The sequence below is a fragment of the Camelus dromedarius genome, chromosome X (assembly GCF_036321535.1).
Source record: "Camelus dromedarius isolate mCamDro1 chromosome X, mCamDro1.pat, whole genome shotgun sequence".
Taxonomy (NCBI): domain Eukaryota; kingdom Metazoa; phylum Chordata; class Mammalia; order Artiodactyla; family Camelidae; genus Camelus; species Camelus dromedarius.
The window spans coordinates 83126861-83271039 of record NC_087472.1 but is presented as its reverse complement, the minus strand read 5'-3'; the positions used below and the strand labels follow the sequence as shown (position 1 = coordinate 83271039).

Genomic DNA, 144179 nt, shown 5'->3' with positions numbered 1-144179 from the left:
AGACCAGGAGTCTGAACACCGGGGTTCAGTCTGATCTGCCCTTCTCTTCGTGACCCTGGGTAACACGCTGAGCGCGCATCGGAACCCAGGACACGCAAGCCGTGGGCGGGGACCACGCCTGAGCGCAATGACAGTGCCAAGCCAGGCTGGTAGGCTCCCCTCTCAGCTCTCACTAATCTCATTAACGACAGAGAACCGGTCAGCACAAGGCACCCTCGCAGGTTGCTGTGTGCGGGGGGGGGGGGGGGGGGGGGGACGACGACTGGGGAGGCGGCGGTCCTGGTGTCGCCCTCCCAAGGTTGAGGGAGGGTATCTGAGCCTGGGGATTTTTCATTCATAAGTCACCGCATTCATAAAGAAGGGGAAGTAGCTGCCAGAGGTGGTGGGAGAAGAGGGAGCACAGCTGGTTTCCTGATGCTGATAATGGATCGTAATGACCAATGCGCGCTCCTCCCCTTTATGGTCAGCAGGATGGATGCCCAGCAGCTGGCTAGAGCTAGGAGTGTGGTCTCCCCAAGGGCGCGGGCGGGGGTAGACAGGGGCTCGAAGACTTTTGCTGGAAGGTTTAAATAGCTGTGGGGGTGGGGAGGAAGAGAGGAGGCAGTGATTGGGTCAGAAGAAAGGATGGTCGGGCAGGTTTGAGGCCCCCAGCTGGGAGCCAATCCCCAGTGGTAGGGAAATTTCTAAAGCAGCAGTCAGCAGGTCGTTATAGGAAAAGGTGAGCAGCCTTATGGTCTCTGGATCCGGGTTTTGACCAGTTGTTCCAAGAGAAGGCCTGAGAGCAAAGGGAATCAGGCTGTGGTTAAGAGAAAGAGTGAGGTGGGGGAGGGTGTAGATCAGTGGTAGAATGTGTGCTTAGCATGCACGGAGGTCCTGGGTTCAATCCCCACTACCTCCGTTAAAAATAAATAAACCTAATCACCACCAACCCAAACAAACACAAAAAGCATTCTGTCACTTTATAAGGGCTCAAAAATATTTATTCAATAAACATAATAACAAACTATGCTTTTAAAAAAAAAGAGAGAAAGAGTGAGAGGTTGTCCATGGGTACGATGCCGAATGAGGATGGCAGAAAAGACAGAAGGGGAGTTGATGGGGGAAATAGAGGACAAAGGGCCTGATCAGGCCACCAAGCGTCCCAACCAGCTCCCATCAGCTTCAGAAACTGCCTTGTAAACAGTTGTAGCTGAAGTATGGTCTTGCTTTTGTGATTATCTGGAAATTGAACTTGCTGTGATCACTTCACTAGCAGAAGATTCCCTTCATTTCATTTGTGTGTGAAGAGAAACCATCATTTGTTAATTTGTTCACTTTTCATTCACTCATATATCCAATATTGAGTGTTCACAACGTGCCCTGTGAACACTGGGCCTGTTAACTGGGAGCTGAATTATATGAAAAGGAGCTTTTCCCCTTTTCCCCTTCAAATGGGACGTAAATTCTCAGCTTATTGATGCAAGGTTCAGCTCCAAGTTAGCAGGCCCAGTGTTCACGGAGCACACTGTAAACACACAACATTGAATATAGGAACGAATGAGTGAATGAACAAATGCAATCACTTCTGTTTATGTTAGTTTGAATATGCCTATCTACTAGGTGCAATCTGAGAATACTCTACTTTTAAAATATTTTAGGTGTAATTTGCATATGGTAAAATGCACAAGTCTTAAGTGAATGGCTTGTGTTTTCATCTATGTATATCCCCCATGTAACCACCGTCCAGATCAAGATACAGAACATTTCCGTCACCCCAGAAAGTTCCCTTGTGCCCCTTCTCAGTCTATCTCCCTTACCCTCAGATAACAAATATTCTGACTTCTCTCATAGATTCAGAGGACACAGCCCTTTTGATTAGGTTTTTAGCGGGGCAGGGTTGGAGAGAACCCAAAGTCACTGAAATCAGCAGCCAGTGGCTTAATAAGATGAAATGCCCGCTAAAACTTGGAAATAAGATTGCCATCTGTCTCAAAGTTTAATCAGGAAAACAAATACGGTGGAGACCATGGAAGGGGCTGGGAAGCGCTCAAGAATGCTTGGTGTGGTTTGTGCAGTCACCCCCCAAAAGGGGCTTATTACAGTGCCTTGTCAGTCTGACACAAATATCCAGTCTGCCCAGTGGCTGTATTCCAGCTGTGGAGATGGGTTCAATAGAGCCACATGCATTAAAAATTTCTCTGGTTGCATACTCATCAAGTTGATTTTGAGTAACTAGGATTCTTGTGTTACTTCCATTTTTGGAGAGGATACACATGAATATGCAGACTGCCACATACTAATATATGTCAAAATGCTATTTGCAACATTAAGAGTTTTTTGAGTTTTTTGTTTTGGGCCAATGTCACAGAGTCAGATTCTCTCAGGGACACTGACAGAACTAGGGTTCTCAGGCTGGAAGGCTGAAGCCTGGATTCTGCCCTGTGGTGAATTCCCATGGTAGACACCATCTCTAAGATCTCTTGGAAGGGAAGTGTTAACAAGGCAACCACAACTCTGGCCTTTCTTTGGAAACTTCCACCCTCACTGAGGACGTGTTTTGTAAACTCAAGATTCTCCAAACAGAAGTTGAAATTACATACAAATAATTCCTACCAAGTCAAAGGGAGTTTCACCTTCTCAAGATTCAAATACACAACTTAGATTTTTTTAAACCTTTTTTAATTGTAAAATATAACACACAAAGAAATATACATCAATGTTCAAAATATGGATAATTATGAAATGAACACTAGTGTAACAATCACCACCTAAGTCCTTAAGAAATGACCAGCACCCCCAAATCCTTCTGCACATCCCTTTTAGACACAGCCCCCTCCCTACTATCGTGTTGGTGACTTTTATGGCATTTTTTGGTAAACATTTCCTTGCTTTTCTTTATATTTTGACTTCCTATTGCTGCATCCCTAATCAATATACTTCCTTTTTGCCTGTTTTTGAATTTCATATAATGAAATTATACTGTTCATTTCTTATTTATATATAATATGATACAATGTAAATGTAATGAACAGTACTCATTTACACATTTATTCATTTTCATTGTGGTATAGTATTTCATTGTACAAAATATACCACAATTTATCATCCAGTCCACCGTTAATGGATATTTAAGTTGCTTCCAGTCTTCGGCTATTATAAACAGTGCTGTTATGAACATTCTTGTACGTGCATCCTGGCGCATGTAAGTGCATATTCCTGTAGTATTTCTTCCAAGGAATGGAAGTGCAGGATTATAGGGTCTGTATATCTTCAGCTTTAATAGATTAGGCCAATGTTTTAAAAAAAAAAAGATCATCGCACCAATTCATACTCCCGTCAATATGTTTCGAGAGTTTCAGTTGATCACGTGCTTGCCTACACTTGGCATGGTCAGACTTTTAAATTTTTGCCAATCTAGTGGTGTGTTGTGGCATCTCATGGTTTCAAATTTGCATTTTCCTAACTACTAATGCTAACAAAGTTGAGCATCTTTTTCTCTAGTTGCTAGGCTTTAGTATTTCCTCTTCTGTAAAGTACCTATTCAGGTTGGTTGCCCATTTTTCTATCAGGTTGTCTTTGTCTTAGTGATTTGTAGGAACGATTTCCACATTCTGGATACAACTTATCTTTTCCCATTTTGTGGCTTGTATTTTTCACTTTATGGTTTTTTTTTTTAATTGACTTTATTTTTTAGGACAATTTTAGATTTACAGAAAAATTGAGAGCATCGTACAGGGAGTTCCCATTACCTCACACTCAGTTTTCCCTATTACTAACATCTTACATTAGTATGGTACATTTGTCACAATGAAGGAACCAAAATATATGGATCCATTATTATTGACTAGAATCTATACTTTATTCGGGTTTCCTTTTCCTGTTGCAGGACCCCATCCAAGATCCCCCATTACATTCAGTTGTCATGTCTCCTGAGGCCCCTCTTGGCTGTGACAGTTTCTCAGACTTTCCTTGTTTTTGATGATCTTGACAGTTTTGAGGGGCACTGGTCAGATATTTTGTAGGATGTCCCTCCCTTGGGATTTGTGATATTTTTCTCATGATTAGACTGGGATTATGGATTTGGGGAGGAAGGCCTCAGGGGTCAAGTGCTATTTTCATCCCATCATATCAAACCACTCTCAACGTGGTTTGTTACTGTTGATGTTGACCTTGATCACCTGGCTGATGTGGTATTTGTCAGATTCTTTCCCTCCCTCTCACTCTTCCATTCTGTATATGGGGTCTTTTGAAAAGAAATTCTTAATTTGAATTGAGTGCAGGCTGCAAGGTCTGGGGGCATGGCATGATCTTGGCCTCCACAAGTCTCCCTGATGGCTGATGCACAGGGACCTGGCCATCTCACTGTGGTCTCTCTGGACCACTCAGAACTTCCTGTTGGAATTAATGGGGGGTGGAGAGGGCAGTGTAGCAAACTGTATTATGTATTCTTTCAAATCTTCTATCTGGAGATTTGGAACCTGTCCTTTTGGAACTCAAGAGCCAGAGATTTAACATTTTTGTTTTCTGGTTCTTCTTCCCTCAGGGCAATGCATGGCTGGAGTCCTGGGCTATTTGGCCTGGGAGGAGAGGTGTGGTGAGAGTAGGGGAGGAGGCTTCTTTTAGGCTAACGCATGGATCATTACTTCAAATATTATCCTGCCACACACACATCCACCTCTAAATGCTTCAGTGGAAAAGTTAACAGCACATCCCTGGTTGTTTACTGAGTGCTAAAGATTGAATCAGAAGGGCTGTATTCATAAAAGCAGAACTGCTGACGATTCAGAATGTGACCTTGAGTACATATGCCCTCCCCCAGCTTTCAATCTCTCCATCTATGAAACAAGGAGAAGGCTTCCTACAGTGTTTATCCTGCTGAATTCCAAGGATATAAGCAGGAGCAATGCTCCTTTAAGACCTCAGATGAAAAGGAGTCTTAGATTTAAAGGATAAGCTATTCACCCCTCGCTCGAAAAAGGATGTTATTTCTTAAGACATAAGAGTATGGAAGATTGTGAGATTTTGAGGTTTTTCTTAGGAGGGGTGGGGGGAAAGAGGCAGGATTTATTTATGTTCCAGTCTATAATATTTTTGGTCTGCTTCCAATTAAAAGAAATAAGAATGTCCTAGAACTCTTTCAAGAACAGAAAAATTCATCTCTTTCCGTTTCTTAGGCTGGATGAAATTGCAGGAGCTCTGCCCCACTTTTAGCTGATTATGCCACTAAATAAGGTTTTTTTTTTAGACCAAGTTTTTTCAGGGCCTTTGGTCTAGAACCTGTTCTAGGATATGTAGCAAGATGGACAAAGAATAAAATGTTAGTTGCTGTGAAGAGAAATGACTCCATCATGCTTGAAAATGAAATGAATTTTTTTTAAAAAAAGATTGCATTCTTATCGATATTTATTTTTTTCAAGCCAGTCATTTTAGAGTTGATGTTTTGAAGTTAGCTGCTTTAGACAGTTTTGGGAATCTGACAATTTCACATTCCTAGTGAAAAAATATCCCTTCCTGCTTCAGATTTCTTTAAAGTCACATTTCTGCAAATTCTCCTCTGAAAGAATGCAAATTCAAGAGTCAACAGTTCTCTAAAGTTGAGTGAGAAAATCCAGATTCCAGTCCCTAAACTGAAGGTGGGTTTGTTAAGCATAATGGGTTCTAGAAAGTTCAAACCCAAGTATGGGGCAGTGTTCTTCTGATTCCAGTTTTCACCTGTGCAGGTTTTCCTAGGATAGGTCTGCTACCCGAGAGACTCCTGGGGTCATGGCTTTCAACTCAGTCTCCTTTTTTCTCCCTCTGTTAATCCAGAGAAGAAATGGAGATTGAAACTGAGGAAACAGTAAGGAAAATTTCCCCCAACTTTGTCCAGCATCTGTGAACAATACAGTGTGAACAATACTGTGTCTCTCCATTTCCTAACAATTGGAGTGTAGTTCTTTCATGTAACGTTTCACATCCGTAATAAACATGTCCCTAATTGATTTTTTTTTAGCTATCTGCGCCCCTCCCCAATTTCTTCTTTGGTTAAACTTAACAGTTAATGCTGAACCTAACAGGCTCTCTCCCTGCCACAGCTTAGTTTTTGCTACCTGAAAGAACCTCCCCACCTCCCATCCTTGCAAATTGAAACCGTATCTGTCTTTCAAGGTCATGGACTGGGGTATCATTTTCTGACCACAGATGATACACTGTCACTTCTTGCTTCATATCCTAGGTAAAACAAAACAAAAAACAACAACAAAACACAACAACAAAACCATGAGACGTGTAAAGGGAGGACCCTGGTCAAATTAGTATGTCTAGCCTTCATGGAACACTGAGTGACTGGATTAAGGAAGTAATTAACTAAAGTTCTTGTCCCATCACTCCTGCTAGATGAGGAAATCTTAGGTACAGTTGCCAGATTTAGCAAATCAAAACGCAGGGCGCCCAGTTGTATTTGAATCTCAGATAAACAACGAATACTTTTTTTTTAGTATAAGTACGTCCCATGAAATATTCACGACATTTATGCTAAAAAGTATTCATTGTTTATCTGAAATTCAAATGTAAGTGGGCGTCCTGTAGTTTATCTGGCCCCCCTACTTGGAGGGCAGGGGTTTCCCGAGGCGCCTGGCTTCCGCCCAGCAGGTGCTCAGCATCTGTGTAGTTGTTAGAGCGAAACCCAAACCAGTCTTGCAGCTTCCACAGCTGCACCCGTAGCGGGGCGGAGCCACGCAACCGGGAAAGTCACCCTGGTTGGAGACCGTCCCCCTAGACTAGCCAAAGGGTCCGCACCCGAGAGGCAGCCCCACCCTGTGGGTTCTCTGGACCACTCGACAGGCTCCGTCATTGCCCCAGCTCTCGACCACCCGCCCTACCCTCTATCTCGTGACCGGTCGTCACGGGCCGGGGGCGGGACTGCCCAGGTCTTCAATCGCTGTCTGCCATTGGCAGGGCCTTCCATCCATCACGTTGGGCTCTGCCCATCACGCTGACGTTTCCCAGGCTCTGTCGGTCTCGCAAGCCGCGGCGTAGCCAGCAATTGGTGGAGGAGGCGGCAGCCGTCCCGGCGGAGGCGACGACGGGGTGGGCTCAGGGAGTCCGGACGAGCCCCAGCTGGTCACCCCCTCGTGCTGCGGTGGTCGCTCGCGTCCCGCCGGCCCGTGCCGTGTCGCCCTGCACTGCTGCGGCCGCCGCGGAACCATGGCTGTGCTCGTTGTGCTCCTGTCCTTGCTGGTGGCGGGTGAGCCCTGGGGGGCGAGCGGGGCGCGCACTCCAGGAGGCCCCAAGCCGCGGGGCCAGGGGCTCGGGGGCGGCGGCGGGTGGGAGGCAGTGGGGCGGGTGCCGCAGTGCAGGCAGCCGGCGGCGGCCTCACCCCAGCCGCCTCCCTCTCCGCCTTCTCTCCGGGCCGGCCTGTGGCGGCGAGGCCTGGCGGGCTGCCGGGGCCGGGTCGGGCTGGGCTGGGCTGGGCTGCGTGGGGGCACCTGAGCCGGCTTCCATTCTCTGCCTGTCTTGCAGTGGCCTCTTCCGCCTCGGAGGACCGGGATGCATTTCTCAATCAGCTGTTGAACCGCAGCCCTCCGCTAAGAAAGGAAGGCAGATTTCTCAGCTGCTGCATTTCTTTACATTTTCCTAGAGTTTTCATTTTTAGCGGTTGTCATCAGCAATTGATGAACCCCCCCCCCCCGGCAATGTTTCAGGATGCAAAAGTTGGAAATGGAGTAATTGTTGTTGTATGATTATTTCTCAAGGCGAATTCAAAGTACTTCTCAGTAGTTTGCCATAGTCTAGTTCCCCATTTTAAGGATTTGAAAACTAAGATGTGAGTCACGTCCTTAGGGTCGTATATCAAAATAAATGGTAGCTTTCTTGATGGAACGTTGGTGGAACGTAGGTGGAACGTAGGTTCCCTAGCATTGAGCAAGAGGATTCAGCATTCAGCTCATATTTGGCCTCTTACCATATATCATGTAATTCATTTAATTTTACAGCAGTCCTTAGAAGAGGGTATTACCCCCGTCTTACAGAGTGACCAAGCATAGATAAATTACTCAATAGCACACAAGTGGTAAGCAGCTGAGCTGGAACTGAACCCAGATCAGCTGGCTGCAAAGCACGGGCCTTTCCAAGTATATGTGTTGTGGCACACGTGTGGGAATGTGGGAGTGATGGGGGCTGGGGCTGGGGGCACAGACAGTGGTGAACAAGAGGCCAAGTTGAGAGCAGTTTGGAGGACTGGGGCTCTGTTCCCCAGTGTGTCTGTTTAAAACCTAGAGGTTAAAAGTCCGTGGGAGGCCTGTGCCTCTGCTTTGTGAGGTGCTGAGACACCCCACTTTGGAAATGGTGGTTTAGTTCTGCATGGAGGTATAGACCTTTGGTGTTTGGGGGAATTTGGAGGTCTTCTCCATCTTTTGAGGTACCGAGTGTTGTATGTTGATGATAGTTACACTTATTTTCATGCCCCTAAAGTTTTTGGGTGGTTTTGTTCCTTTGGTCTCTGGCTCCGGCAAGGTTGTTCTGATTTATCTAGTAAATTACCTTGGGAGAATTTTTTATTTTAATTTTTTAAATTCAGGTTTTGAAATGTAAAAATTTGATACTGGGATTTAATTGAACATCTTGCTGAAATTCCATGTTTTAATGTTATGATTGGTATTATTTTGATTTAGTGAGGTTTAGGGGTTTTTGTTTGGGTTTGGTTGGAGGCAGAATAATTGCTTCTGTACGTGGTTTGAACCTGCTTTCCTCACTAGAATAGTCTAGTTCACACAGACCAAGAATCTGATCCTGTCAGTTTCTGCTTTGCGTGGTCGCGTCAGATGACTTTAAATTACTATTTTCCACAATGACTAAATGTGATTTAATGGAAAACATCTTTAAGAGATCTGACTTCTCTATTTGAGGAAAAAATATAAATCCTTTAAATGGTGTTACCAAACCAGAGAGAGACTAGGGGAAGGGAACTAGGGTTATGAATACCAGGTCATGAGGAGTATTTGAAAAAATTCAGATGTTTAGCCTGGAGAGGAAAGGCGAACACATGGAATTTGACGAGCTATCATGTTGAAGAGGGATTCGATTTGGTCACTGATGCCCCAGAGCTCAAAAGTAGGACCTATTTATTTTTTCACTCGTTGATTCCATCCACCATTCATAGATCACAGCATGTTGTGGTGGGAGTTCCCAAAGGAAGGGATACTTAACCTCTAGCCCAGACCTCAGCGGCTGGGGGATATTTCCCTAGACACAGTGCCTCACAGGCAAATGTGTGAAAGATTGGGGTGGGAAGAAAAGGCATTTTTGAGAGAATAGCATGTGTAAAAGCACAGAGGTGTGAGAGCAAAAGAGCAAATAGCTTGGTGGGGCCGGAATGTATAGTGGTTAAGTAGGGGAGATCCAGAAGGAAGGTTTGGTGAGGTGCCTCTGGATTCTGTCTCAGAGGCTCCGGGCATCCACTGAAGGTGCATGAGCTGAAGGGGGCGTGTGCAGATCTGTATTCTGACAAGACAGTAGGATGGCTGGGTCCAAGGGTGGCATGACAGGCCAGAAGGCGGCCAGTCTGACAAGCCTCGGAAGGCCTGAAGTGGGGAGGGCCTGGTGGGGGCCCTGGACGTGGAGGGGAAAGGACTCGTGAGATAAGATGATGAGGAAAAAATGGACAAAATTCAGTAGTAGGGCAGCTGTGGTGCTGAGGAAGGATTTTTTGGGGTGAGGTTGGTAATTAGGTTTATTTTTTTTTTTAGTGGAGGTACTGGGGACTGAACCCAGGACCTGGTGCATGCTAAGCACGCGCTCTACCCGAGCTCTACCCCTCCTCCTTGAGGAAGAATTTAAAGATGACTAATTCGAGCAGCTGGGTGGAAGGTGGTGTCATCCTCTGATACAGAGAATATAGGAGGAATGTGTGGCAAAGTGGTGAATTCACTTCTGAACCTGTTGATTTTGAAGGACCCATGAGACTGAGAAAGAAATGTTCAGCAGACTGCTGGGTGTGTAGGTCTAAGGCTCAGGGGAAATCTAGTAAAGTAAAGAAATCTAGAAAGTAAAGGTCTGGGGATCTGGGAGCCATCAGTGTGTTTTTGGTGTTTGCAGCCTTAGGGAGTAGATGGGCTCAGCCAGGGAGAGACTTCGACGTAGAGTGGAAAGTGAGGGTCAAGAATGGAGCCCTCAGGATCTCCAGAGTGGAGTGCGCTAGGTGATACTGAGATGCTAGAAGAATGCACTGGAAATTCCATTTATCTCTCTTTTTGGGGCGGGGGTGGTAAACAAAGTTTATTCTAGGAAGAGCGACTCATTGAGAGATTAAACAGTTTTAAAATTTGCATATACGTACTGTTCATTGTTTCTAATAACAGTTTAGAGCTTTAGCTTTTTAAACTTACATAGTTACCAAAGGAATAAAGCCAACCACAAAATAAGAATCAACAGGATGCAGTAATCCAATCATAAAGGACAGTCAAATGTGCTTACACATGTTCAAGAAATCAATTGTCTTAAGTTATAAATAATAAGTAGTTCATTTGTGTCCTTTTGATATCATATGGCATTTTTCTTTCTCTGGCTTACTTCACTTAGAATGACGATCTCCAGCTCCATCCATGTTGCTGCAAATGGCATTATTTTATTTTTTATGGCTGAATAGTGTCCCATTGTGTGTGTGCACATATATATGTACATATACACCACATCTTCTTTATCCAGTCATCTGTTGATGGACATTTGAGTTGTTTCCTTGTCTTGGCTATTGTAAATAGTGCTGCTATTAACACTGAGGTGCATGTGTCTTTTTGAATTATATTTTTCTACGGGTATATGCCCAGGAGTGGGATTGCTGGATCATATGCTAAGTCTATTTTTAGTTTTTTAAGGAACCTCCATACTGGCTACACCAATTTACATTCCCACCAACAGCGTAGGAGGGTTCCTTTTTCTCCACACCCTCTCCAGCATTTATCATTTGTAGACTTTTTAATGATGGCTTCTGGCTGGTGTGAGGTGATACCTCATTGTAGTTTTGATTTGCATTTCTCTAACAATTAGTGATGTTCAGCATCTTTACATGTGCCTGTTGGCCATCTGTATGTCTTTGGAGAGATATATATTTAGGTCTTCTGCCCATTTTTTGATTGGGTTGCTTGTTTTTTGATACTAAGGTGTATGAACTGTTTGTATGTTTTGGAAACTAGTCCCTTGTCAGTCACATCATTTGCAGGTATTTTCTCCTAGTCTGTAGGTTGTCTTTTCATTTTGTTGATGGTATCCTTAGCTGTGCAAAAGCTTTTAAGTTTAATTAGATCCCATTTGTTTTTGCTTTTATTTCCATTACTCCAGGAGCTGGTTCAAAAAATATATTGCTTTGATTTATGTCCAAGAGTGTTCTGCCTATGTTTTCCTCTAGGAGTTTTAGAGTATCTGGTCTTACATTTAAGTCTTTAATCTATTTTGAGTTTATTTTTGTATACGGTGTTAGAGAATGTCCTAATTTCAGTCTTTTACAGGTAGCTGTCCAGTTTTCCCAGCACCACTTACTGAAGAGACTGTCTTTTCTCCATTGTGTATTTTTGCCTCCTTTGTCATAGATTAATTGAACATAAGTGCGTAGGTTTATTTCTGGAATTTCTATCCTGTTCTGTTGATCTTTGTGTCTGTTTTTGTGCCAGTACCATATTGTTTTGATTACTGTAGCTTTGTGGTATAGTCTGAAGTCAGGGAGTGTGATTCCCCCAGCTCCGTTCTTCTTTTTCAAGACTGTTTTGGCTATTCGGGGTCTTCTGTATTTTCATACAAATTTGAACATTTTTTGTTCCAGCTCTGTGAAAAATGTCAATAATTTGATAGGGATTGCAGTGAATCTGTATATTGCCTTGGGCAGTATGGCCATTTTAACAATATTGATTCTTCCAATCCAAGAACACAGTGTATCTTTCCATTTGTTTATGTTGTCTTCAATTTCTTTCATTAGTGTCTTACAGTTTTTGGAGTACAGGTCTTTTGCCTCCTTGGGTAGGTTTATTCCTAGATATTTTATTCTTTTTGGTGAGATGGTAAATGGTATTGTTTCCTCTCTCTCTTTCTTTTGGTATAGTAATGGTCAGATATTTTTGTAGAATGTCCCTCTATTTGGGCTTGTCTGATATTTTCTCATTATTGGGAAGAACACTAAGGTACCTTATCCTTTAAATTTTTTTCTTTTTTGTGTGTGTTGCAATATACTATGAATATACAGTCTTATTTTACTACAAATGTAAACTTACGTCCCAAACCATATAGCCACCGAACTCCTGGTATATATCTGTTCCAGAATAGAGACTTAATAAACACTGAATGAATAATTCGGTAGGTAAATAAGTGATGGCCCGTTGAAGGCTGGACCATGGTATATTTTAGACTGGAGGGGGGCCGTCCCTGCCAGCATCTGAAGGGAGGAGATAAGGACAGGCGCTTGTGCAGACCAGCTTGTGATGGGGAGAGGAAGCAGGTAGCTGGAGGACTTCCTACACGGTCTCTTGAAGCTGGAGATGAGGTTATCTGGTGAGACTTGAGTCGGGAGTGATAAAATACAAGTGGAAAGAAGTTGGGAAGCCAGCTTCCTAAACTTTTTAAAGGTTTAGAATGTTGGGACGGTGGAGATGATTGCTGGCAAACGTAGTGTTTCTAAGGTGAACCAGCGTCCGCCTTCACCGGTCAGATTCAGGCAAAGAACGGGTGGCTGTCAGGTATCTCAAGCTACCTGCATGAAGCAGCAGTTTCTCGGCACAGGAGTCCTTGACTGGAAGGTTTTCTAAAGCTCTCGGCTCCTGGAGGGCTGTCTTGCAGGCGTGGAAGTGGACTCTGAAGTTGAGGCAGTGTAATTCAGTAGAGCTTTGCTGGAGTTGAGTGAGTAGGGCTGCATCCCCAGACATGGCGGTCTCTAGACCCCGTATCATTCTTCAGGTGTGTATGGTGTTCTCAAAGTGTCAGTCTCTTGCTGCCCCATTTTCCTTAGAGTTTGCGCTGCTACTTCAGGGAACCAAAATGTCTATCAGTTACAGACGGCCATTCCAGCCTGCTGATTTTTTGGTCTGCCTTTGGCTAGAACAGTTTGGAAATTCCTGCTCTGGTGGCTGTGCTGAATGGAAACTCGTAACTGTCTGTGTTGTATCAGCACCATCCTGAGGCCTTTTAGTTACTGTCAGTACTGCAACACCAAAACATTTACTGTTGTTTCCAATTTTATTCCCATACCCTGTAAGCGGTACTTTCCTCAGGTCAAGAGAGTAACACTGATGCTTTATTAAACTCCAATTTTCCTGTTCTAGGCATGGCCAAGATTTGTTTTGGACTTGGAGCTAAGCTTTTCATAAGAACGTGAAAGTTTCCATTAGCTATTTGTCCTTGTGTAATCTAGACATCATTGGGTTAACTCATGATGGGTGAAGAGGCCAGATACTGCATCCTTAGCCTTGGAGGGCCTATAAGATAGTCCCTTTATTCTCATTCTTCACCTCTTAACCCCAGGTCCTGTACCCCTAGATTAGCTGACTTTATTATTACAGAACACCTTTTCTCAGCCTCTTGATATGTCCATTGGAAATACTATGTCCTGGACTTTGTTTCCAAAGTCTGAAGTATCTTCCATTCTGATTGGTAATGTGTCCCTCCCATTTGACAGTCCTCATTTCACTAGCTTTGCCTATGGGACATAAGGAAAGATAATGATCTATCCTAAGATATACTAACCTGAAGTTTTATTTATTTATTTAACTTTTTTTTATTGAGTTACAGTCATTTTACAACGTTGTGTCAAATTCCAGTGTAGAGCACAATTTTTCAGTTATACATGAACATACATACATTCATTGTCACATTCTCTAGAGTGATATACTAGGAATTTTACGAATTTGCATTTTGAAGAGAGCATCGATGGTAGAAATAATTTAGAGATTTCAAGTTTCTTTTTTTCCTTTTTAGTCTGTGCCAGGGTTTTGGTTTTTGTTTTTTAAAATCTGGAGAAGTGCTACTGAATTCTTGCCAAATTGCTACATGCCCCCATGTAAGGGCCATCTGTAGAAAGGTATCTAGGTCATTAGGAGAATTCTGTTTCATAGTTGTATGTTTGTTACAGCAGAATATGTGGACCTTAAATTCTTACAGTGATACTTCGAAAAACAATTTGCTGATGTTTAGGATTCAGCATTTTGTCCAATCAAAATTGAGCACACTGTCAGTGGAGAGTGGGAGAGTATGTATTATTTAATAATTTTCAGTGTGGGTACAAGAGATTTGCGATGCTGATCATTTATTAATCTGCTTTCTTTTCAGGTGTCTTAGGGAATGAGTTTAGTATATTGAGATCACCAGGGTCTGTTGTTTTCCGGGATGGAAATTGGCCTATACCAGGAGACCGAATCCCAGACGTGGCTGCACTGTCCATGGGCTTCTCTGTGAAAGAAGTATGTGTATTTTAAAAATATATTTGGAGCTGCTTCTGGAAGCATTTTTTGTTGATTTCTGCTAATAGCCCAAGAAAGCAACAGGCAAACATAGGTACAGATTACAAAAGTAAAAAAGCTCATTTGTAGTCAGGGAGATTTTTGGTTAAGTGCTCCAAGCTTGGTTATGAAACTGAATCATTATAAAACATTAACCATGTAATTGTATATTCATAGTAGTGATGCTCTTTATATATAAAAGAATGCATCTGTCCTACTATTAATAGGGTGTATAATTTTATTGTTTTTTCCCCAGTACACATGATAGATTTGTGTCTTAGCTTAGGCTACTATTGCAAAGTACCACAGACCGGGTGCTTTGTAAACAACAGACATTTATCTCTCACAGTTCTAGGGGCTGAAGTCGGAGACCAGGGTGCCAGCATGGGAGGGTTCTGGTGAAGGCCCTCTCCAGGTTGCAGACGGCCAACTTCTTGTTCTATCCTCCGAAGGTGGAGAGAGGGTGAGCAAGCCCTCTGGAGTCTCTTTTATAAGAGCTCTAATCCCGTTCATGAGGATTCCATCCTTGTGACCTCGTTACTGCCCTGAGACCCTACCTCCTAATACCATCACATTGAGGGTTTAGGATTTCAATACATGAATTTTGAGGGGACACAAACATTCAGTCCATTGCAGTTTGTTATGAATGATACAATGTATACGCATCTTACCTGAGTTTAGGAAAACAGTGTGGTCAGTAGCTGTGGGATAGCCTCGGATCTTGGTTTCCCACAATTTCCCCATAACTGGCTGCTTATGTGATTGTAGCTGGGTGGGTGGTGGTGGGGGGTCCTGTCCAGTCAGTGAGAGATCTGAAAGCTCAGGGCTGGAAGAAAGGAGATGTAGTTTGTTGGTGCTTTTGATGTGGCCTCTAGATATCCTTAGTGACCCAGAAGAACATTCTTCCTAGGTCCTGAGGGCCCTTGAAACCAGAAGTAATGCTTGGGAACTGCCTCTCTGCTTGGCCTTTGGATGGAGCCCCTGAGCTCCTTTTGTGAACCTGACTGGTTGTTTAGGTTCAAGGATGAGATTTTACCTAGTTCTTTACGAACTTAAACTTGACTACAAATGGCTGTCAAAACAACCTTTGGAAATAATTACTAATAAACTAATATGAGTAAGTAGACCTAGCGTCTAAAGAATGTTTTAATGGTAGTCTTGCTCTGTCACTGAGAAAGAGAAAAGTGATGCTGTGTATAAGGGCATGTGAGAGAAGAAAATGTCCATGGTTATATGAAGAAGGGAATGTTTCATAATCTGGAAAAGTACCTACATTTTGTTTACTTGCCTGCTTTTTTCCACAGAAGGTTTGAGATGACTTCTTATTAGACTATATTGTTTCAAATGTGTAGAAGTTTAAGAAAATGAAGAAGGTAGAAATCAGCATCCTCAGCTAGGTTGCAGCTACTGCCTGAAATAAAAATGTTTGCTGTCCCAGTGAGTTTTCACTGCCAGTGTCATCCCAGAAGCCCTCAGTTCTGCTGGTTAGATGTTATTGGGAAATGGTTTCCTGAGTTGATAATTGAGCACGCTTTCATGCTTTCCAACGTTTAGGACCTTTCTTGGCCGGGACTTGCAGTGGGTAACCTATTCCACCGCCCTCGGGCTACCGTTATGGTGATGGTGAAGGGAGTGGACAAACTTGCTCTACCTCCTGGCAGTGTCATTTCGTACCCTTTGGAGAATGTGAGTATTTATTATAAAAAATTAAAGGGGTGCATTTAAAATTTTGTCTTGTCAGCTATCATTATGGATTGTGTTCTAAGCACGCTTGCCTTTTACACTGATAAGATAGTTTTTTTAAATTATATGATGGTTGTAAATTTATTGAGACTGGGCTGTTTCCTATGGATGAGAGTATGTACTTTCTAAGGTAAGAGGTAGAGAAACTGCCCTATCTGCCAAATAGTCAGAGGCTTGAAAAAGAGAAACTAGTTGAGGGTGTATCCTGCTGATGTTTTTTGGGGGCATTATTTTGTCACCTTCCCTTCAGAATTTTATCATTTTTGTGTAAGGAGGAGCTGGCTTGCCACCCTTGCCCATGGGACCCAAAGAGTCCCCTCAGAGAAATCAGAACCACCGGCTTGTGCTGTGCAGTCGTGTGCTCCAGATTCACACGGCCCGCCCCACACAGACACCTGCACAGCCCAGGGCTCCTTCGGTAGAAAAAAATTGAAGAAGAGTTGAATTTACCAGACATTTTAAAGAAAAAATGCCATGAGAGAGTCAGCAGGCGCAACAAACAGAATTCATCCCCCTAGAACTATAAGTAATAGACCAGTCTCAAAAAGAAATTTGAAAATACATACATTAAAATGTAAAAGAGTTAAAGGAAGGGAGAGAAACTAGAGGCACTTAAGAGATATTTTTGATATGTGGTGCTTTCATTGATGTTCACATAAAAATATTTTGTAATTTATATTGACTTTTTAATTAAAAAAATTTTTTTAAATGGAGGTACTGGGGATTGAACCCAGGACCTCGTGCAAGCTAGGCATGCGCTCTACCACTGAGCTATTTCCCTTTCCCTCATATTGATCTCTTTAACCCATGAGTTATTTAGAAGTGTTTAACATGTGGGTTCTTTCAAGATAATTTTCAATTTTTCAATTTCTAATTTCGTTGCATGTAAGACTGGTCTGTATGATGCTGATTGGGGAGGGCAGTAGATTTTTTTTTTTTAGACTTTCCTGTGGTTTAATATAGATTATTTCAAAGCACACATGACATGATTACAAAAAAATGACCATGCACTAGGTCACAAGGCAAATCTCAATGGATAGTAAAGAATCTGTATCATATAAAATCACCCTCTCTGACCACAGTGCCCTTAAAGCTGAAAACAATAACAAAATGTTACCTTAAAAATATGTTTGGAAATGGAAGAGACAAAAGATATGACTCCTCGGGTTTAGTGCACACTGAAGTAGGCTAAAGCCAAATTAGCACCTAAATATAGTGAAATTGAAGAACCATCAAGGACACTGCAAATGTTAAAAGTTAATCAGAGAGAAAAGACACTGTTATGACAAAGGAAAGAGAGGAAAATGATCACAGATTTCTCATCACTGCCATTAGGGGCCAGAAGAGCAAGAAAGGAAAAGCAGTAATTGTACAGTATGAAGCTAGGCTGAGAATACTGTTTAAGTAGTCATAGTGAAAGGATATGGATCAAATGAAAATTACAATACAACTATTGGGAAGGTGGAGAGAGAAACAGTGCATGTGAGGGGCTAGGGCTGTGGTTGGTGATGTGGGAGAGCTAAATCCTCATTTTCTATAATGGGCAGTAAATAGATAATGCTTAAAATTGAAAAATCAAGATGTAATATAAACACATCATTTAGAGATGGTGGTAAGAAGAAAAGGAAACAAAGAATTTGAAAGTGAGTGCTATAAGACAAGTAGGCACCTAGGATGTAATACTTAGCATGATGACTATAGTTAACACTGCTGTATGATACATGCGAAAGTTGTTTAGAGAATAAATTCTAACAGTTCACATCACAAGGAAAATTTTTCACTTTATTGTATTTACATGAGATAGATGTTCACTGAACTTATTGCAGCAGTCACTTCACAATATATGTTAAGTCAAACCATTATGTTGTACCATTATGTCATACACCTTATACAGTGGGGGGGGAAACTGGGGAGGAAAGAGAGTGAGTACCCTCAGAGGAATAGGAAAGGAAGGGAGGGGCAAACTTACTTTTCATAGGAAGCCTTATAAACTATTTGTCTCTTTAATCCACATGTATAATTCTTAATTTTAAAAAAAGTCAACAAGAAAAGATAGTTGGAATAGATGTACTCTGAAATAATTCATGGGTTGAGAAAAGGACAGCAGAAGTTTTGAAATTATTTGGAACTGAATATCAACAAGTGTACCATATATTACAAAAAATTGTGGGGTGCAGCTAAAATGGTAAGAAGAGGGAAATATATAACCTTAAATGCACACGGTAGATAATTTTAAAGATTGGAAATTAATGAGCTAAAGAAACCAGAAGAATTTCAGAGTAAATGGAAGGAAGGGAACAATAAAAATGAAAGGCATATTAATTTTTAAAAAAATCTTCACAAAGATTATTTATTAAGTAGTTTGTTACGTGATTTCTGTGACAATCATTCTACAAGATCCCTTTTAAAACAGTATGTTAAAAATCCAAAATATCACTAAGATTTTCATTAGCCTACAATACAAAACTAAACATTTTAAAACAGACTAGCCTCATTTTTTTTAATTTTTAAAAAGTATGTATTTAATTGACATATAGTCCATATACAATGTTGTGTTAGTTTCTGGTGTACAGTAGAGTGATTTACTTATATATATATACATTCCTTTTCATGTTCTTTCTCACTAGAGGTTACAACAAGATAATACAGCTCTCTCTGCTATACAGTAGGTTCTTGTTGCTTATCTATTATATATATATATAGTAGTTAGTATCTGCTAATTCCAAAGTCCTAATTTATCCCTCCCCCTCTTCCCCTTTGGTAACCATAAGTTTGTTTTCTATGTCTGAATCTGTTTCTGTTTTACAAATAAGTTCATTTGTTTAATTTTTTAGATTCTGTTTTTAAGTGATATCATACAGTATTTTTCTTTCTTTGGCTTACTTCCCTTAGTATGATAATCTCTAGGTCCATCCATGTTGCTACAAATTACATTATTCTTTTTTATGGCTGAGTAGTGTGTGTGTGTGTGTGTGTGTGTGTGTGTGTGTGTGTGTGTGTGTGTGTGTGTGTGTGTAATACCACATCATCTTTGAGGTTTGATGACTAGAGAAGTTTGAATTCTTTAGCTTTTGTTTTTATTAAGCTTTTGATATTGCCACTAAATCTGAATGAGAGCCTTCCTGGATAGAGTATTCTTGGTTGTTAAGTTTTTCCTGTTCATCAATGCCACTCCTTTCTGGCCTGTAGAGTTTCTGCTGAAAAAATCAGCTGATAGCCTTATGGAAGTTCCCTTGTATGTTATTTCTTGCTTTTCTCTTGCTGATTTTAATATTTTTCTCCTTGTCCTTAATTTTTGTCAATTTGATGACTATGTGCCTTGGTGTGTTCCTCTTTGGGTTGATCCTGTGTGGAACTCTGTGCTTCCTGGACTTGGGTGACTGTTTCCTTTCCCAAGTTGGGGAAGTTTTTGGTTATTATCTCTTCGAAAATTTTCTCAGGTTCTTTCTGTCTCTGTCCTCTTTCTGGGACCCCTATAATGCAAATATTGGTGTGCTTCATGTTGTCCCAGAGTTTTCTTAAACTATCCTCATTTCTTTTCGTTCTTTTTTCTGTTCTGCAGTAGTGATTCCCACTAATCTGTCTTCTAGGTCACTGATCCGTTTTCTGCCTCATTTAGTCTATTCTTGGTTCCTTCTAGTGTGTTACTCATTTCAGTAATTTTATTCTTCAGCTCTGGGCATTCTTTGTATCTTCCAACTCTTAGCTAAAAACTTTGCTCCTGTGCATCTGTACTTCTCTTGAATTCTCTGAACATCTTTGCTATCATTTCTCCAAATTCTTTCTCAGGTAAATTGCCTATCTCCTCATCACCTATTTCTTCTTCTGGGATTTCTTGTACCTTGGCCTGGAAGATATTCCTCTGCCACCTCATATCGTCTTTCTATTTGTATTTTTAGGTAGGTTAGTTACATCTCACAACCTTGGAGAAGTGGCCCTCTGTGGGAGACGCCCTGTGTGTCCCAGCAGTACACTCCTCTCTTGCCACCCAAGGGCCAGGGTCCAGACAGTGCCAGGGTAGTCTGGCCTGTGTGCGTGGATTCCTTCCACAGGGTTTGGGATTGTTGTTTTCTTACTTCTGGTATGTGCCCCCTGGTGGGTGAGGCTGGGCTAGAGGCTTATGCAGGTTTCCTGGTTAGAGGAATACCTGGCCACTGCTGGGTGAAGCTTGGTCCTGGACCTCTGGTGGGTAGGGCTGTGTCTAGGGCTGTGTCTAGAGGCATCTGGCTCAGGAAGTCTGCTGATGGGTGGGGGCTACGTTCCTACCCAGTATGTTGTTTGGCCTGAGGCTTCCCAGCCCTTAAGCCTACAGGCTGTTGGGTGGGGCTCAGTCTTGTTGCTAATGATCCAATCATAGTGTCAGCCTCCACAAAAGCTAATGTAGGTGAACACTCCCAGAATGTCTACCACCAGCTTTTTGTTCCCTGAGTGAGCCACGGCCATCTCCTACCTCCCCATGAGACCCTCCAAAACCAGCAGGCAGGTCTGGCCCAGGTTCCTATGAAATCTCTGCCTCTGCCCTTGGACCTGGTGCACGTGAGTTTCCATGTACGCTTCTCGAGCAAATGGAGTCTCCATGTCCCCCAGTCGCGTGAGGCTCCCAGAGCCAAGCCCCCCTTGGCCTTCAGAACCAGATGTCCTGGGGTCCCCTCCTCCTCCCAATTCCGGAAGCCCAGGCTGGGGAGGCTGAAGTGGGGCTCAGAATTCTCACTCCTGTGGGACGGCCTGTGCGACTTAATCTTCAGCTGTGGGTCATCCACCTGGGGGGTATGGGGCCCAGTTATATCATGAGCACGCCCCTCCTACCATCCAGCTGTGGTTCCCTCCTTATGTTTCCAGTTGGAGATCTTTTTTGCTAGGTTCCAGTCTTCTTTTCCGATGGTGGTTCTTAGCAGTCAGTTGTGGTTTTGTCGTAGTCGTCTAGCCTCGTCTAGCCTCGTTTTACGTGAGTAGAAGCTGTGAAAAGAGCTCATGTTGTTGCTTGACCCTGACTGACTGCTTGTAATACTTCCGCTGGCAGTAGGTGGTAAGATATAAGGCTCCCAGGGAAGAATCCGTGCGTGCGCGCGCGCGCGCGCGCACACACACACACACAAACACAAACACAGAATGCCTTAGAATTCCACTAATGAAGCTTCTATTTGATTAGCTATTTTCATTAGAATCTCAAGTCCTACGGATACACATAGAGTTTCCATCTTCTCTAGGACAAACATGCATATCCTTACAATGTAGGAGAAGAAAACAATCATGGGAATTTAAGCATGAGCTTTTTCCTTTTTGAGTTTAGCAGTCTATGTAATTTTTTCTTTTCCTTTACAGTTTAGTGCTCACCTGACTCAACAGCTTCTCCAGTTTGCTTGCTAGGGACATGTTACCTTTAATCTTCAACCTTCCTGCCACGAGTGCCATTTCACTAGGTGAAAAGAGGCTGGAGAGTTTGTGTTACATGTTCTTGTATCTCCTTGTATCTCCTCCAAAGCAGGAGGAAGTGAACTGTGTGATTGCAAAATGAGAGCGCTTGTGGCTGACTCAGGGAGCTTGTAACAGTACGCTTTTGCAAGTCTGAACTCTCTTCCCCTTCTTCAGTTACTCATTAACTTATTTTAAGAGAATCTTGGGAAGAGTTAACATGCATCTTGAGTAAGAGAAACAATTGATTTCACTTCACATTTATTTCTGCCTGGCCCACGTTAACTTGCTACTTACAAACATGAGCCTTTATAGTAAAGGGAATTACTGGGGAAAAAAATCACTGTAAGAAATTTCCATTAAAACAAAAGCACTGCTGCTATACTGCTTGTTTAAATAAGTAATATTGAGAATAAAATAATTTTTTGAGGGGAAAAATTACCATAATTTACTTAAAAAATAATGTGAAGCAAAAACAGTCTATGGGAACAGAAGCCAGAATGTTGGTTGCCCTTAGGGGTAGAGAGAGTGGGTCGAGAGGCTTGTAGGGTGCTGAGAGTGTTCTGTCTTGTTCTGGTCAGGTTATATGAGCATATCCATTTGTAACTATTCTTTGAGCTGTTACTCTAGGATTTGTGCAGCATATTATATGTATGTTACACTTTATAAAAAATTCAAGAAAAAATTTTTGTCGCAGTTGGCTATTTCAGTTTATTAATATTATGTGGTCTTAAGGTAAATTTCACATTCAAAATTCTCGTGAAGGTAAATTTCACATTCAAAATTCTCGTGACATACTTTATGCCTTGCCTTAGAGTCTTCAGTCTGTCTTAAGACCAAACCCTACATCTAATTGAACATTTTTTAAATTTTGCAATGAAAAGTGTGGTCTATTTCTCTTTCAATTAAATTCTTCAAATTCCTTTGTCCTTCTCTTAAATGCAAGTTAGTACATTATTGTAGAATATAGATTCATTGTGGCACATTTGATCAATATTGAAACTCAATGTATTACTGCTTAAAATACACAAACAATCACCAGAAAATGATGGTTTGTGCAAGATAGTGTTTTGTCCTTCATTTTGCAAGTTATTTCCCATTTAGGCACATTGTGGGACACAAATTCAGTGCCCCACTTAGAGGGCTGTTTAATCTTCTCTGCCCTCAAAAGGGCTCTTTGTGTTTGGATGTGATTTGGGTCTCTTGAACTTCCATAGAAAATGCTGGTCCTTTTTTTTTTTTTTTTTTAAGGCTCTTTTTAAAAAATACTGTCTAAATGATTTTTTTAATGGAGGTAGTGGGGATTGAACCCAGGATCTTGTGTATTGCTAAGCATGCACTCTACCACTGAGCTAAACCATCTCCCCTCCCCAAGTGATTTTTCTTCTCACTTTGGTTCAGACAATAATTAAGGTCTTACTCTTAAATTTCAGGCAGTTCCTTTTAGTCTCGACAGTGTTGCAAATTCCATTCACTCCTTATTTTCTGAAGAAACTCCTGTCGTTTTGCAGTTGGCTCCCAGTGAGGAAGTAAGTGTGATACAGTTTTTATTTAAAATGCTTTTAAAAATAAGCTTTCATATGTAGTGAAAATTTAAAACTAATTGTATGAAAAATGCTGACAGACCTCTGTATATTGGAATTCATCTATAGGATGTAACAAAATTTTGGATTCTTCTTGCAGAGAGTGTACATGGTGGGAAAGGCGAACTCGGTTTTTGAAGATCTCTCAGTAACGCTAAGACAGCTCCGCAATCGACTGTTTCAAGAAAACTCTGTTCTCAATTCACTTCCCCTCAGTTCTCTGAGTAGGAACAATGAAGTAAGTAGAGCAGTTATTGAAAGAGTAAGTGAGTATCATGACTAATTTCTCAGTCTCCTGACTTTAGCACAAACTTGAATTTTTAGAAAATGAAGTTTTGCAAGTTTGCTGCTGGAGGAGATTCTTCTTTCCATCATCATTTTTAAATGACTCATGAATAAACTGACTTTTTGTGAGTTGAGCTGTAGTAAATAGTATTACATTCTGGCATAAGGGTTGCCACCAATGAATCCTGACAGGCCAGAAGTCATAGTGACTGCTTGGTAGCTGGTGGAGCTGTGTGGATCTGGTAACGTGGGAGCCGTTATTCACTGCCACTTTGATGTGTTGCCTCATTTTTCTAATTCATTCTTGGTAATACAGTGGAGGGAGCCACCCTTACTTTTGACTCCTGTATGTCAGCTCACCACCTGTTCATGCACCCTCTTAAGCACATGGCAGGCCACCTTTGTGGGAGCCTCCCTTGTTTACCTACTCTGGGTGGCCAGGGCCACCATCTTTTATTCTTGAAGGGATGTGAGCAAGTTAGGCTATTGGCAGGAGTTTGTTGCAGTGTGCCAGAATATTATGATGCCCTGAGGGAAAACTACTTCGAAGTTTGGGTGCTTTATCAAAAATAAATAGTGGTAGTTACTGTGCTGGAGAATGACCATCACCTTTTTGTTAGGAACTAATGTTTTAGAAGCATTTTATGTTGAAATGAACCTAGTAAATGGAGCACAGTTGTAGAAATGCTTAATGTTTGTAATATCCTGTGCCTTGCTTGAGAAATGGGAAATACAGATCTCGGATGTTTATTGAAATATTGAAAGTAATGCTTATTGGGGTTTTTTTTTTTTTTTTTGGCAGGTGGATCTCCTTTTCTTGTCTGAACTACAAGTGCTGCATGATATTTCAAGCTTGGTGAGGTGGTAATTGTGGCATTTCAGGGAGGGAGGGAGGAAGGAAGGGACTCACTAACTTGTAGCCCGGCATAGCTATGGAGCGGCTTCTTCAACTGTTAATAGTAGATAACTCCAGATCGCTGTGTTTCCCAGTAATTTATCTGCTTCCTTTTGTTTATTCTCCTAAGTTGTCTCGACATAAGCACCTAGCCAAGGATCACTCTCCTGATTTATATTCACTGGAGCTGGCGGGCTTGGATGAAATTGGGAAGCGTTATGGGGAAGACTCTGAACAATTCAGAGATGCCTCTAAGATCCTTGTTGATGCTCTGCAAAAGGTAAACTATCAGTGAGGTGTGAGCAGTTCGAGTATGACCACTTCATTTTTAGCCTCTTAACGGGAAACCCTGCTTAGTGAATTACTGTTGATTGAAGTCTTTTACGCACCTTCTTTGAGGGACCTCTAATGCTCAAAGATGTACTTTGGGATGGCTCACTTTCTAATGCTGGCAGAGGCAACACAGAAATGATCGCTAACTCTAGCATAATACTTTTTCTTTTTATCTTGGTAAAATATACATGATATAACATTTTTCTTTTGAATATTTAGTATATGTTGAATCTTAACACTTTCCTGAATGTTTTAACATAATCAAAACTTTTAAGACTTGCCTATTTTAGAAGTGTATTTCGTGAGCCCTTAGGTAATTGGATTTGTTCTTGTAGGTACACAGCTTTGAAAATAGTTTTAGTCAGTGTTTTGAGATTATAGTAATGTCAGTAACTGTTCAGTTTGCAGATGACATGTACAGCCTTTATGGTGGGAATGCAGTGGTAGAGTTAGTGACCGTCAGATCCTTTGACACCTCCCTTGTGAGGAAGACGAGGACGATCCTTGAAGCAAAACAAGTGGTGAGTACATTTTTAGATCCTGCTTTAAAATTGTAAAATTAACTCTAAAAACCCCACTAAATCCTGTATCAGGTTGACATGACTGAGCAGTCAGTAAATCTGAAAAGCAAAACAAAGGTTTCTTACTCACCTAGATATGTTTTGCCAGTGATGCTTAGTTCTTTGGGGCTGTGATCAGATATTGCAAGACTTTGTTAGGGATAAAAGCAAATCCGTCAGAGCCAATAAGGTTGTTCAAATATGGGTATTACAAGGAAACATCAGAAGTTAACGTGAGGGAGTGGTGTGGCTTGGTGTATGCGGCTCTCTCAACTTGTGAAAACTGCTTTTCTCAGAGGTATGCTGTCTTTGTGGGATACTTTCTCATTTTCCTGCTACATACACTCTCTCTAATTTGATTTAATTCTACAGTTTTTTGGCCTGTATCTTGCTTTGATTTTTAAAGTGTTTAGAGGATCACAGGGATCATTCTCCCCTTGGGGCCCATTTGCAGCCCCCAGTCTGCTCAGTGTTACTGATTGCAGTGTGGGACTGAGTGAGACGGTCAAAGGTAATGTCTGTTCGAGATAATCTAGATGTGACTGGCTTGAGATTGTTCCATTCTAAATAGGAGTTGAAGGACCTGTGTTTAAGACAGTATGGCAGGCCAGGCTAGCAGGCTAGACAACTCAAAGAATTTTCCCACTATAGAGCATCTGGATATTGTATCTGTTCTATTGCAGTTGCTCATGGTGGGTATGTGTCTAAGAGGCTATATGGAAGCCTCTTGACTTACAAATAGAGTAGTTTCTGAAAGGTTGCCATCACCTCCTTTATAAATCGAAAAAAGAAAGAAGGAAGGAAAAAGATGTCTTCAAAGGTGAAATCCTACAATGTCTGCCTCAACTCTAAGCTGCCCAGATGGAACACGCATGTCTGTGGATTCATCCTCTCCTTAGTTGAAATAACTATCTTAAGTTTAAGGAGAGAGCGCTAACAGTTTAAGGAAACATTTGAGTGCTCGTAGTGTGGCGTTGCTTTCTTCTCCATCCTCAATGCTCCCACCCGACTACCCGGTCCCTCTGCTTCCCCTTCCCAGATCCAGCCTATGCACAGTCATCAAAATTTTCTTTTTAAGACAAACCTGATCATGTCACTCACTTTTTGCCTGAAACTTAACAGTGGCCACTCACTGACCACAGGCGCAAGGGCAGATTCCTCATCGCTTCCCTGCCTCCAGCTTTCTCTCCTGCTACTTTCCTACTTTTTAAATTCTCTAGCCACAATGAGCTGTTCCCCAAACAATGCTTTTGCACAGGCCTGGAGTTAACTCCACCCCCAAGGTCTAGCAGATCTCTCTTCAGGACAAATATGTGTTTGAATGAACCATCATTTGTTTTCCCCTTTAAAATTAAAAAATTTAAGCAGATCATACATACGTATACAACATGTAATACTAGTTGAAGAATAAAAATATTTAATACTACAAAGCCAAAGACAATACTTGTTCCTCTGAAGCTCCCTCTTGTCTTATTCCTCTACCCTCCCCATTGAGAGGTTCCTGCTGCCCTGAATATGAATAATGTTAACCATTCCCTTGCTTTTTCTCTACAGTTCTTAATACTTATGTATTTATCCTTAAATTATGTTGTTTGGTTTTGCCTGTATTTGACTCTTATATGAATGGAGTCATACTGTATATATTTTTCTCTGAGTACAGGCCTCAGTGTTGTTTTTACGAGCCACGCAGGCTGATAAATACAGCTGTAGTTCAGGTCATTTCACTGCTGTGTGTCCTGCTGTATGAATGTGCCACGATTACCCATTCTGTCACATGTCTTGGTACACATGTAGAAGTGTTCCCCAGGGTATGAACTGGCTAGATGACAGTATATGCACACTGTCGGCTTTATTGGTGTTGCCCAGTTTTCTTAGTTTTCTTAAGCAGCTGGAGCGCTTTGTACTGCTGTGACAGTGTGCTGCTTATCTTCTCCATGAAGGCCCCCCCATTCTTGGTTCCTCCTAAGTAGCTCTTATGCCACTGATCATTGGTTACATCAGTGAGTCATAGTGCTCAAATTGGGATAATTTCCTCACTTAACATTCTTCCCTCTTGATTTTCTTTCTTTACTGTAGAAGGACTCATCAACTCCCTATAACCTTGCATATAAGTATAATTTTGAATATCCAGTGGTTTTCAACATGGTACTTTGGATAATGATCACCTTGGCCTTGGCTGTGATTATCATCTCTTACAATATTTGGAACATGGATCCGGGATATGATAGCATCATTTATAGGATGACAAACCAGAAGATTCGAATGGATTGAACTTTCCTTATGCCAAACTTAGAAAAAGGATTTGGAAATTAGCTGTTTTGTTAAATCTTTTTAGTGTAGTTTAAAGTAGATAGTACACCTTAAATTTATAAAAAAGCAAATTTTGTTCTCTATCTTGTGTGCCTGTGATATTCTTTTAGAGTAAATTATAGTATTGATGTGAGCTGATTTGTGTGATATAGATTCCATAATATTCTCAAATACTATGATATAAGCATTTAATATAATTTCATTCCATTTAATATTTGGAAATATGCACTGAAATAAATGTAAAACATTTAGAATAGTTTGTGTTATTTATGTTTGGAAAAATGCACTGAATTTGAAATGTTTGACTTCCTTAACACAGGACAGGTGAAAGTGGTATTTGGGCTGTTAGATAGTATGAAACATTTGTAAATGTCTTAATGCAATGTAAATATCTCTGAAACAAGAGGCAGAAAGTTTTTAATTTCAAGCAGCTGGAAATTATGAATGTGCTTGTACAGATTTGGGAACCACATCTGATTGACAGGTAGCTGTTTTTTAATGTTCTCAAAGTTTGGTGATCTGAATGGTCAGGTGTGGATATTCAAGATACTACACTGATCTTAGGAGGAGAAACTAGCTTTGTGGAGTTATAGATGCTTGTAATTATGTGCACAGAAACAAATTTGGGGGACATCTTGGGGCATGAATATAAATTCTTTTTATTTCAGTAATTTTTTCCCCCTATGTAAGTTACTATGGTTTGTGGTACAACATCTTTCTATAGAATGTTAAGTCGAAGTAGGTGCGCCCTACTTTTCATGTGGAAGTGGACCAATGTCTATGAAGAGTGACAAATAAAGTTAATAATTCCAAATCTGTGTCATTTCAATACTAAATCTATTTCATATTGTAAAAGCCTAACTAAACAGGGTTTTATTTAATCAGAATTGGCTGTTTTGTTACATAATTTTTTTAAACATTTATTTATTCTCACTGCTTTCTGAGATTCTTGTACTGAATTTATAGACTATATGATAAATTCACACTAGACTTTAGGTAGGGAAGGCTTAAGTTTCCCTATAGCATTTAAAAAGGTAAATACACAACTAATTGGTTAGAGTATGAAGGACTATCTACGGTAAAGGCTTAAGGTTATAACGTTTTAAATTCTTACAATTAAGACTTACCTAATTAGAATTTTAAACTTCATGATTATATAGCTAAATTATTTTAGTAGGAGAGTTGTGCTGACCTGCCCTGCCCCTGGGAACCCTATTTGGATTTAGTCTCAGCTGTTTTTGCCTCTTCTTTGCAAAGATCATCACATTATTTCTAAATAACATGTTTGAGAAGATGGAGTCTATGTAGTTGTGTTTTCTACCACTTACTTACTGCAAGATACCTTTGATAATTACAGAGCAGAGAAAATTTTTTTTCTTTTTGAACTATAGTGAAGCTGATAACGCCACAGGAAAGAAAAACTACATTGTCCTAAAGTCACTCAAGTATTCTCCCTCCACCACTACCCCCTGCCAAGTCTATGCGAGTGAAGGGGTTTCAGCCACCTAGCCTGAAACACTCTGATCCCCATGGAACCCAGCAGGGCTTGCGCCTGGGGGACAGGAATCTCTAATGCTGCAGGGTGGTTAAAATCCATTTTTCTTTCACAAGTTTCTTATATAAATATTACTGGAGAAGTTAGGTTGTTATGATTAAATATGAAGTAAACCAATGCCATGGTAATTTAAAACTGATGAGACTTAGGTTCTAGAAGAAGAGGAAAAACTAATTACACGACAGCACTAACCCTCACAGGGTAAACGGCATCAGCACCCTGCGATCTTGTGTTGGGCAGACAGCTATTAATTAAAATAAATGTTCTGCCAAGATTATTATACCTGTTGCTGATGATTTGCTCTTAAATTGTCTAATTTGTTCAGGAACATAAATCACAGTGTCGAGATTTGTGTGAGAGGCAGGAAAGTCAGGCTCATGGCAGACTTCCACTGACATTGAAAGAGAAAACCCAATCACTTTATGTCTAATTGGAATATTCCAGGCTTATAAAACATCTGAGATGCTACATGTGGTAGATACTGCTTATAGCCTAGTTCTTTTAAGAATAATACAGAATAGACTTTTATTTTCTTTAGCTATGTCTTTTTTGAAGGCATAATACCTGAATCCATTTTCATCGGTACCAAATAATATGGAAGCCATAAGCTTACTTTTCAAGGGATGATCAACAATTTCCAAAGCATGCAGTGGCATTGAGCCTTCCAGCCTTGCCTTTAGGTAGGTTTCTTTCTAGTCTTTTCATGATAGTATGACTATGCAGTGGTTTCTTAGAGAAATAAAGAGCTGTCAGAAGAAGGCGTTACTTAAGAAGCACTGTGATTAAAATACAGATGAATTCAGTTAGCCAATTCACCACTTACTAGCTGAACAATCTTGGGCAGATCTCTTAGTCCTCTCTGAACCAGAGTTTCTACTCCATATAATGGGGATGGTAATACTCCAAGTTTATGAAAATCAGTGTTCACTGGGATAACATGCTCTAAGGTTTGTGAAAACTTACTATGAACTATGATAATAGGTACTAAATTCAAGGAACTCTGCTTGGACCCATCATTGTACCAATGATAAATATGAGCCAGTTTCTTGGTTGTAAGTGCTAGGAACAAACTTTGGTTACTAAATTAAGTCAATTATCCTACTAGTGACCTTCTATTGGACCAAGATCCAATTCAGGAGCACACTTTGCATATAGCTGTCCAATCTCCTTCATCTCCTTTACTCTGGGATAGTTCACTTTTGAAAAAGAGTAATGGCCAGTTATTTTTATAGAATGTCCCTTAATTTGGGTTGGTTTGGTTTGATATTTGCTCATGATGTCAAGAGGCACATGATGTCAATATGTCTAATCTTTGGTGACACTAACTATGGTTAAGGTCATACCTGTCAGGTTTCTCCCTTATAAAGTGACTATTTTTTCTTTTGTGATTAGACCCTTCTAAGACACATTTATATCTCATTCTTTCATCATACGTTGACCAGTCATTTTAGCATCCATTGATGATTCTTGCCTGAAATGCTTACTGTGGTGTTGGCCAAATGATGATTTCCTATTTCCATCATCCTTTCTATATTTATTAATTGGAATTCTGTAAAGAAGAGCTTTCCCTTCTTCCCCATCAATTTATTTAGTTCATTATTTATATCAGCATGAACTCATGGATACTTGTTTTAGTCTCTGTGTTGTAATCCATTACTATCATTTTGTTGTTTAGTTGTCCCAGATTTTTTCACTGGAAGCCCCTTTCATTGGCTCCTGTGTCCTTTTGATATCATTTTTGAGTATTTGTTTACTTTCTGGCACCACATGACATATTTATGGACTGCATTTTCAAGTTAATCACCAGCAACCTTTATGTGGTGGGAAGAAAGGTGGGTGAGGAGGGCGGTAAGGAAGTAAAAAGTGGTATCAGCTGGAATATTAAACATATATGTGACAAAATGAGGAAGGAATGGTGGGTAAATGTTATGGTTCTTGTTTCAAAAGATAGCAAGGTCATGGTTGGATTTTACTTTTTGTCTACCACTCCTATGTTCCCTTTACCTTCAGTATCCCTGAAGACTGAGTCCTCCAGTTTTGCCAGTCGACCAGGTGAGCTGCTCAAAGTGGCCCAAGGGCTGGTGCCAGTCTGCACTGTGATAAGTACAAAAACTGAGATCAGTGTTGAGAAATTTTTATAGCAATTTGACAGTCCATGATATCCAAACACAATCAATAGACTCATCTCGCTGCACAAGGTACAGCCCAGCGTGGGTGTTGTTACTAGCTTGCATGGTGGGTCACAAATAGAATAAGCTGTGGCCTGGTCGTGCACAACCAAACCATGTTCTGATGGGAGATATTTTAAGGTTCGTTTACCAACTGTTACCCAAAAGTATATAAAAAAATTCAGAATTTATATTTAACCCCAACTTTTACATCATAAATTGTTGAAACTGGATGGAGATCGGAAAACATTTTGAGAATGAGTCGTCACTTGCTTTTATTGTGGATGAAAATTTAAAATGAATTATCCCAACCAAGCTTGCTGAATTACTTTAAAATCTCTTCTTCCATTCTTGTCAACATACTCTGCGAGACTAGTTTCTACTATAAATGTTATTAAGACAAAACACAGAAATAGTCTAGCTATATATCATCCACTACGTGTAGCGCTGTCAACAGTCCAACCTCAATCAGGTTAACAAGCAACCAAGCCTATTTGTCACATTTAAAACTTTAAATGTTAATATCCATGATTTCTGTTCAAAGTGTGCATATGGACATTTAATGCAGGGGGATTGCTTTGACACATAACTTTTTATTTAGTTAACAATTAAGGAATGATAAAGTTATGAATAGGTTATTATTTGCCTACATATTCACTTTCAATGAATGTATACAGTTTCAAAAATTTTGTTTCTTCTGATCATATTGATTAAAATGCAATTTTATCTTACAATAAAACAATTGGGCTTTTGTCATTCAAAAACTTTCATTTTCATGGTAATTAATTTTCATTGTATTACACAAAAATATTGGTCCACAGTGGATTTGCAATTAAAATAGAATTTTTAATTAAAAATTAAATTTTGTGCTGTCCCTTTACCACAGCTCAGAAGCACTGCCCCAGTAGAGTACCTGCCTGTCCTTCCACCCCACTCCCTGCCTGTGTGGCAACAATCCTGTTTACTCTTTGGGAGGACATGGAGGTGCTACTGAACTAGCACAAAATGCCTGGAAGTAGGAAAAAAATTTAACTCAATGCAAAACTACTTTAAGAAGAAAACAAAAAATAAAAATCAGCCGATAAAAATTCTCCCCGTAAGAGCCAACAATGAAGCAGAAGAAAGAAAACTCTAATACTAAAATCCAAAATGAATTAAATATTCTGGAATACATTTGTCAATATAAAAAAATTCTAACATCAGAAACATAAAAACTAAGAATGGAAATGGAGAAACAACAGGTAGAAATGCAAGAGAGTTGACTAACTCAGGAAAGAAATTGAAGTAAAAGACAACCACCTAAAATGAATAAATTACAAGGCAGCCCAGTGAGAATAGATTCAAACGAAACTTTAATAAAGGATATTGACTAAGAATGGGTGGGAAAACCCAAGAAAATGAAAATCAGATAAATAAGTATAAAGGGTCACAGAAAAAAACTGGTTGAAATGAAAAATGTGTAAGAAAACTCCAACATATATATAATTTGAATCCTTGAAGAAAAGCAATGGAAGGTAACTAATTTTTTTAAAACTCTTAAGCCAAGAAAACTTCCCAGAAATAAGAGAAAACTTAAATCTACATATTGAAATGGCCCACCACGTACTTCAGGAAATTGACATGAATCTATCAAGTCTGAGACACATCTTAATAAAATTTTCGACTTTTAAGACAGAAGATCTTCAGGCCTTCCAGGCAAAAGGTCAAATTACTTATATGAACAAGAAAATTTGCCTGGCATCAGACTTCTCAAGTGTAACACGCAAAGCACCTCAAGGGTGGAACAGCATTTTCAAGAAACCGAAGGAAAGAAAAATGCAAGCCACGAATATTATTATCTAGCCTGGCTGCCCTTTAGAATCATAGATAGAGAAAACAAGTTTCAATTTTGAAACACTCCTAAAAGATACAAAAATAGACTTGACAAATGAAAAGACATCTTTTTGAATAGGAAAATATCATGTATATCAGTCAGTGTGCTCCAGAGAATACATGAAAAAAATAAATATTCATATACACACAGATTTATTTTAAGGAATTGGTTCATCTGACTGTGAGCACAGGTCAGCAGGCTGAAAACTCAGACTGTATTTTTATGTTAGTCTTGAGGCAGAATTCCTTCTTACGAGAACAACAGTTACACTGGACTCAGGGCCCACCTTACTCCAGGTATGACCTCATCTTAACTAATTACATCTGCAAGGACCCTATTTCCAAATAAGCTCACATTGTGTGGTACCAGGGGTTAAAAAGCCAACATCTTTTTGGTGGACAAAATTCAACCCACAACACCACCATAAAAATGTCAGTTCTTCCTAGTTAATTAACAAGTTTAATCCAATCCCAATGAAAATAAAAATGTTTTAATGGAGCTAGACAGATTGATCTTAGTCTGTATATGGAACACTAAGGAAATAGTGAAAAGGAGAAGTTAGAAGTGTGACTGGCTCTACCAGACGTTAAAACAAAGCCTCTATGATTAAAACAATATGGCATTGATGCATTAATAGATAAGCCAATGGAAAAGAATAGAAAGTCTAGAAACAGACTGACGTACATATAGAAGTTTAGTATATGGGAAAGGGGGCACCTCAAAACACTGGTCAAAGGTGAACTTTTGAATAAATGATATTGAGGCAACAGGATACCCATTTGGGAAAAGATAAAACTAGATCCTTATCTCCCAACATACACAAGAAACAAACTCCAAATGAATGAGAGATTTAAATTCTTAAGAGAAAGAAACCATGCAAGTACTGGACGAAAACAGGGTAAATTATTTTACAGACGGAATGTAGTGAACAGCTTTTCTAATTTGAATCAAAATCCAGATGCAATAAAAGAAAAGGCTGACAAATTTGACTATCCAAAAATGTAATTTTCCCCCTAGTTTTAGTGAGGCATATTTTAGATACCATATAATACACCTATTTCAAGCGTACAGTTCAAAGATGATGTAGTAAATTTACCAAGTTGTGCGACATCACCATAAATCAGTTCAGAACCTTCTCGTCAACCCCAGTAAGAGCCTTCATGCACATTTACTGTTGATCCCATTTCCCACTGTGACCCCCTGAGCCAGGTAACCACTCATCTACTTTCTGTCTCTAGATTTGCCTTTTCTGGACATTTAAATAAATTACAGCATCCAATATGTGATCTCTTGTATCTGGCTTCTTTCACTGGTCATAACGTTTTTGAAATTCATTTGTGTCATAGCACGTATCCATAGTTTATTCCTTTTTATTACTGAACAATATTCCCTGTGGGGAGAGACCTCATTTTGTCTAACCATTCAGTTTCGGGCTATTATGAGTAATGCTGCTAAAAACACCATAAGTCAAAAGGCAAGTGACAAACTAGGAGAAAATATTTGTAACATACCTCACACAGCACTAATATTTCTAACAAATTAAAGAGCTTTCAAAATATGAGGGGGGAAAGTCCAAAATTCCCACTTAGACATGAGCCAAAGACATGAATTGACAATTCACCTAAAAAGATATTAAAATGGCCCTTAAACTGAAAAATATTCAAAATCATTCACAGTAAGAGTGTAAGTTATGGGGGAGGGTATAGCTCAAGTGGTAGAGCACATGCCTAGCACGCAAAAGGTCCTGGGTTCGATCCCCAGTGCCTCTATTAAAAATAAATAAACCTATATACAATAATAAAATATTTTTTAAAGTGCAAATTAAAGCTACACTGAGAACATCAACTAGCATGGCTGTAATAAAAAAGAGTAACAAGTGTTAGGGAGGATGCAGAAAAATTGGAACTCTTACACACTGCTGGTGGGAATGTAAAATGTTGAAGCCACTTTGGAAAAACAGTCTGACAGTTCTTCAAAAGATAAAACAGAGTTACCATAGATACCCAGCCATTCCACTCTTAGGTATCTACTCGATGGAAACAAAAGCATGCAACCGCATAAAACCTTGTACACAAATGTTCACGGCAACACTCTTCATAAGAGACAAAAAGTGGAAACAACCCGTAAGTCCATCAACTGATGAAAGGATGAACAAAATGTGGTCTATCCACATAGAACAGTGCTTCGTCATAAAAAGGAATGAAGTACTGACACATGGATGAACCTTGAAAACATTACGCTAAGTGAAAGAAGCCAGACCAAAATGTCACAAATATGAAATGCCCGGAAGAGGCAACTCCTTAGAGTCAAGAACTAGTTTAGAGGTTACCAGGGGTTTGGGGGAGGGGAGAGTGAGAAAGGACTACTAATGGGTATGCGGTTTCTTTTGGGAGGTGATGAAAATGTTCTAGAATTCATTCTAGTGATGATTGCACAGCTCTGTGACTATACTAAACACCACTGCATCACTGTACAGTTTAAACGGGTGACCTGTATGGTATGTGAATTATACCTCAATACAGCTGTTATAAAACAAACCACAGTGAGATACCATTTCTCATCTATCAGGTTAGCAAACATTCTAAAGCTTCACAATATACTCTGTTGACAAGGCTGTGGGGTAAAAGAACACTACTGAACATTGTGAGAACACAAAACGGAAGGTGAATTTGTCAATATCTAACAAAACTAAATTTGTATTTACCCTCTGACCCAGCAATACCATTTCTAGGGCCGTACTGTTTTTTTTTAACCATTTAAAAAAAACTGAAGTGTAGTTAATTCATAATGTTGTGTTACTTTCAGGTGTACAGAAAAGTGATTCAGTTATACACGTATAATTTTTCAGATTCGTTTCCATTATAGGTTATTACAAGATAATGAATATAGTTCCCTGTGCTACACAGTAGGTCCCTGTTGTTTATCTATTTGATATGTAGTAGCATGTATCTGTTAATCCCAAACTCCTAATTTATCCCTCCACCACCCCCACTTTCCCTTTGGTAACCATAAGTTTGTTTTCTAAGTCTATGAATCTGTTTCTGTTCTGTAAATAAACTCTTCTGTGTCATTTTTTTAGATTCCACATATAAGTGATATCATACGATATTTGTCTGTCTGACCTACTTCATTTAATATGATAATCTCCAGGTCCATCCATGGACATACACACATACATACATACATATATACACACATACATACATACACATACATACACCACAACTTCTTTACCCAATCATCTGTTGATGGATACACAGGTTGCTTCCATGTCTTGGCTATTGTAAATAGTGCTGCTATGAACATTGGGGTGCACGTGTCTTTTTCAGTTAGAGTTTTCTCCAGATATATGCCCAGGAGTGGGATTGCTGAATCATACAGTAAATCTATTTTTAGTTTTTTAAGGAATCTCTATACTGTTCTCCATAGTGGCTGCACCAATTTACGTTCCCACCAACAGCGTAGGAGGGTTCCTTTTTCTCCACACCCTCTCCAGCATTTATTTGTAGACTTTTTAATGATGGCCATTCTGACTGGTATGAGGTGATACCTAACTGCAGTTTTGATCAGCATTTCTCTAATAATTCCCAACTTTGAGTATCTTTTCATGTGCCTGTTGGCCAACTGTATGTCTTCTTTGGAGAAACGTCTATTCAGGTCTTCTGCCTGTTTTTTGATTGGGTTGTTTTTTCTTTTGGTATTATGTTATATGAGCTGTTTATATATTTTGGAAATTAATCCCTTGTCGATAGCATCCTTTTTGCAAATATTTTCTCCTAGTCCGTAGGTTGACTTTTCATTTTGTTTATGGTTTCCTTTGCTGTGCAAAAGCTTTTGAGTTTAATTAGATCCCATTTGTTTATTTTTATTTCCATTACTCTAGGAGACAGATACAAAAAAAAATTGCTGCCATTTATGTCAGAGTGCTCTGCCTAGGTTTTCCTCTAGGAGTTTTATAGTATCTAGTCTTACATTTAGGTCTTTAATCCATTTTGAGTTTATTTTTGTATATGGTGTTGGAGAATGTTCTAATTTCATTCTTTTACAGGTAGCTGTCCAGTTGTCCAATTTTCCCAGCACCACTTATCGAAGAGACTATCTTTTCTCCACTGTATATTCTTGCCTCCTTTGTCATAGATTAATTAACCACAAGTGCATGGGTTTATTTCTGGGCTTTCTATCCTGTTCCATTGTTCTATATGGCTCATAATGACATAAAGTATTATATACAACATTAAATCAGTGATAACTATACTGTGGGCGACTACAACAAAACCACAACTGAGTGCTAAAAACAACTACTGGAAATAAAGACTGGAACCTAGCAAAAAAGATCTTCAACTGGAAACATAAAGAGGAAACTAATGTGGGACGGTAGGAGGGGCATGCTCGTGATATAATCGGGCCCCACACCCCACGGGTGGGTGACCCACAAGCTGAAGAATAATTAAGTTGCAGAGGCCCTCCCACAGAAGTGAGAGGTCTGAGCCCCATGTCAGGCTCCCAACCTGGGTTTCCGTCATTGGGAGGAAAAGGAGACCCCAGGACACCTGGTTTTGAAGGCCAGTGGGGCTTAGCTCCAGAAGCCCCATGTGACTGGGGGAGATAGAGATTTCATTCTCTTGGGAAGTGTACACAGAATCTTGCATGCGCCACGCCCAAGGGCAGAGGCAGTGATTTCATAGGAACCTGGGCCAGACCTGCCTGCTAGTTTTGGAAGATCTCCTGGGGAGGTAGGGGACAGCTACGGCTCACCAGGGGATTTAAAAGCTGGTGGAGGGAGTGTTGATCTACGTGAGCTTTCCTGGAGGCTGACATCTTGATTGGATCATTAGCAACAAGACTGAGCCCCACCCAACAGCCTGTAGGCTTAAGGGCTGGGAAGCCTCAGGCCAAACAACATACTGGGTGGGAACACCCACCCATCAGCAGACTTTCTGAGCCATAAACACCTCTAGACATGGCCCTGCCCACCAGAGGTCCAGGACCAAGCTTCACCCAGCAGTGGGCAGGCACTGACTCCTCCTACCAGGAAACCTGCATAAGCCTCTAGCCCAGCCTCATCCACCAGGCAGCACACACCAGAAATAAAACAACAATCCCAAAGCCTATGGAAAGAATCCACAAACACAAGCCAGACTCTATCCTGGGACTGGCTGGACCCTGGCCCTTGGGTGGCAAGAGGGGAGTGTACTGCTGGGACACATAGGACGTCTCCCACAAAGGGCCACTTCTCCAAGGTTGTGAAATGTAACTAACCTACCTAAAAATACAAATAGAAAGATAGACAGTATGAGGTGGCAGAGGAATATCTTCCAGGCCAAGGTACAAGATGAAATCCCAGAAGAAGAAATAGGTGATGAGGAGATAGGCAATTTACCTGAGAAAGAATTTGGAGTAATGATAGCAAAGATGTTCAGAGAACTCAAGAGAAGTACAGATGCACAGAGCAGTTTTTAGCAAAGAGTGAGAAGATACAAAGAATGCCCAAACAGAGTTGAAGAATAAACTTACTGAAATGAATAACACACAAGAAGGAACCAAGAATAGATTAAATGAGGCAGAAAACCGATCAGTGACCTAGAAGACAGATTAGTGGGAATCACTACTGCAGAACAGAAAAAAGAAAAAAGAATGAAAAGAAATGAGGGTAGTTTCAAGAGAACTCTGGGACAACATGAAGCTCATTAATATTCACATTATAGAGGTCTCAGAAAGAGAAAAGAGAAAGAAGGACCTGAAAAAATATTTGAAGAGATAATCACCAAAAACTTCCCTAACTTGGGAAAGGATACAGTCACCCAAGTCTAGGAAGCACAGAGTTCCACAAAGGATCAGAGGAACACACTGAAGCACATAGTAATCAAATTGACAAAAATTAAGGATAAGGAGAAAATATTAAAATCAGCAAGAGAAAAGCAACAAATAACATACAAAGGAACTTCCATAAGGCTATCAGCTGATTTTTCAGCAGAAATTCTACAGGCCAGAAGGGAGTGGCATGATAAATTTAAAGTGATGAAAGGGAAAAACAACCAAGAATACTCTATCTAGGAAGGCTCTCATTTAGATTTAATGGAGAAATCAAAAGCTTCACAGAAAAAGCTAAAAGAATTCGGCACCACCAAACCAGCTTTACAACAAATGTTAAAGAAACTTCTCTAGTCATCAAACTGCAAGAAAAGAGAGAAAGAAGAAAGAGAAAATAAAGACCTACAAAAACAAACCCAAAACAATTAACAAAATGGCAATAAGAACATACATATTGATAATTTCCTTAAATGTAAATGGATTAAACACTCTAACCAAAAGACACAGACTGGTTGAATGGATACAAAAACAAGACCCATATATTTGCTGTCTACAAGAGACCCACTTCAGAGCTAGAGACGCATGCATGCTGAAAGTAAAGGGATGGACAAAGGTATTCCATGCAAATGGAAACCAAAAGAAAGCTAGAGTAGCAATACTTCTATCAGACAAAATAGATTTTAAAATAAAGACTGTTACAAGACACAAAGAAGGACACTACATAATGCTTAAGGGATCAATCCAAGAAGAGGATATAACAATTGTAAATATATATGCACCCAACATAGGAGCACCTCAATATATAAGGCAATTGTTAACAGACATAAAAGGAGAAATCGACAACACCACAATAATAGTGGGGGACCTTAACATCCCACTTACGTCAATGGACAGATCAACCAGATAGAAAATCAATAAGGAAATACAGGCCCTAAATAACACGTTAATTAATTGATATCTATAGAGCATTCCATCCAAAGCAACAGAATACACATTCTTCAAGTGCACATGGAACATTCTCCAGAATCGACCACATGCTGGCCCACAAAGCTAGCCTCAGCAAATTTAAGAAAATTGAAATCATACCAAGCATCTTTTCCGACCTTACCTATAAGGTTAGAAATCAACCACAAGAAAAAAACTGCAAAAAATGCAAACACGTGGAGGCTAAACAATATGCTACTAAACAACCAATGGGTCACTGAAGAAATCAAAGAGGAAATCAAAAAATACTTTGAGACAAATATAATGAAAACACAATGATTCAAAATCTCTGGGATGCAGCAAAAGCAGTTCAGAGGGAAGTTTATAGCAATACAAGCCTACCTCAGGAAACAAGAAAAATCTCAAGTAAACAACCTAACCTTACACGTAAAGTAGCTAGAGAAAGAAAAACAAACAAAACCCAAAGTTAGCAGAAGAAAAGAAATAAAGATTAGAGCAGAAATAAATGAAAGAGACTAAAAAGACAACAGAAAAGATCAATGAAACAAAAACCTGGTTCTTTGAAAATATAAACAAAATTGATAAACCTTTAGTCAGACTCATCAAGAAAAAAAAGGGAGAGGGCCCAAATTAATAAAATCAGAAATGATAAAGGAGAAGTTACAACCAACACCACAGAAATACAAGGGATCATAAGAGGCTACTATCAGCAACTATATGCCAACAAAAAGGACAATAGAGAAGAAATGGACAATTTATTAGAAAGGCACAATTTCCCAAGACTGAACTAGGAAGAAGTAGACAATATGAATAGACCAATTACCAGTACTGAAATTGAATTAGTAATTTTAAAACTCCCAACAAACAAACATCTAGGACCAAATGGCTTCACAAGTGAATTCTACTAAACATTAAGAGAAGAGTAAACACCTCTCCTTCTGTAACCTATTCCAAAAAATTGCAGAGGAAGGAATACTTCCAAACTCATTCTATGAGGCCATCATCACCCTGATACCAAAACCAAAGATATCACAAAAAAAGAAAATTATAGGCCAATATCACTTATGAGTATAGATGCAAAAATCCTCAACAAAATACTAGCGAATTGATTCCAACAATGCATTAAAAAGATCATACAGCATGAGCAAATGGGATTTATCCCAGGGATGCAGGGATTTTTCAGTATGTGCAAATCAATCAATGTGAGACACCACATTAACAGACCGAAGAATAAAAACCACATGATCATCTCAATAGATGCAGAAAAAGCTTTTGATAAAATTTAACACCCATTTATGATAAAAAAAAAAAAAACTCCAGAAAGTGGGCAAAGACACAACATACTTCAACATAAAGGCCATATATGACAAACCCGCAGCTAACATCGTATTTAATGGGGAAAAGCTGAAAGCATTTCCCCTAAGATCAGGAACAAGACAATGATGCCCATTCTCACCACTTTTATTCAACATAGTTTTTGAAGTCCCAGCCATAGCAATCAGAGAAAAAAAAAAAAAAGAAATAAAAGGAATCCAAATTGGAAATGAAGTAAAACTGTTTCCAGATGACATGATACTATACATAGAAAACCCTAAGGAAGCGACCAGAAAACTACTAGAACTCATCAATGAATTTGGTAAGGTTGCAGGATACAAAATTAACATTTAGAAATCAGTTGCATTTCTATACGCTAAGAATGAAATAGCAGAGAAATAAATTAAGGAAACAATACCATTTACTATCACACCAAAAGCAATAAAATAACTAGGAATAAACCTACTCAAGGAAGCAAAAGACCTGTACTCCAAAAACTATAAAACACTAATGAAAGAAATTGAAGATGACATAAACAAACAGAAAGATATACTGTGTTCTTGGATTGGAAAAATCAATATTGTTAAAATGGCCATACTGCCCAAGGCAATATACAGATTCATTGCAATCCCTATCAAATTATTGACATTTTTCACAGAGCTGGAACAAAAAATGCTCAAATTTGTATGGAAACACAAACGACCCCGAATAGCCAAAACAGTCTTGAAAAAGAAGAACGGAGCTGGGGGAATCACACTCCCTGACTTCAGACTATACCACAAAGCTACAGTAATCAAAACAATATGGTACTGGCACAAAAACAGACACAAAGATCAACAGAACAGGATAGAAATTCCAGAAATAAACCTACGCACTTATGTTCAATTAATCTATGACAAAGGAGGCAAAAATACACAATGGAGAAAAGACAGTCTCTTCAGTAAGTGGTGCTGGGAAAACTGGACAGCTACCTGTAAAAGACTGAAATTAGGACATTCTCTAACACCGTATACAAAAATAAACTCAAAATAGATTAAAGACTTAAATGTAAGACCAGATACTCTAAAACTCCTAGAGGAAAACATAGGCAGAACACTCGTGGACATAAATCACAGCAATATATTTTTTGAACCACCTCCTGGAGTAATGGAAATAAAAGCAAAAATAAACAAATGGGATCTAATTAGACTTAAAAGCTTTTGCACAGCTAAGGATATCATCAACAAAAGGAAAAGACAACCTACAGAATGGGAGAAAATATTTGCAAGTGATGAAACCAACAAAGGACTAATTTCCAAAATACATAAACAGCTCATACACCTTAATATCAAAAAAAAAAAGCAACCCAATCAAAAAATGGGCAGAAGACCTAAATATGTATCTCTCCAAAGACATACAGATGGCCAACAAGCACATGAAAAGATGCTGAACATCACTAATTGTTAGAGAAATGCAAATCAAAACTACAATGAGATATCACCTCACACCAGTCAGAATGGCCATCATTAAAAAGTCTACAAACAATAAATGCAGGAGAGGGTGTGGAGAAAAAGGAACCCTCCTATGCTGTTGGTGGGAAAGTAAACTGGTGCAGCCACTATGGAGAACAGTATAGGGATTCCTTAAAAAACTAAAAATAGACTTACTATATGATTCAGCAATTCCACTCCTGGGCATATATCTCGAGAAAATCTAACTCAAAAAGACATATGGACCCCAATGTTCATAGCAGCACTATTTACAATAGCCAAGACATGGAAACAACCTAAATGTCCATCAACAGATGAATGGATAAAGATGTGATATAGATACATAGATATATAGATATATAATGGAATACTACTTAACCATGAAAAAGAATAAAATAATTCCAATTGCAGCAGCATGGATAGACCTGGAGATCATCTTTCTAAGTGAAGTAAGCCAGAGAAAGAAAAATACCATATTGTATCACTCATATGTGGAATCAAAAAAAAGGGATACAAATGAACTACTTACTATTTATAACTTAGATAATTGATCTCTTGAATATGTTGTAAGCACATCTGACTGTCCTTTATGACTGGATTACTGCATTCTGTTAATTCTTTAAAAAAAGATAAGTATACTGTGCTTAAATCAGAAATCATCTTTGCTCTTAGGAAATACATAGTGAAGTATTAAAGAGTAAAGATGTCTGCAACCTACTGTCAAATGGTTCAGATCAAACAGTAATGTATGTTTCAATTTTTTGCATATATACATAAATTATATATATAACATATATAAATACACATGTTACATATATAGATACACACACACATACACATGCATATTTATAAAGAGAACAAAAAAACAAACATGTCAAAGTTTAAAATTGGTTGCAGTGGTTTGTACTGCGTCAGGCTAGTTGACCCAGAACCACGGTTCTCAGAATCCCCTTCCCTGTGTGGTTCCAGGTAAGAGCTGGCTCCGAGATCACTGGAAGAGATTTGGAACACAGAAGTAAAATGACTTTCAGAAGGTGACCAGAGTTAAACGCAGTAGAAGGCAGGTGCAGAAGTGCTGGCAGATTCCAGCTTGTTCTGTTATCCTCTGTCCAGTGGCCAGCTTTTCCTCCTGACTGCTGGACCCACCAACAGGGTCCCCTCCCCAGGCCCAGTACAAGATTTTTGGCTGAGGCTTCTCAGAAGGCCCAGCTCCTCGCATTAACTGGCTGGTGACTCTCTCCACTCCAGCTCTGCCATCAGACCTCGTCACCTCCCCAGCACTGTTCCATCTATTCCCTATAATAAATCCCTCCTCACAAACAGTGGCCCTGCTTCCCGGCTAGAACCCTGACACTGGCGGATCTGAGGAAAGGGTATGTGAGAGTTCTCTGCATTCTTGCAACAAATTTTTTTGTAAGGATGAAATATTTTCAAAATAAAGTTTTAAAAAATAAATTTTTTCTAAGATTTAATACACTGGATGGAGAGAGACTGCCAAGGTGGTGGAGTAGAAGGATGCATAGCTCGCCCTCTCCAAGAATACAGCAAAAATTACATCTAAAAACAGAACAATCTGCACAGAATACCTACTGAACTTTGGCAGAGTATCTCTCACTTCAGAAATACAAGAAAATCCTCACAAAACCAGATAAACAAGTTTATACTGTTTAGCACAGGCAAGTATATTCAATATCTTGTAGTAACCTATAATGAAAAAGAATATGAAAAGGAATACATGTATATATATGTATGACTGAAACATTATGCTGTACACCAGAAACTGACACACTGTAACTGACTATACTTCAATTCAAAAAAAAAAAAAAAAAAAGGATGATCTTCTCACTAAAAGGTTAAAAGGTTTTTCATTTCTGGTGCAAAGACTAAGTATGAAGAGTAGGCAATAATCTGTTTCTGGTGACAGGACCCTCCGAATGGGGCCCTGGCAGGAGAGCAGAGGTGGCGCGGCGGGGAGGAAGGCCCACAGCCTTCTGCTTGTTTCACCACTGACCTGATCTGAGGACACAAGAATAAGGCAGAGATGATACAGAAGATGGGAGGAAGCCATGGTCCACTGGGGGCTGGACCCTATGATCCCCTCCTGACACCTGATTGCACTAAGGGACCAAGACCAGATTATGACAGAGGGGGCATTTTATAGCTAGAGAAATTAAGGTACAAAACACCTAACTGATGGTTTCGTAGCTACTGTAAGATGCTGGATAACCACTCAGCCTTCAGCCACTGTATTCACATGAGGGAAAAGAAAAAAACCCAGCGTAGGAAGGCAAAAGATTAGAATCAGGGCCACAGATGGCTCTAAAATTACTTTTTGCAGTAACTGAAAATAGCTGAGCCAATATATCAGCCTATTGTTTTATTCATCCAGCTTCTCTTGAGGCACTAGGCTATTTATTCCTTTTGGTAGAAACTGAGAGCAACTATTCCAAGGAAATCAGCATAGGATGTGGCAAAAACAAATTCATGAAATACCCAAATCCTAAATGCTCAGTTTTCACATGCCATAATTCAGGGATAGTCTTATGTTCTATAAACGCTGGCCAGCGTTCCAGGGCAACGCTAATGAAATTCAATTTCTGACTTTTATTTTAAAGTACAAGACAGAAAATCATTTTAAAAAAATGCTGCCATCATTAGAGTAATGCTTGATTCAGGCAAGAATCACCAACAGATGCTAAAACTAGTAGGTTAAATATCTGATGAGCAAATGGATATTTGCATAGTCTCAAAGTATCTCCCCACAAATTACTTCTGAATTACAAACGGGAAAATACTGACTTTACAGCAGAGAAACCTAGTGGACAGTACCTTGGTATCACTGGTAACCAGATTCACAGACATCATGTGCCTCCTAAGGTGCCAGGCTGGGCACGGGATGCCATTTCTGCAGGGTTCCTGCCAAACACGAACTCCCTGAAGGTAGTCATGAGGAAATATTAAATGAACCCAAACTGAGGGACAGTCTATCAAACAGCTGGCCTGTACTCTTCTAAAATGTCAAAGTCATCAATGTCAAGGAAAGGCAGAGGATCTATTGTAAATTAGAGGAGACTAAAAAGACATCACAATTAAATGCAACGTGTCATCCTGGCCTGGATCCTGGACTAGAAAAACAATATTGTTATACAGGACATTATTGGGACAACTGGTAAAATCTGAATGAGGATTGTAGATTACAGTACTGTATCAATGGTAAATGTCTTGCTTTCAATAGGTGTATCACAGTAATGTAAGAGAACGTCCATGAGTGTCCATATGTTTAAGAAAAAGACACAGAAGTTCTGAAGTTCTTAGGGGCAAAGAAAACCATAAAGCAAATGTGTCAAAATGTTAATAGTTGGTAAATCTCCACAAAGGGTATATGTGAGTTCTTTTCACACTTCTTGTTTGTCATTCTTGTTTTTAAACTATTTCAACTTTTCTGTGAATTTGAAATTATTTCAGAATAAAAAGTTAAAAAAGGAAATTAATTAGAATCAAAAGATGTGCTGTCCATGATCCACTGCCTTGGAACTCACTGAGGGGTCACGTGGGCACAGGGTCATTAACGTCAAGCAAGATGTCATTAGACCTGTGACCTGGAATCTTCGTTAGAAGAAAGTATGAGATGGCACATTTTCAACAGACCGGGAGAAGGCAGGAATCTATCTTAGTATTTTCCGGTCTTCTCCCATCATTTTCCTTTGAAACATGACAGTGAACTTGTCCGCCATGTTCACGTGTCTCTGGGTTGATAGCCACAGAGAGAGCCCGATGGCTTTACATTGAAGAGGTGGCACAGAGAACAGAAATGCCACTTCCAGTAATATGAATGGTAAAGAAATATTATCTAAAATAATGATAAACCTTTAGCTGTTTAGTCACATCTATTAAAATACAGTGACAACCAGAAACTGACACAACATTGTAAACTGACTATATTTCAATTAAAAAAAAGTAAAAAAAAAAAAATACAGTGACACACACAGCAGGACTAACTGATCTGATCTGTGGGGAAGGCTAATCACAGGACAGCATCACTGATGTTCTCCAATCCTAAAACTGTTTTGTGGCTCTCTTTCCTGCAGCCAGGTAGGATTCTCTACAGCTCTGCTCATTCCTAGCCCTGGATCTTTCTCAAATCTCCCTTCAAATGCTGGCCAAGTTCCATTACAGTGTCTTATCCTCCACTTGGGCCATTCATTGCAACTGTAACAACCAACAAATACCTACCAAACACAAATCTTATACCAAGACTGTATTTAGCTAGGCATCTACCAGCTGGGAATCTACCAGGAAAGTCACTTAAACATTGTGTGTACCTCCATTCCTCTAGCTACGAAATGCCCCTCTGAGCAGGCAGACCTCGTCTTGTTCAATTTGGGCCACATCCAGTCAACAAATTAGAAAGCCTTGTGGGGAGAAGGAATATCTTATTTGGTGATAACTTCCCTAGCCTAACAGGACTCACAACATAGCTGGAAAGACAGAAACACATCAGATGTTCAGGTGATTTGTGCAGAGGATTGATGTGAGAAAAGGAAACCTTAAGCCTGGTCTACACTGAATTCATTGCATCACCATGACAAATGACACCATCTCTTAAAGTTTCATGCTTTATTTGTAAAATGAGGGGGCTGGACTTGATGATAATGATAATAGCTAAAATTTACCGAGCACTTCTTATATGCCAGGCCCTATATTAAGCACTGGACATGGATTAACACGCTAAAATCTCACAATACTGTTATGAGGTAGGTACCCACTGTCATTCCCATTTCACAGATAATCTGTGAGATCCAATGTTCCGTAAGTATGTGATTTCAAGTTAAGTAATATGGTAGACTGTATTTTCCAAAGGTGGCCACAACAATATTTCCCATCCCACACGCTCTTTCTTTTCAAACTATGACTCTGACATTCCTGCCTTTGAGCAGTGGGTCTATGTCCCGTCTCATTGAATGAGTGGGCTTTTGACTGGAGAAAGTGATGTTATGTGACTTTTAAAACTAGACCATAAAAGCCAGTTTAGCTTGTATTAGTTTTCTACTGCTGCACAACAGAGCATCACAAATTTAGCGGCTTAAAACAACACCCATTTATTAGCTCTCAGTCTATAGCTCAGAATTCTAGGCACAGCATGGCCAGGTTCTCTGTTTAGGGTCTCACACTGCCAAAATGAAGGTGTCGGTTGGACAGAGTTCTCAGGGGGTCTAGGGGAAAAATCTGCTTCCAAGCTCATTCATGTGGTTAGCAGAATTCAGTTCTTTGTGGCTGCAGAACTGAGGTCTGCCTCTCCTTGCTGCCTGTCAGCTGGGGCTGCGCTCAGCTCCTAGAAGCTGCCTGAATTCCTTGCCACGTGGCCACCTCCATCCTCCATGCCAGCTATAGAGAATCTCCCTCATATCAAATCCCTCTCACACTTTGAATCTCTGACTTTCTCTGTCTCTGACCTCGAGACACAGACTGGCTCATGTGACAGAAGACATATAGAAGAGAAGGAGGCCATGTTACCACGGAGGCAGAGATTGGAGTGATATGGCCACAAGGCAAGGAATGCTTGTAGTCACCAGAAGATGGAAGAGGCAGAGAACAGATTCTTCCTTTCAGCCTCAAAAGGGAGCACAGCCCTGCTGGATTTTGTACTTTCAGCTTCCACAAATATGAGAGAATAAATTTCTGTTGTCTTAAGCCAAAAACAAACAAAACCCAAAAAAAACCCTTAAGTGATTAGGTCATGCCCACTTGGACAATCTCACTATGTTAAGGTCAACTGATTTGGAATCTTAATTGTATCTGCAAATTCCCTTTTTTCATATAATCATGGGAGTGATATCAAATCATATTCACAGGTTCTGCCCACACTTAGGGGGAAATTTTGCAAGGGCAGGGGTCATTTGGGGTCATTTTAGAATTCCACCGACTACATAAGCTTCCGTTTGATTCTCTTGTTACACTTATTCTTAAGCATCATGCTGTGAGGAAGCACAAGCAGCCTGTGGAGAGGAACTGAGGCCTCCTGGCCAATAGTCCCAGCCCATCTCCCAGTCAACAACCTATGTTGTATTATCTTGCCAGCCATACTAGTGAACCATATTAAAAGTGGCTCTTTCAGCCCCAAGCTGAGCTGCCCCAGCCGGCCATGCATGGAGCAGATGAGCTGTCTCCATTGAGTCCCACCCAAACTGCAAATGTGAGTAAAATAAAGGACTGTTGTTGCTCTAGGCCACTATGTTTTGGGATGATTTGTTCTACAATAGGTAATCAAAACCAATTGACAACCTACGTGGAATGATCTACAAGTACTGATGACTTCTTGTGGACAAGGGGTGGCAACTTACATTTCTTTTAGGACACTGGAGCATTTGGCAGTGTTAGGCCTAAAATGCCATTCAGTTCATGCTTGCTGATTTATTAATTCAAATTTATACTAAACTGATTTACACCAGTCTAACAGTCATCCATATTTGGAAGCCCAGTGCTCTAAAAGGGTTATCTAAAAATTATGCTGCTTTCCTTTTGAACAATATGAAAATATATTTTAAAGTTATATTTGTAAAATATTTGGGATGTAAATAAACAGATAATGAATGTATTTTTAAAGGTATAATGGGCTTGTTTATAAATCACTACTTAAAAGTATTTCAAAGTATACTTGATTTCTTTTCAATCTATACTTACTTTTCAACAATTATTATTTTTATTGGAAAAAAGGAGAAAACACTGTGAAAATAGTCATCAGTTTTGTCATTAAGAATTTTCATCAATGGATATTAACTATTAAGAGTTAATATGTGAAAGACTTGGAGAATATAATATCCATACACTCTCAAATAGGCTACCCCTGGATTATTTGATTACACAATGAAGAAACCTGGCAGGTAACTCTTTAACCAAATGATCAAGGTTACTATCACCAAGAATGGGACAAAGTGATATCACGTGCCTCCTATTGTGATCCACTAAAGCACAACCACACCTGTGCAGTATTCCTGCCCCCTCAAAAACCAATTTTAAATTTAATTAAGAGAAAACAGAGAAATCCAAATTAAGGCCATTCTGAAAAACCACTGACTTGCTATCACCAAAAATGTCAGTGTCATGAAAGACAAAAAACGCTGGGAACTCTTCTAGATTAAGGGAGATTAATTTAAATGACATAACTATCTAAATGTGAATCTTGACTGGATCCTGGATCCCCCCCCACCTCCGACAAGGAAAAAAAAAAAGCCATAAAACTATAACCCTTAAATATGCACTACATATTAGACAATAGTACTGTACTAAATGTTGAGTATCTGAGTGGATTACTGTATGGTGGTTTAGTAGGAGAATGTCCTTAACAACCAGATGCTGAAACAGAAGTGAAATGTCACTATGTCCGCAAGCAACACTTAGGCAAACTGCAAAAAAGAAAATTCCGTACCTGGTTGAAGAATTTTGTATCAACATCTTGTAGACACTATCCACAGACTGGAGAGAACAAGCAGAGTTTCCCGCTGTGTAGCTGAGGAGAAACAGGCAGCCAGACCCCTGCCTCCTGGGTGGCACCTAGAGCCCTAACAGCTTTCGGGGGGCCACAGCAGCACGGGCAGAGTGGGAGGAGAGGGAGCGCCCACCTTCGCTGACAGGCACAAGATCTCTACATACTTTACGGCAGCCGCGCGAAGGCACGAGAGCGACGCCGCGCCTCCCGCTCTAAAGGCATGCACGACAGCGGCACGTGCTGTCTGGCGCACTTTACGGCAGCCGCGCAAAGGCACGAGGGCGAGGCCACGCCTGCCGCTCTAAAGGAACGCACGAAAGCGGCACGCGCTGGCTGGCGCACTTTACGGCAGCCGCGCGAAGGCACGAGGGCGAGGCCACGCCTGCTGCACTAAAGGCACGCACGACAGCGGGACGCGCTGGCTGGCGCACTTTACGGCAGGCGCGCGAGGGCACGAGGCCGTGGCCCGTGGTGTCTTAGAAGAGGCAGCCGTTCCAGGCTCTGCGCTCCACGTCATTTGCCGGTTGGCTGTTAATCTGTTGGCACTCCCACGGCTCGGCAATGATGGAGGCGGTGGCAGCACTGTGGCGGAGGGCAGTGGCGACCATGAAGACGAAGGAGTTCCGGGATTACCTGACCAGCACGCACTTCTGGGGTCCCGTGGCCAACTGGGGCCTCCCACTGGCCGCCTTAAATGACATGAGGGCACCGCCGGACATCATCAGCGGCCGCATGACGACAGCGCTCATCTTCTACTCTCTGGCCTCCATGCGCTTCGCTTACCGCGTACAGCCTCGCAACTTGCTGCTGATGGCATGTCACGGCACCAACGTGGTGGTGCAGAGTATGCAGGCAGGCCGCTACCTGATCTATCACTACGGCAGCGGAGCCACGGCGGCCACTGTTAACACCGCCACCGCTGCCACCGTCTGTGCACCCTCTACCAACTTTATCACCACTGCAGCTGACGACTCTGGCTAATGCTAACGACTACCAGGATGCCATTGACTTGGATCCGCTGATGCTGTGTCGTGATTGAGAGGGCCCAATTGAATCTTTGCAGCTTACAAGCACTGAACTGTTCTTCCTAGAGAAAAGACCAATAACAAGTTTCATTTTGACTCAAACAGTGCAAATCTGATTTAAAGTTGCAGTTTGGTTAATAAAAAAAAAATGGCAAATAGCACAGAACTGAAGCTGTTGAGTTTGGTTTATTTCGTGTTGGGGAACTGAAATGTTTTTTAGAAGGTGAGGGGAATTGGCTAGTCTTCCTCTTCATGGGACCTGTAACTTGAGGGTTAGTTTATGTAGGTGAGAAAGACTGAATGACACTTCAAATTATCTAATTTATTGATTTTTTAAAGCTCTCTTGGAAATAACGTTTTTGTTACTTGTACTGGGTGTCCAGGCCAAATAAAGGTGCTTAGTAGCACACGACTTTAAAAACTCGGTACAGCCACAATCTCTTTACACCATAAAAAGGAAAGTCCAAGGGCTGTTTCTACTGAGGGAAATAATTCCAAGTGGGTTTAAATGAATTCAGTGAAATCCAGCTTTTAAGGAGTACTTAGCAAGAGAACCTAGAATCTCTTGGTGACCAAGAACAATGATAGAACCTTTAATGAAAACAGGAAAAACAACTCTGAGGTCAGTTGCTGTTAACCTTGGATTCTAGGTAAACTGAAAATAAAAACAAGATCACGATCCTTTCCTCTTTCTCTCATGCCTAAAAACGGAGGAAATGGTAGTTTGTAAAACTAGGGAATCTATCACCCTGTGTTGCACACTAGTTAGGGTTGGGGGTGAGGGCCAGTGGTCAATAGTGTTAAGCCCACAGTATGCCCCACTGGGAATCCTATGGGTGCGAAAGGATTTTGCTTAAATCTGGGAGCATGACGAGGGAAAAGAAAAGGGTGGGGCTGCGGGTGTGAGGCCATTACCTGGGCAACAGTCTGCCCTCTAGGATTTCACCGTGAATCCCTTACCCCTGCCACGCCTCTGGAGAATGGGAAGTCCCAGAGTGGTCTACTGGGGAACTCCAATGTATGTGTTTAAGAGTGCTTAAACCCTGCTTTTGTTAAAAGGTTTCAAATGCAAAGAAATTGAACACAACTCTGAAAGGTTCTGAAGACATCAGGTTTTGGATAAGAGAGACACAACTTTAGTGGAACTCTGGAGGAGTCCCCTTTATCTTCTGTGGCATCTAAGCAGTAGCCCTCTTTGTAGGCAGTTTCTGCATTTCACATTCTGTGTACAGGAGGAGAAACAAACTCTGGAAAATGGTAGTGTGTTAGTTACCTATTGCTGTGTAATAAATCACCCCCAAACTTAGCTTAAAACAACCAATATCTTACACAATTTTGGAGGGTCAGGAATCTGGGAGTGGCTTAGTTGGGTGCTTCTAGCTCACGGTCTCTCAGCTGTCCACTGGGGCTGCAGTCTCTGAAGACTTACCTGGGGATGGAGGATCCACTTCCAAGCTCAGTCCCACAGTTGTTTGCAGGAGGAATCAGTCCCTTGTCATGTGGGTCATAGGGCTGCTCACAACATGCCTTCTCCCAGAGAAGGTGTTCCAAGAGAGAGAAAGCCCAAGATGGAAGCCACAGCCTCTCAGCTGTGTTCTCTTGGTCACATGGACCAACCTAGGTACATCGGGGGAGGGCAACACAAGAGTGGGAATACCAGGAGGCAGGGATCATTGAGGGGCCATCTTGGAGGCTGGCTACCACATGTGGTTTTGACATAAAAATTCTCATGCCTTTCAGAAACTCAGTTGAAAGTAATAAAGCATGTAAGGTCAGTGCCCACCTTCCCAAAGAGATGTCACAAAATGTTCAGTTTACAGTTTTGTGCTCATTACAAACATGCATCTATCATAGAGGATGGGTTTGAGAGGCAGGAAGGAAGTCTCTGGAAGATAGTAGTAGCTCCTCATATTTTAGATAGTTCAGTCTATAACGCAATAATAAAAAGCAGTTCTTAAAGTTCTGAAATGAATCATAACCTTGTATCAAGATTTTTATTAAAACTTGAGGATTTTTCCCCTTTGCTCTTACATGAATAGAAATTAATATATTTTTTAGATTTGTCTTACTAAGTGTATTTTGTAACTTGAGTATTATATTTCAGTAAAAGGCCACTGTCTGTTGAAGACATTTAAGAGCAGGTAGGTTTTTAATTAACCTGGTAAGGGGGAAGGAGGTAATCCCTGCTGATAATTTCCCGTCACTCGACATTTATAATTTAGAGGGCAAAATGATTACAGAAAATTCCAAAAGATTTTAACACCTCCACTCTAATGCAGTGCTCCACTTCCAGGATCTAATTTGTAGTATGCCCACCCAGCTAAGAGCCCTAACCCTTTGTTGCCCAGGATATTAATGTTTAACGCCATATAAGTGATTAATACTTTAATAAGAACCCAGCTTTCAAATCATTAGGGTAATGATCATTTCATAATCTCCCCAAACTCTTGAACATAATCGCTTCTGGTCTTGGCAATTTAACTTAAACTGTCTACAGATCTCTATCACTGCTTTATGAAGCTAATAACACTTTCCGAATTGGCAGGGCTATTTTTCCAGAAGTTTTTGTTCCTGACCCATTTTTGTTATTTTCCAGAATTTGGGTTTTATACTAAGTTTAATAAACAAAGTCTCTCTGTTTAGGTCCTCTGACTTTCCTGGCAAAGCACAGGCTAAAATCCCCAAAACTGCCTTATCCTTGCAACTATAATGCTACAACCATTTTTCTCCTCTAATTCTTTCAAAATGAGGAACCTCATATTGTGTCCCAGGGAGACGCCAGGAGCCAACCACATTGTTGGACAAAAACAAGGCACTCGGAGATGAAACAGCCCTGCACGCAAAGGAAACCACTTCTGGGCCTCTCCTGACCCTGACAACTCACAAGTGCCCCTGGAGGCAGAGCTGACCCCCTGCAAAAATGGAGACTACAATACATTCTGAGAAATGTGAAACATTTCCTTGCAGTTTGAATTTATATTATGTCTATTATTTTGAAATTTCAAATTCTAATGAAACCTTTTCAAAATACAGGAGCGCAGGTTTGTTGTAAACATTTCATATGGGTGCGTGCAAAAAAACAGAAAAGCCAAATGCAACCCCAATTCCTTTCAGAGGTAACATGGCAAAAAAGCATGAGAAAAGCACACAATTTTCCAGACCTCTGTTATTTGAAAGTACCATCGTTTTACACCATGCTATGCATTGTTATGCATTCTGCTTTGCTCTCTAATGTCTTAGACACCACTCCCTTTTGGGCATGTCCTGTGCCCACGAGCACAGATCCATTGAAGAGAGGCCCACAGACTGATGTTCCTGGACACACTATGTTTGCTTTAAAGCCCTCTCTGGGCATAGCTTCCTTTCTTTGTTTCAATTTCAATGTAATTAAATGTTGCCAGACTGTTCTGAACAGTATCTTTAATTTTTCAGAGCAGACAAGAAATCCAGTAAGACGACAGCTCACCTACCATTGTCCATACCTTACACACCCTGACATTTGCATCTACTTCAGTGCCTGGCGCGTGGCTGACACCTGCTAAATGTTTGCGGGGTAGATAAGGAAAAGCTAAAGAGATACAAGAGGTATGAAATGAAAGTATGCATAACCCAAAGTTCCTAAGGTGAGAAATCAGGTCTTAAATTGGTTAGCGAATCATGATTTAATTTGATCCCAAGTTTTGTTATCTTCTGTCTAGAAGTTGGCAAATAGTTCATGAAGTTTCTTAGTTTGGGAGGAGTTGCAAGATGAAAGAAAATTGTTACTTTACAATTGAAGTCCATGAAATGAAGGGAGAAAGAAAATGTAAGATTAAAGACCAAACAGTACTGGGAAAGATGAAAGCAGGAAGTTACAGGCATATTTGCATTCACGCAGGTTTAACAGAATTACATTAAATGCGTTTTAACGTAAAAATATGCCAAATCTACACCCCTCACCCGCCCATTCTCTGCAGATCACATCTTTGATGGGCAGCTGAGTAAGCAAAGGGGCACGGTTTCCCTTGGGCTCAGATCAGAAGCTCTTCCTCCAGGCAGTGGGGAATGCAGCAATTCTGTCTCTGAAGGTCCAAAGGTGACATGGCTCAGTTCAGGACCGCTGGCTTTGGACATGAGCAGAGGGGACGGTGAGGGTAAAGCTGGCCCCTCAGACCACTGCACACAACAAGCCAGGGGTTTCCCAGTTCCGGAAACAAACAGGACAAAGTCAAAAGTGGAGAACTTTTTAGTTAAAGGAATAGAGGAAGTATGAATGAATTTGTCTGAATTTGCTGAAAGAAAATGTCTGAATTTCCATAAGAATGTTAAAATTTCAGTCCTAAATCTCATAACAAAGGACCAAGTTTGGTTAATTGTGCAACCAACATTTATGTCTATGAATACCTCTCAGCTATCAGTTGACCCTTCAGTCACTGCTTAAACAAGCCAGCAACTTCAGAACTTTCCCTGACACCCCTGTTTGTGCTGCTGGCCGGGGATCTCCCCCTGCTTTGGTCAGTGAAGTTACTGTGTTCACCAGCCCTGCGCTGACCAGCCTGGGCCCACCTCCTTGTCCTATGGCCTCAGGCTACTAGAAACAGGTAGTAACAGTTCCATACTAATTAGAAATGGCTAGAAAACGGCCTTTCAGGCAAATATTTTCCTTGCTTTCTGCCAAAAAGGAAGGATTTGTATCTCAACATTTCACAGCCCCCCACCACCTCCCCACCCCAGCATCCTCATGAATGAGACTTTCAGGCAGGGGTGTGGGGACAGGACCAATGGGCAGAGAACTCTGCATGACCCTTCACACCAGCCTGGCCAAACGCAGACTTTCCTGTTGAAGCAAAATTAAGAGTTTGGGGACCAGGAAAGAATTTCATCTTTTAAATAGCAAAATAAACCCAAATCCAAACCCAAAAAACAAACAAACAAAAACTCCAGATAATTGCAAGTCTGGCACAAGAGTATCTAATATTTTTTGGTCGGTACAGATCACATACCAATGAGCTTATGAATATAAAAAAAATACTCCCAAATAGTCAAAGGCAAGTCCAGGAAAACACAACATGAATCCCTCTTTGTTTGGTTGGAGTTCACTGGTAAGTTTTTCCTTTTGCACAGAAAAGGATGACTGAGACGAAAGCTGGGCTGACCGTCATGGAACATGCCTGATTTTTGTTGAAGCTCAACCTAAAATGAAAGAAAATATTTAATTTTCTTCACTGGAGGGAAAAAGCAAAATACTGAAGAGAGTTACCTCTTTTAACAAATTTTTCTTATGAAAATTAACAAGCTGCAATTATTAATGGCATAGCTGAGAGCGAGGCATTGTTGGCATCACTTGAGGGCTGAAACACTTTTTAATTATGTTATAGTTGATTCATTCACTACCGGACTGATGACTACAAGTGTACTTAACTAAACAAAGCTAACAGGGAATTTATTTTGAATTAGTTCACAGATGTGAGAACCATCAATTAGAAAGAGCACAAAGCTCAGTGTCCTCTCTTTCAAATAATAAGGACATAGGGAAACTTCAGATGAGACTAAGCTGTGTGTCCTTATGGCCTTTACCTAAGAGATAGCAAAAAGTGGAGGGTATAGCTCAAGTGGTAGAGCACATCCTTACCATGCATGAGGTCCTGGGTTCAATCCCCAGTACTTCCTCTAAAAACAAAATAAAACCTACTTACTTCCCCCTGTCAATTAAAAGAGATAGCAAAGAGATGAGGCTGTTCTGTCCTTATTCAACATCATATACTTAAACTCACATCAGGCCTTCCCTTCAGATGTTTGTGCCCCGGGTTCCTTTGAATCCGTTTTTGGAGGCTGTTGATACAGGCTGTCAAGCTTCTGCATGTCTTCTGTAAGACCATTTCTAAGATCTTCATTGTTTCTCAGAAATTCTTTCACCACTTCCAGTTGATTTAAGATCTGCAAGAAGAAACCATACAATGCACAGCTTAGATAATTTTATAGCAGACTTGTAATTCTGATGGAAAATGCACCAGTTCCAAGACTGGCTCCTGCTCATGTGTCCACCAGTACCTGGCTCTGGGGCCACACAAAGGAGTGGTTGCTGGTCTCCTTAAATTTTTTTTGCTTTTAGGGGTTAATATCCAAAATATATAGAGGGGAGGGCATAACTCAGTGGTAGAGTATGTGCTTAGCATGCACGAGGTCCTGGGTTTAACCCCCAGTGCCTCCATTAAAATAAATAAATAAACCTAATTACACCCCCACAAAAAACCTAAAAATAAAATAAATTAATTTTAAAAATATCCAAAATGTATAAAGAACTCATGCAATTCAATAGCAAAAAACCAAGTAACTCAATTAAAAAATGGCCAAAGGAACTGAATATTTTCCCAAAGAAGACATACGAATGGCCAATAGGTACATGAAAAAGTGCTAAACGTCATTATTCATCACAGAAATGCAAATTAAAACCACAATGAGATATCACTTCACACCTGTTAGAATGGCTATCATCAAAAAGAGATAAACGCTGGCAAGGGTGTGGAGAAAAGGGAACCCCGTGCACCATTGATGGGAATGTAAATTGGTGCAGCCACTATGAAAAACAGTATGGAGGATCCTCAAAAAATTAAAAAAGGAACTATCATATGACCTAGAAATTCTACTTCTGGGAATATATCTGAAGGAAACAAAAACACCATGCTAAAGAGATATCTGCCTGCCCCTCGCCATGTTAATAGCAGCATTATTCACAACAGCTAAGACAAGGAAACAACCTGAGTGTACATAGACAGATGAATGGATGAAGAGGACGTGGTGTATGTATATGATGAAATACTACTTGGCCATAAAAAAGATGCAAATCCTACCATTCGAGACAACATGGATAGAACTAGAGGGCATTATGCTAAGTTACATAAGTCAGAGAGAGATAAACACTGTATGATCTCACCTATATGTGGATCTAAAATAAAAACAAACAAAAAAATAAACTCATAGAAAAAGAGATTAGATTTGCAGTTACCAGAGGTGGGGGTGGGGGTGGGGAATTGGATGAAAGTGATCAAACGATACAAACTTCCAGTTACAAGATAAATAAGTACTAGCAACAATCGTTAACACTGCTGTACGGTATATCTGAAAGTTAAGTGAGTAAATCTTAAGCATTCTTATCGCAAGGTAAAAAACAATTTTTGCCTTTTTTTTTTTGGTATCTATATGGGATGATAGATGCTAACTAAACTTATCATGGTAATCATTCCATGATATATGTAAGTCAAATAATTATGCTGTATATATTAAATTTAGACAGGCTGCCTGTCAATTATATCTCAATAAAATCAGAAGAAAACTTAAAAAAATTTTTTTGCTATAAAACTTCTTGCATTTGTATGAAAGGGCTATATATCTATACTTATATATATGTGTGTGTGTCTATGTATACACATATATATGCACATATGTATATACATACACATATGCATAGATATATATAAAAATAAAATGATGCCCTTTCATTTTGAATTTTGTACCCACACATTTATCACTATTAAATATACATACATGTATGTACACACACATATACAAATGTATACACTCACACATATAAAGCTCTTTCATTTTGAATTGTGTACATATTTATTACTATTAAATATGTATACATGTACATTTATTACCATTCAATATTTATAATATATCCATATATATATATTTACTAGTAATAAATCTACTGGTACAAAATTCAAAATGAACACAAGTGTACAAAGTAAAAAGTTGGTCCTCTTCCACATCCTGTCCCCAGTCACCCAGCCTCTCTCAGCGGTGACCACAATGAAGTTTCGTGTGTCTCTTCCAGGGGTATTCTATGCGTTTACATGTGAGCACACGTGAATATATGTACACACATTTTAAAAAATTTTCAGCTTTACTGAGATATAATTGGCACATACACATTTTAAAAAACACAAATGGCAGCACTGTTCTTCCACTGATTTTTTGCCTTTATTGAATTATAAGGGTGGCCTCATTATTTTTTTTAACAGCTGAATAGTTTTTCAGCTATGGCTGTTTCACCTTTTAACATACGATTTCCAACCTTCTGCTAAGAGAAATACTGCTGCAGTAGCTAACCCGGTACATGCGTCGTTTTGTGTAAGTGACGGGCTATTTGTAGGGTCTGTTTTTAGAAGTGGAACGCAGTTTTAATTGGTAGAGTTTTCTGTTTTAATGTTGATAGATTTTGCCAAAACTGCCATCTAGAGAGGATATACCAATTTCAGCTCCCCCCAGTAACATACTTCCTGACATTTAAACTAATACAAATGTGTACTCTCAGAATAGTACCACGGAAATGTTTTTCATTTGGCTTATCCCAGGATACCCTCGCTGGTCACTGTGCTTATTACAAAGATGAGAGTTATTAATATTTTGGGGTAGAACTGAAGCAGGCACTAGCTTATTGTGACGTGAGCGAATGAAACAGCCAGATGCGGGATGACGGCTGCCAGGGATGGAAGGGAGGGAAGGCTGGCAGCGGCTTGTGGCCGGGATGAATAGGGAGCAGGGAGGGCCAGGGTGGAGCCGAAGATGACCAGAAGGCTTCAGATAAGTTACTAAGTAGATGGGGATGTGTCCTTCAGCTGGAGCTGTTTACTACACAGCTAGAAACAAGCCTACCGCTCCTGAAAGATACCTGGGCTTTAAATAATAAATCTGGAAACCATAAACACATGACATGAAGATGACACCAGTGACATTATTCACAGTGTACCTTAGTAACTGCGGGCACTGCACTGTTGGCGCTTATTGCCTGTGCTGGGTGCTCCAGATGCACCTGAGGGTCCTTCCCATCCCTTGGTTCCCATCACATGCCCGTGACCGTGCTGGCTGGGTCTGTGCGGCACACACACACTCCTAGACGGAGCGGGGCCCTCCCTCCCTGGGTCAGAGACATCATTTGATAACTTGGGAGCTATGATCCTTTGTGCTGTCACCTCCTGACCCTCTCTGCTCTTGAAATGTGCTTAAGAGGGCTTGATTATTTTAGCTTTGGGGGAGGAGAAAGAGTCAAAGGAGTTGTTTTTTTTTTAAACTATTAACAGTGCTGAAGGCTTGTACACATTTATATGTTAAGTGGGAAGAGGAAGTGGGGATGGAAAATGAAGTACTAGAAAAGTTATGGAATGTAGTTAGATGGACTTGCATATTGACTTGGATATTGTGGCTTTGCCACTTAACCAGCTGTGTGACTTTGGGCAAGACACTTGACCTCTCTGAACTTACTGCCATGTATGCAGATATAGGATGATGATACCCATGCCATTTAGAGTTCTTGTGAGGCTTAGAAATAATCTACTAAAAGCACTCAGCACTGTATCTGGTACACTCCTTCCTTCCTACATTCATTCAACAAAACTTTAGTGAGTCTCCTATGTGCCAGGCAGGCCCTGTTCTAGTCAAAAGATGCCTAGCACCTTCATTTTTCCAGGCACTTAAGCCAAAACTCTTGGACTCATCTTTGACACGTGTCTGTCTCTCACATGCCACATCTGCCCCGCTCTTCCCCACCTCGACTCTTCCACCCATGTCCGCACCACCACCTCTCTTACCTGGTAGCCACGGCAGCCTCCTAACAAACATCTCCTTGCTTCCATCTTTGCCCCCCACCACACCCGCCCATCCTCAACCCGGCAGCCAGCAGCTCCTTTCCTCACTCTGCTGCTCAGAACTCGGCTGCGGCTGCCGTCTCAGGAGGAAAAGCCTAGGTCCTGCCAACAGCTCACAAGGCTTCCCTTCTCTCAGCTTCTCGCCCCGCTCCAGACACCCTGCTCAACTCGCCCTTGCCTCTGCCTGAATGCTCCTCCTGCAGCTGCGCACACGGCTGCTCTCACCTCCTCCGAGACATCCCCACTTCCCCCTTCTCAGTGGCGCCTCCTCCCTGGCCACCCCGTGGCAACCCAACACCTGTCCCTACTCAGCCCCTCCTGATCCCCACACTCTGCTCCACACAGTACTTCTTCTAATTCGCCCCATCGTTACTTACTATGTTGACCTATGCTAACTGTTTACCGTCTGTCTCCCCTCACCGGGACCTTTGTTTTGTTCCCCGATGCATGCCAAGCTTCTAGAACTGTGCCTGGTACATAGTAGGCACTCACTCAGTAAGTATCTCTGGAATATAACAAATAGAGTGTCACTTCCATCCCGTCCCCGACTGCCTCGATGACATCCATCGCTGCCCCTTCTCCCCGAGCTTCCCCTCCGATCCCTGGGAAAGTGGCTCCCCCACCAGGGTTTAAGAGATCAGTGACAATTTTTAAAGAACGTGTTAAGTTCTTTACACGTTTTTTAGCCACTAACTGTGCTCAACGCTCTTTAGCTGGATTTTTAACCCCCCAGATCCTGGCAGAGCCCCGAGGGCTGGCAGGTGTGCGTGAAGCGCTCTTGGGTGGCAGCTGAATTCTGCGGCCGAGGACCCACAGTGGAAAAGTCCCACCCATGCCCCGACAGGCCGAGCAGCTGCGGCTCCCCTCTGGCTCTGAAGCGGACCTCATTTTACAGTCACAGTGATGCATGCCCAGTGTATTTAATTTATCATGTCGCCGACTGGACAGAGAACAGGAGAAGATGAGTTCTCTCAGCTAGGCACTCCCTGGCACTCACTCCCATGCTCTGTGACGTGTTTCCGGAAACCGTCACACTAAATCACCACCATCAACCATTTTTTCTCAACGTGGCTTTCCAACCTTAGCCCTACTGTTTTAACAAACACCAGAAACAGGTCTTGTGAAACAGTCATGAAAAAAGTCCTGTGGTCATAATACAATCACTATATTTCTTGATTCCTAATTGTACATTTTTTTCATATTTTAACATCTCAAATGAGAATGCACTGTACCATTGATGGTGTCTTACAGTAAATTGGCAGGGTTTTTTCTTTTTCTCTCTTAGAAATAACTGAACTAATGGTGTGTCTTGCAATTGATGGCATTTTAGATTCATTGAAATTTGGTTTATCAAGCCCTCTGACTTTGGAGACTAACCCTAAAGAACATGAATTATCACACATGGTCCTGAACTTTCAAAAGAGGTCCGTTTCACACACTGCGGAAAGCCATACTTCAGCTTCTCAGAGATAACGTGCCAATCAGTTCGAACTTGTATTTTGATCAATTGAAATATCAAGAAGAATGCCATGGTCTACTGAACAGAAAGCATGAAAAACGAGAATTTATGACCTCTACCTAGAGACTTTGGGACCTGGAGGACAAACCAATTAACCCCAATTTTCTCTCTGTAAAACAGAAATAATGAGGGGTTGAAATTTACAGTTGCTAGCTCCCTGGTGCTACAAGATGCTCTGTGAGGTGTGTGCGAAGGCGGGCAGAGCCCCGGGCCAGCCCTCACACCCTAGCTGGCCGTGTGGCCTCACATCGGTCAGTGCCTGCTCCTTGGGGTCGCTGTAAAGCGTGCAAAGCAGGGCATACAATGACTGCCAGGTTCCCTTCCAGCTCCCAACCTACAGAGACTCCTGGTTTCAGTGTGTTGCCCTTGATGTATCTGGCTCTTTGTTAGACAAACAGGAAAAGAACCACAGCTCGCTCAAGAAAGAAGAGAAAATTTCTGACGACTCAGGGGCCATGAGCCTGATCTCCCGGTTTTTTTTTTTCTGTTGTCTCTCTTTCTGAAAGCGGCAGCAGCAGGAAAACTGGGGCTGGTTCTAATGGCATTTTAAAATGAAGCAAGATGAAACATACGGATTTAGAAAATTGAAGATTTAAGTCTTATTCAGCATTTTAAATACCTGTGGTGTGCCGGGGTGGGTGCACCCAAAAACCAGCGGCACCCAGTCCCCATGCTAAAGAAGCTTATCAGGCTGAATGAAGCACCTGGGTCAAGGTCAGAACGGTTGACGTAGGCATATGGAGCAGTAAGGAGCATGGCCTAAAGAATGAGATGCAGTTTGTATTAAAACGCTCTATGTTTAGCGAGGTAACCAGCAAACCCACTTGCCTTGGACAAAGTGTAATGGAGAGAGAAAATGATTTGTCCGAGATCTCCTGGTGAACCAGAATTCTAATCCAGCAAGTGCCGGGATATTTTTGAACCTTACTGAAATATAATTCTGCTACTGTTAGTTTTTTTTAAAATACCATGCGTGTAATTAACAAAGGGGATTCATACATCCTGTACTTAAGACCATCATTAGCCTGCAGTGTCCTGAACTAGAAGCCTTGTTGATCCTTTAACCCCTCCTTCGTCACCTCCTGCCGGCTCCAGGCCAGGCTCCAGGTAATCTAACCAGCCACTAGGAGCCATCAGCCCTGCCCCCAGTGCCTGCAGAAGCCGGCCCCTCCTGCACACCACTAGCTCCTCCTCCTCTCCCCCTCACGACTGAGCCTCCCGGCTCCTCTCCAACCTCCAACTGCCGTTAAGACTTCACTTTCTAAAAGCCGTATCAGATCTAGTTCATTTCCTCTTTCTTGCTTAAAAAAACCTCTGTTGGCTCCCAAGGGCTTTTTGGGAATGAGGTCCAAACCCCTTAGTGCAGCATAGAACACCTTTTAAAATACGGCTCCGACCCACCTGATGACCCTCACATCCGACCGTACCTCCTATGCTCGCCTCGTTGCTGTCTGGCCCGAGCTAGTCTCTCGTGCCTCTGCAAGGGCTGTTCCTTCTGCCAAGAACGCCCTTCTGCTCTTGCCAATCTGCCAAACTCTGATTTGACGCTTAGTCCCAGCTCAACAGCGCCTTCTCAGTAAAGCCTTTTTCGGGACCCCACCTGACCCTCCCCAGCCCCTTCTGTTCAGGAGTCTGTGGGAGCCCTCCCTGTGGCGCTCTGCTCTGTGGCCCGAATAGGCACCCAAATGTCTGCTTATTGAGTGAAGATATTTGTTTAAGGGGAATAGTAACTTCTGCCAAAAGAATATTCATTTCTGAAAATTATCTGACTTTTAAATCAGAAACACAACCAGTAATAAGTTAAAATGAACTGCCCTTCCTCCCTGGTGTCTGTTTTGTTTACTCACACAGAGGACATAATACTTTTTTGTTTGTTTGTTTGTTTTTACCTCTTCAGGCAACATCTCTTGTTCTTTGGCTTGGAGATACAGCTCTTGAAGTTTTTCCTTTAGTAATTCCATCTCTGTCTCCTTTACTTGGCTCTCACTCAGGTAAACTCCTGCTTCATGTTCACACCCATCTGGCTGATCTTCTTCAGGGATGTGAACTGCCCAGTCAGATGTCAACAGCTGTTGCGTTACCGAACAAAAACATGAATTGATTGAATGGAAGCTATTCCACTGGGTTACTCAAAGAATTTGTAATTAAACATCAATGACTGGATCCATTCTGATAACATCCTGTGACCACAGGAAAGCTGCTCCACCCAATCACAGTTCTGATTTCATACCAACATTGGTCCCCCTGTTTCCATTCTAAAATTACATTTAAATCTAATAAACTTCAAACTGTGGTTGCTTTTTGCCTCCCCTTATTCCTTTATGCCGAGATTGTTACATGTGATTTTTACCTGTTCTATTCGGGAGTAAACGGCCACAATCTCTGGGATATTCTTGAATTCATTCAGAAAATTTTGGATCTTCACCTGAAAATCTCGAAGCCACATAGAAGACACTTTCATCTCTGAAGAGTGCATGATCTCATTACGACACTTAATCACCTACAGAGAGAGAGAAAAAAAGAGAAAAGCCTTCAAGGTCCAAAAACAGGGTAAACTGAGATTTTTGTAGTTCCTGAGAAAAACTGCAGAAAGGCCCTGTTAATTCTAAAATCCACAAGTGTGTGGCCTGCAGGTGCCGTCAAGGCTCAAACAGGATGTTCAAACCCCCTGCCAGTTGAAGAATAAATTCCCCGGGGTAAGAAATACAAATTGTCCTTAGTCCCGGAAATCTTGTGGGTGGGTGGGTATCTCGTACATAATCCCCCAAGTCCCCTAACTTAAAACAACTTGCAAAGAGCAAGAGTATTGGCCACTGGCTCTGGGTATACCAAAGGCTGAAGCAGACGGTGGAAAAATCTTTTAAATATTGTTGAAGCTCTGGAAGCTGGGCCAAGGGAGTTTTTTGACGTAGAAACCATGATAAAAAGAAAATCAACTTTTGCCTATATTCTATGATAAACAGCTCTGTCTAATCATATATGAACATATAATTCATGTCAAGTCTTCCATGTTCTTGGTTAAAAGATACTAAAGGGGTCAGTTTTGTATTGTGATAGTGCTGGTCTCCACTGATGATGAAGGATTCTCAGTCCTTTCAGCAGCTGGCACCTAGCAAAATACACGTGCGTTTGCTCTACATATTAAAAATAACCCAGCTGTGCTAGCTACCCTTTCCAACGATCCTCAGAGTAACAAGTGCACCAGAACCGGTCTCTGGTGAGATGGAGAAAGTCTCAGTCTCCCAGAGGAAGTCTGACAAGCACAGCGATCCATTCTGATGGCGTTTATCCATTACTGTTTATATTTTCTTCAGTTCTATGTGACTTGGCCTTGCAACTGTGTAGCCAATGAGATTCAGAAGGGCAGGATTCAAATGCTGGCATACAATGGACAGATGGATGCATTCTTCTGTATTTGTTTTTTAATGTGGAAAACTATTTTGCTTCTGTTTATGGCAGAACAGGGAAATTTGAGGTTCGTCTCTTTAGCGGCAAACAGTGCAACAGCAAGGAGTCAGGAAGCATCGATTAGGGAGAGCGGAAGGGTCAGTCTCCTCAGTGCACTCGCACGGGGCTTCCTGGGCACCATGGAAGGTGCATGCCACGGGAGCCCCGCTGGCCTTCTTAGCGATGCCAGCTGTGAACCGGAGCCTGCCTTCCTCTGCACACCACCGTCTGGGGAGAGGCCCTGAGCCACACCTGCACCCCCGCTTTAGCAGCACAGGGTGTGCTTCTTGGCTGGTCTTCCCGGTACTGACTTGACTGGCTCTTACTGTCTGGTTTTCAATCTGACAGCTCTTACCTCCGTGACTTTCTTTCGATCAACCACGAAGTGATCGCAGCAGTTGAGAAGACTTAAAAGGGCAACCGCATCACATTCCTCGGGTCCTGTTTTGTCTGCCAGTCCTCGGGGCATGAAGGCCTGTAGAAGGGGAGACACAAGGGGTACCTGAGTCTCCTCCAACCCTAGGAGATCGATCTGTCTGTCTACCTGTCTATCTCTCTATTTATCCCTACAGGGCTAGTGGGGCAAATATTATTTGCCTGTTCTGCAAATGATGACCGAAACTCTTAATGAGGTTTCAACTTAGAGCCTCATGAGTCTGAAACACAAGTGGGGAAACAGTGCGGCAGCCAAGCCCCAGCCAAGGGCAATAACTGAAGAGTTGCTCTATTTGTCCACCTGCTATTAGAGACCCTTAAACATCGACCTACCAGGGGTAGAAAGCACCCTTCTTTTTCTTACTGAAGTTTCAGTGGCTGAGTGGTTAAAGAAGAGGATTTAAAATTTTTAAATAATGGTTATTACAAAGTGGACACTTTAAAATGACTCGAGAAAGTTCGGTATGATAGTATAAAGTTAAGAGTCTGGGCTGTGGAGTGCCATGGAGCTGGTTGCAAATCCCAGCTCTGTCACTTGCTAACTGTGTGACTTCAGGCAAGTTACTTATCCTCAGATTCCTAATCAGTAAGTGGGGGCTAACTGTTCTCATCTCCCTTGAAGGGTGTGAGAAGTAAATGGGGCGATGCAGGTAAAGCACTTGCACGGTGCCGGGCACGTGCTAATAAACAGGCTACAGATGTTGGCAATTAGTATGTTGATGGTGCAAGGTGAGTTGGTCCCACATAGGAGTTACGGACCGAGCCCCAGGCTTTGAGATACTAGATACTACAGAACAACCTTGTTCTAGCATGCCTTATGTAGGATTTTATAGCCCTAAAAATGACATTTTAGCAAGGCTTGGGGGTACTTCTTTCCTAAAATATTTCCAAATTTACATCCGAATGCAACAACTTTACCAAGCTACACAGCTCGAGAGTACATTCCTGCCCAGGGACAAGAAGAGATGATGTATAAAAAAAAAATGACTCACCATAAGAATTCTAAAGAAAGAGACCTGTTCCCTTGAAAACACTCGTTTCAGTGGGCAAGCAACCACGATGCTCCCTACAGTGCCGCTTGGAATGGCATTCCCAAGAAAGCACGTGGGAGGGGATGACGCCCCCCAAGGAGAGTCAGGGCTTTGTTCCTGATGGTGGTGGAATCACACACCTCAGCCTCACAGAATTAAGAAGAATTTTGTATGCACTGAATGGCCCCGATCAAAAGGCATGGTAGTCAGTACCATCCCTGTCTCTGAACGGAAACTGATGTGCCCACCCACTGAAAGAAGTCAATTATGGATGCCACAAATGTTAACAAAGAACTTGACCAAGGGATCACCGGCAAACTAATTTGATGCAACGGAAGAGGAAAAAGAGGAAGAAAAACGTTGCTGACTCCAACTGTGGCTGAGAGGAATGTGCAAAGTTAGAGGGGCTTTAGTTGCCTCAAAACCACGCAGAATTTTTCCTTTTCCATCACAAGGTATGTCCAGTCTGGCAGTTTCTCACCAACAGAAACCTGTCTCTTTCATATTAAGGCTTTATTCTAGTACTTAATTCCTTTCTTCAGAACTAGGAGCTGGCAGGGAGGCTTGGCTGCCTCCTTGCCACTGAAAGCTGTTTCTAATTTCTTTTTTTTTTTCAATTGAAGTATAGTTGATGGAAAGCTGTTTCTTAAAGTTGCATCGCATACTACGGTGTTCTAGGCCCAAAGTGAGAAACAGCCCTTACTGCCTCTCACAACCCACTGCTGTCTCTTCACTGAGTAGGAGGCAGGGCTGGAGAAATAAACAGGGACCAGAACATGCTGGGCCTCACTGGCTTTGAAAAGGAGTTTGGAGTTTATTCTGAGGCCATCAGGAAGCCACTCAAGAGTTTTAGGAGAGGCAAGAGGGCCATCTGATTCCCATGTGAAGACCACACAGCCTGCTGTGTGAACGGACCAGGGGTGACCAGAGCAGCAGAGGCGGCGGGGTGGGAGGTTGGCAGGAGAGGGTGAGTTGTGACGGAGCTGAGATGAAGAGGACACCAAAAATACCTTGCAGGTACAAATGAGAGGGGTACTGGGGGGAAGAGATGAAGCAGGAAGGACTGTAGGTGGCTGGTGGTGGGGCGTGGGCTGGGGGGCGGAGCTGAAGAGTCCTGCTTGGGAAGTAAAGACCAAGTGCCCAGGACGTGATGACGTGGAGGCGTCAAGCAGCAGCTGGATGTGGATCGGGAGCTCAGAAGAGGGCGCAGAGCTGTGGGTACAAATCCGGGAGCCCTCAGCAGAAAGGTGGTTATTTCCTATTTCACCCCACAGGCATGGGCGATACCTCCAAGGGAGGAGACGAGGGACAGAAGAGTCCCAGACGAGGGACAGAAAAGGCCGACGGACACTCAGAAGGAGGCTGAGGAGGAGGAGCCGGGGAGATAGGAGGAAACCCAGGAGGGAAGGATGTCACAGAGCCAGGACTGCTTCAAGGGGAGTAGCCGGTACCGGTACCGTGGTAATTAGTGCCGAAGGTCTGAGGGGGAGGAGAACTGACAAGAGTGGGTAACTGAAGACTCAGTCCTTGGGCAGGTGGGAGAAGATAAGGTCTGACACACAAGTGGAGGCAGGGGTAGGGGGAGGTGGTAAGAAGAGAGACATCCTTCATCCTCTGCAGCAGAAGGAAGAAGCTGGTGTGCATGGAGGTAGGTTGGTAGGTCTGGTAAAAAGACGAGGCAGCATATACATGGGGGCATCCCTCGACTCCAGGAAGCAAGAGCAAGGTCAGCAGCTGGGACGGCGGGTCGGGGAGCAGAGGTGGCAGCCTGGCGAGGGAGAGGCAGCAACCGTTGTCTCCGGGAACAGGAGCCTTGGGAGGGACAGGACCAGACTGCTAGGGCTAGTGATCAAGAACTGAAAGTGAAACCAGTCAGCTCCCTTGTGAGATTCTTGCCCGGAGCAGCAGATGATGGTCTTGTCAGGGCTGGAGTCGGGCGTGGCAAGTGCAGAGAAAGGCGGAAAAAGGCCAAGACAACTGCAGGGGGACTGGACGGAATGGTGGCCCGTGGAATCTGGGCTGGTTGAGGAGACAAAGGGAGCGGGAGGGCAGAGGCTGCTGGGGATCAGGAAAACAGTGGAAGCCTCAAAGATGTGGAACGTGTACAGGGAGGAGGGGTTTGAATAAGTGTGTCAAGGGCAAGCAGGATGTTGGACGCTGCAGCTTTCTGTGCTGACACAGTCCGGGGTGTGAGCGTGCAAGTGGGAGGCCGAGGTGGAAAGGACCAGAGGATGCTCGAGCGGGGAGCCCAGGAACCGAGAAGAGGTTGGAGAGACATGGGGGTGGACTAGGGCCCCTGGTGGCAGCAATAAAGAGGGATGAAGAGTGGCATACACAGGTGGCATGGGCTTCAAGAGGACTGAGGGTTGGAAAAACACAGCAGAAACCAAACAGGTGAAGGATGGTCATAGTAAAGGATAGAATTTTAAGCTTTTTCTTTTCTAGGTAAAAGTAGAAGCTGGCAATTCTATGGCACTGACAAAAATAAAAGTGGGGGAAGAGGCTGTGCAAGTGTGGTGGGTTTACTGGTCCATGAGAGCCAAGAGTCTGGGGGCCACTGATAATAGTCCAACTTCCTCATTTTTGAGGTTAGGGAACAGATGCTGGCCCAACGCTGTACCACAGCAGCTGAGCTGGGATGCTGATCCCCGCTTCCCAGGCAGCAAAGCTTTGTCTGCTGGTAACGAGCATGTAGACTAGACTCCAGAAGTGAATTTGTGTTAGGAGGCTACTTTGACTGCCCCTCCCCACCATTACTGAGCTTCTGGTAAATATTAAAAAAATCAAAAAATTTCTTCAATCGGCCCAGCTAGTAAGTCACTTCGCCAAGATCCGAAAATAGGCCTATTAGGGGATTTCCTTCTATCTGGCTGCCTACCCGACTCCCGCCTCCCCAAAGTTTTATTCCTTAGCTAAAGTTTAAGGCCCTTTCTGTTTTAGCCCTAACTTCCCTTGGCTTATTCTGCTGTCCCCATGGCCTCCTACAGACAAAATGAGCCACTCAGGGGACCTACCGTCTGCTTCTCCCTCTGTGCCTGTGCTCATGATGCTCGCTCTACATCATGCCCCAGCGTCTCCTGTTGAAACCTATTTCACTAAGCTGCGTTGGGTCCAATATAACAGCCCCAAACCGCCCAGACACTTGACCCTAGATCAAACACACAATCTCTCTCTCTGCATCTGTTTGTGGGGCCCCAGCTTCGGTATAGACCCGACAGGCGTCCTGAGCTCCAGGTGACCCCCACCTGGTGGGCCACCTCCTTCTACCCTCCAGATCGCAGGTGCTTACCTTAGCCACCTCCCAGGCGTCGACCGGCCAGCGGCCCGGTCGGCAGTTTCCCCAGTGGATGTCTCCGTTTCTGTTGGTGTGATGTTTCAAAATCTCCCGTTTCCACTCTGCGCACACCTGACACTGAGGCTGAAACTATAGGAGGCGGCGGTGAGGAGGGGCCCGAGAAGGAGGGGCGGTGTCTGGGCACCTGAGCCCCGGGTACTGAGGTCGGCCCCGCCCCAGGGAGGGCACGGGACACTGCGTCCGGGGTTGGGGCCTGGGCCGGGGTGAGGGGCGGTGGTCAAGGTCCCCGGCCAGGTGCTCACCTGGCGGGCGCGCGGGCTGCACCGGGAGCCGCTGCGGCAGGCGGCGCGGGGACCCAGGCTAGGGGCGGCGGCGAGCAGGCCGCGATGGAAGGCGAGCACCTCGCGGCCGACAAAGCCCTGCAGGCAGCCGCGCAGCAGCAGCAGGCAGTGGCCGGCCTTCACCCAGTTCTTGTACTCAGCGCAGTTGAGGCGCGCCGCCAGCTCGGACAGTACCATGTCCCGCTCGTACAACGCCGCGTCCCGGAGGCCACGGGGAGAGGGGCGGGGCGGACAGCAGTGGGCAGGCGCGGAAGCCTCGGCGCGCCGGAGGCAACGGCGCCGCTGTGGGCGTGGCCCCGCCCGGAGGGCGCCACCGCGGGCGGGGCACGGGTGCCCGGGAGCGCCACGCTGCGTCTTAAGACCCCCCTGGGGGCGGGGCATTCCGGTTTCCGCCCCACGTCCGCCCCGCCCCAGTCTTAGGTGACAGCAGACGTGTAAGTACTTTGTCCCGTGCTAGCCCAGAAAGCCTCAACCAGAAACTCCCCCTTCTCTCTTCCCCCAAACTGAGACCCCGCCAGCCCCCGTTTGACCCTCTTTTGTGAAGTCCGTGTTCGTGCTTTTTATTGTAGAGATGTAGACGGTGCTCAAGGCATACTTCTTGAATTACATATGTTCCTTGTGTTATACAATTCTAGAAAGTTTACTTAACTTGCTCCTAAGCCCGCAAATTGGTTGTAGCATATCTGGACGTTAGTGAAGTGTGAACGCTAGCCGCCTGGACGGCGCGCCTGTTGGGCGCACCTGTTCTGGGTCTTTGGTGTGCCAAGGTGACACAAAGCTCAGAAACATCCGCCATTCGGCCACCTAGCAGAGGGAAATAGGACGACACATCACCTGGATTTTGGAGGGCTGCATTGCCCCGAGTGGGATAAGGGCTTCTTCCACTATGGTACTGAAGCCTGGAGCTTAAATGATGATTTAGTACTCAATTATATGATAATTGCATAAGGTCTGAGTTAAGTTCAAAAAAGTGCCACGAGGCTCAGAAGGCAATGGCATGTCAACTCCAAATGACAAGGTCATCTCAATTTTAGTTGCTTTTAGTGAGCTTCTTGAGCTTGGAAAACATGTTAAAATTGTGTGTTGTCAAAAGGCTCTTAGACTCTAAACATGGAAGACTTCCCCTGACTTTGTTTCACAGCAAAGTAGCAGTGATTAGGAGTGCTAGTTCTGGACTCAAAATACTGCTTTGTAAGGTCACTGATCTTAAGCAATCTTAATTTGATCTCAGCAAACTATTTCATTTCTCTGGGTCTCAGTTTACTCATCTGTAAAAGGAGGTCTACCCCACTGGGTTGTTGTGACAATTAAATACACACTGAAATACTTAGAACAGTGCCTGGCAATATTAAGCTCTCAGTAAACATTAGGTATTATTTTATACTGACCTAAATGTGCCCTTTCGTCAATCAGTTATATTCCTGGGCAAGGTATTTTAACAAGTCACTGGCCACCTGAAAATGAAGGTAATTTATAGAAAACTGTCAGCAGATCATGGTCTCCTGGAATTGTGCAGCACAATGCTGGCTGGCCTCTAATTTTTTTCTTAAAAACCTCAATACTAAATCCATCCCAAGTAAACTTCAAATCATTCCCTTAGACACACTGTCCCATTAAACCAAATAAAAAAGGAAATTCCATAAAGAACAATGAAATATATATTAACATTTTCCTTTCTGTCCCTTAAGTTCCCTGAATTTAAGTTCTCTTAAAATTTCTGTGTATTGACTTTATATCAAGCACACGTAGATGACAGTAAATTGGATTAAAGTAAAATGTAGTAGGTATTCTAGGGAAGAGACCATGAAAGAAAGGAACTACTTTTTATGTTGAAATTGGACCCAATTTTAGAGTAGCAAAATTATATTTTTTGAAGTTATCAAATTAACCATGATCTAATGAATGACTAACAAACCACTTAGTATCCTGTGGCTGAACAGGTTACTGTGTTAACTGCAACACAGTAACATTATTAGTGGTGTTTAAATTCAAAATCATGTATATTTAGTTTACACTTTCATTTAGCTCACTCAGTTAATTTTCAAACATAAGGTTCAGCTCCTGTTATTAATAATGTGCTATGTTCTGTTAAAGTTTTCACTTTCTTCCTAATTCTGAAAATACTTCTAATAATTCCAAAATGGCATTTCGTCAAATGGAAAAAAGAATGTGGCAAATCAAGACCAATTTCTTCTTTCAAAGTTAAGCTAGTACTAAACCAGACTACTAGCCAAAACATCTTCATGAAAATTAACTAGAGAGTTGGTAGTTCTCTGAAACTTGTATAAATTTTATTTATTACTGAAATTACTAAAATCACATTGAAACACATTAAAGACCCAAACCACCTATTAGGAAAAATTCCTATGGGCATCCAGTCCCCTTGATTGAACTTGGTTAACAAAAGAGGCAAAAGACATAGTTTGTGATGAAACCTAAGATTCAAATGCTAAGTGTTTTTAAGCTGTAATAAAGTATGTACCAATTCCAAGTACCAAGTGTAATCAAAATTCAAATTCATGGGTTTACTCTTAATAAGCATCAAAAGCAAATTCTGTTCACTGAATCCTCTTACTTTTGATTTGTGTAATGCATTCTAAGATGAGTATAACCAGGAAAAAAGCTATCCACCAAATGCATCATGTTCAAAAATGCAATTAACATTTCAAAACCACATGTAAAAGGGAAAATACCTGAAAAGTTAACTCTATTAATAAAATTACTTGATACAATATTATCCTGTAGATAAAAATACATTTCTTGTATATACATGTAGATTTCTACATGAAAGAAAGGATTCAGCTCCAAACAGAAAAGGGCTGACCCTTGATAAAGACATCCCAGACTGCCAAACCGATGTCACTGTAAGGAGAGCCGAAAACAGAAGGATAAAAGGTAAGCTAAGGGAAGGATAAAAGTTCAGTCACCTGCTTCTGAACAGCGGCAGAGTTGGGTGAGAAGCAGGAGATGAAGGCAGAAATAAGACATAGAAGAAAGGCAAAGAAGGCCTCAATTCTGACCAGAAATGAATGGAGAACCAAGCAAAGTTGAGAACAGATATGACAGAGCTGCAATGAGATGCTTGAAACTAGAATTTGCTGGTTGATAGTCACAGAAGCTCAATTAAATCATCTTAAAGTGGAATTAGACAAAGCATCTAAAATTTCATGGAGAACCAGTATTACAGATAACTCAGCATGGTATCACCATTTAAAAAACTTTCCCAAATAACATCAAGTCACCAGAAGACTTCTGCTTTGGATCATGTTCTTTGAAGCTTAGAAAAGTTCCTGACTGACTGGGAGAAACAGCACAGTGCTCCAAAAAGAAACTGCTGAGATGTGTCAGTAACAGAAACTCCATTTGACCCTGGACAGGCCCTGGATCTTGGATTCTTCAAAGTGAGTGAACTGCACCAGGTTTCTTCCAAGTAAAAACATTTTATCGTTCTGTTGACAGTGAATTAAATTGGGATTGTTTAGAACCACCCCAACTTTGGTGGGGGAAGGCAAAGGGGAGAAGTTAATCAAGATAAAGAAACGTCACAGAAATTTCATGCAAGGGTACAGCATTCAAGTTCTTTGTCCCCTGATTAATGCTGTATGCGGAAATATCCTATAAACTAAATTTGCCTAACAGAAAAGCTCCCACATCCCAATAGATGAGAATGCTTGCAGTACTGGAATCCTTGATCAATATGAACTACTCACTGTCTCTTCTCAAAGACTCCGTTTTTTCTTTTTCACCCAAATCCTACACTGAAAGACAACCAAGGTGCCAAATGTTAACCACCAGTCAAGTTAGGAATGTTTGAAGAAAATAAATTAACCTTGAAACAAAGAAGCAGATGATTTGGTCAAATTTCAGACATATATTAATAGAAATTAATTACTGGCCCCACCAGGTTAAAGATGAAGGGAGGCCCTGAGAAGTCTACAGAGCTGATATACACACAAGTGAGTGTCACTGTTTTGTTTTTTTTTAACCTAGTTTTATTAAATATTGCTTCCTTGGGATGTGTTTATAACAACTCCCAGAACATTTTCATGTAAGGATTCAAAGCGGTCATATTAAAATACAGCTTCAATATAAAGTTTATCACAGTTTTACAGTATTCAAAAATGACAGACCTGCCTTAAAAAACAAAACAAAAACCAAAAAAGGACTATTACACCCAAAACATAAGAAAACAATTAAATAAACAAGTTTGGCATTTCATAACTTTAAAGTATAAAACAGAATATTAAATCTATTACTGGCAAACGGACACTGATGTATTACCTAGTTTGAAATGTGTCCCATTTAAACACACTATACAAGTTCACTATACAAAAGATTGATGGTCTGTTTGATGAAAGAAGTGCACCCTGAAATTTTTTGCCAGTTTAGAATATTTAGCTCTTAAAGTCAAAAAAGTCCTTTTTCTTTTTTAAACTGAAGGCTGAATTCAGATTTTTTTTTTTGTTGTTTTGTCTCTTTTGTCAGCCTTTCTGGTTTAAAAACAATAGTGTCTATGGACGCCCACCAGGGGGCAGTGTAAGATTAGCCATTAAATCACGAACAGCTGCAAATATTGTGCATTCACCTGCAACAGAGAAAAATGGTCATTAGCTATTCGCAATACAGGAAAGATGATGTTAACACACCGGTGGGGGTAGGGAAAATTAAATCTAAAATTAGCAAGAACTTTAAAGATCAAAATAATAGACTAAATTTTAACTGCACAGATTATAGGGGATTAAGCTTTGGTGGTGAGTATCACGTGATACTTGGTTTGGGTTTTGTTTTCTTCTCATGAGCACATTTTGGACAACTCGCAGTTAGGTTTGAATCTAAGACAATATGCCTAGAGTTTCTCTACAGAAACACTGGAGCATTGGATAAGCCTTTGAAGTTGGACTTCAAGGCTACTGATGACCTTTTTTTGCATCTAATGAAAAGATCTAGTTTTATATTTATGCATTAGTTGCAACATCAATGGTGTCCTTCTAATGTTGCATTAAAGGCCAGGTAAAAATGTCTATGACAGCACTGTCTAATAGAACTTTTTGTGATGACAGAAATATTCTAAATGTGTACTGTGGTTACTGAGTACTTGTAATATAGCTAGTGTGACTAAGGAACTGAATTTTAAATTTTATTTGATTTTAATTAACTTAAATAGCCATATGTGGCTGGTGGCAGTTATACTAAACAGTGCAGTTCTATGACATCTTTTGTTTTCCCCAAATTTCAAGGAAATGGTCAACTTCTGGAGTTAAACGTTAAAATCAATTAATACAAAAATAGTGATTTTCCTTAAAAACACTTCACCGGGGGGGAAGTGATGAGTTTGGGAGGAGAGGGAGGCTGAAATATGTTTCACCAACAATCCAAAACCAAGATTTATTGGGGGGGAGTTGGGGGGAGGCTTATGATTCATCTTCTCAATTTCCCCTTTGCTCAAAGAAAGCAAATGCCCTGCCTCTTACTTCTTGTATATAATACAAATATTTCAATACAGTAAACCCAAACCAGCTGTAAATACTATAAACCCCAAACTGGATCCCTTCCCTAGAATGTGGCCTAACGCTCCAGTGGCTAAAAAAAGCAAGGGAGGTGAAGACCTCAATGAATAATGGTCTTCTGGCAAAGGGCAGGCAGTGATCCTGTGCAAGTTACTGCAACCTTCTCTTCAACCACTGGAAAATTAAGGTACAGAAAAAAAAATCCAAAGGTTTATTAACTAGTCTAAAGTACAAATAAAAGAAAAAAAAAGAAAAACACTTGCAAAATATCCCATCAATTTCTTAAATAAAACAAGTTCTATCCTCTTCTTTTTTAAAAACACATTTTCATTATTGATATGTAGAAAAATTTGCTTGATCCCAACAGGATTAAAACATTGTCCTTTAAACTTTAAATTCCACGAGACATAATGATAGTCATCCACTTGTGAAGGAATGGTGTCTATTATCAAACTTATACTAAACGGCTACTTTAAAAATGCTGATAGCTTTAAACCTTGATTCTGAAGGACTTATTTTGAGCTGAAAGAAGAAAGAGATAAGTCAAAGGATGAAAGCAGAAAATTGTAAGAAGTAGAAGAAGCATTACAACAAAAGAAGCACACCCTTCTCTACTGCCCAGTGCGTTCCTTATAAATTAGACTTAGTGAGAACTTGCCTATGTACACGATATGGGGCAACAAATAGCTAAAAATATAATTTCTCCCATGATTCCTGTGTCTAATCAGATTTTGACACTGTGGTACCTAAAAATGTTTCAGAGAACAACTTTCCCTCATTTAAAAACATAATTCTGTTATCATACTATTCTAAGCAGAAAGATATAGAGGACTTCCTTAATATTAGAAATGAGCAAAATTAAATTTCCTTCATGTCAGAAACAAGCAGAATGGAAGACAAGTTCTCTTTGCTGAGCTGTACGTTTTATAACCAAAAATTTAGCACTACCAGGAGTTATGTGTTAAGACAGGCTACTCCAGTATTGAAGGAACCTTGTTTATCTGCCAGAATCATTCTGGTCTCCTCGAAAATGTTCAGTTTGAGAGCTTCATTGTGCACTTGGTGAAAAGGTTCACTTGCACCCGCCTGACACTTATATAAGAAGCCCAAAAAGCAGTGATGCCATTTGTATCAGCTTTTATTCTTCACAAAACATTTAGAAGGTACAGAACTTTGAATGATATTATTCTATTCATGATTGAACCATGAAATATGAGAAACCAACATGCATTTTAATTTGGTGATGTACAGAGTGGCAGGTATCGATGGTGGGGCAGGAATTCACAGCCATGGAAAATTCTATCATCCTAGCCTAGGGCTTTGTGGCAATGTATGCTATAAATACAAGCTTCTGGCATTAGCAACTGGGTCAGTCCCAATAGTAAATCACTAAAAAAATAAAGTCCAGGCAGCAGAGACATGGACAAAACTGAAGAACCAGTGAGAAAGGAAGAAAAGCGACAGGCAGACATTAAGAGGCCACGGCAACCAGAGCTCTATTACTAGGACTGGGGGGCGAGGTGGGTAAGGAGGGAGCAGAGGGGAGAAGGGGGATCTCTCAAAAGAACGTTTGTAACATATATGCAATAGAACATCATCTACCGGTCATGTACCTTGTCGTGGTGGGTTCATCTCTGCAAACCTCTTCAGAATGTTGCTGACCATCATGGGAGCAGCAACAGAAGAGTTCTGCTGTCTGGGAATGTCTGCCTGCTGGGTGGTACCTGAAGCCATGTCATAAATGATTGGAACTATAATACTAACAGGTTCTTGGGGAGGGACTGATGTTTTCTGAGTTAGCTGAAGCTGTAGACAGACAACACACACAAAAGAGAATAAAAACATAGTAAGAAAATAAAACACTTATTTAAATGTATCAAAGGTACTATCATTTACTCTACTGTCAGATTAAGATACACCAAGCAAGAGAAAATTAAATATAACAAGAAAAGTGACAAACAACTGAATATTATGATTAAGACGCAACTGTGTCACACAATTATCTAGTTGAATTTATTTCTTACTAAAGGAACCAGGATTACACGAAGCCTAAACTGACATGTAAGGAACGTGGGCCTATATTTGGCAGCAACAGATAATTTCTGCAGTTATCCAAAAGATGCTCTACTATCCTTAAATGGCTTTTCCTTTAGAAGCTCTGCATCTGTGTGTACGTGTGTACACACACACACACACACACCCCAGGTGGTACTTACAAAAAATAGCATTTTGGATTTCAGCACCACAGCAGGCGTCCCAGGAGGTGCAATTGGTGGTGCGCTGGGAGGGATCGTTAGGCAAAACTGAACATTCCATTTTAGCTGTGTTGCCTGGTCAGGAAACTGTTTTGGAAAAAAAAAAAACGTGAAAAAGTCATATGAACATTTAAAATTATATTCTAGTGTAGGAGTCTGAAAGGTTAGATGGAATTTTATTTTATACTCAATTATCAATATATCATAAAGTTGATAATGTGCATTTTTTTCAAAGGAAATATACATGTGAAGTTACTAACTCAAAAGTCAGCTCTGGATTTATGTTCCCCTTCCTTTCCTCCTACTTCATTAATTCCCCAGGCCTGTGGATTCTCCCTCCTCAGTGTCTCTGACATCTGTTCCCTCCTCCTCTCCATTTTCACTGATGTCACCGAGCTCAGGGCTCTGTTACTTCTCCCATGGCCCCACCAAAGGTCCCTTACAGCAGCTGCCTCTCCCAGTCCATCCTTACACCACTACCAGACAGATGTCCTAGAGCCTGGTTCTAATCTCACAAATGTTCAATGACATGCAGTGATCCATGCTGTCACACCCCCCCGACCCCCCGCCTAAGGACCAACACTGGCATTGAAGGCATTTTTCTAACTGGTGCCAATCTAAACTTCCAGTCTCATTTCCAACTCCTTCCCTTAAAAAAACTAGTCAAACTGCATTAATAATTTTAAATTATAGCCACTGGTGCTTTTTTAGCCACATAAATATTTACTCCTTTAAAAACTCAAATGGATTTTTTAACATAATGTTTCCTATAGCATATCAGAGCAGAAGCCAAATGCTGAGGCTATTTGTTACCAAAGGAACACTGATTGCTGTCCCAATATTAAAACACCAACTGAAAAAAGGAGTAGCGTATTGGGAACTATCCAAAGCAATACTAGAAACATTAAAATGAAAGGACTACTGTAAGAGTGGAAGAATAAATTAGCTTCTACCTGGATTTCAGCTATATAATTGTATACTTTCATAGGAAAGAAGAGGTGTTAAAAATCTCCCCAGAGAGGACAGATTTTTCAGTAAATGGCATTAGGGCAATTGGGGCATGTGAAAAAGCTGGATCTATGTCTCACCATTTGACATCCAGATATATTTTATTTTATGTCAAGCTTTTTTTAATTGAAGTATAGTTGATTTACAATATTGTGTTAGTTTCAGATGTACAGCAAAGTGATTCAGTTATATATATGTATATTCTTTTTCAGATCCTTCTCTATTATAGGTTATTATAAGATATTGAATATAGTTCCCTGTGCTATACAGTAGGTCCTTGTTTATCTATTTTATATATAGGAGTGTGTATATGTTAATCCCAAACTCCTAACCAAGATATATTTTAAACGGATCAAATATATAAATAAGTAATTTACAAAATACGTCCATAATAGTATTAGAAGAAACCATGGGAGGATTATTTCATGATCTGGTAGTAAGAAAAGTATATTAAATGTATTTGTTTTTATAAGAGGGAAGCCACTGGTAACCTGGGTTGCCTGTGGGGAGGGGGATTAGACAGCTGGACAGGGATGGATAGAAATTTCCCACTGTATCATCTTGTTCTAAATTCAAAAGACACAAGAGGATTGTGCTACCTTTCCAAAGACAAATAAAATTTGTTAAAAACTAAGAAGAATGCAAGAGAAAAATGGAAGTAATAAATGGGTGAAAACCAACATAAAGCGCTCCCACCAACTCCAACCTCCTCAGACCGACCTGGCTAGAAAAGTTTGAGTGTCTCTATAACTTACCAGCTCTAGCTTCATAATATGCACACAGTCCCTCAGGATGTGTGTAGGAGCTCCTAACAGCTTGGTGAAAGCTATTAATGTATTGGCTTTAAACGGCGGTCCTGCAACCTACAAGGATAAATAAAGCAAGTTAAGTTACTCTTCATTCTACCTTGAGTCTTCTGTTTTCTTGACTGTTTTAAATTATGCATTAATAAACACATACTCTTGTTTCAAAGAATTTTTCCAAAACTTGAAGTTCATCAGGTTTCCACTGTCCTGCATTTTCAGGTGTTACTTTTAGCTGAAGTGTTTGGTTGGTTTTGGGACTAAGGGCTACTCTGCATTTCAGCGCATCAGTCTTAAACATGATCACTCCAGGTTCATTGGAATTTATCAGCTGTAGCTGCAAAACAAGAAGGATGATTCAAATTAACATGTGAGACAATATGTAAGTCAAAGAGAAAATGAAAATGTTAACTACACAATCGTTTCAAAAGGAAAACAACTAAGTTGATACCTGTTCCAAAACAAAGGTACCTAGGCACTGAGCACTAGCAACTGCTAACCACGTGGCAGAGAGAGAGGCATTCAGACATTATGTGTCTCTTGATGGAAGCACATTGACACTACCTATGAAATATTCTTGCAAAACAACCAACTTAAGCCTGAATTCAGTAGTTAGATCCACAGCATTGATCAATATTACAGAAATATGAGGGTCAAAAGAACATGTTCAACGATTCCAAAGGGATACAATCAGCAAGATCCAGATGTGAGAAACTCTACAGGACAAATGATATGGCTTCTTCAACAAATTATTTAATGAGAAGTAGAAGGGGAACCTATAGCTTAAAACGGACTTAAAAACATGTATGGGTTCTGATTCAGATGGCAAAAACTGTGATTAACTTGGGAAATTCGGACACCAGCTAGATATCTGATGATAAAGAAATTGTATTTATGGACGAAATGATGTCAGGAATTTGCTGTCAAATAATCTGGGAGGAGTTATAGATGAAACAATACTGGTGTGAGTTCACTGTTGAAGGGGAGTGATGAGAAGAGACAGGTTCATTATATGATGCTCTCTACTTTTGTATATGCTTAAAATTGTCCACAGTAAGTTTTTTTAAAAATGGCACATTAGAAAAAAGAGAACAAAGAGTTCAATTACAAAATGTCAGATTTGGATTGGGACCTTATGCTAGCCCAGGGGTTGGTAAATCTTTTAGGTTCTAGGGTGTCTGCTGCAACCAGTGAATGATGTAGCTGAGAGCAGCCACAGATAGTATGTAACTGAATGGGTGTGGCTGTGTTCCAATAAAACTTAACAAAAACAAGTGGAGGGCAGGACTTGGCCCCCAGGCCCACAGTTTACTGACCTCTGCCCTAGCCAAATATGTTGATTATGCAGATTAGCAAAATGAGGTTCCAGGGGCTGAAAGTTTACATGGCCTTTAAGTGGCAAAGGTGAGGCTAGATCACAGGTCTGATGATTACCGTTTTAAATGCTAATTTATTCAACTTATGTTAAAACTTTTATTTTTTTTCAAGTTTGAATATAAAGGTTGCAAAATAGCTTGGTGCCATCTGTGGAGTGGCTATTTTAAATATTCACCAGTCTGACCACCTCATTAACATAAATATCAATAATAATAATAATAATAATAATAATATATAACTAATACATAACTGAATACCAAGACATTATGCTAAAGGTTTTATATAAAGTATCTCAAATTCCCACAACTGCGGTGAGTTAGACAGATGCTATTATCTACTGTTACCAAAAAAGTGAAGAAATCTGCTTAAGCTCATAGCAGCCAGTGGCATGGCCTGGCTACAAACCAGGGCCACCTGATTCTAGAACTGGTGCCCTCAACTCTGAACCATCTCCTAAGGGTATCACCACTAGGAAAGGCTAGAAGTCTTTTTCTAAAAGCATTTTAAATCAATTCAATTGCTCATGTATTTAAAAAGTGGCTTTCATCATTGTGATCATAAATAACTTTATGATCACAGATTCAAAGTCAGCCTGCCTACAAAAGCACTCGAGGGCAGGCAGCTATTTATATGCTAGTCTCTGCCAAGCCAGATCCCAGGCGCACTTGTCCTACGGTATTATGGGGACCCATCTCCAGGCCCATGTTAGTTAGCCACAACACGGCAAATTATGAAATGAAGGAATCTGTTAATGTAAGAATGGAAAAGAAAATAGTGGATCCATTTTTAAATGCCAGGACAGGGGAAAAGCATAATTCTAACAAGCTGGTTAAAGGAGGTGAGGGAATATCACTTTAGTTTGGATCCTATTCCATGGGGCAACTTAGCATCTGCTTTGACAGTCACCACTTAGGAGTTCACTAGGTACCCACATACCGTTTCTTGTTGAATAATTCTTTGAAGGTGTCGTCTCATGATGACCGATCCAAGGAATCTCTCAAGCGGAGAACAAAGGTAACTACCTGCCAGGCCAGGCACGAGGCCTGGCGTTGGAGAGGGCAGCAGGAGAATGTTCAAGGCACTGTGAGTGAGGATGGTAGGTATGGAGGCCGCCCAGGAGCGCTGAGGTAGTTTACGAGGTGGAGGCATGTTTGTTGGCATCGTTTGGGAACCTTTTGGGAAGGAAAACATCATTACTTTTTTAAACAAATATATACTATCTCATTCTTCCTTGTTTTGCTTTTATTATAAATCTTTGCTATTCCAGAGCAATTCATACTGTTTCAGTTACTCCTTGTGGTGTAACAATCATATATTAGCTTCCTTATAGTTACTCTCCTCCCTGTAGCCGGGTCCCCTGCAATGTGACCTTGTGGTAACTCCTTCAAGGAGTGCAGTCTATTTCTTTACTTGGAATCTGGGCTGGCCTTGTGACTTGCTGTGGCCTACAGAATGCAGTAGAGGTGACACAGTGCCAGTTGCAGGCCTGAACTTCCACTGACTCTCTTGGAACCCTGTCTAGCCACCAGGTGAACAAGCCCATGATCAAGTTATGAGGCCACATGGGACAGAGAGAAGTCAGGCCCCAGCCAACCCAGGAGCTGACTACAGATTCAGGAGTGAGCCAGTAGACCTTGGAAGAATCACCCAACAGGGCTCAGCCTAAACTGCCAACCTGCTGAATGGCAAGCTAACATATGATTATTATTTTAAGCCACTAAAAGTCATGCAGCAAAAGCTAGCTAATATATTTGTACAATTCTTCTCTTCTGTGTTAATTTGCATAACTTTGTCAGTTACCTTTAGGTATCTTTTAAGGTCTAGTATTGCAGCTAATTTAGTAGTCATAACAGAGGCACAGACTCACCTTAGAAGACTTCCACAGGAGACATTCCCCTTACATTTTGCCCAACTTTGCAAATTAACTATTGTTACAACCAATTAACTAAATGGATAACAGTTTATATTCAACATCTTGTAATAACCTTTAATGAAGAATATGAAAATGAATATATGTATGTATATTCATGACTGGGCCCTGTGCTGCACACCAGAAAACACATTGTAACTGACTACTTAAAAAAATTTTTTTTAATGGAAAGAAGTTTAAGTTATTAAGTATCCTTGTTATTAAGTCATGACTTTCAAATGTGACGATGAGGACAGAACGATTAAAATAGGTCATTTGTTGGTTATCCAAAAAGCATAAAAATGTCCATGACACTTACTTGTTCCAGCTCGAGGGGAATGAGAAGCATCTGGAACTGGAGAATGTAGTGATGGATTGGCTGGTGACATTCCAGGCATGCGTGTTGCTGGTGAGGGGCCAGACACTTGAGGAGACCCTGGCCAGTTCCCTGCTCGTCCACTTGGTGACACCATAGTGTATGGAGAACTAGGGTCCAGGGCTCCTGTAAAGAAGAAAACAAATGGTATTTGATAATACCTGATAATCTGAAAAGTATTTGATAATAATCAAATGCTTACACCCTATCTAGTGATAATTTTATTTTTTCTTTCAGTAAGGTATTTCACTGAAGCATGATACTTCTTAACATGACACATTTGAAACTCTATTTTGTGTTGTTTATGTATTTTTTTAAACTATGTATTTTTTAACATGATACAAAAATTAGGAAGATAAAAGAATGAGAAAGGATACAATTTACTTTCACACAAACTTCAAGATGTATAATATGTAACAATTTACTTTACACTATATAACACTACGTTTGAAAATATTAAGCAAAAAAACTCAAAGCTTCTTTAAGGGCAGACATCTTATATATTTAAACTAACCATGACTAATTATTTTTTTATTCTACTCAGAGAAGGCTTACAAGAGGGAAAATTTCCATTTTCTTTATTTAGTAAATGGTACAGTGACTAAGAAATGAACCAAAATTCAAGTTTTGAAAGCAGTGACTTCCTGAACAATCTGATATTTAAATTTCATCCTGTAGATACCTTTGACATATTTACACCCCTTTGTAACCAAATGACAAACTGAGAAAATACTTCTACCATATATCAGGGAGTAAATGGTCCTTATTTAGAAAACTTACAAATCAGTAAGAAAAAACACAAGAATATAGGCAAAAGGTACAAACTGGCAGGCATAAAATAAGAAACACAAAAGACCAATGAACATAAAAAAAAGTTCAACTTCACTAATAATCAAAAAAACACACATCAAACAATAAGATGCCATTTTTTACCTATCAAAATGACCAAGATTTTTAAAAATCACAATACCCCGTGTTGGCAATGATGCAGGAAAACAGACATTCTTGTACGATACTAGAGGAAATTGGTACAGCCTTTCAGGTGAGCAATTTGCAATATGTTTCAAAAGCTTTAGAATTTCTCAAACCCTTTGAGACAGCAATTCCACTTCTAGGAACTTACCTAAGAAAATAATCATGTGAGCAGAGAAGACACCATTTTTAGTTGTGAAAAAACAGAAACATTCTAAATGTATTAAATCAGTTAAATCACAGTATGCCCAGACAAGGGAATACTATGAAGCCCTTTAGTATGATGACGTAGAGTTTTTACTGACAGAAATGTTCCTGCAAATATTAACAGTGAAGAGTAAAATCACAGACGCCACACAGCTGTAAAACCTGAAGAAGCTCTTTCTGTTCGGATTTGGCATGGTATTCCTGATACAGCTAAGTGACAGAAGCAAGGCACCGAACACGGTGTGCAGCCTGCTGCCATGTGTGTAAAAGAGGGGGGGAGAACACTCCGCTTAAAACATCTCTGCAAGAATGCATGAGAAATTAACAGCACTAAGTGCCTCTGGGAAGAGGAACTAGGTGGTCGGTGGACCAGATAGGAAACACTTCACGGGATCCCTCTTCTATTCTTGATCTATTTGAACCAATTCAAAATTGAACTTTTGAGTTAAAAAGTTTAAAAATTCAAGTCTCAAAACAATACATTTGGTAGGGTCCCAATTTTCAGGGGGTGGGGGGAGCGGGGGTGGCAATGTTTGAGAGAGGAGACAAGATGGGGAGGGAGCAAATGCCAGAGCCACAGAGATCAGGGCAGGCAAGGAAGCAGAGGGTGCATGACAGCCCGAGCGAGGTGGGGAGAGACAGTCCGAAGCAGGCAGACTAACTGGTAGATCTCTTGTGGTGCGATTAGGAAAAATGTATTTTCTTTTGCTATTTCCCCAATACACAAGTGCTAATTTCGCAATAAGAAAATTTACTTAACAAAAATTATTTTCACATTAAACTCTTATGCTCTAGCGATTTCCGTGTATGGACTCACCATGTGGACTAGCAAAACTGGCCCCTGGTCCTATTGAGATTCCATGCGAGGATGGGGGAGGAGTTGGAACAAATGATGCTGGTGATGGGGCTCTCAAAGCCCCACTGGGGGAGCTGGCGGCATGCAGATTTCCTAATAAAGGAAAATAATTATAGATGATCTTGCAGGACACATACTATGTCCTGTCTAAGGGCCCCAAGTTAAGACTCTCTCTACAGACTAACGAAACAAGTAGTAAAGCTCCCAAAAGCAGCACAAAGAAAAACTGGAACCATGTCATTATTGAAAAAGAGAGAGATCGAGTCCATGGGGGCCCGAATTCTAGCTCTTATATTGACTGACTTTTTAAAAAAAAATATCTAGTATACTTTTTTATTTACTCATTCAACACGTAGGCATGAACATCCATTTCATGCCAAGCATTGTTGTAGGCACTGGGGACACAGCAGTTAAGAAGAGACAAAAATGTTTGCCCTCCTGGAGCTTACTTCTAGAAGAATGAGAAAGACAAATACATGTCAGGCTGTGAGAAGTGCTGTGGAGAAAACCAGGGCAAGGTAAGAGGGCTTTATCGTGTAGTGGAGGAGGTGGGTGCTGTTCTATATAGAACAGCCAGAGATCTCTCTAAGAAGGGGCTGTGTGCGCTGAGACATGGAGTGAGGATAAGGCAAGGGGATATCCAGGGAATACGATATCGAAGGCAAACCAAAGAGCAGGGGGAGGCCAGTGTGGCTGGAACAGCATGAGCAAAGGGGGAGACAGGGAAGGGAAGAAGATTAGGTCAGAGAGGTGGGAGGAGGGTCCCAGATCACACAGGGACTTGGAGGCCACTCTAAGGACTTAGGGTTTACCCTGAATGAGATGGGAAACCATTGCAGAGTTTGGAGCAGCAGAACCATGAACGACTGTTCCAGAAGGACCACTCTAGCTGCTGTTGAAACACAGACTAAAGGACAGGGGCAGGAGCGGGGAAACCAGTTAGAGGCTACTGCAATTACCCAGGTCAGAGACTGACTCAGGCAAGGGTGAAGGCAGAGAAGGTGAAAAGTGGTTAGATTCTGGATAAATTCTGAAGATGGAGCTGACAATAAATTTGGTAACTGACTGACTGTGGGTGTGAGGGAAGAGAAGTCCAACACGACTCCTACAGCTCTGGCCCAAGTAGCAGGAAGGAAGAAGCTGCCACTTGCTGAAAAAGGGGGGGGGGGGTCTGTGCGAGGAGCAGCACAGGGTGGGTTGGGAGGTGTTAGGAGTTTAGTTTCAGCCATGCTTGAGTTTCAGAGGCTGACTAGGCATCCACATGGAAATGCTGGACAGAGAACTGGAAAATACAGGACTCGAGTTCGGGGGAGAGGCCTGGATGGAGATATTAAAAAACTGGGAGACGTGAGCTTAAAGCTGGTATTTAGCCACAAGACTAGTATTTTAGGGTTATGAAGTGGGAGACTATGGCTACCAAAACTATGAATGCAACGTTAAAATCCTTGCTACATTACCCTAACTATCCTCAGTATCAGCAGCTTTCAAATTTTCTACTACTAAAGAAATTTTGTATTTTTAATTTTGTATTTTTGCATTTGTATTTTAAGAGAATTTTGTATATTTAATACCTAATGCAATATTAATTCAATATAATATGAATTCGATATTAACATATTTAATTCAATAAATACGTTAATCAACTTAATTAACCTTTAAGTAATATATTTACATATTTAGCTGTGTGATCTGGACAAGTGACTTAACTTCTCCATGCCTCAGGTTTCCTCTGTAAAATGAGGATAATAATAGGACCTATGCCACGGGTTTGCTGGGGGGATTAAATGGGTAAAGTGCTTAGAGCAGGGTTTGGCACACAGTAAGCACTACATACCTATCTGCTACTGTAATTATTTCAAAATAATCATCTCTCCTTCCTTGTATGCAAAACCAGTCTCATCTCACATCCAAGAAACCCCCTCCCATCAGGTTCTGGGACCCTGCTTCCCCCATTTTCCTCCGTGCTCCCCCCAATGCCCCTTCTCAGGCTCCCACACCGTCTACTGCTGGCGCGCCACGGGGACTGAGTTCACCCACCCACTCAGGCTTCGATGACCTTCAGTGACATGACAGTGACTTGCACGTCTTCTCCTGGGGTCCAACCATCTCCTATGAGCAGGGAAGGGATCACCTACCCCAGAAATCTGACACCTGCCCTCCAAGCAGGTTGCTATCAGGGTTGCTATCAGGCTTGCTGCTGAATTCCCAGCACCGTGTGCCATTAGACACGGAGTAAGTGCCTAAGACATACCAATGAAATTTAGTGTTCAGTTAAAAGTAAAAATCTGGCATTCTCCAGCAATTTTTACAGCGCCCTTCATGGGGCCACCAACACGGCCATTTTGTTTGGACACGCAGGCTGTATGTGCACTGGCCGACTCTGAGGGTGGGGCACCGTTCATATATACCGGGCTTCCGCAAACTTCTTCCTGTAAGGCAGCTTTTCTGTTAGGGGTTGTTGCACTGGGAAAGCAGCCACAGACACTACATAAATGGGTGTGGCTGTGTTCCAATGAAACTTTACAGAATCAGGTTGTGGGCAGGACTTGGCGCACAGGCCCTAGAGTGTCCACCTCTGACATAGATCGTGTTGTGACTCTTAGAGCAGTGCCATGAGTCTGGCTCTGGGTGACAACACCTCCACTTGACTGAAACCTTTTCAAGTGCTTCTGAATCATGAACACGGATTTCACAACACTGCCATAATGAATGAACAGTAAATATCCAGCCACAGACTAGCAAAGGAGTTCTCTCTAACGTCTAAGGCTACATGAATAGTGCTGCTCAGTGTGTGTGTGTGTGTGTGTGTGTGTGTGTGTGTCTATTTTGGATCTGGAATTTGAACAAGACAAGGGAGTAAGTCATATCTTACCTGGAGACTGTGTGTGCATCATAGAGGGAGACTGGTTAACTGTGCTGTGGTAAGATGTAGGGGGTGAAGTAAGAGGGTAAGCGCCGGATGACCCTGGCTGCTTTGGAAATGGCTGAAAAGAAGAAAATACATGTTGGTAAAATGGCCAACCACATAGAGTATGGGAGTGTGGCTTTCCCCAATAAAGAGCTACAGTGTTAACATTTATACATGTCACTGGTTACCAAACAGGAAATGTGAGGTACGAAAATGCCCAAAACACATTATCAATAATGCAAGTTTCTAAAAACTCTGACTTTTAAGATGTTTTAAAAGTAGCAACATTCTCATTCCTGACCCTGCGGTCCCATTGCTTATATCCTTCAAGATGTCTTTTGCTCATTTTATCTACCATATCACTGACTTATTTATATTATTTACCTACCATGTCATTGATTCTAAGATAATTTTCTCCCATATTTTAACATTTCTGAAATCAGGATGTGTCTTCCAATTCATGGCACGTCACAGTTTAACCGACAGTGTTGTTTGGGGCAGTACATAACACCAGTGCGCCTTACACTTGGTGGAGTTTTAGTCAGTGAAATACGGTAGTTTAACCTGACCTCTACTCACTCACCTTTACCTTCATCTCCAGTAATGAAAATCCTAGCACAATGTAATCCTTCCCAGTCTACTTTTTAAAGTTGAGGTATGAATCACATATAGTGAAGTACACAAATCTTAAATGTATAGTCTGATGCCTCTTTTTAACAATGTAACTGCCACACAGATCAAGATGCTGAAGGACGTTACCAGAACCCCAGACGCCTCCCTCATCCACCTTCCAAGTCTTTATCGCCCCCCTGAAGGTAAGCAATACTCTGACTTCCATCACTCAAGCTTGGTTTTGCCTGTTTTTGCTTCTCACATAAATACTGAATGTACTCATTAGTGTCTGGCTTCTTTTGTTCAACGTTATGTCAATGAAATCCATCATGTTGTTGCATGTAGCAATAGTTTATTTTTTCATTTCTGTGAAGTATTCTACCGTATGAATATACCCCAATTTACTCAGTCATTTTACTGCTGCTGGATATTTGGGTTGTTTACATTTTTTGGATAATGTTGCTATGAACATTCTTGTGTTTTTTTGGCTGCATCTCTGTTGTGTATATACCTAAGGTAGAACTGTGAACTCAGAGTCATGCATAATGTTCAGCTTCAACACCCTAGAATACTGCTAAGCACCACTGCAAGGCAGCTGTACCATTTTACAAACCTCACAATAGTAAGGGAGAGTTTCAGTTGGTCCTAATACCAAATGTTGGCAAGGATTATCAATTTTTTTTCTTAAAGCCATTTTTGTGGGTATGGGCTATTATCTCACTGTGATTTTAATGTGTATTTCTGTGATGCCAGATGACGCTGTTCACCTTTTCTGTGTTTAGACATAAACACATTTAGACATCCTCTTCTGTGACCACGTGGATGATCACGTGACAATATTTTAAGTGCACGAGTCTGAGGTTAATGCTACTTCTGGTACTTTTCATTTCCCATCACTGGAAGCCTCCTCCTCATCTCCCTCTGCCACTGTTTCTTCATATGGATTTCTTGGGCATCTTGGACCCACCAAGGATCTCCTTGCCTTTCAACAAAGAATCCCAGACATCTGTAGAACCTGTTAAGTTACACAAATGTGATACTGTTTGGAATTTCAGCTAGACATCACCTGTTGCTGGGGTGGTGGCTGGAGCTGTGAGATTAAAGAATCCATCATATCTCCTCCAATGGGAGAAGGGGGATTATCGTCCTCATTTACAGACCTTCTCCGAGCATCCTGATTGCTGTCAACAAACATATTCAGGAATGTCTGTGGATATAAAAAGGTAAAATTTAGATTATTTTACCTAACTTTAGTCAGATATTCTTAATTATTTAGAATATGTTAACAGAAACAAACATATGTCCGTCTCTGAAATGTAAGTTTGACAGATGGTCACTATTGTTAGGTTAACCTAGAAGAGACAGTGATCATTTTGAAGGAAGGGGGGAAATTGAGGAAAATGGTTAACTACAACAATAAAAACAACATCTAAGTTAAAATGTATTATGTGAGCAGAAAGTTGAAGAAAGAAGTACACCCTGGCACCTTTCAATGCCAGGTCAAAATATTTTCTTATTAATTTCTGAATCAGAAATGGGGAAAAGAATAAAGAGTTGCATGGTAGGCATAAAAGTAACTTCAGTGACTTGGAAAATTTCCTATTCAGTCAGAGTGCTCACTTTTTAAGCCAGAAAATAGGAAAGAGGAAAATTGAATAAAGAAACTAAGCTATCTTTTCCCTTTTTATGTGACTTAATCTTGAACCATCAAGAGTGGGACAAGTCTTGTTTTACAGGGTATGTTATCAAAAATTAAGCAAGACGACCAGAATTTGTGCTCAAGCAGATTCTCTTTCTTTTAATATACTCCACTCTCTTAAAAAATATAGATTATAAGCTTATCAGAATTACTAAAAAGCTTTTAAAGGTCTGACTTCCAATTAAAGATGATAGCTACACAACACACATTTCATCCTCTCCCAACACCCCACTGAAAGTCCTAAAAAATTTTCTTTAGGCAATAAGCCACAAAGACAAAAAGAATAGAAGAGGAAAATAGCAAGAAATTCTGAGAGGCTGCAGAGCAGATGGCTGAGTGGTAAACTATCTGATGTGAGGATGCTGTATCCTAAGCAAGCGGTGGGGAAAGCCAAGAAGCAAAGCTATTTCCATCCAGATCCCCAAGATACATAGAAACTGGCAGCACCAGATACCTCTGGAAATGGGGATGAAAGTGAGACTAAAAGCAGAAGGACCAAGTGAAAGTCTCTTGAAGAGACAGTGAAACCCTCCCAGAGCCTCTGTCACTCCCACTGAGTTAGGCTGACCGCTACCACCTTGGTGGAGGGTCTCTGATTTGGGGGATTCTAGAAATCAGTTGAGAGAAGTGGTACCATAGTAAAAATGAAGATTAAAATTTACATTCTGAATGCTGAGTTTCCTTCTCTTATGTAACTGGCCCAAAACTGGGAGCCAGATGATGTACAGTATCTATGCAGTCTTGATACTCTTCTCTGGGCACTCACACCAGCCCAACAAAAAGACCTAAAGGTACTGACATTGGGAGTTACCCAATGAAATGGCCCAAGCAGATCATCCTGCAGTGAAGAGCACAACAAGTCTCACTTTTCAACAAAAGCAGAGTTAAGAAACACTTAATATATGAAGAAAAATACTAATATGAAAGAGATGAAAACAAAAAAAGGTGGATGAAATAGAGATTATGTAGGAAGAAAAGAGGTTAAGAGAAGATAATGTAGCCATATAGAATATGATGTCATAAAATGAACATTCAGAAACAAAAATGCTCTCAGAAATTTTTTTTTAAGATGGCACCCCCTCAAAAAAACCCCAAAACTTGATGGAAATGAAAAATAGAAGGACTGGAAGGAAAAAGATGAGGAAATCTCCCAGAAACAAAGAAATAAAAAACAGAAAAGATAAGAAAATTAGAGGATAAGTCCAGGATAACCAACATCAGAATAGTAGGGGTACCAACAAGAGCTAACAGAGAATGCAAAGGGGAAGACTAGAGAAACAATGCAAGGAAATTTCCCAGAGCGAAAGGATGTAAGTTTCCAGACTGAAAGAGTCCACTTAGTCACATAAGGTTCAAGGACAGGAACAGGACTGAATGTCTCAATGGTCACAATGAAGCTAGAGGACGATGGAGCAATCAATGCCTTCAAAATTCTTACAATGATTGCAACCTAGAATTCTACACCTAGCCGCTCTCTCAATTAGATGAGGGTAAACTAAAGACGCTTTCAGACATACAAGGTCTCAAATTAACCTCCCACGTACCTTCTCCCAGGAAGCTACGTAGAAAGTATTCCACCAAAACAAGTAAACCAAGAACAAGATGTGGGGCCCAAGCCACAGGGCACACAACACCATTCTTCTGCAGATTTCTACACTAAAACTGGGCAAAAGGTCTGGAGGACGGTGGAAGAGATTTCTTCAAGATGAAACTGGTAAGGTGTCTGATGCATGAACATACTGAAGGGAGAGTTACATATATGGGAGAGACTTTAAGGCTGAGTTACTGGTAAGTATAGAGAGAGCTAAGGAAAAAAAAGTTAGTAATTCCCAGGAAAATAAAATGTTGAGCAAGACACAAAAAGTAATTACAGGAAGCTTGGTAGAATAGTATTATATATTCATGATAATGTGAACACTGAAAAATCATCTCATCACAATGGCTACCTAACCATATTGCGAGGTTGCAGGAAAGGGAGAAGGCATCTGTACTGAGAGCGGCCTGGAAAGGGGAGGAGGCATATAAGAGAGAATTTAAAAAGAATTAAGTCCCCATCTTCCATTGTGAGAAGCAGATACTGCCCTCAACTAAGAAGTCCAACAAACAGCAATGAAAGCTAGCTATTTAGAGGTAAGGATGTAAATACCAAGAGAATGAGCGATGTAAGGGTTGAAAACAGAGCAGAAAAAGGGCAAGTGTAGAACTAATTTTCCAAACAAGCCTTTTGGAACTATTTGACTCTAAACTGTAATAACATATAATTGAGCTATCACACCAAAATCTCCAGGGCTTGTGACCCAGGACCCTACATTTTAAAAAAGTATTATAGTTGAACTAATGATCAAACCTTCTCAATATTTAGTGATAAAGACTACTTTTAAAGTTTCTTGAAACTCCCAATAGCAAATAGCACTCTCTTCAGTATCTTCCGCCTTATCCATTTATGTGGTAAGGAAATAAAAGAAAGGACATTTTTTCATCTCATACACATCGGCACAGCACTTTATTAGGACTTCCAGCTCCTTCAGAATGAAGTTGCAGAGATGATGAAGTAACACGGCTACTTATTACATTTAAACAGGAATTTGTTGCTTCCCCCCATTATTTCCCCCTCGAAGGAACTGTTCTCAAGATCATATTTATGTTTACTAATGCTGTAACACTAAAGTCTGTTACCTTGAGTCCTGGTGCAGGATAAAAACCTTCAACTAACTTGCTGTTATCAAAAAGACTATAGGCCCCGTCCCGGATGGCCACAACGCCCCGGCTCCGGCAGTATATGTCAATGCAGTACATATTCCTGAAGGCCAGTCTGATGTGGGTGGACGACTGCGGCAGGATGGAGAAGCACTGGTAGGCAGTGTTGGTTCTCTGGGTCAAGCCCAACATCGGCACAGTGGGCAGCTTGTTGATGGCATTCAATGGAGCCTGAGTATCAAACAATACCTACAAGGAACAAACGCAGTGTCAGCAGCCAATTTCTGTGCAAATGCTAAAATCTCAGAATTTTCAAGGTATAATCACCACAAATTAGAGTGTCCTTCTGGCATTCTTCATAAAATCTTCTGTCATTGAAGACAAGTTAAGGCCACATGATTTTTTGAGGAGTTTTACATCAGACACTAACATTCAATCTTATTTTTAAACGTAAAACAAACTTAATTACCTGTAATAACTGAACCACATTTGGTGTTTTATTGAACATTTCTTGAAGCTGATGGAGAATGGTATTGTGACAGTTACTGCATCCCGAGTTTGGACCAACAGTTCCCAAAGAAATGTGAAATTTCTGATGTATGGAATTCCATTGGATACTAATCTAAATCAAAGAGATTACACGTTGCAGAAAATAAGAAAGGAAAAGATTCAAGCAGAAGGAAAAATCATGTTTAAACAGTAAGGCAAAATGCCAAAGATCTAAATGAGGTCTTTTTTGAAAGCAACTCATAAGACTCTAAACTCTAGACGTGCTGTCACTAAGGACCAGTATATTCGCTGAGCATGTGTGTATTAGACAGCCCACTTCTACTAAATAAAACAGAAAGAGAAGGTGCTAAAGAAAAACAAATTTGACTCAAATCATCAGTTTCTTGTTTTTCAATTTTTTCTTGAACTGAGGAAGAGTCACCCTCTTTAGGTGAGCACCATCACAGAGGGAAAAGAAGCGAGCCCAACACAGACGTCACCTTCAGTTAACAGATTTTAAAACACTCAAGTAATTTCAGGTATTACTTTATGTGGAAGAGTCCAGAAAAAAGCCAGCTGGCTGAATTTACATATTAAATTTCTAGGACTTTACATGTGAAGTGGGGAAAAAAATAAGGAACTATAGATTATGGGGAATACCTTCAAGATTAAGATAGGATCAAACAACGTTAATAATCCTGTGACTAAAAGCAGACATACCATATTGTTCAAGACCATTCATACATAATCTTCATTATAATAATCACTCTGCTAAGCAGATTTGAAATCAGTGAAGGAAAAAATACAGACACCAAAAGCACATTACCTTGTCCAAAACTCTTCAAGAATACATACACCAAAGAGGGCAGAATTTTTGTTTTCAATTTTAAAGAGTTAATAAGCATCATAGTATACTATATTTACATCAATAAAATATTTAAAAATTACCATTTTATCCTTAATTTTTACTTGAGCCCTCAATTATTTCAAGAAAGTTTTCACGATTTTTGAATTCTTATTTTTTAAAAAAATGTATGAGAGGAACTTCAGTTTTAATTAATTCACAGACTTACTGAGCTTCCCTTGGTGGTTCCATAACACAAGATAAGCTTTCGGTAATTATAAACACGAACTTCTGAGAAAATGTTTAGATGCGTGGGTATGTCTAAACAGGAAGAAAGCAAAAAGGAATTTAAGATTATGCATGAAAAATTTAAAAATATATATTTAAAAAGAGGGCATCTTGGTAATATTATATGCCTAGATAGAAAAGTCTCTCTCTATATATCTTAATTTTAAAAAAAAGGAGGAAGCAAAAAAGACAGCACAGCATAAACAGATAGTAGGCTTCCATTTCCATTCCTACAAAAGGGCAGGGGTGGAGATGCCCTGAAGCAGTACAGCGCAGGGGTTATTAGGGAGTTCCAATTCCCTTCCAATGTCCTTCATGAGCTACGTAAACCTCAGCAAGCTTCTTATGTCTCTATGATTTGTTTTTCTTCATTTGTAAAATGAGGAATAATAAATTACCGACCTCACAGGGTGATTGTGAGGACTGAATGGGTTAATGCCAGTAAACTATTTACTACATTGGTATGGCACATAGTAAACTCTCCGTAAGTACTAGTACTATAACCTGGCACACCTGTGTGTGAACATTGCTGAATGCATAAGAAACCTAACAGTGGTTGTCTCGTGGGGAAGGAAATTTAAGTCTGAGCTAAAAGGGAAACTTACTTTTCATTAGATAAACTTATGAATTCTTAATTTTTATTTTTTTACAATGTGCATGTTTTAATTCTTCAGTTAAAAAAGGTGTTGGGGTGTGGGGGGGATGCCTTTTTCCCCCCAAAAAGGAAAATTATCACTTGTACCTGGTAGAGAACGTGCAAATTCCAACACACACTCATATAATCGTGCAATGCTATTCCAGTCATTAAGGAACATTTCAACCACTTTTCTACCACCAACGGGTTCAGACAACAGGTTTTCATATGTCAGATAAACATGCCGGGATGGTCCTACAGGATTAAATGAGAAGATTAACAGTAATCAATACTGAAAGAAAAAAATCCAGAAATATGCAAAGACAAAGTGTGTGAAGGATCTTACCTTGCTCCCTGGTAGAAGTACCGTTAAGTGGACAATTTGCAAACACTAACTCTGCCACCCATGTGCGGTTATTTCTACCTTGTAATCGGAAAGTGCAATCGAGCAGAGAGCGGTCCAGAGCCTTTTGGGTTTCCTCAGTTACTCCCTTACAGGGAGGAATTCTGGTGATGAAAGATAGCATATGAAGTGGACTTCATATCATAGAAAGACAAAAACACAATTTACACAATGACAGGCAGGGTATCATATTAGAACTTTGGTTCAAGCTCCACTACTGGGCACCTTCTGCAAGAGAAGGAAGCAATTCATAGAATTCACAGCAATTAATAGCATTTAACTCACTCCCATTCATAACAACATGGATTAGGACACTCATTTTAACAAAGTGATTTGCCTTCATCCTTAATCTTGTTGTTAGAGAAGACCAAAATTCTTCAGAATGAAAATCAAAGATACTGGCTTTCTATGAAATCTACCCAGCACATCCTGAAGGAAAAGCTAAGGGGAACAAAAATACTTGTAAAATCACTCTGAAGACAGGATGATACAGTGGAAAGAACAGGGGCTTTGGATGGTCAGGGACGTGCATTCTAATTCTGACTCAGCCACATTTAACCTCTCTGAATTTCAGTTTCCCAACTATAAAATGGAGATAAATAATTACCTAATGGGTCACTGATTGTAAAACATGACAAAACATACATATGTAAAGTGCTTATGGTGGCTGATACAGCAGGTATTCATATGTTAAGTTTCTCCTTGCAGTAAAACCAAGTCTTGATCACTGACTACCGTAACAAAATTTCAGGTTCATTATCCGCCCCTGCCTTCCCCTCCTCCTCTGTACAGGTAACTCATTGTGATGGAGCTTTACATGTATCAACTCATTTAACACAGACATTGTCACTTATATATACCACATGTATAAGAGGAATGTATTAGCTTTGGTGTCTTATAATACTCAACTGTTTTCTTCTTTCAGCTTTAGGAACTATCTTAATTTGTCATAAAACATTATGGGGGAATATATTTTAGCTTTTTTTTTCAGTAACAGATGAAACAATGAGATAATATATTATTTAATTACACATTATCCTTTAACTCATGGGGAAGGTGGGTTAATTCTCATACTTGGTATAATGATTTTCAAAATCTAAGGCAAAAAAACAATAAATAGAACTAGAAATATGGAATTTTGGTTTAGGCTTCTTATTCGGAATACAATACCCAGAACAGCGTTTCTCAATGTTGGCAATATTGACATTCTGGGCTGGATAATCCTTTTCTGTTGTTGTTAATTGAAGTATAGTTGGATAATTCTTTGTTGCAGGGGCTGTCCTGTGCAGCCCTGGCCTCTATCTACCAGATGCCAGTAGCACCTCCCAGCCCCTCTTCTCAGTTAATGATAACCAAAAATGTCTCCAAACATTGCTAAATGTTCCCTGGCGGGGAAAACTGCCCTGAGGTTCAAAACCGCCAACCTAGAATAAACAATTTAAGAGAGTACAAAAGAGACAAAGATTGCGTGTAGTAAAAAATAAAATCTGTAGAAGTGGGAGGAAAGCTATACAGGTTGCATAAAAACAGAATTAATGCAGTGCTAAAATTTTCTCAATTAATTAAAAATTCTACCACAGCTCATCTTAAATGTACAGGCTTTTTAAAAGTTTTTTTCAAAAGTTAATCTTTCATACTACATACTTGTTATCACTCACTACCAGAAAGATTCTGTCCAATGTTACTTGGGGTAGTTACTATAGAAATTGCATACATTGCACGTATGTTTTCAACTTCGTAGGTATAATGAGGACTTTTGCTTGCCCTTACCCCTCAAAACGTAACCCTAACCCCCATGGGAGTTAGAAAGCAGCCAACTCAGATTTTTAAATCTTCATTTTGAAAAGAGAAATGCAATACATTATCTTCTTTTCATGTAAAATAGGTGTTTCATGAAATTCATTTGGTTAGAAAATGAACACACAGAAGTCAGCATGTTTTCAAGTGGGAACTAAGGTAGGAGGAATACTCCTTCCAATTTATGTTCTCAAGGACAACGTGACCCTGAAAATGTATTCTCTGTCATTTTTGTAACCTGTCATACAGATATAACTGGCTTTATTTCAAGGAACCTGTAAAATATTTACTTGCTTTTAAGGTTATACATGTAACAAAGAGAATAAAAATAACAGTAACTTTAAACCTCCCAGTATGATCACGTGAGGAGGAAAAGAAAAACAGCTTCCTCAAAAGGAAAGCTGACAAAATTGTTATAAATTCAAAATACTGCAAAATACTTTTATATTCGCCAAAAATTAAGAACCAATGAAGACGTTTCCTGGACAATGGATTTACTGAATCTGAAAATTTCTACCCATTCAAAAAAGTTTTTCCATCTAAACACCTGCTCCTGACTGTTTTTTCTCCTGTAATTCTGAGTATTGAACAAATTTAGGAACTAGGCTTTGCTCTTTTAGGGCAGATATGTGTCAGCACTGCTCCTTCTCGGCCATCATGTGCTGTGTGTCAGTTTCGTTCTGAGGGATTTTCCAAACATCAGCAACCACATTATGTCTCCATGGGGCAAAAGTGGGGAGGAGCATCACTGAAAGTGCTAGTAAAAGCAGTGCAACTGCGCCTACAAGTGGAGCGGGTTGTATATAGGCTGCACGTGCCTATGCAGAGGGACAGAGTCGCACAACTGACACAAGCCGAGTCACACAACCCGGAAAAAAAGAGCTGTGCCTGTGTGTAATTTGCATAAGCTACAAGAGGCAAAGAAACACAACGGACAAGATAAAAAAAACACTGTGGGTGTGGCTAGAGGAGCGGCAGCACTGCTCATTCCTGTAATGTTAGTCCAGGAGAGGGTGGAGAGTTTGCTCTCCGGGCACTGTGAGCATGCTGCTCTTGAGACCGTGTCATTTGTGCTGTGGGGTCAAGGCTATCAAGGCTCCCCTGAGTCTGCACAAGGCAATAGGTCCACGAACCACAGCAGTCTAAGGTGCTTACCATGATATTTTCAGAGATACAGCAAGGAGGCCTGCTCAACAGATTTTCAAGGAGGTACGTTGAACAAGAACATATTTTTAGCAAAGAGGAGAAAGATGTGCTCAATTTTAAAGCTTTAAATATCAACTCATACCCCTATTTAATATGAATATATCTAGGATGAAAAGCCTAAGAGGAAAGTTTCTGAAGATTAAGTGTATGAGAGCAATTACATACTAATTAGATCTATACCAGATTTTAATTTAATAAAATCATATTTAAACATTTATTATTTTTTCCTTCTTTATTTCTATGAAGAAAATATCCCCAATAATGGGACAGCATGTACCAGACAAACATATCTTTAATTTATCTATTTCTATATATTTTCTTTTTAAGTTTTAAATAAAGAAAATAGCTGGATATAGTAAAGACTTTTTGAAAAAGTATTATAAAATGAAGCTAAAAAATATGAAATGTTTCCTTCCTAGATAAGGACTATTACGAGTTCTCTTGACTTCAAGAAGGGGACTAAAATTTCTTTCGTAAAAATGCTGAGAGCAAGATATTTTAAGATTCTTGCAAAATGTGAAAAATATAACTAAAAGAATAGAACACAAATATTATCATCATCTACTTATCTGCAGTCGTCAAGAAGAGTGAAAAGACAAAAACCCCTGTATTTTAGGCAGAAGTAATTCAAAACCAAAGGCAAAGAAATTAAAAGTATTACATTTTCCTTTTGATTTTAGTCTAAGACCAGCTCCCTCCCTGGAAGACTTTTTGTAGACACACGTTAAGACAGCCGGGCAGGGAAGCTATTCCAGTTCTTCAACTCTTTATCTAAAGTGAGCACCAGGACACACGGGGGAGTGTACATTATCTGCTGGCCCTTCCTATCTTCCACGGGACAAACTGATTCCCAAGTAACAAAAATTAAAGCCCCACTGGCTCAAACCGCAGAGCTGCCATGTCTTGGCAGACAGAGGAATTCAATAAATAAAAACTGCTTCTATGATTTACATTATTAAGCAACATCTAAGAAATGTTACAAATACAAGAAAGAAGGAAGGAAGGAAGGAAGGAAGGAAGGAAGGAAAGGAAGGAAAGGAAGGAAGGAAGGAAGGAAGGAAGGAAGGAAGGAAGGAAGGAAGGAAGGAAGGAAGGAAGGAAGGAAGGAAGGAAGAAAGGAAGAAAGGAAGAAAGGAAGAAAGGAAGAAAGGAAGAAAGGAAGAAAGGAAGAAAGGAAGAAAGGAAGAAAGGAAGAAAGGAAGAAAGGAAGAAAGGAAGAAAGAAAGAAAGAAAGAAAGAAAGAAAGAAAGAAAGAAAAACTGCTTTCTGCACCAAAAAGGTTGATCTCTTAAACGGCATTCTAGCTTTGCAAGTCCATCCTGGTCACCTTATAAAGCACATACACTCTGTGTTAGTTTTCCCACTAAGCATCCTTTGGCTCCCTGTCCTCTACCCTTTCAGAACCAAGCCCTCTGCTCATCTCCCTCTGTGTACTCTTTCCTGGTGATCTAAGTTACTATCCCAGCTCAATTACTTTTACCTTGGTAATGACTCATCAACTTCTCCTGTCCAGACCTGTCATCTGAACTTGAGACACATCCCTGCCTGCCCAAAGGGATGCCTAGGCACCTCAAACTTCACAAAGCCCCTTCTGACTCACATCTTCAGTCACTTATTTCAGCAAACACCACAATCATCCATCACTTGCCCAAGATAAAACTAAGTCACCTTTGCCGCCTTCTCTTTTTTCCCATCTTTAGTATCAATCTAATTACCAACCCTTGCAGACTTCATCCCCTAAGTCCTTATGGAACCTTCCCTGGTCCATGCTACCAACAACTCTGATGTGAACCATTTCAGCAACTGGTTTCGCTGCTTCAGTCTTGTTCCCCTCCAATTTATTCTCCACACTGCTATCCATGAATTTTCAAAAACACCTATCTAATGGTGTCAGTTTCTGCTTAAAATCATCCATTAGGATAAAGTCTAGATTCCTTAAGGACACTTATAAAAGCCCTACAGGATCTGACCCAGTCCTGCTACATCTCCAGGCTCATCTCTCCCAACTCCAGCCATGCCCAACTGCTTTCAGTGCCAGGATGCTGAGGTTTCTCTTACCTCTAAGCCTTCATTTTAGCAGTTATCCCTTCCAGTTAGGGGCACCCACTCCCACCCTAGCTCCCTTTCCTCTGGCTGGTAATTCTCACCTCTACTTTGGCTTATGTACAACTAGTATTTCCCTGGGGATACCACTCCTGACTTCCAAACTAGCCCAGATCCCCCTGCCATGTGAACCCACAGCATCCTGAAGGGCCCTATCAGAATTCAAGCTGGACACATATTCACACTCAGTAAACATCTGCTGAATGAATGAAAGAAAGCCAGAAGAAAGACATCCTAAAATACCAAGTGGTGCTGGAGCTCCATCCTGCAGGTGAGAGAGAATCCTCCCCCAGACAGTAGTAATTCTATGCAGAAATCTGTGACATCCATAGGTTCTGAACTCTGCCTTATACTGACTCACAGAAGGAGAGGAGCAGCACTACAGTGTGGCTGCAGCGTGTGGCACCAAATGAGACACATGACAGGGACTTACTTCAATAAGCGAATTGCGTGGCTAAAGCCATCACCTTCCATTTGTACTCCTTGATGTGGAATCTCCAGATTGGACAACTGGAAAGAGAAAAGCACAGTTCTATCAGACCACCAGCTTTACAAAGTAAACTACCTTTTCTCAGTACTACTGTCTCTATTCTCGAGGAATCTGCTCTAGGGTCACTCTGTCCCAGAGTGACAACATATTAGGCATGAGCACTGTTCCCCATCATTTGATTTCCTGGGAAACTATATAAAGTCCAGTGAAATTCAGACGACCTAGAGCTTCTAGTTAAAAAAACACCTTCAATAAAATGAAAAGAAGAAAAAAACACCTCCATAGGTGGCAAATCTTCAAAATTCAGGAGATTATTAGATCTAATTTTTGCAGCAAGCCAAAAGTAATCCAGAATCAATTCTGGTGGTTCCAAATGATACAACTGTAAAATAATACTGGTTTTCTTGTGTGATTCAATTATGTTTGTGCAAAACAAAGTTTGAGGCATAGCCACATCTCATTTTTTAATTACAAACAATATTTTTCAGTTTATAATTTCTCTGGAATACATTTTTATTTTTAACAAACTATTTCCTCTGTGAAACCCAAGAAGAAAAGATTTCCAATTTATGCATTCACCCAGTGAGATATCTCTCCCAATTAGAGGATTCAGAAAATGAGTTAAAAAGGATGGTGCCTGAGACTCTGTCAGTTCAACTATAGGTTATGTATGTGTGCCCAAAAGTCATCTGACCTAGCAAAGAAACGACTGCCTTCAGCAGATATTCCCAGGTCTTCTCTGACAGACTATTTATATCCACCTTGTTCCAGAAAGGATTTAAGGCAGCCCTAAGTATTTGACTGAGTCTTGCTCTTTGGACCCGGGAAAAGCAGCGGTTTAGAAAAATAGCTGCTGACCAAATAGGCAGTCGGGGTTCAGATTCCAAAGGAAGCAAAGTGTGGGAGGGCTCAAAAACATGCCTCTGTTCTATGGATCAGAAACATAAACATTCCTGGTGAGATTAGATTTAGTTTAGTTACTCACATCTCAGTATAAACTACCTGAAGTCAGAAAATGTCTTTTTCATTGACAGGAGAAAAAGTAAGTTCTTAAGAGCTTGACTGAGTTCAGTGGAGTTGACTGTAACATGGCCTATGTGTGCGCTCCTATGTGCACAAGAACAGAAAAGCGGGCAGAAGGGCAGAGAGGCCATATGTCTATGGGTGTCTATGTGGGCACTACAAAGACACAAGTTTTTATGATTTCTAGCCTGTGGGTAGTGGGGAAGAGAGCACACAATGAACAAGGCATTACACTGTCACTGGGTATCATGCAGCCTCCCTTCCTACCGCATGGGAATCACTGAATGGCATTTACATAATCAACCTACATGGCACAAAGAAAAAGCCCAAGAACACACTCAAGTGGATAGGAAGCAGGGGCACTGTACAGTTTAGGAGCTACGGCCAGTTCCCAGACAAGAGGTCATCCATCAAGCTCATAGTTCTAGGAGCTAGGACATCGAGGACATGAGTTTCCATTTTAGGTGCCTATTTCTGGGCTTGGTTTTCTGGGCTGCTGTTGCGCCTCACAATTTCATACTTTAACCTCCGCCTCCGGATCCCAAAGCCCTATAAGGCAGGGATTGGCATACAACAGCTCATGGGCCAAATTCAGCCATTGCCGGTTTTGGTAAATACAGTTTTATTGGAACATAGCCACATTCATTTGTTTAAATATCAACTATGGCTGGTTCACACTGCAACAGCAGATCTGAACAGCTATAATAAGAGCCTATATGACCCACAAAGCCTAAAATATTTACCATCTGGCCCTTTACAGAAAATGTTTGCTGATCCCTGTTCTAAAGCATCAAAGTATTTTCAACAAGTCTTCCCAAGCTCAACTGAAATAATCCATGTCCACGTTTCCACGTCTCTTTTTCACTCCCAATAACTTACAGAAGGGAGGAGTCTTACAAAAAGTAAAACTCTAAACTACAGGGAAATCATTACTTTTAAGGGTTGAAAATCCTTGGCCAAAGCCCTTTTTGGAAATATAAAAACACAGGTTCTGTTACCTCCCTTTACTTTCTCGCTTGGGGATCATGCTAGATTATCACAACTGTGTATTCCTAAATGATATTCGTTCTGCGTAAGTCTACTGGTTCTTCCATGGGAATAAAGCAAAAATTTAACATTCTTTCTGACCTGCTTCTCAGAAAGGAACCCAATTTTATTAGTATATAAGCAATATGTTCGGCTTCACCCACTGAAAAACGAGCCGCCCCTTTATCAACTGACCAACTCTAAAAGTGTTAAATAATGCTCCTACTAAGAGGTACACAAGTAAAGTGTTAAAAAAAAAAAAAAGGACAACTTTTGAGAATTAACTGGGAAGAATTTACTTTCCATTTCCATAAAGACCACAGTTTGGAATCAGAGAGATGAAATAATTTAAGTCATGCTTTACATGTATACTATGAGATGCTGTGATTTCAACCCCACCCCTCCCAAAATAAACAAGATCACAGCCGTCTGGTTCTCCCAATGAAATCCATGTAGCTTTGGCAAGGCAATTAAAAAATTACTCTTTGAGTACCCAAAATTGTTCCAAAAAATTACCTCCATCCGAAGTCCTACAAATGGCATATTTGTATCACACATAGCGACAAAATGAGCTAGAACTTTATTGAAGGCACACATTTCTCCTGATCGTTTGGTTTTCTTGGGTTCAACTGGACACATGTCATCAGACAACTAGAATTTAAGTAAAGAACACAAGTGGGTAAAAAAGTATGTGTGTAATTAGTTAAGGCAGTTGGACTACTATAACAAAAGTCAAAGTTAACCAAAACAGATGTTAATTCAGTCAACAAATATTTACTGAGCAAATACTTACCTAAATACTGGAAATTTAGTAGTAAATATTATGTATTTACCAAGCTGCCTTGTGGAAAATGGTGCATAATTATTAATTGAGAAGCATCTTCAAGAAAATGTAGACATTTGTTACCTAAACCTTGTAGCTGCCCAGACTCTTAAAAACCATACCTAACTTCTTTCCCATATTAAAAATGGTTAAGGAACACAGCAAAGTTAATACCCACGAATCTTGTGCTCATTTCTATCTGTGGTCATACCTTGCGCTTGGTACCGGATCTAGGCTGTTTCCCAGATTTTGTACGATAAACTGATTCCTGGATGTTTTCCTTGAACTGCTGCAGCAGGAGGGCCATGACAGGGCTGTCTTCACGATCTGCAGCATTCACAGACATGAAGTAGTACTTGTAGGACAGCTGTGTGGGTTTATTGGGAACCTCCAACATCTCCACAACCTAAAAAGGCCCAAGTCAGAAATGAGACTCAGATACAATAAGTGTTGGATATTTTCCTGCTTATATCAAGCAGGGCTCAGAATTTTAAATCTAAAGCAAATGACTTTTCCTTTAAACAAGGACAAATCAGTCATGATCTCAAAAAAAGCACTGCAATTAAATATGTCATCTGTTTTCTAAAAAATAGGTCAGACTAAAGAGCAATGATAAAAGTAATTTAATTAAACTAACAGCATTAGGTGTTCTTGATAGTCATACTTTAGCTTATAAACTGAAAATATTTTCTACCTATGTCCAGGGGGTCTGCTAGATTTTCTAGAATGACATCTATTTCAAACTGCCCTGCTGTCTCCCTTATCCATTAAACACCCTAAGCATTCCACTATCATGGCAGAGAAAAATGACAACTGCCTCTCATACTTGGAAGCACACAAAGATCAACCTTGATTTTTCAACCGAAATACACGGTCACTGTGAGGATGAGGGTAACAACATCAGGAGTAGTTAACACTGATCTAGAGCTTACTGTGTGCCAGGTACTGTCCTAAGTACTTGACAGATGTTAACACATTTAATTCTCCTAACAACTCGATGAAGTAGAGATTCTTATCTTCATTTTTCTGATGAGGAAACTGAGGCACAAAAAAGTTAGGTTAATTGCCCAAGGTCTCAGAGGTAAGAAGAGATAGACTCGTGCTTTGATCCTAGACATCTGGCTCCAGAGGCCTTGCTCTTACTACACCAGCTTACTATTTCCAAGGTCTACCTAAAATTTAAGAAAAGTCCCCTAAATACTTTAATGAGAAAAATAAACACCATTGGGCAAAGCCCTTAACCAACACACACCTTTCTGTCTCTCTTCCTTCCTCCCCTCTCCCTCAACTCCCTCTCCCCACATTCTCTTCAGGAAATTGGCCAACAGCTAAGCATCGCCGAGGCACCTGAGGAAATCGAAGAATTAAAAGTAAAATGGAACTTCACCAAAGAAGACACATGGATGGCAGATCAACACATGAAAAGAAATTCAACATCATCAGCCACCAGGGCAGCATAAATCAAGACTACAATAAGATACCACTACGTATCTATCAGAATGGCTAACTTTTTTTTTTTTTAATCGCAATACTAAGAGCTGATAAGAATGCAGAGCAAATGGAACTCTCATATACTGCTGGCAGGAATGCAAAATGGTCTGGCCACTTTGGAAAACAGCTTGGCAGTTTCTTATAAAGCTGAACATACACTTAAGTGTATGATCCAACAATCCCACTCTTACTTATCCAAAAGAAATGGAAATTTAAGTTCACAAAACAATCTATTTGCAAATGCTTATAGCAGCTTTATTCACAACTGCCCCAAAATGGAAACAACCAAGATGTCCTTCAATGGGACACTGGTTAAACAAACTGTGATACATCCATACCAAGGAACACTACTCAGCAATAAAAAAAAGATCTATTATATACACAATGATATGGATGAAAATCAAAGGCATTATACTGAGTGAAAGAAACTAGACTGGAAGACCAAACTAGAGAGACAGAAAGCAGGTCAGTGGTCACTAGATGAGAATGGGGTGAGGGTTTGATTATAGATGGGCAGCATGAGGGGACTCTGGGGGGTGATGGATCTGTTCTCTGTCCTGTTGAGATGGAGATTACAAAACCATATGCATTTATTAAATCTCAGACACAAAAAAGTCTGAATTTTTACTGTATATAAATTATATCTTAATAAAGCTGGCAAAAGTAAAATAGTAGAAAGACATTTAAAGGTAGTAAGGCTTTAGAAGATTCTGTTCTTAATGTCCACGGCAGTTTTTTCCACTATTATGAATCTATCATCCCTAAGTGAGAAATATGGAGGATGAATGGTAATGTACATTCAGTTTTGGTCTAAACCATGTGAAACAAATTATGGCTTTATAACAAATCACTAGTCACTGAAACTTAAAGCCTGGCTTTTTGTTGATACTAAATAAGGGTCAGAAAATAATAAATTATAATCATTTTATTTTGTGTATGACTGAGTATAAAAGATCTTTGTGTGTTCATAGGTTTATTATGCATATCATTTCACATGTAGACCAGGCAGCTCACGGAGAACTCAAACAGCAATCCTCTGTCACGTGCCAAATCTAGTCCCACAGCTGGTGTTTTAAAATTCAGAAAAAAGTGCAATTCACATCAATGACAAACTTTTTAGTCTACATAAGTTACACTAACTTAATATATATCAGGCTACACAGGGTTCCTTTTTAAGATAGTATCTTTTAAAAGTACAGGCTCACAACCTTAAAAAAAAATTCACTCCCACTACCTTCAACCAACAATTCTGAATTAAATTTTTCAAACACCTTAGAATCTTAGCCAAAAGTATCAACTTGGTGTACACAAAATTTTCTATAAGCAGTAAATATATTTATGAAATATATGAGTCCATATTTCAAATTCTTGCAAATTTTAACCAATTCAAAGATCTCAAAGAAACTTAACTTGAAACCACCTGTCAAGAATGAAAAAGGGATAAAGATTTTACTGTGCACTGAAAGGTACATGCAATCAATGAAATGGATATATATGTCTTCGAGCAATTAAGGACGAAAAAATAAAGCTACTCTAGCCAGCCATATTTAAAAGGCAGCATTATGCAAGTTAACATTTGATTAAAACCAAACAAGTTTATCTGACACCAAAGCATCTCCAAACTTTCACAGTAGTCACTTGCAAATTCTTTCTTATACAGATGCCTCAGTCCAAGCAGAAACTAGGCGTCACTATAGGAGATGCTAGGGTGAGGGATGGGGGCAAACCTTATATTCCCAACCCTCCTAATCATTATATAATTTCTTAGAGATATGATTTTCTGCTCTCCCCCATCCCTACCATCTCTCCCCCTTCTCCTGGGTTGAGAATCACTATACAAAAGTCAAATATCTAAAAAAATACATTTGCAAATTAAACTAAACAATAAATTATTCAAGATACTAATAGAATTACTGAACTCAATCACCCAAATCATCCCTTCACATACTTACAATGTAGTATTGTGGAAGACGGGTAAGTTTAATGAACAGCTTATTCTTAGAAAGGTTTCCAATAGGATGGGTTGAATAATTGGACAGCTGTAATGTTTCACTGCTTATTGTAGGCAGGTGTTTTATAGATTGTTTGCAACGCTGTTGTCCAAGCCAAAACCTTAATTTAAAAGAGATAATCCACACCACAAAATTATAAGACTTGTCTGATTAGCTATGTGCTACTGATTTATAAATAGACTATTAGAAGAGCACTAAGAAACCAATTAATTTGAAATTTAACTGAACTAGTAAAAGGACACATGACCATAATGATGAATCATTTCTCTAGTTTTGTACTGGGTTGTTAGTTTTTTATTTTTTTTTTTTGGACTGTTAGTTCTAATTCTAGTTTAAGGAGTTTAAACTGCAGTGTGAATGGTCTGATTAGTTATAAGACAGAACTAACTAGTATTAAGGCTGAGACATTGTATCAGTTTTTTACAGGAGATTAAAGATTTCCTATGGTTACAAGACAGCACAAGCTAGTCTCAACATCCTTTATAAAATGCCTGAAGTGTTTATAAAATAAAATAGAACAAGTAATAAATAAGTATGAAAGTATCTCATTTTTCTGGTATCATAGGAGACATGTAGTCCCAGTTTTTATACTATGCATGTAAAGTGACGGGAATCCCTAATAGGTGCCAATGTTAACTAACTTCTTCCACTCTTTCTCAGTTAAGCCTCCAGATTTCACTTTGATGCTTCTATATAGAACCCCTCTCATTCCTTTTATTTGCTTATCTATCCTTGACACTAGGACACCATGTAATTATGTGAAAAGGGGATAAAATGATTGGTACACTAACTCTCACCGATCCACAATGAGACAACTCAGAAAATAAAAATATGAATTTAGAAGCTTTTCACAGCAACACAACAATGCCTCAACATCCAAGCTTATGATCACTAGGCTCGCCTTGCTGAACAGGGCATAGAACAGTTCGGGTGCTGTTGCATTTGTGTGATGAGCTTCCTGTGGTACAAAATGTGTACCAGCTGTGTGCAGTAAAACAATGTTTAATATAGAGCATTTTAAGGGCAGTTTGTAAACTATTACCCAAAAATGTATCAAATCTGGAAACTTTTTTTTAACAATGAAAAACAAATTTAACTGCAACTTCAAAGGATCACTTGCTAGAACTGGCTATTCATAAAGGAACGAAGATAAATTTTCAAAATACACCAATACCTGCTTCATTTTGGATGATAGTCAAAAACGAATATCCTAAACTTGCTAAAATTGCTTTCAAATCTCTACTTCCAGTTGCGTCAACATACCTTTGTAAGACTGGTATCTCTACTATGTGTGTTATTTTAAAAAAAACATAGAAACAGTTAAAATATACCTTATCTTCCATGATTATCATCATCATCAATCCAATCTAGATTAGATCAGTTAAAAGAAACAAGTTCATTTATCACATTAAAAATTCTAAATATAAGATATTACAAATATATATAAATTATAAATAAAGAAATAATAAATACAAAATAATCTTTTCCAAGCATATATGGAATTGCTTTCCCACTTTTTTTTGTTATCACTTTGTGGAACAAAAAATTTGAGTGTAAGAGTAAACATCTATATGTACACTTTTCATTTGTTTGTTTGAAGGGGTTGACAATTGGGTTTATTCATTTATTTCTATTTGGAGGAGGTGCTGGGGATTGAACCTGGGACCTCATGCATGTCAAGCATGTGCTCTACCACTTGAGCTATACCCTCTCCCTTATATGTATACTTTCAATGAAAAATGTGTATTGATTTAAAAATTTTTTTACGTCGTTTGTTCTGATTTTATATATTGAAATGCAATTTTATGTCTCTTGACTCTAATGAAAAAAATTGGAGCTTTTGAACATGCTTTTTCATTTCTTTTATAAGACTTTGTTTTCATTGCATATTATGAAAAAAGTAATCACACGAACAGATGCCCAACATCACCAGTCATTAGGGAAATGTAAATTAAAACCACAGTGAGATACCTCATCACACTCACTAGAATGGCTATAGTTGAAGACAGTAACAAGCATTGACAAGGATGCAGAGAAATGGAAAACCTCATATACTGCTGACGTAACTGTCAAATGGCACAGCTACTCTGCAAACTAGTTTGGCAGCTTTTTTAGAAACTTAAACATAAGTTTATTGTATGATCCAGTGATTCCATTCCTAGTGGAATGAACATGTAAGTCCACATATACACTTGCACATGAATACTCATAGCAGCATTATTCATAAGAGTCAAAAGTGTAAACAATTCAAATGTCCAACAACTGATGAATGGATAAATAAAATGTGGCCTATCCCTACAATGGAATATTAGTCAGCCATAAAAAGGAATGGAGTACTAAAACACCTTACAACATGGATGAATCTCGAAACATTATGTTAAGTGAAAGAAGCCAGTCACAAAAGACCACATACTTTATGATTCCATTTACATGAAATGTTCAGAAAAGGAAAGTCTACAGAAACAGAAAGCAGATTCACAGTTGCCTGGGGCTGAGGCTGAGAATGGGGATTAGCTGTAAATGAGCATCTTTTTGAGGCAATAGAAATGTTCTAAGTGTTCTAAAACTGAATTGTGGTTATGGTTACAAAACTCAGTAAATTTACTGCAAGTCATCGAATTGTACACTTAAAACAGCTGAATTTTATACTATATAAATTACATTTCAATAAAATTATTAAAAAAAAAGTCCCATGACAATTATCGATGAACTGGTCATTCACCAAAGATCATCTGAGAGGCACTACTATAAATGACAACCAGGGGACCTTTCTTACAAATAATGTGAGTTTAAGTACAGACACACATTTGATAAGTTTAAGGCTTTGGGGACTTGACTTTCTCGTTTTAGGTTATATTTCTACCAGCAGGAACTGCCAAACAACCTCAAGTTATGCAAGATGTGAATTACTAAGTATTTAAACCTTGTTGGTTTAGCCAAAATGCACAAAATGATGCTAAATCACTAAAATTTTTATTGTTACCCAGAGTAACGACTATCATTTTTCATATACAAACTAAACAGCTATTCAAAAGAAGGCTCATAGCATATCATCTATCTATTAGCATTAAAAATCATGTCCTGTTAATGAAAAAATTACTTGATTATGTTGAATTCTCCAGCTATTTACAAAACCAAAACTGGCAAAAGGAGAAGGGGTAGACTAGATGATCACAAAAGCAACAGATCCCACTGAACAGTCTAGCCCTTCACCCCCAGTCCTCCACCCTGCCATTCGCCAGTTCGGTTTTAATCTGATATTTATTTTTATCCCTTGGAATTCTGTTGTATTGAGTTAAAAAGAGAGTCTGTTCGAGTTGCCATAATGGTACCTTTGTGTACCAGGATGGTAATGAAATCTTGAATTATCTCTAGCTCCATTTTCAATTTTATTTAACAGTGTGAAGCATTCAAAGGATTTTGAAACAAACTGAATGACAGTATTAAAGAAGCAGAAATGACTATTCTGAAAGTGTCAGCTGGTAGATTCATACCATGAAGATTATCCTGGATAAGAATAGATAAGACTCTATTGCAAAGGACATTAGCTACAGTAAAATTCATTGTGTAAGTGACTTGCAGGGTGCTTGTACAGGAGAAAACATGGCAAACAATGAAAGCTGAGTGTCATACCCTTCATACCTATATTTGCCCTAGAGGGGAATTTGATAGGAAGCACTGCCATCTTGGACCTATTCCAAGAGAATTTAGATTCTAAGTACCAAAAAGCGCTCAAGTTTCATGTCACAAACATTAAGGATAGTGACTAATCAAGAGTAATAATGGAGAAGAAAATATATGCTGTCAAAATAAGTTTCCATTTTCAGTCCTGAGCTTAACAGACAAGCTTACTTCAGTTGTTGAATCCAAGGAATGATCCGTTTCATATCATCATTCACAGACTTCTCCATGTCATCCAGTGTGGACTGGTCTATGGAATAAAGCACTTCATTACATGAGACACAAAATATCTAGGTAGCCCAAAATTTAAATGAAAATTATTGTTTCAGTCAGAAAGTAGTGTTATTTTTGAGTCAGAGGAAAACTAAACTAAATGCATATGAGGCATAAATGAACCTACTTTGTTTTCCCTCTTAAGAGTTATAGTTAAGATAATTAATAGCAAATGTACATTGGCAGGAAGAATACGTAACAAAGAATAAGTTCCCAAAACTCTTAGTCTAGTTAATTAATATTTTAAACTCATAAGGATTTCAAACTCATAGTATTACTAGACTTAGAACCTTAAAAATTGTAAAAACTATAAAACACCATTAAAATGTTTATTAAACACAAATGGTTTCTGGCATAAGGAAGAACTGTTGGCTGAAGATTAGCTTGCTAAATGTCACTTAGAATTTTTAATGATACTAGAAAATGCTGACAATAGAATGCTGAGCAAAAAGCAAAATATAAAATAATTCAACAAAAGAAAAACGTATAGACAAAATTAGAAGAGCATTGCTATGGATTGAACTGTATCCCCCCAAATTCATATGCTGAAGCCCTAACTCTTAATGTGAGTTACTAATGTGAGTTTACTATCACTAATGTTTAGAGGTGGAGACTCTGGGAGATAATCAGGTTTAGATGAGGTTATGAGGGTGGGGCCCTCATAAAAGATTAGTGCCCTTACAAAGAAGAGACACCAGAGAGCTTGCTCTCTTCCTATCATATGAGGACACAGCAAGAAGGCTGATGACTCTCCAAGCCAGGAAGAAAGCCCTCACCATAACCCAACCATGCTGGCAACCTGATCTCAGACTTCCAACCTCTAGAACTGTGAGAAAATAAATTTGTTGTTTAAGCCACCCACTCTGGTTCTTTGTTATGGCAGCCTGAGCTAAGACAAGCATACGTTCCCCTAAAAACAATGACTGCCAACAGGTAACTATTTATTGCTTCTTCTCTCGTTTTTACACGTTTAGATTTTTTACTTATGAGTATGTATCATGTTAATCATCAAGAAAGCAGTCAAATAAGAAGTTCTGAAGAACAATTGCCTAATGTGCCACTTATCACTTAGCCATCATAAATGTGATGTGATTCAAAGTAATGAGGCCACTTTTCCATGAGCAGTTCATAGAAAAATCTATCTTTATAGCTATAAAACATAGCCAGAAAGTCTTTTATTTTCATCTATACAGCTTAATATTAATTTCAAATGGCAAATGTGCAAATATATTCAGGAACACTGTTCCATTAGCAATACAAAAACATTGAGTTCCTAGTATTTCATCATTTCAGAGCACCAACTTGGTAACAGAACATGTGAGAAGTCAAACTTCAATTTCTACTATGTGTAAGCCAGAAAAAGAAAATTCTTTCCCCCAAGATTTTGCACCCCAAGTCATCTGAGATGTTTATACTGTCATAAATTTGTTTTTCAGCCATGAATGACATTAGAATCCCTTGTCATCTCCATGTCACCCAGCTATTAACAGTATATATTTAATCTAAAAAAAAGATCAGCCAACAACATTATTACTTTCACATAGTAATAGACAACACGAATGTACTTCATATTGCAAAGTTTAATTTCTGGTACAAGAGAATCTAAAGTAGAGTTAAAATGGGACCCAAGGAACAGACATCAGCCAGAGTCATTCCTTCCATATCTACTTTCTACATATGGTTTATACCACCCCGCCCAATACTTCAGGGTAAAAAATATTTATTCTGCTTTTGTTAAAAATATTTTTCCTTACACTGTGATTATATCATTTAGTAACTTACCAAGTCCATAAAGCATCAACTGGAACATTCCAGAATGCAAATCTACAAAAATGTGTAGACACTCTGAATTACCACAGGGCTCCAAGATGGGAACAACAAGAGCTGGAAGTGCAGTCTCTATGAAAGCTGAACAGTTAAGAGTTATGTTACATTTCTATCTGAATATTTTTCCCAAAAATCATATATAGATTTCTCAGTGAGTAGAAACAAATCAAATACTGAATGATCCGGAATGCTGGAGGAAAAACTTAATTTTGCTAAACTGGAATAGTACTATTATGTCAATTAGTAGCTCAAAATGACAAATGTAATCTACCAGGTGACTTGAAACAAACATACCCATCTCAAATACTACAGCAAAAAACAAAACAAAACAAAACAAAAAAAACCCCAAGATTCCCTTAAAAAAAGGTTAAAATAACTACTGAAAATTTAATCTCATCAGCTGAGCTGAGGTCTACTTTTACTGTCACTAAGTAGCTATTAATAAGCTAATTTTAATGATTTTTTTTTGATATAATGGAAAGAAAATTAGTTGTTTGGTAAATAGAGTAAATTTCACTTATGGTCTAAATATTTTTAATGCCATTCTTCATAAAGAGAGGTTTTCTGGCAATTAGGGTCTGTGTAGTTTTAAACTATTTGAGAACTTACTGAACATTACTGATTATATAGGAAAAAATATTTCAAGTTATTTATGTACTTCACTTTCAAGTCAAGATGAAATAAGAACAGAGGCCACTACTAAACACAAATTCCCAAAGCTGCCAATATATTCGTTCCAGAGTTTCACAGTATTTCCACCAGGCCCAATTAATTTTCCCCTTAATCCCACAAGCTGGCATAAGAAAGCCCAGTAAAGGAGCAAAGCATTGAGAGCACACCATATGCCGATCAGACTGAGGGGTGGTAAAGGGGTCTGCTCTTTGGGCTACCACATTCCTCTAAAGCTACAGCACAGAAGAAAGGCAGGCAGTGTGCAGAGTGGTAATGTAGGCCCAGCCTTTCACCAGGTGTGACTTTTCTGTGCTAATTTGCTACACAAGCACAATGACATCTTCTTGTCCATGTCTTGGGTCCTTAGGAAGAAGCAGTGACAAGCTTGTAAAGGTGCTTTAAAAAGTAAAGTGCTCAATAATGTACATTATCTGTATTCCTCTATGAACCAAAGAAACAAACCAAAACCTCTTGTTATGATTTGCAATAATTAAAATGGGTGACGTTACTGCTGGTACTGTCTATACAAACAAATTAATAACGTAAGAAGATTGCAGGAAGTATATTTAATCAGATGAAAACGAACTGCTTTCAAGTATATCAAATACATATTTGCATACAAATGTTTAACATGTAGGTCCAGCAGAACTTTCACCTAAAACAAACAAAAATACAGAACAAAAGGGCACAAATAGGAATTTCTTTTACAATATTTTATCATTCAGGCCAGTGTGACAAATCAGTTCAAAACATGTTTTGCTGAATTTATTATGTTAATAAAAAGTGCTTACAGATTTGAAGCAAGGGTTGCTGACTTTTAAAACATATTTGTACTGTTTTAATCCCTAATGGGATAGGAATGTATTCTTTAAAGCAAAACTAATTTTAAAGTGTAGCAATAGAGTAAAACTAATTCTGACAACTGGGATAACAATCATAATTTCAATCTAATTAACAAAACTGAATGTTTTTGAAAAGATAGAGCATCAAAAAAGAACATAGAGAAGACAGTTCAAAAGATAGGAAATACTTTGATGAGTATCTCTGAACATATTTTATGGCCACCAATGTCCACATTTTTCTTTACAGAAAATAAAATACATAAGGACCTAAGCATTTAAAGGCAAGAGGTTTTAATGAAGTGCATCCAGAATGAGGAACTTGTGAAGGGAGAATTAAAGGCCATGCAAGATGACCGGGCTGCACACTCCTTTTTTTGCAGCAGCAGGAATATATACACATCTCCTCTTTTATTTCTCCCTATCTGTTTACTGAGGACAAGCTGAGAAATGGACCAACAGACAGTAATAAAAAGTGGGAAGACTGAACAGAAGCAACTAAGCCCAATTAGGAATGGCTGTACATGGTTCACAGCTTCCAAACTGACCTCAAGACCCCAAATCCGGCATGGACAGCACAACACGAGGGAGAGCACGAGGGCTTCCTAGAGTCAGGCAATGCTACGAAGGGGCCACAGGGCAAGTTACCTTTAGTGCCTTGCACTGCCTTTTTTGAACTTCTCTCCAAGAGTCCTGCCTCCTCTCCCGAGACATTCCCATTCCCATCTCGCACCTTCAAGAAACCACACACTGCCCTCCGGGCTGTCCAAAACCTGCTGTGTGCTGTCTGTGTGCACTCCCCTAGCCCTCCCTTGGAATGTGCCATTCTCCCAGCTATGCATTTCCCTGGCTTATTCCAGTGAGGAGTTGGAATAAATGCCAGCTGATTAAGGGTGGTTACACTAAGGGATTCCCAGAACAGGCCCTGGTCCCAGCAAAGGAACTGACGAAAGCATGTCTTCCCCTCACAAAAGGGATCAAGGAAGACTACATGAAGACTATAAATGCATGAACATGAATTTAAAAAAACAGTTAAAGCATATGTCCTAAAAATGGTGGGTCAGCAGACCCTTTACCATAGCAGCTCTCATTTCCAGAACTGTTCTGATTAAAGCAGGACCAAGGGGCCCAACTCCACATTCAAGAACCTACCTCTCCTTCAAATCATAGTCTCCGAAGCACATTTCTCTAACACCGAGATCTCCCAGGGCTTGAAAACCACTACTGCAGCACACTCCCACTAGAGTTAGGGGTCAAGGAAGAGCCTGGACTAACATCCTCAAACTACACATGAGGAGAATAGGGCCCAAAGCATGTAAGTGACTTGTTCAAAAGCACAAGAGCAGCTGAACCCAGATCTTCTGGCTACTCAGCCAGTGACATCTCTACAAAATGCTCCTGAACAAAAATCTTTGCAACTTACGCAAACAGCACACAGAACTATTCCTATGTAAACACATGATTAAAGTCCATTTTTCAAAGCAATTTAAATATCCCGCAAGCAATCATACTGACTTTTTAAACTTACTAAGCCTTGTTTACAGATACTAAATTAAACCAGAGCCTAGCAAAAGATCACAAACTCCAATTTTCTATAATCCCAATGAAGTTTTAGAATTTTAACATATATTAAGACAAAAAATACTATGGGCCCAAAGTAATCAAGGCCAAAAACAGCTGGGGTAGGGATATAGTAAATATGTTCATTATGATACTCATTAAACTACATTCCGAGATTGAAAGTGCTTATTTTCTAAATGACAGAACGTCCCCTAAAGCTCTGAATAGACTAGGTAATTAGAAGATTTTTCACTGTGTGTACATCTGTATTTCTTATTTTGAACCCAGTTAATGTAGTAACAATTCAAAAAAATTTTTTAAAAGACATGGGATACATTTTGCTCCAAAGAGGACTATTTTATAAATATATTATAAATATTTGTAAAGCTGCCTTAACCTTAGAAGAAAAACTAAAAGATGTTCATATTAAAACGTGAAAAATATTTTCCATTTCAATAGGAAAAAAAGTTTTAAGAGAGTTGATATACATACATTTTAAAAATAAGGTCAAGCTAAAATAAAAAAGAAGAAAGTAAGGGGAAAATTAAGACAAGGTTGGTGGCTCACAGATTAAAATGCAGAAATGCCCAGCCTCTACAACAAAATCAGTACGTCAGAAAAAAAGTCATGTTAAGAAAGATGCTTCATAAAATAAAAGTAGATACCAATTTGAACAAAAGAAAGATAGAAATGCTAAATTTAAAAGAACTTACAGTTTTCATTGGCATTGAAGCCTCTAAGAATGGCCTTCAGTTCCTGGAGCTTCTGATGAGCTCGTGCATGGACGCTGTCAATCAGGAGTTTTTCTATTGACAAATGATCAATCTGCATAAACAAGAACAGAATTGTATGTGCAATTTAAACACATCTATTTTAAAAGCCTGAGAATAGATTATTATGCTCTAAGATATTTCCTTTTAGAATCACACTGATTAAGTGTTAACCAGTAAAAGAAAGCAAACTTAAAAGTTAAAAAAAAATAAACTTAAATGGTACTGATGGCTTAAAGACTACAAGTTAACATTCTGGCAGGTATAGATCTGATCTCTGATCAGTTATCGTACCGTTTAAATGCCAGATCTTAAAAAAATAAAATAGTGATCTGATCTAAATTACAAAAGTTGAAAGAACACTTTAAAAATTATACATTATAATATTAGATGTTAAAAAAGCAACAAATGCAAAAGCATAACATTCATTTAAAACAAGTTTCATAAAGAGTTTCTAGGAACAATTAGGTATTAAAGAATTCATGCTAAAAGTTGAAGTATAAATGGTAAGTTACATTATCTTCATTTAATCAAAGCAGTATTAAAATGTACTGACATCTTTTACCTTCATGGCTCTTTCTACTAATTTGGAATCAGAAACTGGCAAAGGAGGATCATGAAAAATCTGCAAAGGCTTGGAGACATCATTCTCATCAATTTTAATCGTAACTTTGTGAAAAGAGGCTATCCCTGTTTTTCTCCCAAGAACCTGTTGACTAAAGAGAAAAAAGAAATGTTAAGAATTATTTTCAACACAGTCTGTTAACTTCGGGAATAAAAGAGAGACAGGCCATTGTGCACCTTATCCAGAGACTAGAACATGGCAGGCCCTCACTGTTTGTTGAGGGACTATTAATATTGAAAAGACAGCTATTCTGTAACCCAAAACAATATGATTTACTACATTAAAAAAAAAACCACAGACACAGAATTAAAAAATAAAACACATGCACACCCACAAAAAACACCCAGAACAAAACAACCTGTCTTTAAATGGTGTCTATTCACCTCTGATTCCTTTACAGAAAATGGGAGTCAAGCAAAGTTCAACAGAGGGGGAAGAGAGGATTTTAAAACAACCTGATATTGATTTTCCCCAAAAACCTCCCCCAAAAGTTTTTAAAAGGTGCAATTCTAAATATAACACTGTGATAAGCAAAGATTTTTGAAAAAATGATACCCAACAATCTAAAGTAATGGTCTTTTAGCAATCTGGTACGAACCCAGAGTAATCTAATCTTTTAAGAATAGTAAGTTCTAGTACAAATAGATGTTTACATACTTAAAGCATGCCATGTTCTAAGAATGGTGTCAATTATGAATGTCCTATGTGGTTTATATACCATGGGACCTTACCATACAAAATCATGTTGTTAAGGGGTGCACAGCTACTGGTACATAGTGAATCAAATGTATGAGAGAAAAAGAGAAACAAAAAGAGTATTTACAGTCATAGCATGATTCCACCATCATCAGCTTTACTTACTTCCAAACTGAGAGGGAGAGGCACTTTCCTGCATGATACCTTTCCACCTGTACAAGGTCTCCCCACCGCTCTCGGATTAACATTAGAGTTTGGGAATGTAGCACTTCTAACTGAAGTGACAAGCAGAAAGAATCTGATGGATCTCGTTAAGCAAATCTAATATAATGTATTACTACAACAGCCAATGAAGTATAAGCAAACTTCATTTGACAAAAGTTCTAATCCACAAAAGTTTGCTATTTCTCCAATGACGTATGAAAAGTGTTGCAATTTGTGATATCATTTTAGAAAAATCTTTTATATTTATCTTTGAACCAATATAAACAAAACATAAGGTCCAGGTTGCCCCTTAATTCATCACAGTTTAGAGAATATGGATAGACCAAATAGAACTATTTTTTGTCTCCAAAAAGTACTATTTCTAACTCATCATTTAAAAATTTTACATGCAAAGTCAATAGTAAAATTTAAAACTTGGTTTATTATAGACATATCCCTATTCTTTACACTGGCCAGTTCCCTGGCCCCATTTCTTCCCAAAAAGGGGGAGGGGGAGATTTTAGGCTGCTATAGTTCAGGACTAGGGGCAAATGGAAACGTGCATATGTGTTGTGGGGGAGACAAATTCCTTACAAACACAGGGCTCAAATTTCAGAAGGATACGCAAGCAGTTGTACATGTCCTGGAGAGGTTTCTCATCAGCAAAGAGCCTAGACTGCACCAGTTGATGGATAAAGTTGATCTGCATACTATGAACCAAGGCTCGCCCATCTTCCATTGGCAGGAGAAAAGAAGGTAGTTAATCAGAAAAGTGTACAGATCATGTCACAGACCGACTAAGGAAGCGTATACTAACTAAAGGTGAGTTAAAAAAAAAAACTGAAATTATCTATGAAAACTAGAAAATATTACACTAGAGAAACACTGAAACTTTTGTGGTCAGTAGATAGTTATGATTACCACAAAATCTCCTTCAAATTATACGATAAACTGCTAAACACACTTATTATTCTGCAAGAATGTTTCAACAATATAAAAACACCAAGCATTTAAGTCAATACTTATAATTTAAATCAGTATTTATGATTTACCTCCTGTTTCCTTATCCTCAACTAGAATTTCTAGCTTGAGAAGACGCCATGGAACATCAGGGTCATCTCCCATCACAGTCAAGGTGGCTTCAAATTCTCCCTCAACTCGAAACTTCACCCGGCCATTTGCTTTTAGAAGAAGGAGAAGAAGAGGTCTACTTTGCTAGAAAGTAATCAGCTTCCTGCTAACCTAGAACTTTCAGTCTTGCTCATAAGAAATTTTAAATAGATTGAAGATTCTTTCATAGACATTCAAACAATTCAGTGGTTCCTATATAAACAGCAGCCAGCTTCCAGGTCATCAAGAAACCAAAGGCAACTCTTCTAACATCTTCTAACATCAATATTTTCTTGAGGCTCAACTCTAGGACCTAGTCTCTCCTTGAGCTTCAAGTGATCGCACCCACTCCCCAGCTTCAAATACCAGCACTGTATTTCCAGGTACTAAAGGGAAATGATATGGCACAAGTTACAGATTCAAACACCAACCAAAATTGTAGGTCAAGACTTCATAAGAATATTTTACAAAATAAAACCCAAAAAGGCATTTTAAAAATATTCTGACAAGTCAACTCTTAAAAAAAATTTCAGTTACATACCAACTGTAAGATTTGCTAACTGAGGAGGAAGATCTGTGGTTACAAGCCGATGTCTAAGAATCTGGTTCAGCTGGTGAAGTGTAGCTTGTTTCTCAATTTTGGTGATTGGGTCTGGAGGAATAATTTTATCCTACAAAAAAATTTGAGTAATTTAAAAATTATGTACAGAGACATAATTTTTACCTGCACCTGTCTTAACACAATATTTTCTTACTTTACCCAAGAGAATCTCAATGCTCATTTCTGCAGTCTACATCCAGTAATAGTGACTATTACTATCATGCATTTGAGTGCCGATGATTCCAGCAGTCACCCAGCTAAAATGGCAATGCAACATGATCTTCACGCTCCATTTATGAAACTAACTTTAACGTCACTAGATGACTTCCACCACTTCATAGAAGTATAAAATACAATAGCACCAAGTCAGTGAACAACTACCACCACAACAAATTTTAAAAAGCACTTCTAGAAAGCAACTAGCGTGCTGTATTTTCACATATGAAATAGATGGAAGTTACATCTGCACATCTGTCCACCCTCTCCTAAATAAATAACTCATTTTGATTGCTGCTCACATTTTGGCTCCAATTTATTTCAAAAAGCTCTCAAATTTTAACTACAAAGAAAAAAAGCAAACTACATGAAATATTTATTTTAAAAACACAAAACAGGTGAGGTGTTTTTGTGTTTTGCTTATTAGCTACTTATTAATATGGTAGAATCCAATGCCAAAGCCTTCAACTTTGGGGGGGGAGGGGACAGGTTGGGGAAGGAATGCACTTACCCTAATGCAGGTTGGCAGACGTGGGTAAGACCCAGTAGTCAGTACATCAATAGCATATGGGATGGCAAAACTAGGCAGGCGTGCATGGACTAGAGCATCTCTAGCTAACGAGGCCAGGCGATCAGCAGTGTCCACAAACAGGATGGCTTGCTGATCTAAGAAGCTTGAGATCATCTTTAAGGCAAAGGGTAAATGTGTTAAGCTTCCTTGCAAACTAGCTGCTTTTCACTTTACAAATACCTTTTGATTCCAAAGTAAACTTTGAGGAGAATTAGTATAGGTTTTCCCTATTTCAAAATATTTCATCAAAAAATTTCCTAGTAATTTGAGGAAAGAAGAAATATTTTAAAAACCAGTAATTTTATATCAATCAAAAAGTTTCCCAATTCATTTCTCCATCCTTAACATTACACATACATATAGTAAGTTAGGAAAAATAAATAGAATAAAATGTTTTTTACTCTTACAGACTTCTAGAGTTGAGTTGGCTGGTAATAAAATAGATAGAAAAGCATAGACTGCCTTGGTTTCTATTTTAATTCTGCAATTTACTAGCCCTATAACCTTGGGCAAGTTAGTTAATCCCTCTGTGCCTCAGTTTTTTTCAATATAAAATGGAGGTGATTTCCACTCTCTTATAAGGTTGTTCTGAGAATTGAAAGTTTATGCGTATGAAACCTTTAGAACAGTGCCCAGAACATAAAAAACACTCAGTAAACATTGTTTGTTAGGAGATCTAGGCCAACTTCATGCCCGGTACAGAAATCCTTTCCATCCCTTCTCTACTCAATACATTTCACAAGTGCACCTGAACTACTAGAGCTCATCATGGAGCTGAAAATTTTTCTCTGAAACTTTTATCCCCTACTTCTACTCTGGGACAATATTTAAAGTCTCTCATGTCCTTCAAACAGGGGAATTCTATCTTCAAGTTGAACATTCCAAGTCACTTACACCAGCCATCCCATCTCCAAATTCTTGACTCACCATCCCTGCTCCACTGCCTGGAAATGCTTGTTTATCAGTGATCAACTTAAAATGTGGTATCCAGAAGTAATACCAAATCGTGCACACACAATGCCCTACATTTTCTCAGTATTTCCACACTCATTTTATTATCTGATTTTCACAACTCTAGGAAACAGACAAAAACCAGATAATTACTACCACCTCAGAGATGAGAAAACTGAGGCTGAGATTAAGACACTTGCCCAAAGACAGTCAATAATCAGAGAAGGTGGAACCAAAAAATGGTTTTTTTCTAACTTTTCAGTTAGACCAGAATAGCCCAGTAGAAAAGCTACCTTCTATGACTAGTAAAATGGAGTGCTATCAACACTAACTTCTTAATAGCAGCCATGACACTACTAACACATAACAAGCTTGAAGTCAGCTAAAAGACCTTGATCTTTTGTGCATGAATTTCTATCAAGCAAGGTCCCCTTTCCCATCCTGAACCTAAAGCAAGACTGTAATCTGTCTGATTTTCACATATTTAAAACCATTTTGAATCCTGTTTCTCTCAACTTCTGTACTGGTTTTTACTCAGATTTAGGTCATCTGAAGTCTCCCTTCACTCAGGACACTGTAAAAATGCTTATTAGACCAAAGCCAAGGCCAAAGAATACTAAAAATTTCCCTCCAGGAAGAGATGCATCAACCCTAGTGTGGTGCTACAGTTTATCCAGCCCACATTGCTCCACCTTAAATGTGGGTAATTAATGAAATTCTAAACTACCTTGTTCAACTCAAAATACACTAGCTCCAGCTGTATTTGCTTGACTTAGAAATCAAATAAATAAAGATACAAATTAAGTTCTGAGTTACTTATTACTGAATCCATGTAAGTCCCTAATGATCATGTTTTTCCTTTTTAAAGCACTCACATAACAGCAGCTATTAATATGATTAATAATAATCTCCTTTAAAATTTAACTAAGCACCAAATAGACACTTCTCTAAGGAAAATACACAAATGGTCAAAGTCCATGAAAAGATGTTCATTAGTCATCAGAGAAATGCAAATAAAAAGCACAGTGAGGTACCACGTCACACCTACTAGGATGGCTAGAATCAAAATGTCAGACAGTAACAAGTGTCAGCACAGAGAAATTGGAACTCTTACACTGCTGATGGGAATGTAAAATGGTACAGCCATTCTGGAAAACAGCCTGGCAGGTCCTCAAATGATTAAATATAGAGTTACCATGTGACCCAGCCATTCCACTCCTAGATATAAACCCAAGAGGAATGCAAACATATGCCCAGAGAGAAACTTGTACATGAATGTTTATAGCAACAGTATTCAAAATAGCCCAAATCTGGAAACAACCTAAAAGTTCATTAACTGATAAATGGATAAATAAAATATGTAGATCCATACAATTCAGCTATAAAAATCAAGTACTGATATATGGCACAACATGGATGACCCTTTAAAACATTATGCTAAATAAAAGGAGCGAATCACAAAAGACATATTATGACTCCATTTATATGAAATGTTCAGAATAGGCATATCTATAGAGACAGCAAGGTTGCTCAGGGCTGGGGGGATACCTGGTGTGACAGCAAAAGGGTAAAGGCTTTCTTTTTAAGGTGATGAAAATGGTCTAAAATTGACTATGGTAATGGTTGCACATATCTGTGAATATACGAAAAACCACTGAATTGTACACTTTAAATGAGTAGATTGTATGGGGTGCGAATTACATCCCAAAGTTGCTTTTAAGAAAGCTCTAGGAGAGACATTTTTTCTTTTTCTTAGATAAAACATTATTCAGACTGTTTTATCATTAGTCAGAGTTCTATAAATCATGTATTTATACACTCAGCTAAACACATAATATGCCTGGCATGGCTAAAGAACATTATCTATTAAGAACCTCTAATGAGACTAGTTAAATAATCATTAGGTTGAGAATATAAGTGTCAAAATGTGAATAATCCTCTAATTCTCCAGCTGTTGGACTTTATTCCCGACAAAAACACATTTGTTCTACATTCACAAAACAAAAATACCAAAACTTTCTATAAGTTCAACATGAGACTTTATTCAGAGTGTGACTTACTGGAATAGCCAGTTCAAAAAACTAATAGAAGAATACTATGCTATGAATTAATGAAAGAGGAATACAATATGGCTCAATATCAAAACCAAGAGTTTTGGATTTTGCTTGATATATTTTGTCAAAGTACATACAGTTCAGGGGTATCAAACAGGTAATTTAAATACGCATGGTATAATTAGGGATTTAACACCAGATCTGAAAAATTGAACACTTTGATTTTACACATTTCAGTAATACCTAACCCTTCACTGAAAGTTTGAATATCTTTAAGAAAAGATTACCCCAAAGTAACTAATTATTGAAAAGAAACCTTAGGCTTTTCAAAAACATAATACCATACTTCTTCATTTCAGCCCAAATAGATTCATTAGACTTGGTATCCAAATTTCCAAAACAATGAAGTGAATTTTAAACTTTCTGGCAAATAAGCTTGGAATAGGCTTCCTTATTAATATTTCTAACAAAAATTATCCTCTGAATGATGCTTTACAGTGTACAAAAGACTTTCTGTCTATAAACTTCAATTTCCCAATCATATCAACAGACAACAGATAAATAAAAGGACTTATTCCCCCCCAGAGAAAACTCAATATATGGTACAAAATATCCTCCCCCTTTGATCAGTGTTATATAGAAGGATGATACCAGCTTACTCCTAGAGACAAAAGATCTGTGGCTAGAAATGTATCTTCTTTTAACTTGCAAAAAAATTATTAGTCTAGAATTTTAAATTCTCAACTTCTTCATAAGCTCTTTTTTCTTTTCACTTTAGCAATTTTCATATAAGCTTTATGTCCAATGATAAGGAAACCTAGTGAAACTGAGAATAGTAAATGCTACTTTTGGACTAAAATTGCAAAGATATTAGAAACTCATGTGCGGAAATGCAACTGTGTTGTAGATTTCTTTCTAAAGTGAAATTTTACCAAATATGCAAACTTCAATAGATTTGCAAATATAAAACTACTATAAAAATATTTTCAACTTAGCTTGTCAAGGTGCAAAAAATAAATTTATTATGGTACCTCTCTATACTGGGTAGCTGCTAATTTTAATTTATCCAGGAAGCCTAATAAAATTCATAAATGACTTAAATGTAATTTAACCAATGTAAGTTGTTTTTGTGCTTTTACCTATAAAGACTGATAAAACTTTTAAATATCATTACATAATTGAATGAAAAAAAAATTTGAACATCAATGTCAAGCTTATTTAGAGCATCTACCCACTTTCCCCCACTTTGCAAATATAATCGACAGTAGCTAGAAGCCTACTTGGCCTTATAGAGCTGGGCCTGGAGAACTGACCTCAGTTGAAGTGGATAAATGCTCTCATTATTTTAGAATTTTACTCATTTTATTAGAATTACTCTACCCCTTCCAATATGAACTCCATCCTCATTAGAAGTGACTGACCTCATCAGAAGTAAAACAGGAGGGAGTAATTTTGTGTCTTATCTGTTAACAACACACCATCCTCCCCAAGTTATGAACTCAAGGGGTAACACAAGATCTCTACTGATGTTTTTCCTCCTTAACCCTTCTTTAACATAGCTTAAAACTTTGGAGGGGGCGTATTTTAGCATCTGTGGTATATTTCACTACAGGTCACTCCTTTAAATTCAAAAGAATGACTCAACAGTCAAGACTATGAGCTTCTAAATGAGGGCAGGGACTATGCCTTATTCAAGTCTCCACACACCATACCCTATGCCATATGCTCAATAAAGGTTTGGAGAATGAATAGATAAATAAATAAAGGGACAGATAAATGCTATCACCAGCTTTGTGGCCTTGAAGAAGCCATTTAACTTCTAGGAACCTTATTTCCTCGTCTGTAAAATAAGAGAAGAATCCTGACTCTGCCATTTTGAAAAGGTTGTCAAGAATTAACAGGCAAAATTTAAGGGAGTACTTTGCAAACTCTAAGGAACCATACACATGGAAGCTGACCATTTTCCCCCTTTAGGTCCAGTCTCATATTTAATGTCTTCTACTGTAATGATGTCTCCAGATATGGCCTCTCTTTTTTTCTGACCAGGTATCCATAAACAAATGCTAATTTTCTATAGATATATACTATACATTACCATACAGAAATGCGATTACTCACATAAGTAACATCTCTCAAAACATATCAGCAGATGTAAGTTAAAGCTAAAATTAAAAACCATGCCTATTAAAAGTTAACATTCCAAAAGTTATTTTATATAAAATAAAAAATTTCACTCACCGCACATTTTTCCACTTTGCCAGCATTATTAGCCCATTTTACTAAAGCTAATAATCGAACAAAGAGTTGGCGTGTCCGGCTAGCAAACTGTACTATTTCTATTTTCCTTTAAAATAAAACAAAACAACTCTTAATGAACCAACATATTTGAAAGAATATTTCACAATTTATTTCATCTGAGCTAAAATATGAATCAATCTTTGCTTATAACCATTACAATGAAATGAACCACTTAAAATATGAATTACTGTCTGTCACATTTTGTATACCATCTGCATATGCTTTATTTTCTACCTCAGAGTAATAAATCCAATAGAATGCTTAAGCAACAAACTGCATTTTAAAATTAATTTTATATTGCAATAAAAGTTGTTTACTAAAGTATACTAAATTCACAAATATAAACTTACTATACAGAAGTTAACTGGGTTACAAAGGGGACCAAATTATGGTTTGAAATTGAAATTATGAATTATGAATGAGTAACCTTTTTGGTAAGAGAAAGGAAGTGAAACAGCTCTTTACCAAAGCTTGAAACTGTATTATTTCTACAAAAACAAGGGCCCATTTCCCATCTTGCAAGAGCATAATTTAAAAAACTTAATAAAGGGCTTAACTATGCAACTCCTTACCAAACTAATTTCAATGAGAAACTTAGATATTAAATTATCCAAACAAAGTTAAAGAAAGTAAGTTGAGTACTGAAAATAAAAGCTAGAAGGTCTATCCACATCTATTTTTATGCTATACCCAGTACAATGCTTTCCTCCCAATACTCATCAGTATTTTTATCATCTCCTCATAAAGCCTTAAGAGCTTTATAAAAAGCTTTATGTTGTCAATCAGTGTGTTAGCTAGACCTCTCGACTTCATGTCAGCTACACAACCGATAATCATACCTTTTATGGTTTACCTTAAGACACTAAAAAAAATATTCCACAGGCCAGGACTGATGACAGGCCCTAGCAAGACATCAACCTCCCTCCAAGTGGACTCTGACATATTGATCTTAGTACCGCTAGATCCAACCCACATCTCTGCATCTCACCAATAGCAACACCATGATGCAATGCACCAAAATGAACATTTTTGCTGAAGCAAAATCCTGACTGAAGACTACAAAATCTAGCTTCTACTGAGAGCATACGTAGCCCATAAACATCCCGAAAGCCTTCCTTAAGATTCAGCCGGCAATATGCTTATTGGTAGTATAGAGAGAAGAATCAAAGACACAGATACAACTATGATTCTTTGCCAGTGCCTGTGAAGGATCCTTAGAGATAAAACAAGCAGAGAGCATCACAGGTAAGACTGGGACGCAGCAGAAATGTTAAATGTACACTAAGATCTGGTAGTCGCCTCAGTGCTAAGAGCCTCGGTGCTGTCATTCTAACTCAGCAACAGCTTATGGAGGATGTCAGGCCTCTTCTCCTCTCCCAGAGCAAACATATTTGTATATTATTAATTCAGTCTGCCAGATGAGCTCGTCTACTGGAAAGGAGATGTCCCCCTTTGGAAACTATTTTAACATGTTTTTTTCTTGATACCACACTGTCTCAAGTGATAGGCAGCATGAATTGGTTTCCCAAGGTACAGTTTCCCTTCTTACCCCAGAGTGGACAGAGCAAATCCTGATTTTCATTTCCTTCCTTTAAAAGGGACCAGCCAAACCATAACACAGCTATGCTTCAATCATCTCTTTCACCTCTATCTTTTCAATCTATGTCTAATTCTAACAGAAAGGTCATGGGGGTGGGGGTGGGGTGGAGCTTAGTCACTAATAAATGCTAAAATCCACCCTAGTGACTTGGTATTTTAAAAAAAATCAAACAAGGAGCATAAATAGTGCTAAACATAAAGTCATGTGGCCTATATTTAGCCACAATTTAAATCTCCATCACCTGACTTCTTTGAAATCTTAATTGATCTTATTCCACTGGCCTATGGAAATACACTAGTGTTTAGTTATGTCTTATGCCCCAAACTCCAACTGAATCAAAATTCTCCCATCTATAGAACAGCAATAACAGTAGGCAAATGTCCATTCTCCAAAGATATCTAATAGTATCATCGTAGCAAATGGAAAATTAGTAGCCAGGTTTCTAAAGTCAGTCTCTTCCTCAGCTTTCTCCATTAAGTTCTGTATCTTCTACATCTTCCTAACCTCCTCAGGCACTTGACCTGGCTAGTGATTCAATAAAGATTTCTAGAACAGAAGGTCAAGAGCTGGTCTCATACCAAGAATCGTCAAGGATGAGGAAATTATACTTCCCAGGGCTCCTTAAACAAATGGGCTTACGTTTCCTATCCACAGCCCTATCACCCATACCTACACATACCTCATCCCACACTCTCACACACAGACAGCCAGAGATGTATCAAAACAGACACAGACTTAAGGTTTTTTTCATACTCACCTTTCCACATCAGATTTCCTTGGCAGTCTAAGAAGAAAAAAAAAGAAATTGACTAAATATATGCATACCTTCATCAAAATATAATGTTCTTTGACTCTATTAAATACCTCAGTATTTCAGAAAAACGAATAAACTACAGGTTTGTGTGGCTCCCTACTCTATTTTTTTGAGTTTCCAACAATACAGCTACAAAGGAAAAACTAACAAAGGAACATCACTCTCCATTCAAAGTGCTTCAAAAGATATTGCATGAACCTCAAACACTTAAAAAGCCTTATATTAGCACACTATATCATAGAGAGTCAGAGAAAATATTCTTTTAAGACCAAAATGGTCACGGATGCAAGGTACTACCTAGTCGCCAGCCTCCCTGTATTCCATGGAACCTTGCTTCCAAGCACTAATCCCTCCATGTTTTGTTATGGAAGCTAAACACACAAAAGGGCAGCATGAGCCAAGGGCTGTACAGTAATCATGATGTCGCCTGGTAGATGTAAATGATTACTTTTAAAAAGCTCCAGGAAGGTTTTGATGGCTCTTTTTTGCTAGTTCTCCAGAACTAGCCAGCAACCAGTGTCACGGTTTTCCTTGATAAACTACATCATTTAACGCTCTTGCATCCATCCATGCTTAGAAAGGTCCTGATCTGCTTTAAGCCTGAACTCTAAAGCCTCTCCTACATCTAATCAATTCTTGAAGAATACACACTGAGTGCTTAGACCCTCTTCTCCCACCCACATGCCACAGGTGCAGAAAAACTAAAACCACCTCCAGAGATTCAAGGTACAAGGAGAGGAAACTGTTAAAATGAGCTCTGGCTTATTGTTACCTACAATTCTTAGAGTAGACAGTGGGATGGAAGCTCAGGTTATGATCCAAGTGATAAAAGAAACTAGGTAGGGGCTGCAAGGGCCAGCGGATCAGAGAATGAAGCAGCAATTAAGGCCGCCTTATAAGACTGCAAGTACAAGCAGCTACTGGCAAGTTCCTACACATATGAAAGATCCAGAAAACACTCCTTGAGAAGCCACAACCCTTGTCCCCAAGGGAAGGAGAGAATGAGAACCACGGATACTTGTGTGTATGTGAGAGAAAGAGAGAAACTGAAGAACAGAGCCTTTGGGAGGGGGATCACTGTTTCAGCTGTTACCCACTGTCCCAGAGACCCTAAGAGGATCATCTCTTGTCAAAGGCTGTATCATTTCAGGGATAAAGGATAGGCTTTGCTGCCTGCATCCCTTTCCCCTCAATTCCTCCTAATCTATTTAAAATTCCTTTATGGATGACAAAGTCACCACTTGGGGCAAAAGCCCTAAAGTGCAAATCTTTGGAAGAAGTAAGTCCAGAACCCTTACTTACACCAAAGTGTGATAAGACAAGTTTACATGACTGAGATCCTGGCATTTTCTGATTGTAATTAAAAGAAGTTTTTAAAGAGTAAAATCTAAGTCTCTAAGAAGTTATGGCAGAATGTAAAGTCTAAGATGACAGCATGCGTGGTGGGGGGTAGGGTGGGGGCAGGGGGAGAAGGAAGTGAACAGGCAGAAGGAAAAAAATAGAAATCTGGGGCCAAAAACAAATAACCTAAAATCATCAACGGTGCCCTTTTTACTTTAAACAGTCCACAGACAAGCATCAAATGTGGCAGAAATAAGACTCAAAGTATACCGTGAACACTGGTTTTACATTAATACATTAAGCGGGACAGTTTCTACCTGGAACAAGGAAAAATACATGAATTAGGAACTTCCAAGGTAAATTCCCAAACCAATTTTGGTTACCATAAATCAAAAGAGAAAAGTTATTTTACATACCTATGTATCCAGAGCAACAGTGAATTTTCCCCTTACGTTCTCCATGGTCTACAATGACAATTGTCCTGACTATGTGCCAGTTATTGTTCTAAGCCCCAGAGAAAGCAGCAAACAACTCAGAATTTCTGTTCTCACAGAGCTTCCAGAGGGGAGGAGACTGACAATAAACTAAGGATGTTTGGCAGTGGTTAAGTGTTATAGAGAAAACCAAAGCAGTGAGTAAGAATGATAGGTTGAAGGGGCAGAGTACTTCTCATGGGTAATTACAAAAAAAAGTCTTTCTGATAAATTACACCTGAACAAAGATCTAAAGGAAATGTGAAAGCAAACCACACAGATTTCTAGAGGAAGAGCAAAGGCTCTAAGTTAGAGTGTGCCTGACCCTGTCAAGAAACATCCATAAAAGTAGCGTGGCTGAAACAGAATATGCAAGGAGGAGAATATGAGAAATGAAGTTAAAAGGGGTAAGGGAGAGAAGACACGTAATGTAGGACATTAAAGGTAGACCACAGTCTTGGTTTGCTCAAGATAGTCCCTGGTTATGCCTGTTGTTCCAACATTGTTATTAATAACATCACCTTTCATGCTCAGAAGTGTCCTGATTTGGACCACAAATTTTATGGTCACTCTCTATATAGGTGACTATAAAAAGTTTTTACTCTAAGTAGGATGAGGAACCAATGGAGAGTTGGGAGCAAAAAAGTTTTTAAAAGATCATCCTGGCTATTTTATGGAGGAAAATCTATAGACAGGCAAGGGTAGCAGTTGAGGTACCAGTTAGCCAACCACTGCAGTAACATAGACAAAGGGTTAGTACTTGATGGAAATGTTGAAAATCGGTCAGATCCTGAAGTCAGAGATGACAAGACTGGCTCATGTACTGAGTGTGGGACTGGAAGAAAAAGAAGCCAAGAATTACTTCAAAAGTTCTGGCCTAGGCATTGACAGGAAGAATGGAGACACTATTTAGTGAGACAGGAGAGTTTTGGGGGGGGGGGGGTTGAATGGAATCAGGAGTTTGGTTCTGGACTGGGGCCACTGAAATGCCCATTAGATACTTAGATGTAGGCATCTGGACATTGAGTCTGGAGTTCAGAGGAGAGGTCTGGGCTGGAGAATCATCATATAAAGGGTGAGGGCTAAAACTACATACTTATTTCTACAGCAATAAAATAAATGTTCCTCTCGTCATAACTAAGCACTAAAACAGAACAACACAATATAATTCAAAGAATTTCTATGGAAATGCTCTATGGAAAAATAAATCACACAAATTACACAACCACTGATAGTAGCAATTTTCAACATTTTTCCATAGCTATCCATAGGACAGGTGACCTTCACATACATGAAATTTTCTCATGCATACTTTTAAATTCTTATGAAATCCAACAGTAAATGGTGCGGAGAAGTATATTACCACAATAAACCCTAATCATGACAGCTATTTAAGTTTCTCATAAGACAGGGGTAAGCTTCTTTCTGTCCCATTCAATAAAGTACAGTACATCAAAATTCTGAGAATGATGTTTTACAGGAATAAGTGGAATCTAATATAATTCTTTTAGTCATCCGCAAACAAATATTTTAAAAGTCTCTGGCAACAAATTACTGTTGACACTTCACAGCCTAATACCTACATACTAGTGTATTTCAAATGAAAACACTGATCTGCAGTCTAGCAATAGATAAAAGATAAAAAACCAATCTAGATGAAAACTAGTAATTCTTACTTTTTCTGAAGCTGAATATAAAAATTTAAAACAGTAATTAGAGTATATATACCCCTAAATTTTATAGCGCCTTTTCTTACATACCCCAAATCATTACAGTGTATTCTGAGCCTTCTGAAGGGATTAACACCCTAATCATGTCCCAAGGCATTCCACTGGCAACTTGGTGATTTATAAACTCCCTTCATATCCCAAGAGACAGTAACAGTAGGCCAGTTACAAAAAACCTTTACTTACACTAAATGCGTTAACACTTCCGTCTCAAACGTTCCAGAAAAACACACAAACTTGGAATCCAAACATTTTTAATTATTTTATACACATCTCCTGAGCTCATACTTTGTCAGAAGCAATTACAGACTACATTTAAAATGTACTGTAAAAGGCTGTAAAACAATTTTCCATTTTTAGAATTTTTTTAAGGTCTAATAGTATATATTCCTAAACCCTAGTCTTCAGCTCTGAGCTAAAAAGCTTCCAGCCAAGAAACCAATAGGGTTCAACTGGCAAATCGAGCAAAAATCCCAAAGTTGGGCTTTTCAGGGAAGTCTAACATGCATAATTAACAAGCCTCGGTTGTTTCACCTCCAGAAAGACCCCAAATGCAAAGCTTCTCCTCCACCCCCGCCGAGCACCAAGAGTTCAGATATTCTAGACGAAGCAGCCCAGCGGAGAGGAGAAAGCAGCAGCCTCTTGGGGAGAAGGAGGTGCAAACCTCTCAGCCAGTTGGGCGGGAAGCGGGGGCTGGGGAGCAGGCATGGATTTCGCGGCACTTACAGGTCCGTCAGCACCATGAGCTCCGAGTAGGCCCGGTGCAGCAGAAATTCGATGAGGGTGCTCAGCCGGTAGCCAGGGCTAGCCGCGGCCGCAGCGGCCGCCGCCACGGCGGCTCCCGGAGGAGGAGGCGCCGGGGCTGACGCGGGGCCACCGCTGCCCCCGCCGCCGCCTCCGGGCGGGACCAGCTGGTGGTTCTCCAGCTGCACTGGGGCCATGGTGGCGCAGGGCCGGGCTTGGCGCAGCGGCACCAAATGCGGCCCTCGAGCCTCCCTCCCGGGCGCTCGGTCACCGCGCCGAAGTGGGCGCGGGCGGAGTCGCCGCCGCCTACAGCCGGGCCGCCTCTGAACAGGAAGCCGTGCGCCGGCGGCGGAGGCCCGCCCCCATGTAGCGACTAGCCCGCCGGCCCCAGGGACGGGAGGGAGGGGCGGGGGGAGGTGGGGAGGGCGGGGAAGAGGAGCGGCAGCCGCAGAGAAGCTGCGCCTCCGCAACCGGTCAGAGGCCGCTCCGCCAGGCAGCCGCAGCGTCCATGTTGACGGCCCAAAGCGGAAGTCGTTAGGCAGAACGGAAGGGGAACCAAAGGGGTACTTCCGACAGCAACTGCTGCCTTTTCTCCCGGCTGTTGGGCGCCAGGACGCTGGGGGGCGCGTGGGAGTGAGGCGGGGTCGGCGCGCGGGCAGGAAAAGCGGAAGCGGGGGCCGCGCGCCACCGGAAGTGGGTGTGAGGGCGGAGCCGGCGTCCTCACCGTGAACGTCAGCAGTTGCCCCGCCCTTGCCCTCGCCGCCCTTGCCCTCGCCTCCCTCCGGGGTTTAAAAAGCACCAATTTGCGCTGAGGTGTCGATCCGCGCTCTTCTGGTGGGTGCAACTTGGCCGAGGAGGCCTCTCCATCCCAGACAGATGTTCGTGATTTGTGGTTCTGGAATCACGAAGAAATTGTTGCGGCTGCGCGCTTGTGACGTCTCGCCTCCCACAGTCTGCCCATGCGCCTTTCGTGGGACAGAAGACGTTTCCGTCGTTTTTTTTTTTTTTTTTAAACTGTGGGAAAAGATGGGAGAAAGTATAATTGGCGGGTAGGAGCAGGGCCACTGGCAGAATAACTTCACTTTAATGGGCTTGGATATATGCTGAGCTCATTACCGACCCCCCCCCCCCAATCCCGTGAGTTCTACCACAGAACAGCCCTTAAATCCTTTATCGCTGATCTCACTTGGTTCTTGTCCCTGATCTTGAAGTAGTCGCCCTGTCTTCCAAGGACTTTCAGTTCATCTTCTAAGCCCTACCACCACTTCCCCCTCAAAATCCACGTTTAATATTTTGCTTCTTGCTTAAAGCGGTGATTCTCAACCTTGCATGCACGTTGGAATCATGGTGCCGGGGGTGGTGGGATGACGTGGGTGGCTTTGAAAAATACTTACGCTACCCACATAGATTAGGCTCTAATTGGTCTGGGCGTCAGGATTTTTAAAAGCTTCCTAGGTGATTCTAACGTGCAACTGTTTAAAAGCGTCAATTGCTGCGACCCTTTGCAAACATCTCTTTGCAGGTTCCTATTTGTAACTTACGCGCAAGAGATGCACTTCCTGTTCCCTAAGGTTAAAATACTCTCATTCATGTCCACTTGTGTAATTCTTAGTCATTCTTGAAGACCATTCATCTGTCTTCTAAAGGTGTAACCTTTGGAGTGTAATTAGTCACTTGTTCCCTCTTTTGTGATCCTAAAGCACATTTACACACACAATACCATCATAGTACTCTTCAAAAGGCATTAGGATTACTTGTACCCCCAACAGGTACAGTTACAGGAGGGCAGATAACCTTCCCTAAGATTCATCCCTATGCTGCTACCTCAGGTAACAAACACTTTCTTTTTTAAGTTAGCTAGAATCGTACCATTTCTTTTGCAATTGTTTTGATTTGTTTTATAGAAGGTTCTTCTTTCTTTTTGAAAACTACTGACTTCAGTTAAGCCCTGGTGGTCACATACACACAAAAGATAGGTGGTTGTACAAGACGGTCCTTAAGGTCTTTTCTGACACAGACTGAATTCAATGTGATGTTGATAAGATTTTAATTATGCCTTATTGCATATATTAAACACAGTTATACACCGTGTCTTTTGGAATTAATTATTTGGCAGTAAGGTTCTACCTAGAGTACAACCAACTTGCAAATAAAAGAAAAAAATAATGGGTGGATGAGGGTTGTTTTAGAAAAGAGAAATTTTCATCCACATCCATCAGGTTAGATTTTATTGAAATTTTTGTGAGTTTGAATAGATATCTTTAAAAATTAAAAAGTATTAGTTATTGAAAAGGATAGCCTAACAGAAAATAGGATTAAAATACAGGAATAGGACTGTAAGACGATGTGCTTGAATTGTTGAAGATCAGGGAGGTAATTTAAATGAAAGCTCCTGAAAGAGGCAATAGCCCCCTCCCAATCTATAGCCAACGGATAGTATAGCCAATAGGCAAATATAGGAACTGCTAATAGAAGAAATGAGTAAGGAAGGAGAGAAAATGTTAGTATGTTTGGCTGAGTTACTAAAGGAATGGCTCATATCCAAACCACTTTTGGAAATAGTGTAATTTGTCATTTTAACCTACCGTACAATGTTTGCCATTGCAGTACAAGTACCTAATTCTTTCATTCACACTTTTCTTAATTAATCTTTTTTTTGGCAGGGAGGAGGTAATTAGGTTTATTCATCTATTTATTTAATGGAGGTACTGGGGCTTGAACCCAGGACACCGAGCATGCTAAGTATACTCTCTACCACTGAGCTATGCTCTCCCTCATCGCACTTTTCAATTGTTCCTCTATTTGGTCATCACCAGATTCTATCACACCTCAGATAGTTTTAGAATTAGCAGCGTGATATTTCCTCAGCTCTTAAATCAACATAAACACTTCAGATCTTTCATGAATTCAATCTGATTTTAATAAAAGGAACAGATTGATTGCAAAACATAGAGAAAAAAGAATATTTCCTTTTAAGCCATTTTGGTGGAAAAAGGAAATTTTGATACATACAGGGGTGATTCTTGAACAACGGAAGTGTTAGGGGCACAGACCCTCTTCGCAGTCAAAAATCCATGTATAATTTATAGTTGGCCCTTTGTAACTGGAATTCCTCTGTATCTGTGGTTCCACGTGGCAGAGTCAATCAACCTCAAATTGTGTAGTACTGTAGTATTTATTGAAAAAAAATCCATGTATAAATGGACCCATGCAGTTCAAACCCATGTTGTTCAAGGGTCAACTGTAGTTTCATTTTGAAACATACAGCTGCCCCTCAGACCCAAAAGACTGGGAAAAGAATTGAAAAGTAATTTTTTCTTTCTTTTTAAAAAATAAGATATTACAATAAACCCCTCCAAAACAGAGAGCAAAAGCAGTAACTACATTCATTTAACAGATGCTCCATTTATAGTGAAGTTGAGGGAAGGAACTTGCAATACTGTGAGTTTGGTCTGACCAACCTAAAAGAAATGAGAACACTTTAATGGCTTTGCACATAGAAGAAAACCCAAACTTCTCAATGTGGCCTCTAAAAGCCATCATTAACAGAGTGGCCCTTGCCTGCTTCTCCACCTCCATGTCCGGACACTCTTTCCTTTGCTCACATCACTGTAACCTCACTGGGTCTAGTACATGCCATTTCCTAAGGTGTTAGGGCTTGGCCACTGTTCCAGATACCTGAAACACCTGTTTCCCAGCTCTTCACATGGCTGGCTTCTCTTCCTTCCAGCATCAGCTTTAATAGGAAAATCCTCAGAGAGGCCCCCCCTGACTATATGCGATTAGGCAGGTACAAGGAAGTTCATTGCAGCATTGTTTGTAGAAGCAAAACAAAACGAAACACCTTAACTGTCTCTCAGTAGGAGAGTTTATAAGTAAATTACCTAACTCTTCAACTGAATGAATTAGATCTACATGAATACATCTTAAAAACAATATGGAATGAAAACAAGCAATCTTTTTTTTTTTATACCAGTCCTATTTTTAAAGCACACAAAATACTCTGTAATTTAATATATTGCAGACAAAGTGAAAATGTAAATAAGGATGATAGACAACACCTTCAGGATAGTTGTTAACTTTTTTAGGGAGGGGTCAGGGATGAGGTGATGCTTTATTGGTTATTAGCTATTAGTTATATCAAATGAGTTTTTCAAAGAACAACCGGGAGGAAATGTGACAATATTAATGTATGTTTTAAATCTGGGGATAGAGATATGATTGTTACTATATTTTGTACTTTTCAGTAGTTTTGAAATATTTTGTAATTTATAGAAGTTTCACATGTTTCTATTAGTATTACTTACACAAGCTACCGGAACAAACACACTCCAAAATCTCAGTGACTTAACACAATATTTCTTGTGCTCACAAAGTTCAGTAAATATGTACCTGATGGAGAGGTTCTTCTCTAAGTAAAAGAGAGATACAGGCTGTTTTCATCTTGGGAAGCCATCGTTCTAACCCAGAGATTTTTTTTTAAAATGTCCATCCACATTCCATTAGCCAGAATTAGTCACATGGCTTATTTAAAGGCCAGGAAGCTGGGAAGTACAGTCTTCCTGTGTGCCTAGGAAAAAAATGAAATGGTTTGGTGAACAAATAATATTGTCATTACCACAATATTAAGGTAGTCTTCTTTTTTTTTCTTAGAGCACAGCCTCTGAAATCAGATCACTTAGATTAAAATCCTAGTTCAACCACTGACGCTCTGAATGCTCTCTAGGAAGTTACTTTATTTCTCTGGGTTTTTCGGTTTCCTCATCTGTAATAATAGTATTTACCTCAGAGGATGATTGTGAAGAATAAATAATTTTTTTAATTGAAGTATAGTTGATTTCCAATGTTTCAGATGCGTAGCAAAATGATTCAGTTATACATATATATTCTTTTCAGATTCTTTTCCATTATAGTTTATTTCAAGATATCGAACTTAGTTCCCTATGCTATACAATAGATCCTTGTTTATTTTATATATAGTAGTGTGTGTATGTTAATCCCAAATTTCAAATTTATTCTTAATAACATTTGCAAAGGGCTTAAAACAGTGCGTGACCTATAAATATTGACTATAATCATCATTATCATCACCTAGGAGCAATAATGCTTGTATTTGTTTTTTCACCTAATAATCTATGAACTTTCTGTCTTCTCTTGCCCTCATGTGGCTCTCTCTCTGATATCCCCCAGCACCTAGCAGAGTGCCTAGCTATCTGTCTTTAATCAGTGAATGGAACAGGTATATTCCTTCATCTATACATGGTAGTTTTATTTATATTGCATTAACTTATTGGGGATTAAGGTTAACTTACATATATTTACATGTGAAATGAAGTGTCTAGGATTTCTTTTGAAATAGTTCAGAAAAAAAGTTGGGGGAGGTAGATGAAATAAGAGTGCAGAATGTTGACAATTGTTAAAGTTGATGATGGACACATGGCAGATCATTATACTCTGTTCTTTCTCATCTTTTCTGTATGTGTGAGAATATACATGATAACAAAATTTGAAAATTGAGTCTGGGTCATCAACTAAAGGCCCAGGTTTTTTTAATAAATAGCAGTTAATATAGATCTACTCAATCTTTCAGATTTTAAAAACATTTTTGTAATTTATAGAGTGTTTAAAACATTAAGAAAACAAAACTACAAGGAAACTTGAACTAGAACTCCTTATGAAAGAGATGAAAATGTCAAACATTTTAATAATTTTGGTTTCAGGCCTTGAATAAGAATGTTTCCAAGGAGCTCTCAAAATATACAAATTTATAATCTTCAAAATTTCTAGCTATGCTAAAATTCGGTATCTATTTTTCACCCCACACAATTACCTTTTAAAAATTTTGTGGTGAGAACATTTAAGATCTACTGTCTTAGCAACTTTAAAATATACAATACTTGTTAACTATTGTCATTATGCTGTATACTAGATCCCCAGAATTTATTCATCTTATTACTGGAAATTTGCACCATTTAACCACCATCTCCAATTTTCCCCACTCCCAGCCCCTGGCAACTGCCAATCTACTCTTTGTTTCTGTGAATTTGGATTTTTTGATTCCACATAAAAGTGAGATCGTACAGTATTTGTCTTTCTATGTCAGATTTATTTGACTTAGCATAATGCCCTCAAGGTTTTATCCATGCTGTCATAAATAATGGGGATTACTTTTTATGGCTGAATGGTATTCCCGTGTGTGCGTGTGTACCTATTTCACATTTTCTTTATCCATTTATCCATCCATAGGCACTTAGGTTGTTTCCAGGTCTTGGCTCTTGTGAATAATGCTAAACATAGGGGTGCAGATACCTCTTTGTAAACTTCGATATCTTAAATAAATGATTTCTAATGGGTGAATAAAGGAAGAAGAAGAGGGATATTATTAGAAATAAAGAGAAGGGGAAGGAGCTCACAATGAATACAATTATTATATTCCTCATTAAAAGATAAAAATCTCATCTTGCCTTGTCCTACCTTTGTTAGGGAAGAACCCCCAACCTCTGGATTGCAAGGAGTAAACCTGGCTTCTACAGTTGCCGACAGTAGATCACGTGATCAGAGTAAGATTCAGAACAGCAACAGCAGGGGCACCAGCATGGTAGCTCTGGTTCTCGTGCCCCCAAGTTCCACGGAGTGATTCATTGGGCCCAGGTGGAGACTCTGTGTGCAGTGAGTTGCATCACAGCTGAGGAATCCAGGGTCAAGGGCTCAATGCCTTAATTCCTATCAGGCATACTGAAATAAGGTTACACTGGTGCACATACAAGGAGGTAGCTGAGGTGTCAGACACATCTAAGCAGTCCAGCTTTCCTGAGGGTGTCAGACAGAGCTGAATAGTCCCGCTATTGTGAGGGTGTCCAGCACAGCAGAATAGTTTTGCTCTGGCCACGCCCATGAGTTCTGTTTTCCTAGCATTCAGATGGGATGACAAATCCAGCAGCAAGGTTACGTTGCCAGTTGCAGCCACTGCCTGAGTCAGGTGGACCGTGTGATTGTTTTGCAATGCTGCAGCGCTGGATCTAGGGGACAAAGAAAGCATCAGAGATTCCCATCCCCAAACTTCCTAGGGAATGAAGGTCTTCCTTCTTCAGGTACCAGGGTTATTAGTCTCTTTCCATGGCCACGTAGTTCATTTGTTCTAAGTCAGTAGCCACTCTTTCTCCCTAGATAGCCAAAGGTTGCTCTGGAGAAGGGGCTACAGTGGCCCCTAAAGGTGTGGCCACAATATCTTCACCTGTGGGACAGGCTTGCTTCCCCCTTGACTATACCATTTTCATGAAATAAGAAGACTGGTGTGTGTTTCCCTTCCTTAATTTTGTCTTAGAGTGCAGTCTTTGCCTGGTTTGGGGTACCCATCTTTATCCTGGGCATTTTGGGGCTGAGCTTCATCACAGTCTACAACAGAGGGCCTCCAAGTACTCAAACAAAGAGAATGGAGTCTTTCTGCCACTTGGGACAGGGAGGGTGCAGGTTGAAGTATCTTTTCAGCCATTCTCTGAAGTGAGAAGCTTATCATGAGGGCTGTCATTCTATCCATTTATAGTCATTCTGGAGCACCTACAGCACTCGGGCTTTGAATAGCTTCTTCCATGGTATTCCATGGAGTTTTTAATCAGTCTCGGGGAAGTCTTCCTGGGTTGGCCATAACATAGTCATTGGAACAGAAATCCAAAGTAGCAAGGCTTGTTGAGGGCATAATTCTGTCCCAAATGAAGAGTCTACATAGTAGCTGGAGACATCCTAGCTGCTGCCATTCATCCTGCCTCTCTCATCATGCAGACACACCAGCCAGCTCTTCAACAGCTCCCCAGTCCATCAGTCAAAGCCATCCCAAGTGTCCCTTACCGCAGTGAGTCAATACAAATGGATTTTGTCAGGCCATAGATTTGTCCCTGGTGATCTTAGGTTGATTAGGCTAAGGTAATATGGAGTGTCTACCAAAATATGACCGAGACCCTCACTGCCATGGACCGGGACCTCTGACTCGGTAATCATGTGCTTATCTGCAGCCCCTTACATCTCATCTACCGGAGGCATCTCTGTCCCTGATTACCTAGGTTTTACGCTGAATCTGGATTCTGATGATTTCTTTGGCCCTTTGGTGTCAGATGTGTTGTTTTTCTGGGATTTTAGAGTTCTGATCAGACTTTGGTGTCCTCTGGTGAAATTTGGCTTTTAACACCCTCTTCTGTTGTCTGCATGTCCACCATCGTGTGTGTTGTTTGTCTGAGAACTTATGAGAAATTGACTTCGGAAGAGATCTTTGTAAATATTCTGCCTTCCGGGAGGCCGCTGATTCTGCCAGTTGGCAGTCAAGGTGACTTAACATTAGAGTTAAGGGCCCAGGTCATTTGTAAGTGATATTTTCATGTCTGACCAAGTGTCAGCCAATTTCTCACAGCTCTGTTTGCTAACAACTTGTACTAACTTCTGGCATAACTTCACTGAGGACAATTTGGAATTGTAGTGGCCACTTTGGGCATCTTTGTCATGAATAAGATTGTTCATCTGAGAAGTGCTTTAGGACAAAAAGGGGGAAAAAACTCATGAGGAGACTGGCTTGTCTAAAAGAGAGATACCATGTTAATGGTCTTCCATATGAGTATTAATAAGTACTGGCTTTTTGATGGTATGACTTGACAAAATTATCAAGGCTCTAAGTTATTGTTTAAAACACCTCTAATGACACTATCGTGGGTGTGTGCATATGACTATATGTCAGAATGAGTGTTAGCTTTTACAGTGATAATTTCATTCTAAAACCTGTTCCTTCTGGCATTTTACATTTTTTTCTTTTCATCACTTGGGCAATTTTAAAGATAATTGATCAGAAAAATCATTCTGTAATTATGTGCATATTGTAGGAACATCTAGTACAAGATAAATAGTCACAAATGTCTATGAGAAAGAAAAAATATAACAAACTGTGTTTCACTTTAAAAATATATGACAAGTAATTTAAATAATAGCCTTTGTTACTGAAGACTGTCTTCTCCTGGTTTAATCTATTAAAATGAATGCAAGCCAGTGTTCTAGTTTATATAAAACTAAGGCCAAACTTCTCATGATTTAGACTTCCTAAATTTCCTATATTGGTCTTATGGATCAAATAAGTTTTCATTGTTTCCACAAAATGTTAAAGATTACAAAATATAAAATGATGTTTCACTAAATGAAAATTTAATGACAGATGTCTTTTAAAAGAGTTTGAGCTTATAAATGTCTTATGATTCTACAGATCATAAGGGCTTAATGTGTTAGTTAAAATTGTAATTCCCAGATCTTTAATTAACACTTGTTAAGGTTTTAAATATTAGGTTGAATTCATTGGTAAATAATCATTGGATACTTGGACAATTTCTAAGTACAAAAATATATAAAACGTTGGTCACTAAACATAGTTTCAATTTACTCTTATTCTTATATATTATAAAACTGTTGAAAGTTAACAGAATGTTTCAGTGCTTTGAATGATGTTATGTGCTTATTTTCCACCTTAAAATTTAGAAATATAATCTAAAAAGTATATTCAGGGCAAATTAGCTAGATGGTTCCTGGCTTCCTCTCTAGTGGTTTTCTCTGGGTCTAGAGAAAACAAAAGTTGGCTAGGTAGATTAAAGGACATAATAAAAGTGATTAAGGCTATACACAGTATAATAATTACATGAAATACAAATATGTGTAGAAGAAAATGTTTTTCTGATAACAGATTTGCCTGTTGCTTAAGGAAATTATTACTTTGTTAAAATAGTAGTTGCAATGTAATATGTATTTTATTTAATATGGTAACACTAATTTTATCTTAAAGTTAAAATCTTTACTTT

At 39.8% G+C, this 144179-nt stretch overlaps 4 protein-coding genes across 6 annotated transcripts; 2 read left to right on the top strand and 2 right to left on the bottom strand.

The window, feature by feature from the left end:
- The first annotated feature begins 6982 nt into the window (after nt 1-6982).
- On the top strand, nt 6983-28367 carry ATP6AP2 (ATPase H+ transporting accessory protein 2). Its single transcript, XM_031445465.2, has 9 exons — nt 6983-7204; nt 14263-14393; nt 15987-16118; nt 23021-23116; nt 23271-23408; nt 24258-24311; nt 24481-24630; nt 25085-25204; nt 27320-28367. Exons 1-9 carry the CDS (start codon nt 7165-7167, stop codon nt 27512-27514), a joined length of 1056 nt encoding a protein of 351 aa, XP_031301325.1. The 5' UTR covers nt 6983-7164; the 3' UTR covers nt 27515-28367.
- Nucleotides 28368-50506: 22139 nt separating this feature from the next.
- MPC1L (mitochondrial pyruvate carrier 1 like) lies at nt 50507-51243 on the top strand. The gene has a single exon (XM_010998522.3). It carries the CDS (start codon nt 50736-50738, stop codon nt 51153-51155), a length of 420 nt encoding a protein of 139 aa, XP_010996824.2. The 5' UTR covers nt 50507-50735; the 3' UTR covers nt 51156-51243.
- A 4883-nt stretch (nt 51244-56126) lies between these two features.
- On the bottom strand, nt 56127-71131 carry CXHXorf38 (chromosome X CXorf38 homolog). The gene is made up of 7 exons (XM_031445462.2): nt 70855-71131; nt 70547-70681; nt 66147-66266; nt 64695-64844; nt 64234-64413; nt 56953-57115; nt 56127-56371 (listed from the first exon to the last, which is right to left on the bottom strand). The coding sequence occupies exons 1-6, from the start codon at nt 71068-71070 to the stop codon at nt 56954-56956; spliced, it is 963 nt and encodes a 320-aa protein (XP_031301322.1). The 5' UTR covers nt 71071-71131; the 3' UTR covers nt 56127-56371; nt 56953.
- Nucleotides 71132-74862: 3731 nt separating this feature from the next.
- On the bottom strand, nt 74863-135266 carry MED14 (mediator complex subunit 14). Of its 3 annotated transcripts, none has more exons than XM_064483275.1 (31): nt 135155-135266; nt 130014-130040; nt 127597-127702; nt 122294-122467; nt 121507-121636; nt 120908-121036; nt 120480-120587; nt 119817-119949; nt 118896-119046; nt 118274-118385; nt 114445-114570; nt 112561-112639; nt 108649-108808; nt 105417-105611; nt 104899-105033; nt 102277-102353; nt 96681-96841; nt 96443-96589; nt 95642-95733; nt 94549-94701; nt 94059-94328; nt 90750-90890; nt 89036-89147; nt 86125-86256; nt 84072-84254; nt 82780-83015; nt 80624-80803; nt 80419-80526; nt 78617-78742; nt 78014-78206; nt 74863-75478 (listed from the first exon to the last, which is right to left on the bottom strand). In XM_064483275.1, the coding sequence occupies exons 4-31, from the start codon at nt 122465-122467 to the stop codon at nt 75405-75407; spliced, it is 4017 nt and encodes a 1338-aa protein (XP_064339345.1). In that variant the 5' UTR covers nt 127597-127702; nt 130014-130040; nt 135155-135266; the 3' UTR covers nt 74863-75404. The 3 variants fall into 3 exon arrangements, with proteins under 3 accessions (XP_064339345.1, XP_031301319.2, XP_064339344.1); XM_031445459.2 differs by lacking the exon at nt 135155-135266 and adding an exon at nt 134338-134695; XM_064483274.1 differs by lacking the exons at nt 86125-86256; nt 135155-135266 and adding an exon at nt 134338-134696.
- Nucleotides 135267-144179: the final 8913 nt, after the last annotated feature.

Bases quoted from the DNA above. Each gene is read 5' to 3' on its own strand.
- ATP6AP2 (XM_031445465.2), top strand. From the start codon at position 7,165: ATGGCTGTGCTCGTTGTGCTCCTGTCCTTGCTGGTGGCGG. The intron at 7,205-14,262 runs GTGAGCCCTGGG...CTTTCTTTTCAG, and splicing joins CCTGTCCTTGCTGGTGGCGG to GTGTCTTAGGGAATGAGTTT. The intron at 24,312-24,480 runs GTGAGGTGGTAA...TATTCTCCTAAG, and splicing joins TGCATGATATTTCAAGCTTG to TTGTCTCGACATAAGCACCT.
- MPC1L (XM_010998522.3), top strand. From the start codon at position 50,736: ATGATGGAGGCGGTGGCAGCACTGTGGCGGAGGGCAGTGGCGACCATG.
- CXHXorf38 (XM_031445462.2), bottom strand. From the start codon at position 71,070: ATGGTACTGTCCGAGCTGGCGGCGCGCCTCAACTGCGCTGAGTACAAG. The intron at 66,267-70,546 runs GTAAGCACCTGC...CCCCTTCTACAG, and splicing joins ACGCCTGGGAGGTGGCTAAG to GCCTTCATGCCCCGAGGACT. The intron at 64,845-66,146 runs GTAAGAGCTGTC...CTCTCTCTGTAG, and splicing joins ATCGAAAGAAAGTCACGGAG to GTGATTAAGTGTCGTAATGA.
- MED14 (XM_031445459.2), bottom strand. From the start codon at position 134,552: ATGGCCCCAGTGCAGCTGGAGAACCACCAGCTGGTCCCGCCCGGAGGC. The intron at 119,047-119,816 runs GTAAGTAAAGCT...TTTTCTCTTTAG, and splicing joins CTCTCCCTCTCAGTTTGGAA to TCAACAGGTTCTTGGGAGAA. The intron at 78,743-80,418 runs GTAAGTTATAGA...TTTCCAAAACAG, and splicing joins ATATTATGAAGCTAGAGCTG to TTTCCTGACCAGGCAACACA.